At 41.0% G+C, this 124,863-nt stretch overlaps 5 protein-coding genes and 2 pseudogenes across 10 annotated transcripts; 1 reads left to right on the top strand and 6 right to left on the bottom strand.

The window, feature by feature from the left end:
• Positions 1-6,657: 6,657 nt before the first annotated feature.
• On the top strand, positions 6,658-12,559 carry LOC116333306 (diencephalon/mesencephalon homeobox protein 1-B-like). 2 transcript variants are annotated; one of them, XM_039606563.1, is made up of 5 exons: positions 6,658-6,792; positions 8,743-8,910; positions 9,081-9,259; positions 10,153-10,588; positions 10,786-11,204. In XM_039606563.1, the coding sequence occupies exons 2-5, from the start codon at positions 8,757-8,759 to the stop codon at positions 11,202-11,204; spliced, it is 1,188 nt and encodes a 395-aa protein (XP_039462497.1). In that variant the 5' UTR covers positions 6,658-6,792; positions 8,743-8,756. The 2 variants fall into 2 exon arrangements, with proteins under 2 accessions (XP_039462497.1, XP_031612371.1); XM_031756511.2 differs by lacking the exon at positions 6,658-6,792 and having other exon boundaries at positions 8,757-8,910; positions 10,786-12,559.
• Positions 12,560-26,474: 13,915 nt separating this feature from the next.
• On the bottom strand, positions 26,475-43,206 carry LOC116333305 (vitamin D3 hydroxylase-associated protein-like). The gene is made up of 15 exons (XM_039606944.1): positions 41,489-43,206; positions 40,956-41,069; positions 40,579-40,719; positions 39,784-39,917; positions 39,362-39,568; positions 39,233-39,273; positions 38,990-39,114; positions 37,398-37,523; positions 36,760-36,857; positions 36,271-36,370; positions 36,065-36,108; positions 35,925-35,964; positions 27,747-27,855; positions 27,177-27,322; positions 26,475-26,829 (listed from the first exon to the last, which is right to left on the bottom strand). Exons 1-15 carry the CDS (start codon positions 41,807-41,809, stop codon positions 26,707-26,709), a joined length of 1,869 nt encoding a protein of 622 aa, XP_039462878.1. The 5' UTR covers positions 41,810-43,206; the 3' UTR covers positions 26,475-26,706.
• Positions 43,207-47,039: 3,833 nt separating this feature from the next.
• LOC116327080 lies at positions 47,040-69,190 on the bottom strand (annotated as a pseudogene).
• Positions 69,191-74,071: 4,881 nt separating this feature from the next.
• Positions 74,072-84,636, bottom strand: LOC120436257 (annotated as a pseudogene).
• Positions 84,637-86,537: 1,901 nt separating this feature from the next.
• Positions 86,538-99,971, bottom strand: LOC116333320 (vitamin D3 hydroxylase-associated protein-like). Of its 4 annotated transcripts, none has more exons than XM_039606947.1 (16): positions 99,878-99,971; positions 93,575-93,812; positions 93,119-93,232; positions 92,628-92,768; positions 92,378-92,511; positions 92,043-92,249; positions 91,815-91,855; positions 91,565-91,689; positions 91,275-91,400; positions 90,320-90,417; positions 89,986-90,085; positions 89,849-89,892; positions 89,704-89,743; positions 89,520-89,628; positions 88,811-88,956; positions 86,538-86,863 (listed from the first exon to the last, which is right to left on the bottom strand). In XM_039606947.1, the coding sequence occupies exons 1-16, from the start codon at positions 99,904-99,906 to the stop codon at positions 86,741-86,743; spliced, it is 1,815 nt and encodes a 604-aa protein (XP_039462881.1). In that variant the 5' UTR covers positions 99,907-99,971; the 3' UTR covers positions 86,538-86,740. The 4 variants fall into 4 exon arrangements, with proteins under 4 accessions (XP_039462881.1, XP_039462883.1, XP_039462882.1 ...); XM_039606949.1 differs by lacking the exon at positions 99,878-99,971 and adding an exon at positions 94,934-95,048; XM_039606948.1 differs by lacking the exon at positions 99,878-99,971 and adding an exon at positions 94,875-95,031.
• Positions 99,972-105,833: 5,862 nt separating this feature from the next.
• Positions 105,834-114,876, bottom strand: LOC116327077 (vitamin D3 hydroxylase-associated protein-like). 2 transcript variants are annotated; one of them, XM_039606945.1, is made up of 16 exons: positions 114,477-114,876; positions 114,103-114,347; positions 111,451-111,564; positions 111,021-111,161; positions 110,733-110,866; positions 110,379-110,585; positions 110,249-110,289; positions 109,999-110,123; positions 109,646-109,771; positions 109,428-109,525; positions 109,096-109,195; positions 108,961-109,004; positions 108,816-108,855; positions 108,632-108,740; positions 107,503-107,648; positions 105,834-106,139 (listed from the first exon to the last, which is right to left on the bottom strand). In XM_039606945.1, the coding sequence occupies exons 1-16, from the start codon at positions 114,532-114,534 to the stop codon at positions 106,017-106,019; spliced, it is 1,851 nt and encodes a 616-aa protein (XP_039462879.1). In that variant the 5' UTR covers positions 114,535-114,876; the 3' UTR covers positions 105,834-106,016. The 2 variants fall into 2 exon arrangements, with proteins under 2 accessions (XP_039462879.1, XP_039462880.1); XM_039606946.1 differs by having other exon boundaries at positions 114,103-114,876.
• LOC116327078 (vitamin D3 hydroxylase-associated protein-like) lies at positions 105,834-122,713 on the bottom strand. Its single transcript, XM_039606952.1, has 16 exons — positions 122,470-122,713; positions 121,543-121,656; positions 120,815-120,955; positions 120,351-120,484; positions 120,064-120,270; positions 119,939-119,979; positions 119,696-119,820; positions 119,172-119,297; positions 118,994-119,091; positions 118,660-118,759; positions 118,518-118,561; positions 118,377-118,416; positions 118,193-118,301; positions 117,162-117,295; positions 115,922-116,075; positions 105,834-105,985 (listed from the first exon to the last, which is right to left on the bottom strand). Exons 1-15 carry the CDS (start codon positions 122,692-122,694, stop codon positions 115,953-115,955), a joined length of 1,761 nt encoding a protein of 586 aa, XP_039462886.1. The 5' UTR covers positions 122,695-122,713; the 3' UTR covers positions 105,834-105,985; positions 115,922-115,952.
• Positions 122,714-124,863: the final 2,150 nt, after the last annotated feature.

Raw genomic sequence — 124,863 nt, 5'->3', positions numbered from 1 at the left:
ATATTTGGGGAAATAATAAGTCTTGCAGCAAGTTAAAGGAAATGAGTACAATTCTGTGAATCACTAAAAAAGTAGTGAGACACTGTATTAATATGTGAGCTGTGGAGGTGCTGGCAGGTGAGTTTTCCCCTCCGTTTGATGGCTCCATGTAAGTTACTGATATCCCAAGTCCCAGCCCTTTCCCTCGGTGATAGTTAATTACACTGGGTAAATCCATCGGCAATTTGTCAGGCTGTTTCAGTATTCCCACCCAACTCACCCACCCAAGACCAGCCACTTCCCTCCTCTCTTATTCCTCATTCTAAGCTCATGTAATGAATCACTAATCACTCAGTCCCTGATGAACATCCCCAGCCTATTATCTCTTAATTACCCCATTCGAGAGGCAACAACACAGGCCAGCAGGGGGCAGGCAGTCAAATAAAAATAAGGAATATAATGCGCGTAAAATAGTTTGTGCTCAAAAGCCTGAACATCGTTGTGTGTGTGGATGAGGGCAGTGTATTTACTGTCAGGTGGTGAATTATGTATGTCACCGTGTTTCTGTTCATGTACCTGAGAGAGCGAGCGGGACATTGAAAGCCCCCCGGCTGTCGTGGTTTATGTACATAGAGCCAGAACTGGCTTGCTCTCAATCTTTGCTCGGCTCTGTGACCGCCGGGCTCCAAATGGTCCTCTTGTGGAGCATCTTGGCTGTGGCAGAAAATGGAGCCTCTAACTCACAGAGTCATTTGCAGATGCGACACTTGGGATTCGAAGCGAGTTGCCACAGAGCAAAGATAGAAATTGGAACTGGCAGCAGACATGAAATGGGGTCAGGGGATTTGCCCCCGACACTCTCTCTCTCTCACACACATACACACACACACACATATGTATGTATTGATATATATATATATATGTATATAGATGTAAGTTTCAGGAATTCATGAGTAGCCAGTTCAATGATGTTGCTAAAAAACAGGCTTTGAATAAAAATATTAATTTGTTGCTGTATTTTAGTTTCTGCTAAAAAAAACCAAACACATCAAATGAAATACATTCTCTCTGACTTCGGTTCTTAAAAGTAAATACTTCACGGTTTGAAACACCCAGTCGGTGTGATGGAGCTGGGGGTGTTTTAAGCAGTGTGTGAGGCGGGAATGAGAAATTCCCAAACTCCCTTTTCGCAGTCTGAGAAAAGCGCAAAAGAATAGGTTCAAGATCACACAGTTGTCGCTTGTTTACATCAACCGAGCAAACCAAGAACAAATTTTTATAGCGTCCCGAACTGACAGGTGTCCCCTGCCAAGTATTCTTAATAGTTAAGGTTTTTGCATTTAATCTCGCTAATTTCAACATATCCCTCTAAGGATCTTAAAGCTTAACTTTGGAAAAGAAAAAAGACCCTGTACAGCCCTTTTTGGAATCCTGGTGTCTGTTTTTTGTCAGTCTTTTAGTGAAAGCCTGTCAAAAATGGTTAGCTTCTCCAGTGAAACTACTTCTTTGCATCTTAGCTCCCGGTCTTGCCCTGTGTCTGCACAATTTCTTTCTATCCTCTTGTTTCTCTCCTTTTGTTTAGATAAAGCGAGGGATTAGGAAAGATTTGCCCCCATAAAGCAGTGGTTTGATGGGCTTTTATCCCACCATGTTGCTAAAGCTGTGTAGCCCCTGGATTAGGTCTTGACAATAGGAACCCTTGTGCTGGGCCGCAGCCTGAGGGGCACAACCAAAGACCAGTTCTGAGAAAGAGGGAGGAAACAAACCTGCCAACCTCGATATGTCAAGTCTGAAACAGAAACCGTTCAGAGGAGCGGCCCTGGCTGCTGCATGGTGCGCCGAATCTACAGGATCATACAAGGATACACAATAGAGTGAACAACTTGTGGTCAGCCTCACATGTGGAGAATAACTGTGTCTCTATCTCAGTGCTCTCTGTTCACCTCACTTTGGTTTCTACCAAAGTGCTTAATGTAGAAAGTTTCAGATGCATGCTCCACTCTGGGAAGATTTTTATAGATATTGTGGAGTATTTTAAAAATAGCTCTTAAGTGATGGCACTTAAGTCAGCATCAGGTGGGCCTGAAGGCTATTTTTAAAGTGAAATCTGAAGGTTGTGGAGTTAGAAGAAGTGAGGTTAACACAAACACATCGCTAACTGCTCGAATCTGCAGGCTCGAGGCTACATCATGAGCTACTGGGGTAACACACCCGAGTCCCTGACTGAGCTTTTGGTGTCTGAGTTGCATTAAATAACATAGACAAACGACAGTTGCACTGAATGTATGTCTATTTTTGTCTTTCTTTTACTATCTCATATTAATATTGTGTCAGTGTATACAGAGTGCAGAGTATTCTATAAAATATTTTTACATAAACAGGTGATTGGACAACTGTGTATATTATGAAAAGAGTTGGCGATAAAAAGGGCGAGTATGTCACCAGTGTTTACAGTAGATCTACTAAACTCACATTATGTAGGCTATGTGGTAAGCAACGGGCAGCTGTCAGACAAATTAGTGATGAGCACTGACAATTTAGCATTTGTAACGTTACAAGTTAATAAATGCAAAAAGGTGTAAGTTATGTGTTGACATGAAGAAATAAAAGGCAGTTGGTGCAGTTTTCAGATTTAGATTTAAAATTTTGTGATGCTTTGCTTTCCCTCTAAATGTTATCTGTTTTAGAGTCGACTGTTTCACTACAGTAAGCGGTCTGTTCTTTTTGTCACACAGAATGCTGTTTACTTTTAAAATAAGTGTTGTAATACATGAAGTCTGAAAACAAACTCTGTGGAGCTGGAGATTTGTCCATTTAAATCAGGTATTCAACACATATGAGGACGGTCTTAAAGGTGAACGCCCTGCTAATACACAGCTGGAGAATTGCTAATGGCAAGTTGCTTTGTTACTCCAGTCACACAAGTCCCATGGAAGCAGTCAATTCTAAACGATACATCAAAATGATTAATTTTACCCAAATGAGCACAAGCTAACCTTGACTAAGAGCATGTGCCGGCCAGAGCAGCTGGTTTGAAACCTAATATATTCATGAAGTTAAAGAAAACCTAATGACAAAAGTTAATGGGCTCTGAAGGCTGAAGGCATCAACTTTCTCCTGGAGTTGATGTAAAATGCCACTTGGAAATATAGGGAGCCATGTGAGGAGAAAAAATTACAAACGCTCATGCGTTATAAACCTGATTAAAAACTGAAGATGATTTATAAATCGCTGCTGCTTCCTCGGCTGAGCGTTGATTCGGGCTGCCAAAGTCCTGATGCAGGGATAAAGTTTTGAGGCATGAGGATGATTGAGAGCAAAGGCGATAACTCAGATCTGAGGAGAGGCTTTAACATGATAAAGCCTGAATGCAGCCAGAGTGCGGAGAACAATGAGTGTGCCGATAAAATCCACAGAAATCTGAGATGAATTTGGGGTTTAGAAAGTTAGCCTGGGGTGAACAGTGCTCAGATCCTGAAGGTGAGCAGGATGAGAAGTGTGCTTTGAAAATGGTAAATGACGAGGGGTGAACTACGGGTTTTATTCAGAATAATCTTTATGATTAGGCCTCAAAAACAGCAGTTAGGTTTGCAAGGGATTACAAATTTGGAACTGCTGATTTTTTCTCTAAACGTCAATGATTCGCAAATCGATTGACTGATAAATTGTAATATTTTGATAGTTTTTATATCTCACAGTTTTAGATTGTTGAGAACTGAATAAACTTGAGTGAACATTTAAACAAGCAATGGTGACACCGCTGGAACTGGTGATGTTTTGGTCAGAAAAGCAGACACTTCATTCACTAAAGGTAAATCAATATACATAATAATGATAATAATGCATTATCAATAATCCCATTAGTCATGTGTTTTATCCACATCCAAAATTTAGATTAGATGTTGGCTTTTTCATTAAACCGTTTGAATGAAACAAAAATTTTCTCATTATAAATGTAAAACATTCTATCCCCTTATCACAAGCTCTTAATGATAAACCAGTAAGAAAGGTAAACAAATTCATATACATTTAATTTCTTCTTAAATTGCTCTATTACACCACATACAATAGACACACTGTTAGGATTTAATCCAGACATGCCTGTGCAACTCGTCTTTTAGGCACCAGAAGTCGAATACTTTTAAAAACTGAGATTATGCCTATTATTTTGACTTAAATTTTTTTTTAAAAAACATCACCTGAAAATGTGACTTCCCAGAGTCCAGAGTCATGAAGAGCCTAAGCGAGTGTGAGCCCTGAGATCAATATCATGATTCTGTCTAACATTAAAGAAATAAACAGAAGACAGAGGAGTTCTGCAACATGCTAATAAGAACCCAGACTTACCTCTTCTAAGGGAAAGCGCTGATCTCACAGAATACTACTTTGAAACAGTTTTTTACTCCTTTTTGTTAACTGATAAATAAGCTTATCATTTATAATAGCTACATAACGACTATTAATAACAATATTTTGAAAGCATCTTCACTTTTAGGACCTGCATTTTAAAAGATTACATCTATAATTTGTCTACATGTTATTTTACAAGTTAAAAACAATTCTGTAGTTTATTGTCCATTCAATCCCAGTGTGGGAGGGGCTGCTGCTCCACTGGCCTAATATCACTCTAATAGCAGGCCCTCTTGACACTTGCATTAAAACCCTCAGCCATGCTGGACATTAGGCCGCATTATACGTTCCGTAAAAAAGCTGATTTGAGGAAGAGCAGCTGAGAGGAATTCCTTCTCGCTTTAATTGCTTTAGAAACGGTTCCCACAAAGAGACACTGGACAGATTTACCTCCAGTTTAAGTTCTTATTTTCATCGGTTCACAAGTTAATCCGATTTTTCTTCTCCTCTCTGCCCAAATGCTCTCCAGCAAAAAAAGGCACAGGACAAAACATAGGTTCGGAATACATATATATATATATATATATATATATATATATATATATAGATATATAGATATAGATAGATAGATAGATAGATAGATAGATAGATAGATAGATAGATAGATAGATAGATAGATAGATAGATAGATAGATAGATCTAAAATCGGAACAGTTTTAAAAATATACTTTTTAAGACCCATGTGCGCAGCGAAACCCACTTGTTGCTATAAATCGTTGATTTTTATTGTTGCTTTTTCATATTCTGCATTTTCTCGATTAAGCTCTATAAGACACCGACCTTAACTCAGCAACATGAAAAATCTAAAGAGGGAACACTTGAACTTTGCTCAAACGCGCTGAGGTGAGCTATAAGGCGCACACAGCCTGTTTTCAGACGTCTAAAGTTCTATGAGTGAATGTGAGCAAAGATCAAATTTAGGATTTTAACCCCCTCCCACCCCACCTTCGTCTTTCTCCCTCACTCTCGGAGAAAATTCAAAAAAATATGCAAGCTTTACATTAAAAGGCTACTTTCGCTGCCCTTAATTCCAGCCTAAACGGTTTTTCCTCGGAAGAAGAAATCTTTTCTAAAAACCTTGAAGAAGAAGAGAGGGGCATTATTGTTTTAATCCTCTTACCAGCAGTCATTTTAAGACATTTTTTGGAGGGTGAAATGGCGTCTTGTCTACCCAATCCTAACCTAAATCCCTCGGGGCCGGGGAGCTGCTGGAGGCAGTGCAGCCCAGCCCGCATCTCTCCATCTCAGCTGCATTCCCACCAAAAAATGCAGTCATTGCCAGGCAGCAGGAAAATAAAATTAATGCACGGAATTAACCTGAAAGTCGCTGTAGTCACTGCAAGAGGGTAGCAAAGGCCAGTAGCTTCTCCTCATTTGCATATCATTTAATTAAGACCCGTGTGATTAACTTTCCCCCTGCCTTTTAGCTGATTTTCACGAGTTTCATCTAAATCAGCTCATATTTCTTACAAACACTAAAGATCATCTGTAGCAAATGTTTACTTTCTAGATTATCTCGGATTTGTTTTCATTATTTTGTTTTTTAAAAGGTTGTTTGGGGCTAAAAATCAATCCAGAAAGCATCACTGACAGACAAACAAACGGAAGCTTTAATGGACTTTTTTCTTTTTGTAATTTCTCTGTAGTGGATTTAGTAATTTTCTAAAAATTAATAAAGCAGTATGAAAAATACTAAAATTAAAGGTAGTGAAAGGTAACTGGGAATTAGAAATTAAAACAAGTACAGGTTTCCCTTTGAAGTGGGTTTAAGCGCTTACTCAGCAACAAATTCTCAGAATAACTCTGTGATGTTGAAAATATGAAATCAAACTCAGACTGTCGCGTAATTTTTTATATTTGTGCAAAACAACTTTAAGTTATCAAGGTGAAACTTCGTCAGCCTGCAATCGCCCACAAACAGCAGCATGCATTTAATCATCACGGTCACCTGCGAGCGATGTGCTTAAAACAAGGAGAGCCTATAATAATAATGATAATAATAATAGTAATAACAATAATAATAATTGTCTAATGTGACAGAACGTGTTAAAACAAGCACAGCGGCACCTCGGTGCAGCACTCACCCGCAAAGTGAGGCGTATAGAAGCGAGGGGGGGCGGGTGGATGAGGAAAGCGACGTGATTGGCACAGAGAGGAAAGCGTCGGGGCGTCCCGGTGACCCCACCCGGAGCGCTTTAAAGGCCGATAGATGGCAGCTCGGCATCCTCCCTCAAGCAGAGAAGCGAGCCGGTGCACGGAGCGGACAGACCGGAATATTCTCAGGATATCTGGCTGAATGAAAAACTGTAATGAACTGAATAAGATGATCAACCACCTGGGGATTTTAGAGGAGAAGATCTGAAAGGCGAATATTCGGCTGAGAAATTTCTATAAGGCAGAGAGGTAAGAAGTTTGCTGAACGCAAGTTGGGCATTACAGCTCATTTCCCTACAGGATTTAGATTTTAAACTAAACAAACATTTAATTAAAACTGTTTTTAGCCTTGTCTCTTTTGTTTTTGTCTTCGCTTACATCGGGTTCCGAACTTCCTGATAGAAGTGATTCCCATAGTGCAGCGATCTCGAGGTGTCCAAAATAAACAGTGGCAGCGGTTAATAACAGCACGTGCTTGCTCGGTTTCCCTTTATTTCTGACTGTAAAATAACATGCAGTGTTATAGGATTTGTCAGGAGATCCCTTGGTTCCTCTCGGTGTGTTACTCCGTGTTGTTCATTTGCCGTAGGTTAATTATTCCCGTTCGCTCTCTCTGTCTTTTCAGTTTGTAAATGGTGATGGATTGACGCCACGCATAGAGAACCACGGCCCCAAGGCACTCTTTAGTAAATGCGGTATAACTCATAAATCCACGGCAATTAGCATAATTAGACTTAAATCAGAGCCCGAGGCATCGTGACATTGTCCTGAAAGAAGAGCATTATGTTGAATTTTTAAGCTGTAGATGTGGGGGAAACTAGCAGATTACATGCTTCCAGCCAGAGGCTCATTTAGCAAAATAGTGCAATGAAACAGCCAAAAAAGAAGAAGAAAAAGAAAATTAAAATCGAAAGAAAATATTGTATTAGTTACACGGTTTCCTCTCAAACAGTCATTTATACACGCACACACGCCCACCGGGGCCCACCTTTCACGTGTCAGGCCTGATGATAAATTAATAGTCCTGTATAGTTGAAACCTATTTGCACCCACATTAAACAGGAGTCCAACCGGGGATCCTGTGCATATTTCACCGCAGACCTGTCACACGTCGCCGTCAGCCTCTAGGCGCTTGGAACCGACCTGGGACCCGCCACAGATTGAAACAAACGGCTCCCACTCGAGGCGAACTCACAGGGAGCAAAGTAAATATTTTCCCGCAATTCTGCCGGTGCAGACTGCAGAGGTTTGGCAGCGATTACCGTGAACTGCGAGCGCGCAAAAATAAACCTTTAAAATATTAATAACAATAATAATGATGATTAAAATATAGTCAGTGTAAAAGCTCATTTTAAACCCAGGCCGTGAATAAAAAATACTGAAGATAATTTTTTTTACTGGAATATTTTTGGATATAAATAAAAACACTTTAATTTATTATTATTATTATTATCATTATTATACAGACTTGTAAAATAATAATAATAATGATACATGTCTGTATTATAATTCAGTAATAATTATTTTACAGAAATGTATTACAATAATAATAATAATAATGATAATAATAATAATAAGGTAAAATAACAACAAAAAGCCACAGAATAATGCAACAATCCAAAAAAGCCGATATCGAAAATTCTACTTTATGCACTACTTTAAAAAAAATACATTTGATCTGAAATAACAACACTTTGTATTAGCAAAAAAAAGGGAAATTATTAGCAATGACATCAACGGAGAATCTATTTTACGACTTCTTGTACTTCTCAACACTAAACTAAACAAAAAGTGATCTTAATCAAATGTAATATAAAAGTTACCAATTTGCTACTTTCCATGTTTTTGACGATATTTTTGACTAAATTTAGTTTCCTTCAGTTTTTCGTTTTACTTTGCTACATTTGTGCGGATCTAACGACACACATGAAGGTTCTTTGAAAATTCCAACTGTATATTAACTCATAAATCATTACCAGTTATTCGCTTTGTTATCCGTTTATAAAATGAACCATCCCCTCTTTGCCGGGAAGGAGTCTAAAGCTTGTCTTTCACCTGTTGCCATTTAATTTTCTCCCCTCGGAACAAACACGCACACAAAAATAAAAAATAAGAAATGGCCTCCTGGAGTTTAAACTTTTATTTAGAACTTTCTTTGTTCCGAGGCCTGAAACTCACAGCAGCTTGTTCTCTCTTCAGTCAGCTCGCCGGTCATGCAGCACTACGGAGTGAACGGCTACTCTCTGCACGCCATGAATTCTCTGAGCGCCATGTACAACCTTCACCAGCAGGCGGCGCAGCAAGCACAGCACGCGCCTGACTACAGGCCCTCGGTGCACGCGCTCACTCTCGCGGAGAGACTGGCTGGTAAGACTCAGTTGCTCATTTTCTATCCCAAATCGTCACTTCCTCCCATTCTCAGTTAAGTTATTATATTTATGTGATCCTGGCACGTGAAGGTGCTCGCGTGAACGTTTAGCTTGTCCCTAAATTAAACTGGTCATGTTTCTTGTTTCTCAACGGCTGTACATTTCAAGACATTATCCTTGAGGCCCGCTATGGCTCCCAGCACCGAAAGCAGCGGCGCAGTCGAACAGCGTTCACCGCCCAGCAGCTGGAAGCTCTGGAGAAAACCTTCCAGAAGACGCACTACCCTGACGTGGTGATGCGTGAACGCCTGGCCATGTGCACCAACCTGCCCGAGGCACGTGTGCAGGTAAAAAAAAAAAAAAACCCCAAATGCATTTGTCTAGCAGTCTCGTTTCGCTATTAAAAATGTGAAATAAATAAAAGTAATGGATATACAGTATACAGGTGTTGAGGCAGTCACGTGATATGAATTGTCGTTTTTCGCTGTTTAAGAGCCGATACTGTGCTCTTTCAGACTCACTATCCTATAAGGATAGTCTTACGTTTGTTTTCTTACACAGTGCACTGCTTTTCACCTCTGTTTGAAACTCTGGCATACTCAGATTTAGCCTTTTGTATATTTTAAAGCCCACCTGCCAAGAGGCCCCCTGATTAGTCATGTGGACGAGCAAAAAGGTGTTCCTCTCGTAGTTTTTTCTCTTGGTAAAAAAGCCCTGTTTTAACCATAATTAGACCTAGACCAGAAGCTTCCGCAGAAGTATATGATTTAAGAAATGCACAGCGTTCAGTCAGTAGGACTCACTTTTAAGGCAAAACTATCACAGATCAAGACAAAAGCAGTTAATTAAATATCAGAACAAATATCAAGGTATTCTAATAAGATTCTTGTAAGACTATAGTTTTTTGTTGGCGTGACGTTCTAGACCCTGAAAAATCTAAAAATAAAAATGAAACTGGTTAAATGGCCTGCTGTTTTCATTATTTACACGACTGTTTGAAAGACTGACTGGATCCTTTTCATTAAAACTGTAGAACAGGACATTTGCCTTGGTAGACGATGAATTCTCTGAGGCCCACTTTAGTTTTTCACATGTGCACCACATCAGGGATTTTTGTCCAAAGAGCCAGAGTAGCCATAGTAAATTTTTACAACACACAAGAAGAAGAATATTAGAATATTAACTTTTAATGTATTTTTAGTCCTTTACTCAGGCACTTATCTATTTTTCTACCTGCCAGGTCTGGTTCAAGAACCGTCGGGCCAAGTTTCGTAAGAAGCAGCGCAGCTTGCAAAAGGAGCAGCTCCAGAAACAGAAAGAAACTCAAGGAGCTGCCGAAGGTGCTACAGAAGACTCCAAGAATGACCTCACTACTGCCACTACCCTGGCTCCTGAGACTCGCACTCCTCCTCCTCCCTCCTCCTCTTCATCCTGTCACTCAGAGACCGAGAGGCAGGCAGCAGCACGGCCCCAGCCTGGTGAGATGAGCGTGGAAGTAAACGTCACCTCCCCAGAACCATCAGACAGCGAGTCAGCAGCAGAAGATAATGCTGACAGGGAGGAGGACGAAATAAGAGGAGAGACGAGGGTGAAACTCAGGGAGGAGATTCAGGGGGAGGGGGGACTGCCGACAGGGAGCAGCTCCCCATCCTGTAAACGGCTGAGCCCAACCTCAGGTAAAAAAAAAATACCACATTCAGTTTGTCTTCCTTTTGTAGTCTCTAATCAATTACTTTATTTTAGAAATTAAATCTGTCCATGTGCGAGATAGTTTGAGAGAATTCATATAAATGGAGGGTATATACAGAAGTTATCCACTTAAAAGGTGCGTCACAACATACTGAAGTCCTCCTTCTCGCTTTCTGTCTTCCAGATTCTCCTTTGAGCTCCCCCGCCTTGCCCTCCTCCAGCAGTGTAACCAGTGGTCTAGTGCAGAGCAACTCCTACGCTTCGTCTCCTCTCAGTCTCTTCCGCCTACAGGAGCAGTTTCGCCAACACATGGCGGCCACCAACAACCTGGTGCACTACCCATCGTTTGACATGAGCACGCCGTCCAGCCTGCCCTACCTGGGCATGAACGTTAACATGCCTTCCCCATTGGGGTCGCTGCCCTGCCAGTCCTACTACCAGACCCTATCGCAGGCTCAGCAGGTATGGAACAACCCACTGTTGCAGGCAGCACCGGGCAACCTCCCAGGAAGCCTCAACAGCAAGACCACCAGCATCGAAAACCTCCGTCTGAGGGCCAAGCAGCATGCGGCCTCGCTGGGATTGGATACACTCCCCAACTGAAGCTTGGCTGCTAGTTGTACGTGCTTGGCCTGTAGGTCAGGGACTACGCTACAAAATGGAGGCCTGCCAACAGGAGGTGACCTAACAACACCTCCTGACCTCTCATGAACCAGCAAAAGAACTTTGTGTATCCACCCAGAATTCAGAATTACCTCCAAAACAGCAGTAGAACCATCTCCAGTTTAATGTCAAGATTATTTGCTATTCAGATGTTGTGACGATAATCACAGAAGCGCTTCGTTCAAAGTCTGCCCACATTTCAAATTTGTGCTCATATAAATTAATTCCACAGCTTTTTTTGTTTGCTCTTTTGTCGATTTTAAATAAACCCAGTTTCAAAATATTTGCAAGTACACACCAAAAGAGCATAAAGCATGTTTTCTCCTTTAACTGAGTGCCAGGGTTGTCAATTCATGTATTGGCCTTATCCTCAACAGCATCATTTGAGCATGCAGCTCACTGCTGGGAGCACACGGAAACACAAAGAACGTCTCTGCTGGATAGACCTAAGAGAAAATAAGATTATGACAAGAACTCAATGGACTTAATGAAAATCCCACCTGGACTGAAGCTGTGACTGAACAGCACTGCTTAGCACTTGCTTGCATTTGACACCACCTGGTCAATAGAATCAGGAAGCTCTAATGCCAGCTGTTCACTATGATTTAAGCTTCTTCTATAGAGTCACTGCAGGAAGGCTTGAACTCCAGAGCTGTCAGTCTCATTCCAGGACAGATATGAAAGATATATATATAAAATCTTATAATCCTACAAGAACTCGAACTATGCATGCTTGTACCCCACTGAAGCATGGCTTATAGCCACATGACATAGTTGACATGGCATTGGCAGCAGGGTAAAGTTCTGATATCAGAAGTAAAATTGGTTAATATAATTTCACAACCAAATTCATTTTTCTTGATAGATGATTTTGGAGTCAGAGCTTTCAGGTCAGCTTGCAAGAATCCATTGAGCATTGTAAATATCCTTCAGTATTTGTCCACCTGCCTGGGTAAGGAATACCTCCATGTCTCTTCTTTTTAAAGGATTTAAGAGGAAATGTATTTTCCAGTTTTGGCTATAAGCAAAGGACCTAACAGAGAAAATGAAGTAAAGAGGAGAATCTGCAGATGAGGCACAGTTAAAAATAATTTCGCACCGCCAACATTTATTTTTGTCAGATTGAACTCACCACTTTTCCTGAGCCGGTGGCTTCAGCAGAAACATGCACAGGCCAGTTCTCTATGTATTATATGACTGTACATTGAAAACATGTATTTCTCATTTGTTTTAAATGTGAGTAATTTATCTGTTCAATGCAAGGGAATAAATCAAAACATAAGAATGACTTATGTTCACAGCATGAAAATGTCTGTCTGCATTTTTTCATTAACACTTTCAAACCAGAGTATAGCAGTTATTTATTAGGTAATTAAGTATTTATTAAGAAAATGTGAGATTGAGAAAAAAATAACAATTTCTTCATAAAATTCATGACAAAACAAACATTATTGCAGGAAATTTCATTATGTTGCTCTTGTGGGATGAGTTGACAGAAGTTAGCCAAAAGGTGAGTCTGAAGAAGACCAGAAAAACCATTTACTTTCTAACCGGGATATCGAACCAGTTGCCATGCTCTCTCACAGACCTTACTCTCCAATGAGAGTAAGTTGGCAACAAAACAAGGGCAGGCTTGGCTTAGATTGTGCAGACCAGAGAAAGTCACAAAACTAGCTCATAATAAATTGTTTGAAATTTAAAAAAAATACCTTCACTGCTTTATAGTAAAAATTTAATTTTGGTTCCTATGTTTTATTGAGGACACCTTGATGATCCATAAATAATTTATACACAGGGGGTCCGCCAGCCTCAATGCTGAGGTTTACACACCAGATAGGGGAGAACCTGCCACTTGTTCACTCACTGCAGAAGATTTAATCCCAAATGAAATGACTGAAGCACAGTGTCAGGCTCTAAAGAGTCTCCCAATCCACCCACCCACCCACCCACTCTTCATACGCTCTCTTTCGCCGCTTCCCCTCTTCCCCCACCCTGTCAGCAGAGGTTTGGCTGCACCGAAACAGAATGCTTCGCCATAAGAAGATTACCTTTGGTTGGAATATCGATGGATTAAGTAAGAATAGAATGAGATAAAATAGGGCTAAAAGGGTTTCTAGAGTCAGCAAAGTTCAGACACCTGTTTTCCCCCTGCTCTGTCCTGCCCCGTAAATCCATGGCCATAAAGATTATATCACTTTCTGACTAGCAAAAGGTAGGCGGCTGTTTTAAAATAGGGCATGGTTACAGCATGTAAAAATAATTTTGGGGGCGCAAAGATCACTCATTCCAATATCCTTGGTTTATTACTTTAAATATGTGGTCAATTTGCCACGGACATCTGGGTTTTGTGTGTTCCTAAAGATCATGTGGATGTAAGTTATTGGGAATGGTGTGTTTGTGTGTGCTAGTGTGTCTATGGCAGCTAAGCCGCTGAAGGTTTCCAGGAGCTCTTTGATGTGTATCTGGGCAATGCGCTATTAGAGGGATTTTCCTAGTTGACAGCTCAGAGAATGTGTGGAGGAATTGCGATGCCAGCAGGCTAAAAGAATGCTGGAAACAGGATTAGGATCATATTCTGGCAGCTCCTGTCACTTCATCAATGGGCTAAGGTTTCCTCAGTGACAGCCCTCCTTCTCTGCCCAGTTAAAACCTTTAGTGGGACCATAAAAGGGGTGAGAGAGGGGAAAAAACAATGATTGAATGGTGTGCTATGATTTCTGTGCTGGGTTTGCTCTAAGGGCTTTGTGTTGGGAGGTCTGGGAGGACTGCATTGATTTGGAGGGAGGGGTAGGTCAGGGGGATGAGAAAAAGGTTTTTTGGGGGGAGAGGCTGGATAAGGGGGGGCTGCTTTTGGTCTTTCTTGGGAGTTTTACATCCAAATCCAAACAGAAGAGCATGTGGAGGGTTTTTACACTGATGCTAGCAGACAGGGACAGCAGTTTCGTGTCCCCCAGGGGACGACAGCAGCAGCAGGTGGGAAGGAAGAAAGCTGTCTCTTCACTTTGTATAAGCCCTGCCTGCCTTTGCAACGTGAAGGCTCTTTCACCTTGTGATGGCACAGCTTCTTAGAATCATGTCTCTTTTACACTTGTAGGCTTTCTGAGGTTAAGATAATGCCTCTGTGTAGATAAGCTTATTTTTGTTTTACAGTGTATAGCCTGTAATGGGCTCTGTAAGTTACACTGAAAACTTTAAAAAATGTTATCAAAACATGCAATTGCATTTAAAGTAAACTTTGCAGTACATAATACAATGGGAAACCATATGTTAAGCCCAAACCATTACAGTTTTGCACTCTTCATATGTGAGTCTGAATATTGTCATTGGAACTGGCTTCACTTCAGTTTTTGCATCTTTTCCCTGTGCATCAAATCTTTTATTTGTCATTTCTGAACAAGTAAGTGCCAGAAATGAAACAATAGCAAACTCAGAAGATGCTTTAACATTACCTCCAAAAGTTGAATCTGTTCATCTGGACGTAGCGTTTTGTGGGAGAAACGTTTCGTCACTCATCCAAGTGACTTCTTCAGTCTCAGCTGACTGCAGGTTTCCCCAATCTTATAAACAGTACATTTGCATAATGACTGAAACCAGCCCACTGAAGGAACAATGGGCTGGGAGGTCAGTTCCTTATTCATAATTATGCAAATTCTCATGACCATTGAGCAACAATCACTGACCAAAACCCACTGATCAATGGCCATGAGTCCCATTCACAGAGAGCTGGGGAATGGCTGCAATCACAGCATTGTAAGATGGCGAAAGATGTACCCTTAGGCCCCCTCCTCGATTCAGAGATGGTCTTTCCCTTTTCACGTGTTCCTTCAGTGGGCTGGTTTCAGTCATTATGCAAATATACTGTTTATAAGGTTTGGGGAAACCTGCAGTCAGCTGAGACTGAAGAAGTCACCTGGATGAGTGATGAAACGTTTCTCCCACAAAACGCTACGTCCAGATGAACAGATTCAACTTTTGGAGATTTACTTTCCTGGATGATTGAGAATGCATCAAGCCGCTTTAACATTACCTTAGACTATAATGCTTCTTTGTTAGCAGTAAAAATGCTGTAAACATGGAAATGATGATGTCAGTCCTATAGACTGTACATAAAAGGTGGACACAGAAATTAAAAACAGGATTTTGTGTGTCATATAATACAAACAGCCTTGGTCAGGTTACTTGAAAAAAGTAAATAGTAACTAATTACTTTTCCAAAAAAGTAATCCATTACTTTACTTATTACATATTTTCAAAAGTAATTAGTTACTTAGTTACTTTTTAAAAACATGAATACAGCGGTCATGTCAGTGGGGGGATTCGGGGGTTTGTCTGTGAATGTCACATTCCCGTGGCAGCGTGCTAAGTGTTTGCTCAGATTTGAAGTTTAATTTTTCGCTGTAGAAAGAAGCTTTCTTCCCACGCAGAGTGCACAGCAGACGCTAATGGTTTTGTCACTTTTTACGGACTAAAACTTACAGTAATGTAAGTACGTGCACACTTTAAACGCTGCATGGTCGTACTCTCTCCTGCACTCCATATTATCCATTGTTGATCTACACACGTCTGTTGCTGCCACGGGTGTTGCACGCGCTTACGTTATTGTCATGAGACACTCTCACAAACAAAATCACGACAGTTTAGTAACGCAGTAACGCAGCGCGCTTATGGGAAAGTAACAGTAATCTAATTACTTTTTTGCAATAGTAATCCCTTACATTACCTGTTACTTGAACAAAGTAATCGGATTACAGTAACACGTTACTGCCCATCTCTGAATATAAATACTGAATAAGCTTAGCAAAGTGTTAAAGACATTTAACCATGTGAAGGGTTCATTTTCATAGTGTTTCACCATCCCAATAAATATAAACTGTGTAAGTTCAAAGAAAGAACGCACACCGAGCGTCACGTTTTCTTTGTCAGTAGCCTATAAAGCCAACTTTTATTGTTACAGCACCCACAGCACAGTCTGAGAGCAACAAGAACTCATGCAATGTGATTTATTTACACATGTGGACATGGCACACTCACACAGGGGGAACAGCATCCCTGATCAGGCACGTGCAGAGGGGGGGGCGGAAGGGGCTTGAGCACCCGCCCCTATAAACGTCTCTGCACGGCCCTGTCCCTGATCTCTGGTGAAAAATCTTTAAATTGCCCTTTGAACATATCACACGTTCAAGTAAGTCATTTATGCACTAAGCTGTATATTTTGAGGATTTTTAAGTGCATGTTCTCTAGTTGGGCCTCAGGCTGTGTTGAAGAATAGCTACTCCAACTGGGATTACAGGGTGGTCTCCGGGATGCATCTTGGACCAACTGCCACTGTACAGCACCACGAAAAAACACCTTCCCCCAAAGTGTAACTCCACACTTTGCTCACCCATGTGAAACAATACTTTCACAATACCACAGGAGTTTGATTGTTGGCGACAAGTTATATAATGCTAGGAATTACAGACTAGCATGCAAATGCTAAATCCTCCTCTCTTTCTCCTGAGAAGTGGATGAGACGGACTGTATCTGCAGGCTTCACTCTGGCTCCCAAGCTTTGTGCTACAGAGACGCTCTCCTTTCTCCCCCTGACTTGGGTGATAATCCTGACACGCACTGTCTGCATTTTTTACTGTACGCATTTAAGCGCATTTGCAGAGCATTTATCTCTCCAATGTAAACCAATTTGGCTATAAGGGCCTTGGGCCAAGCAAGGCACTGGAGGGAAGAAAGGAAAACCCAAACCTAGCAGATGTGCAGAGAAAGGAGGATGGGAGAGTTGGCAAAGATGCGGGGGTTGATGAACACGTGAATGCAGCAAAAAAGGAAAAGCGGAACCATGGGAGAAAAAGAGCGTTCGTTGTCCGAAGGGTAAGCTTTTGAAACTTGGGATAGGGGCCTTTAAAGCCGATAGAACGTGGATCACTGAATTGTTGAGTCACAGAATCTGAGAAAATCATATGAAGCTCCCAGTTAATCCTGTCATAGTGAAATCGGTGGGCATACTTTAGGGATCCCAGCCCCATCTGAAGAATTTTGGAGCCTGCAGTATTGACAGAGCTGCTGTTTGATACCGCCTATACACCTGTATCAGCTGTCTGTTAATCTGCCTTCCCCTCCTCCCACTAGTCCTCCACAGCATGCCGCCACTGCTGGTAGTAATGGCTGATGAAATGGACCAAGGACCTAAAAGCTGCCAATCTTGCTGCTTCTTGATGTCGCCTGTAAGTGGCTCTGGTTGCAGGATGAACTTGTCACTTTGATCATCTGAAAGGCAGGACTCCTGCTGTGTCAAACATTACTTCCTGCAATTCTGTGGAGCCATAAAGACTATGGGCTCCTTGGTCCCTGAAATGGGACATTAAGACAGAATCATCCTAGTTTAGTTGTGGTGATATCAAGGTGTTTTATTTGCTGGCACACAGGCAGGGTCTGAATGTGTTTAGATGGCTTTTAAAGTACCTGATCTTATAGCCTAAGGTTCCTGTAAATGAGGTGTTTGCTGCTCTTATCAATGAGACGTTACATGAGAATAACACCTGGCACTGTCTTGACTGTGAAGACTGCTGGATGCTTTCACTAGGTGATTACAACAGGTTCCTTCTCTTTCACTTATTTTCTTTTTCAAGTTTTGGTGCTATATTCAGTAGCTTTTATGAAAACATTATGGTATTAATTCTTAGCAAATGCACAGGGTTTTGTTAATTACTTTAAAAAGTGTAAAAAACTAGTTGCTGTGTTGGCGATGCCGATGTATATACGTTCTTTGGACAGCTGCAATCAAACACCTGTTCAGATTTAGAAAGGAGCTGTGCACAATTCATACAGATTATAGAACAGTAAGAACTAAATTACAGTAAATGACAAAATTTACCAGGATTAAAATGTAATTTTACGGCATATGTGTATTACAAGCCTATGTATGCTACAACAAGATGCAACAAGATATGAGCTTTATTGGAGTTTCCCCATCTGTGCACTATCTGGTACCAAAAACACTGATGTGATAGCTACACCTGCAGCCACAAACATGTGAAGTCAAACACCATGCTCCATCACTTTGCACAACACATTTAATCTTATTTGCTATTAATTTCTTTCTCCTGTTTTATCAGTGCTGGGGGCTGGGGAAGGGGTTCTTGCTAAAACCTGGCCTGGTTGTCAGCACAGTGAACACTTCAAACCACATTACACATCCAAAATAATAAAAGCATTGTATTGTATTGTATAATAAGCAGTTATTATACAATAACTGAAAAAGACTGAAAGTCATAAGTCTTTGCATTCTCCAAAGAAAATAAATGATTTTTATTTTCCCCAAAGGCATTGATATTCAACATTTATCCAGGAGAGCATATATTAATTGGGACAAATTAAAATATTAATTTCTGCTATGATTTCCAGAAAGCTGCCAATAAGAGCAAAATTTAAGTTACTGCTAATGACTCCATACATAACACATTACTGTTTACAAAAGAAAATTTTTATCGATTTTGCAAAATATTAGTGCTAAAATAAAAAAAATCAAAGGGAAAGATTTTGATAGTATTTGTAAAAAATAAAACAAAGAAGATATGGCATAACGACTACACATTTTTGGCAGACTAACAAATATTATTTTGAACTCTTCAATTGTATGGGTTTTTTCTTTTTTTCAAAATGCTGGACAAAAATAATATTTAAATATATTGTAATGTCTGCAAAATTGTATTTAATAGACCAATTTCAAATCAGGCACTTGTGTGTGTGTGTGTGTGTGTGTGTGTGTGTGTGTGTGTGTGTGTGTGTGTGTGTGTGTGTGTGTGTGTGTGTGTGTGTGTGTGTACCATTACTTCTGTCTCAGATCCTGAGGGATTTATGAACAATGTCAAGTTCCCTCAGAAGACCTGAGACTCTTCACTGCCTCTTAAAGCTTAATGCTCCCTGACTGAGTAGCACAGCAAGAGCCACACACTCTCTCTCTATGTGCCTCAGATAATGCTAAGAACAACCTCTCAATTCCAGCTCTCCTTCTCGCCTAATGTGCCTTCCTTCCTCTATTGCATGCGCATGGCCATTTCCATTCTGTGAAACAGCACTGAAAACGTGGGTGCCTGTAATGGAAAACGCTAACATTGTCCCTAATGGTTTCCCATCCCAGGAGAGTTTTAAAACATATGTAAATTTATGTAAGCCTAACAGAAACACATATTTACAATAGCACAGGGTAATCACAATATGACGACATGGTGCGCTGGCCTTGGAGATGGAGGCGCCATGTGTCATTAGTCTCCTTTATCTCTTTTCTTTTTCCTGTTATCATCAGTGTAACAATCACTCACAATATGAATGAAAATGATCTGCGCTCATCTGTGGGACAGTGATGGAAAGGCAGAGGTGGAGGGGGGAGAAGGTAAAGGAAGATGTTTTGTGCCTCCACGGCAGCCGGGTGTCTCGAGGATGCGTGTTTGTGTATGTGAAGGTAGTTTATTAAATAATGGCACAGTTCAACAGAACAGTTTACTGAACAGGGGTAATTCAAAGGACACATAAATCTACCACAAGCTAAACATAATATATGTTAACAGCTGATGTTAGATGTACAGGAAAGAGAGAGAAAGAAGAGCCGTAGTTTAACAGTTTTTTACTGTGGTAAATAATAACATTTTTTCCCATGCAAATCAGTTGAAAGAAAAGCTGTTGTTTTTTGTACCCTGATGTCAGAAGAACAAGGCATTACTTTCGCTACAGTGTTTAACGTTTTTGTCCCTCATGATTGCATGATCTAATTTTTCTCTGAAGCATCTGTAGCACCTTTTCATGCTATCATTCATAAAATATGAAGGGCAACTAGAATCTCACAGGATTGACTCAACTGAACATGTCGTCTTTATAAAACCGAGAATGCTCCACTATTTATGACACATTGAGCTCTTATTTACAGGATATACTCAAGTTAACATGTTGCCTCTGCAGCCACTCCTGCGAGACTGAGGAAGAAAACAGGCTTTACTTCTTGCTTTGTTTGACCAGCTGTTCCACTTTCTTGAGTTCATCCTGCCATAGCAGCGCAACACACTGAACCACCACAGACAGACTCACCTCCAGTCACTGCCTGAACAAAATAACACAGCATCTGGACTCACTACAGTCTTCTGCCTCCATCTACTGACAAACTGTGGAACTACTGTATCTATCTGTATGACCTCAAGGAGACTAACAAGTGACAAAAACTGTAACAGAATCAGCAGGAAAAAAAAGATATAAAACTTCTAAAATTATTGGAGTCACCATAGCCTCCTCTGGTTCAGTTCTTAGTTCTGTGCACGATGGACGGGCCTTTTACGTGCCTGTGTTCGAGGGCCTGTTATTTCATTATCATACCCACGCTGGAAATCTGCCTGTGCATGAGTGCATTCATTCTGATGTGAAGTCATGTTAAAAAAAGGCAGTTGATATGATTGTTGAAGAGTTATACATCATTTTTACTTATTTATTTATCAGAAAAACTGTTCATTCAAACTTCAAGAGCCAAGACTCTTTATTGTCATTACATAAGCAATACTGCCACATGTGGTCCAGCAAACGAGATTTAGATAGCATAGATATACTGACATATTATAAATACAAGTAGAATGCTTATACACAATTTACTGACATGTTTTAAAAAGTAAAAAGTCTGAGTATACACACACACACTGACATTAAGTCAAAGTGTGTGTGTGCGATTTATTTCTATAGCACATCTAAAATAACAGCTGTTGACCAAAGTCCTGTATATTGTATATCCTGTATATTATTAAAATAATCATAGTACAAGATGACAGAATTTAAGAAAGGAAACATAATATGAGAAAAACTAGGTAAGAAATAAGACAAGTAAATGTCACTGTGTGGCAGGCAGGATGTGGACCCAAATGCAGGACTCAAACTCAAAAAGTTTACTCAAAGAGGCAGCTTCATTGCTGTAGCAATAAAGAGCGCGAACTAAAACTCTGGAAACTAGAGACATGACACTAAACTGGGGAAAACTAGAACCAGGACTAGGACTCTTCAAGGAACACAGAGGAAACACACAGTATAATGAGGGTGATCGCGAACACAGCTGGGGCAAATTACACAGAACGAGACAGAAGACGCAAGGCTGAACATAACACATGAGACGAGGTACCTTCAAAGTAAGAGAAGAAAAAAAAACATGGTGCACACAGACAGGAGACTGCCAAAGTAAAACAGGAAGCAACGGGAACACGCGTACAGAGACGCAGACAGACACACAGAGACATGACTGGGGAAACATGGATAAACATGACAGTCAGCGAGGAAAAGAATGAAAGACAAAGAGGGAAGCAAGACACAAGAACTCACAAATATAAACACAGACACACAGAAAGAGACACAGAGGGCAAACACAAGAGGGAATCGAATAATCAAAAGCTAAACAGAACAACCTTGGCACTACAGAGTAAACTCAAGACTAACAAAGTGGACTTAAACATAAATCATAAAACAAAATGCAAAAACACAAGAAAACAGGAGATGGCAGAGCCTTCTCGTGAGGCTGGTCTCCAGTAATTCACTCCAAGGAAGATTTTCCACGAGAGCAGTCTTGTGCTGACACCCCAGGCTCAGCCTGTTCAGCCTTTGGCTCATCGGGTGGTTGCAGTCTAGGTAGATCATCTCATCTACTAATTGGAAGGTTGGTGGTTTGATCCTGGATGCTCCAGTCTCCAGTCTGCATGCCTAAGTATCCTTGGGCAAGAGACTGAATCCCAAGTTGCTGTCCAATGCATTCATCAGAGTATGAATATGTGTAAATGTCAGCTAGAATGCTTAGCCTTTGACCAAATGGTCACTTGGTACGCCCTGACGCAGCACTGACCTACATGCATTTTGTAGTTGCTGCTTGTTGGGGTCTAAAAGCCACCTGAAATTATTTCCAGGCGGCTCATTACAGCCATATTGTGGGTCATATGGGTTGTGTTAAAACTGTGAAGCGAATAGTTTTAGCCCAGTTTTATTGGTGGGATGTGCACCAATGGGCCACGTCCTAACAGGAAATCCTACCTACCTATCCCTCAGTCTGATGGGCTGGTGGAAGGGCTGAATAAAACTTTAAAGTATATGATCATTAACACATCTGGAGAAGCAAGGAAACTATGTGCGTATGCTCTTTGTGGATTATAGCTCTGCATTTAACACCATTCTCCCATACAAACTGGATGCTAAGCTAAAAGACTTGGGGCTGCCCCACAGCACCTGTAGGTGGATTAATAGCTTCCTCACCGACCGCAGACAGAGAGTGAGAGTGGGATGTCACACATCTCCAGCCCTAAATTTGAGCATTGGGTCGCCACAGGGCTGCGTGCTTAGTCCACTGCTCTACTCGCTTTACACACATGACTGCATCCCCGCCCACCAGAACAATACCATCGTAAAGTTCGCAGACGACACTACTGTGGTGGGGCTTATATCGGGGGAGACGAGTCTGCCTATAGAGATGAGGTGGAGCGGCTGTCTTCATGGTGTAAGGATAACAACCTTCTTTTAAACACGAAAAGACTAAAGAACTCATAATCGACTACAGAAGACATAAGACAGAAATTCAACCATTAATCATCAACGACGACTGTGTGGAGAGGGTGACAGACTTCCGCTTCTTGGGAGTCAGCATAGAGGGAAACTTATCCTGGAGTGTGAACACCTCTGAGCTACTGAAAAGACACAACAGAGACTGTACTTTTTGAGAGTACTCAGAAAGAACAACATCACACAGAGACTGCTGGTGTCCTTTTATAGAGCCTCCATCGAAAGCATACTAACGTACTGTATAGGCATCTGGTACGCTAGCTGCACAGTGGCTCAGAAGAAAGCACTACAGGGAGTAATCAACGCTGCCCAAAGGACAATCGGCTGCCCTCTCCTCAAACTGGAAGACCTACACAGTTCTCGCTGCCTCAAAAGAGCCCATAACATTATAAAAGATATTTCACATCCTGGACATTCCATGTTTGAACTGTTGCCTTCAGGTAAACGGTACAGAACCATATACATAAGGACTAACAGACTCAAACACAGTTTCTACCCAATTGCAATATCCTGTCTCAATGCTACTAAAAGTAGATAACGTTCACTGCCCCTGCTGTCAGTTGAAGACATGTTTTGTTGGATACACTAACATAATTGACTGAGTGTTTGATTGTTATATCACCTAAGGACGTATGTCAAGTGACTGTATGTGGCATTAGGCCTGGATCGCTTTGGGTGCATTTATTGTATGAGTAGGTTGTATTTTATTTATTTTTCTACAGTATTTATAACATAGTTTTTTATAACATAGTTTTTTAAGTATTTATTTCTGTGAATGTGCATCGATCAGAGACATCTCTCAATTTCATTGTACTTGTAACAATGACAATAAAGAATATTCTATCCGTAAATTAATTCATGAAGATGAATGCAATTGGGATTGCTGGTTCGACCCTCTGTTGTTTGCAGTGCGGGATCTGCCCCAGGCCTCAATGGGCTTTTCTCCCTTTGAATAACTGTTCATCAGGAAGCCATGGGGGTTGTTGGACCTAATTAAAGAAAACTGGGAGGAAGGTAAAGATACAGTGCTTGTATTACTCCTTTATTCCAGGTCAAACTTACTCGCCAAGTGGCAAGGACCCTTCGTGGTCACATGGTGAGGGGGTGACGTAGACCATGAAATGGTATGGTCACACAGGTATAACACCTCAGCCTCCTTAAAGCATGGAGAGAGGCTGAAACCACTTCTCTGGTGACAACAATTTGTCACACTTCCATTCGGTTTGTTCGGAGCCCCGGCCACTTTCCAGCGCTCATGGACCAGGACATGTCCTTCAACGCACATATTAAACAAATATGTAAGACTGCTTTCTTCCATTTGCGCAACATCTCTAAAATTAGAAATATCCTGTCTCAGAGTGACGCTGAAAAACTAGTTCATGCATTTATTACTTCCAGGCTGGACTACTGTAATTCATTATTATCATGATGTCCTAAAACTCCCTGAAAAGCCTTCAGTTAATCCAAAATGCTGCAGCAAGAGTCCTGACAGGGACTAGAAAGAGAGAGCATAAAAAAGAGTTGAGGCGGTTCTTTGAAAAACCTGATCAGCCCCTTGACTGATCTCACCTGGAAGGGTGCCCCAGGTCTGGACTGGTCGAGGTAGCAGTGCCAGGCGGCATTCATGCAGGTGAAGAAGGCTCTCTGTGGGGAACACCTGCTTCACACTCCTAATTTCTCCCTCCCTTTTATTCTGCCTACTGACGCCTTGAACAGAGGGCTGGAGGCCATTTTGTCCCAGCAGGTAAAGCGAGTCACTGCCCTGTGGTCTACATCAGCAGGAAACTGTCGGAGCGCGAATCTTGGTATAGCATTGTTGAGTGCCTGGCCATTCGGTGGGCGGTTGTCTTTCTTTGGTATTACCTCCCGAGCTCCCGTTTCACCCTCTGGAACATTTTTTTTTTAGATTATTTGACTTTAAAATGGTTCAGTCTGATCTGCAATATAACAGGGGGGTTAAACTGCTGAAGATTGACAGGTTGTTCTTGTCTGAGTAAACAAGTTGAACAATTTCTTTTAGATTATTAACTTAAATATGGGTCAGTTTGTCCTGCAATATAACAGGAGGGTTGTACAGGTTGTTCTTGTGTGAATAAACAAGCGTGTGAAGTTGAAGTGTCAATCCTGACAATGGCTCATCGGGTGGTTATAGTGTAGGAGGTAGAGCAGCTCATCTACTAATTGGAAGGTTGGTGGTTTGATCCCTGGATGCTCCAGTCTCCAGTCTGCCTAAGTATCCTTGGGCAAAAGACTGAATCCCAAGTTGCTGTCCAATACATTCATCAGAGTATGAATATGTATAAATGTCAGCTAGAATGCCCTTAGGTGTAGAAAAAAAGTGCTTGTGTGACTGGGTTTGAATGGATGAATGAAGCATGTTATATAAAGCACTTTGGGCGCTTACAGTAGAAGAGTGCTATATAAGAACCAGTCCATTTACCATTTACCAGATGGCTCCATGTGCTAATTACACATCTATTTACAAAATGTTAATTTTAAAGCTTTAACCAAGCATGTTGGTCTATGTAAAAAGATTTTTATTAAATGCATTGCTGTTTGTGATTCATATTGCTTGCCAGAAGCTCATCCTTGGACGGCCTGCTGGACGGGAGAGCACGCCTGTGTAACATGTCTTGATAAAAAGAGGAACGGAATGTTCCAGTAAGATAGCCACATACTGTTGTATAGTCATTTTTCTGAGAAGAGCGAAAATACGCCGCCCTGTTGTGTGGGCACCAGTGACTATAAATGCACGAATAAAGAAGTACACTGTGTGACTCTCACTTGAGACGTTCACCCATGTACATGTGATTCATTACGCTGTCTCATTGTGTTTCTGTTTATATTTGCAGTTTGCCATTTGGGATTTTCCCTTAACAGTCTACTACTTCCATTCATGAAATTTGCAAGGAAAATTGAACTAGTCATGACTCAACTTAAAGATTTTACCACTCATTTGTTATGATTAAAAGAAAAACTCCAAAATAGAAATCATCTGGTGAATGGCATGTTAAACAAAATGTATGTCTATTGTAAATCACTGAGCATTAACTGCACACAGTAACTTTTCATAGGGAAGGAGTTGATAATCAGTAGAGCTCACCTAAGAATAGTAGTTTTTAGTTTCAAAGTAATTCAATGAGAGCTGCCAGGAAACGGTTACATGTCAGAAGGGAGCTGTCAGCAGACAATTAGTGGACTTAAACATCTAAAGAAAACAAAAGAGCATTATTTAGCGTGGCACCTTACTGTGCTGAAGCATATATTATAGGGTAAATATCAAATCGGGCAGCAGAATCTACTTTGACCTCTCGAGTATGGCGAGGACGAATGGTCACCTTAAGTTTTCTCATAAAAATAGTATCAATATGTTTATCCTGACTGACAGCAGATGCTGATTTTTAACTTACTTCATTGCATCCTCCAGCTTTCTGTGACCCAGATATTGTATCATGAATATCTCCATCATTGTCACTGAATAATAAGACGCACACACACACACACACACACACACACACACACACACACACACTCCTATACATATAAATTATGTCTGTTTTAATATCTTAGTGATTTAAATTTTTTAAAATGTACTTTTCCATTTATTAATGTGTGTATGTATTTATTTGTTCATTCCCTGTGAAGAACATTTACATGGGATTTTGGCATGAAGAAATAAAACTGCCTTGACTTTAACCTGAATTTTAACTGTTAAAATTTATTTAAACTTTACCAAATAGTCAAGTCACAAAAATTTGTAAAAAAGAGAATGCTCTGATACTTATGAAACATTTAGCTCTCATTTATAGGATCTACTCAAGTTAACACATTGCCTCTGAAGTCTGCAGCCTCTCCTGTGAGACTGAGAAAGAAAGCAGCTTTACTTCTTGCTTTCTTTGACCAGTTGTTCCACTTCCTTCATGAAGCGCAGACAGAGCTCATCCTGCCACGGCAGAGCAACACACTGCACCGCCACAGGTAGACCCTCACCACCGGACACTGCCTGAACACACAAACACACTGCTGTCACTTAATGCTCAGCAGCTGGACCGCAGTCTTCTGCCTCAAGCTGACTAACAAATTGTGGAACATTTAATAAAGTTCATGTATAACTGAGAGTCAATAAATTACAGAACCACAAGAAAAAAATGTCACAACCATCTGATCTGGTTTAGCTCTTGGTTCCATGTAGGATAGATGGGCCTACCCACCACCACACCTGAAATCTTCCTGTGTGTAGTCAGTGTAGTCGAAAGTGGCATTCATTTGTTTAGAAATTTTGAAACTGCATGAAAAACTGGTCTCATAGTAAATGTGTTCAATCTGTCTCTCCTCACTGGTATGTGTTACCTCTTTGAGGAACTTGTCAAGACTGTCCTGATAACAGCCCTTATAGTGCTTTAGTTCCTCCTCATCCTCTGCAGTCACTGTGGAAACAGTGACTACACCCGCAGGAAATTTTAAGAGATTGTAGAGCATCGTGCAACTGACAGCAGCTGAAATAACAGGAAATACAAGTAGATTAGTGATGATGAAAGATTTTAAGACCGATTCACTTTTCTTTAGCCCTTCAAAATTCTGTTGCTCTTTAATTAACATGTGATTCATTTAGTGTAACAGTGCCTTTATATTACTATTTGTCCAAATGTTCTAATCTACAGGTGACTTTCCTAATTGACTAATGTCTGAAGATAGTTGTTTTTCTTCGATCTCTGCCTTTTTTAATCATGTGTGTTAGCACTAGAGAAAGGCAGCAATCCTAATTTTTAATGAGATAATTTTTATGTGATCCAAAAACCCAGGAACTATGGTGCTACCTAGGAGCATTTCATACATCCACAAATTTATCCTGAGATTACAATAATGAAAAAAAAGAGATAGATGGACAATAATACTTTTTTAATACTCAGTATACCGTACTTGCAAGTTTGTCAGCGTGCAATAACCTGCTGGCTGGCCCTATCATGGGGGACAACAGCACATCAATATTGCAGCTCCTCCAATGTGCTATTGTCTCTTGAATGTAGTCCTAAAGAAAACACAGCAAATTTTACTTTATACAACTGCAATTCCAAAACATTTGGGAGACTGTGTAAAATGTAAACAAAAACAAAATGCAGTGATTTACAAATTTTAAAATATTTAAACTGAGAAATTTTAATATCTATCCATCCATTTTCTTCCACTTATTCAGGGCCGGGTCACAGGGGTAGCAGCCTAAGAAGCAAAGCCCAGACCTCTCTCTCCCCAGCTACCTCCTCCAGTTTATCCGAGGGAACAACGAGGCCTTTCAAGGCTAGCCAAGAGAAACAGCCTCTCCTGCATGTCCCAGTTCTACTCTGAGGTCTCCTCCTATGTTGATCTGTGGAACCAGCACTCCAAAACAGGAGCTCTAGATAAATAGTCTAGTCTCTGATCCTATGAGTATTACACAGGAGGCAGTGCAGAGCTTGGATGGAACCGATGGCTGAGGGGAACTACCCTGTTCTAACTGCCTCTCTCCTCTGGATGTCTACCCTGCTTGATGAAACCTGGTGGCCCTGAGTAGCTTTGCGGTATTTTACCAGCCACACCCATTGTGGAAGTTCCCCAGTACATCCGTGCTCTTGGAATATGACTGGGTTTGGTTTAGTGATCTATGAACTTTTAAAGGCTGAGGTAACCTGTAAGAGCTATTTAAACAGATATGAAAAAGGAAATGTTCACAATTTAGACTTTTTGAATGCAGGATATTTTATTAAAGCAATTTAGCAGCAAAAGCAAAAGTCACATCAAATAATATTAATAATAATGATCAAATATTAATTAAGTCCTTTTTGAGGACAGAGGTTGGAGGCAATGGGATTGGGATAATGAGATAACCTTTTATAATTCAGACATACAAAACAAACAAACAAATATATACGCATACACATATACATAGATAGCTGAATACATATATATGCACACACACACACACACACACACACACGACATGAAATCACTTGATCATCATGTCCGGAATGGAGTAGGAAGAAGTATGTACATACTTATTAATCCCTACCTCGTGCTCAGCAAGCTATTGATTTACCATAATCATCATTTCTTCCCCCCAGCACTTGTATACACTTGCTCTGTTGAAATTTAGTAATAGCTAGCTTTTTATCAAACCATGTTTTTAACTGAATCATTTCTTCTGCGACAATTTCCAAGATCTGCTCTGAATGCTCCCTAATGCAGTAAGTAGTTGTATCACCTACAAATAAAATAAACTGCAATATATCAGATGCTTTACATGTATCTTTGATGTACAGGATAAACAATTTTGATCCCAATACAGACCTCTGTGGGACTCCACAAACAATGTCTACACACTCTAAATGAAAATTCACCAATTTTTCCAAATAACTCTCAACCCACTCGAGCACAACTCCTTTAACGTCATAGTGCTCCATTTTATCAAATAATATTTCATGATGAATTTTATCAAAAGCTTTTTTAGGTCAATGAAAACTCTGAAGTGTGCATTGTCTAGTTATATTGTGTTCTGTATCTATGTTATTAGTGATATTTTCAATTAATTCCAGTAATGCCATAGTTGATTTGTTTGATCTGAAACCATACTGAGTCCGTTAATATTTTATGTTTATCAACGAATTGCCCATGGCCTCACAAAACCCTGCTTGTTAATGAAAACCTTTTCCAGTATTTTGGAGAATTGTGAAAGTAGAGACACAGGCCTGTACATGTAATTTGTGATTTGGTATCTATCTCCATTTTTTTTTACAATTGCATCACTTTTGTGATGGTAATGTACCAGTTTGTAGAGAGAATTCGAACATGTATGCTTAAAGCTTTAGAGATACCATCAATAGTTTATTTAACAATTTTTGTATCACAGCCATTAAAGTCTGTAGAAGTTTGATTTTGTGCTTCTATACTTTTTAATTTCTCTACATATGGTATTTTTCTTTTTACATGCATTTTGTAATCCTTCTGTGATCCATGGGCAAACTGCATATTTTTCTTTGTTGCTGTATTGCTTTATTAGTCAATGCCTGTCATATAATAATTTAAATTTTCCTAAGAATGTCTCATAAGCTTTATCAATATCCCTTTCCTTGTACACTACCTCCAAATGTACCCTTAAGTAGGTCACTTTTAAATGCATTCCTCTGTTCTCACCTGTTGTATTTGAATTTATTTTCCTGTTTGTCGTTACTATGATTTTTGTCATATACTGGAAAAAATGGATACCGATATGAATCCGATATAGTGTGTTTTTTAATCAATAAAACTGTTTTTTTAATATCTTGCTGCATTTTGTATAAGTTCATACTCAAGTTTAAATAAACAACAACACTAAAGCTATTCTGTTATACCTGTATGCAAAAAATACACTGCGCCCAAAATATTTCATAGTTCAGCAACACTGATCAATCTAATAAACTTAAACCTGCTCCATCCTCCCTATTCTGGTATTTTAAAGAGTACTTAGCAGAAATATTAAGCAACCTAACTAATAGGGTCTCCCAGCAAAAAAAAAAAAAAAAAAAAAAAAAAAAAGGGAACCCCCCCCCTCCTCCACCACCCTCCACCTCATGATGCTTAATCAATGTAATCAACTTTAATTTGATGCAGGGTGAAAAGAAATGCACAGAAATAAATTATTTTTCAAGAATAATTAAATAGATTCAACATCTTTCTTCAGCAGAATTGCAGAATTCACAGATGGTACCTTCCCAAAGGATAAAGTACTATAGCTTACTAGGGTATATTAGACTTAATAGTTACTATATACAGTAATGGACTTCTATACATTTTACATCAGATTAAAACTTTGTAAGATTCAGATAATTATTTATTAAAAGCGAGACATTTTAAATGAGAATAAGAAAGAAAAGTATGTCTTTGTGCCCCCTTTTCCCTGTTCATGCCCCATCGGCCCCCTGGCTAAACTTTTTGCTAGATCCGCCCCTGCACAGTTACCAGCCGTCAGCTACGTAGAAAAGGATCCTGGTGTAGAAAGTAATATTAAATACATTCTAACAACAGCTTATCAAGCTTAAACATGCTGCTGTTGTTCAGCCACTGGTTTCCTCTTTCTGGTGCAAAGTGGGCCAAAAACAAAGGAGAGACGTACTGGCGACAGAAAAGCCGATCAGCTGATCATTGATCAGTTTCATGATTGAAGTAGCAAGAGGGAGAGAGAGAGGCAGTCGCTCCATATATCGGTTGTTAAGCTTAACATGGGAATGCTTTACAAACATTCAGAGATGAACTTACACACTTGCTTTACTTCTCTCTGGGATCACTTCCTCAGAGATGAAATGCCGGATTGCAAATACACACAGCCACCCTATCTGCTCCGACGTGCTACGGTTATGAGCCGAGTTACGCGGTGTCGCAAGTTTTTTGAGGTGCTTTTTGATATTTAATGGATCGATTACATTTTTTATTTCTCTCCGATATCCGATCCAGTAATTTACGACAGTATCAGACCGATACGATACTAATATCGGATCGTCCATCTCTACTTTTAACTAGAGCAGAGGTTACTTCATTAACATCACTTCATTGCATTCTCTACTTTTCTATGTTGCACTTTAACATAATTTATCAAAAATTCCATCACATATGAATATTAAATCACAATATGAATATACTTCCGTACACGTTTATTCAGTTTATGCCATTTTTCTTCACTAGGATTTATTAATAGCTCAGTGACATATGAATATTAATTTCAACACGATTTTCATCAACTTAGTCACCAGTGATGGGAATAACGGTGTTACAAGTAACGGCGTTACTAACGGGTTACTTTTTTCAGTAACGAGTAATCTAACTAATTACTATTCCTATCGTTACAACGCTGTTACAGTTACTAACAAGGAAACGCGGTCCGTTACTATTTTTCAACAAACAGACGGTTGAAGCTGTGTTCAGCTTACCGCATCTTATATCAGCTGCACAGAAGTAGCTGTAAGTAATCTGGACGCTACAGCTTTAAGCAGCTGCGCGCTCCCGCGGACGGTAATCACGATCGCTGTCTAGCACAACACCTGGAGCTCAGGGGGCAAAACAATCGAGTGCTGCTGTTTGACTGAGGAAGAATAAAGTAGTCGTGGTAAGTCAATCACGTGACCACTTAAAGACAAAGCAACAAGGTGATAGGCCACGTAAAACCAGAGTCATGATAAACAAGATATACGCGGCGTTTTTTCCTCAATAGTTTCGTCACGTTAGCGCTAGCAAGCACTCTCTGCTTATGAGCAAAAAACAAAACAAAACAGGGGAAGTTTTAGGAGTGACGTCGAGAGAGAGAGAGAGAGCAGAAAAAGAGAGAGAGCGAGTTTTGAGATGTGAGAGATTTGTGACGTTTAGCGTGTTTGGAGTGTGTAGTTAATGTGTTGTCTTGTGTAGTTAGTGTGTAGTGTTGTGGATGGTTTTGTGTTGTGTGTCAGAACAATGAGGCGACTGCTGTCTCCAGGTAGAAACAGCAGTGATACACCTGCTGCTGTCAGACCTGCAGGTATCAGGCTGTGATGTTCTCCTTTGTAGTGGACACAAAATATTTTTTTGGAGTGGCACAAATAATTTGTGTGACATCTTATTGAAGAACAGCTGATTGTTCTGTAAATAGTTTGAAATGGTTATTTAAAAAAAATCAAGGTAAATGGATGCAAATTAATTTGTTGTTTGCAAGACTTGTGCATAGGATTTTAAAATTGACAATTTATATTTGCATTTAAAGTTATGAAATATGATTCATTAAACATGTTTGTGGTTGTTACAGTAAAAATATAACTTTTTCTACTCTGATTTTAGATCAATTGTGTTAATACAGTATGACAAAATGAGAACATAACTGTAAATTCAGGCACGTGAGGTTGCGCTAAAAAGAATGATACCAAACAAGGCAAAGTAAATAGTTTTTAAAGGTAAAATGTGGAGGGAAAATCAAGAGTAGTAAAAAAATGGCCAATTATACCCTGGACGCCAGAGGGTTAAACGTTCTTTGTTTTGTTTTTTAAGTAACACAATAGTTACTTTTCCAAGTAATTAATTACTTTTAGAATATTGTAACTCAGTTACTTTTTTGAAGAAGTAACTAGTAACTATAATTGAATTACTTTTTCAAAGTAACTTGCCAACACTGTTAGTCACACATGAATGCTTTTCTTTCACAATATACACAATATAAGTGTTTTTTTTTTTAAATCACACATGTTAAAATCTGACATTCTCTTATTTACTTAGTCAATTTGACCAAGACAAGCTGTGGGCTGTGTGCCATGTTTGCATACCCCCTCGGTACAAATAATACCAGCAAAGACACACACACACACACACACACACACACACACACACACACGTTCCCAAATATTTACTTTTCTGTGATCCTCAGGCTGCAGAATAATCACTCTTACCTCTGGGTGGTGGGTCTGGTATTCTTGGCCATTGGCTCCTGCTTTTCTCCCAGCTTGGATTAGTTTTTGTCTTTTTATTTTTATTGATCTCATCATTTTCACTGGGCTCCATAAACTACAGAGTTTGTGACCTTCCGGTCTTGCCTAATTTGGCATGTAGGAATGCAGACCTGCTGCTGTCTGCCAACGGCTCTCTGTCTCGACTTACTGGCTACATGGCCCAGTGTGTCATAGACCTGCCCCAATTTCCACATGAACTCTTCTGCTCTTCTGCTTTTTTGTCCATCAAATGAGGGATTTTTCTCCACTGATGTGCAGATATCTTCTCCCACCTGCAGACATTACCCAGGGTGACCCATGCCTCCGGAGTCACTATCTCTTGGGCCCTCAGATGGAGGCAACATGCGGGCCACTGTGATGACGTTATTCTGCTCCAGCACCAGTTTCTGTTGGTCTATACACCAATTTCCTGGCTGGAGCCTCCCTTGATTTGGCTTCTGTGGACTGCTTCAGCCACCTTCTCCTTCAAAAAATGCCATTCTCGCCCTGGATTGGTTCCCTGAAGGCCCTCTTCTATGCTAATTTTCCCATTTGCATCCCCCACTCTCTTGTCCTCTCTTCCTCTGCGGACATTCACTCAGTGCTGTTGACCTTAAACCTTTCTCTCTCTGACTTTTCACCCACTTTTATCTCTGAGGTATCTATGAGGTAGAGGTTACTTCATTAAAATCACTTTATTACATTTTCTTCTTTTCTATGTTGTACTTGAAAATGTTTTATCATTAATTCCATCACATATGGATATTAAATCATATATGAAAATACTTCCCTTCATGTTTAACTCTGTTTATGCTATTTTACTTGACCAGGATTTAACATTAGCTCCGTCACATATGAATATTAATTTCAACATAACTTTTGTCAACTTCATCAAACAGGGATACTTTTCTCACTGTATCTTCCACATGTTACAATTTGACATTATCTGAATGTTTGCTTCGTCATTCTGACCAAACCAAGATCTGTGCTGTGTGCCATGTTTGCATTCCCCAAACAATCTCAGCACAGAAGCACATACACACACGCCAAACGGTCGGGAGGTGGGGTATTAGAACCACTTCATTACTCAACTACATTTCTCATTCAGTATATTAATTTCCACTCGCACCTGACTGCTACAATGCCTCCTGCACTTTTTTAAAAACATTTTTCATGAAAAACATTACCTTATTTGGTTTTTGATGACAGCATCAGACATAAAAAAGGTGTAAGGGGGTCTACAAAAGGCCAAAAAAGTAAGTGAAAAAACAAAAATAAAGAGCTGGATGAAACTGATGCAGCTAATTAGGTCAGTATCATGACTCTGGATGGAAAAATAAAGTATTTCAAAGAGGCACACTTTCTCAGAAGTAAAGAAAACTGCATCTACATATTACAGAACAATTGTATGTAACAAATGTAAAACTGAGAAACAAAAAGACCTTTAACTATCTCATTATCTACGGTACATTATCATCAAATGATTCAATCTGGTGACATCTCTGTGTGCAAGGGACAAGGCCAAAAATTTGTGTTTGATGTTTGTGGACTTTGGGCCCTCAGGCAGCAGTGCATTCAAAACAGGGATGATTTTGTCATGGAAATCATTGCTTTGGCTCAGCAACATTTCCAGATATCACTGTCTGTGAACACAGTTCGCCATGCTATCCACAAATGAAGCTTATGTGTTGTCTCAATAAGATCACTCATCTGCCTGCTGTCCTGGATGTTTGGCTGCTAATCTTTGTTATATCACTTTTTCTTTCCACACTGCCAAACTCAGTGTTGACATCGTTGTTCTAGTTCACTCATCTTCTAGCCTGTCCACTCAGAGCTCCATGCAAGCCTCCAGCTTCATCTTCACCACTACTATACTCCTACTTCTAATTCCTATCACCTCTGAGATTCCGCTACGATTAGTCAATCGCCAAACCAGTAGCTGAACTCTGTATCTCAGTAAATCATGTTCAATTCTTCCAAATGAGCTGTCGTTATTGAAATACAGCTTAAAGCTCTATCATGCAAACGGGAATTCATATATGAACATAATCCATAAACACCACCACCACCTTCTTTGGGCCAAACCTCTTTAGAATGGACTGACACAAAGTAAAAGACTATTTTGTGGCCAGACAAATCAAAATTTGAAATTAGTTTTGGAAAACATGGATGCGGCATCCTTTGGACTAAAGAGAAAAGGAACCATCTGGCTTGTTATAAGTGCTCAGTTCAAAAGCCTGCATGTTTCAGCGCCATGGCATTGGCAGCTTGCATATCTGGAAAGAAACTTTTTAATGCTGAAAGTTGTGTACAGGTTGAGTTTTAGAGGAACATAAAACTTCCATTAGAATGATATTTTCTTGCTGAAGATATTTGAGCAAGACAATGCTAAACTGTATATTGCAGCCATTACAACAGCATGGCCTTGTAGTAGAAGAATCTTTTTTTTTCTGAACATGGTATACATTATTTTTTTCAGTTTGAATATTAGATTTGTTTTCTATGTACTATTGTGAATAAATATAAGTCAGTAAGATTTGCCAATCATTGCATTCTGTTTTAATTTACATTACACACAGCGTCCCAGCTCGTTTGAAATTGTACTTTGATACTCAACCATGCATCATTAGTTGAAAGTTAAAGTTACCTCAACAGCAGCATGTTGCTTCCACAGATCGGAAACAGAACTAAAAAATAAAGCAGTATGTTGTGACTTTGCCCATCACATGTATTATATATGAAAAAAGAATCAAGTACAGATGATGAATTTCAACAATATTTTCTCACCGAACTCCACAAATAGCACTCACGATGGAAGAAAGACGAGGTGACTGCAAAAAAACAATAAAAATAAGCATTATTCTGGCACATCACAACATAGGCTTTATCAGATAAAAGTTCCAAGATTATGTTCAGTCCTATGCTTGAATTTACGGGTGTTTTTTTCAGTGCTAAGTTACAGGTGCTAGCTGTCACCAAATGAGAAAACTCACCACAGGTTTTAGTAGGAAGGAAAGGATTTTCTTAAACCACTTAGGGAGCGAGTGCGTAAAAACCTGCTGCTTCAGAGAAGGGTCCAGAAGTCCCCCTTTCCTAAAATGAAATGAATTATTTACACACACAAAATTTATTTATTTATTTATTTAACCTTTATTTAACCAGGAATGTCCCATTGAGATTAAAAACCTCTTTTTCAAGGGAGTCCTGGCCAAGAGGCAGCACATTTCCAAACAAATACATACAAACAAACAAAGTTAAAAATTACACAAAACACTTACACATTATTGAGGCAGTCTGTAGGCCTTTGAGTTTAGTTTTAAAAATAACTGTGTTGACACTTAATGACATTTAATGATTTTAGTATTCTATTTTAGTTTATCATGCTAGCACCTGTAACTTAGCAGTGAAAAAAATCATCCATTTATTAGACGTTTTAAATTAATGAGAAGTGATTAGATGAATTATTAAAAGGTACAACTCACAGTTTTTGCAGAAGGGTGGCAGTGCCGTCTGCATATACACCCTTTATTAATAGCTCAGGAACAATTTGGCTGATTTTCAGTGGAGAGTAAGGAACCAACTAAAGGCATAAAAGAGAACATTAAAGATGTATGGTTCATATCAAATACTGGGCAGTGATTATTAGTATGTGTGTGTACATGTTTAGACATCTTTGTGAGGACAGAAAATTGGCATGCGACTATACTTGTGGGGACCAACAGTCACTTATGGGGACAAAATCCCCGTCCCGATGAGTTTGTGGGTGTTTTTGAGGCTCAAAATGCGTTTTTTATGTCAATTAGATGTCCTTGCTAAGATATGAAAACGAGTGTGTGTGTGTGTGTGTGTGTGGAGTTACTGACAGGTCAAACTGACCCCAACAGTATCTATGTAACATAAACATGCAGAGAGATTGCAAATATGTTACATGAACCATTTTCATTTTATGTGTTCATTACACCCTTTAAGCCAAGCAGAAGAAGCTTTATATAAAAAAGTACTTTTAACATTTTTTTAGATGGCTTAACTTTTACAAGGGTCAGTTTGTCCTGTAACATAACAGGGGGTTAATAACAAATCAGGACAATAACGATTACATGTGTGTGTGTGTGTCTCTTACTGTGTGCCCTGCTTGCTCTAACAGAGCTTTGACCTCTCTGACGCCTCGGGCCATGCTTGGAGACGGTTGCAAGTAGCCATCATTTTCCAAATAACCAATCCTTAGAGGTCTGGAGCTTCTGTATATCTGTAGATGAGGACCGAATTATTAGCCCACCAAAGAAAATTTCAGCTTTTTAAAAGTATTTCCCAAGTGCTGTTAAATAGAGCAAGGGATTTTTAACACGTTTTTTTTCCAAGCATCTTAATTTTATTTTTGATGATTACATTATTTTACTTTGGTCTTTGTTTAAACTCACAGATTTTCAATGGGATTAAAGCCATGGCTTTGTGCAGGCCAGTCAATAACGTTCGCTTTGGTCTTCTGGAGGTAGGTCTTCACCAGGAGCATTGAATGTTTTGGGTCATTGTAGTGTTGGAAGACAAAGTGAAGACCCAGACCCAGTTTTGCTGGATGACTGTTCGAGGTTTTCTTTCAAAATCTTCACACATCCTTCTTTCTTCATAATTCCTTCCACTTTGAGGAGATTTCCAGTTCCAGGCACACTGAAGCATCCCGAAAGCATGATACTCCCACCCTGGTGTTCTTTGAGTTGTTCTCTTCTTTCTCCAAACATAGATAGCCTCACTGTGTCCAAAAAGCTCTAGTCTGATCTTATCTGACCAAAGGACATGCGTCCAGTGAGCATAATCTTTTTCCCAGTTGTCTTTAGTATACTTCAGTCTGGCTTGAAGGTGTCTCTCTGCAGAAGTGGAGTTTTTTGTTGGTCTGTAACCGTGCAGTCCATGCACCAATGCAGGGTTATAGTGAATGTTTTCTTTGAGATTACAATTCCAGGCTTGGTTGAGACATTCACTAGTGTCTTGACTAAGGTCGTTAGACACATCTCTCGCTAGTTTTCTTCCCAGAGTCAATGAAATCTTTCAGTTCTCACCTCTGCCAGACTTGTTCTGTGGCTCTCTTTTAATTTCTTGATACTTCTGACTCCACATTGTGACACTTGGAAATGCTGTGATAACTTTGTATAACCATCTCATCCTTTGCAAGGATTAACAATTCTTTGTTTTTTCTCAAGTCTAAAACTTTATTTTATTTTTTTTTGCTTTTTGACATGATGCTTTCTCAACAGCTCAAACCTTTCCTGGGGTTTTTGTACTGTGTGTAAATTGGAAAATAGCCCTCAGTTTTACCTTGACTTTAAGAGCTTTGAACATTACAAATTCAATGACTTTTTAAAAGTTCAGCTTTTCAGGGGGATATTATAATATTGGCCCTGGTTAATTTTGTTGTAATTCTGCTACAGTTCAAAGATTGTGTGTAAACGGAAATGGTGTATGTGTTCAAAAGAAAACCGGTATATTTAGAAATGGTGAAAATGTTGAAAATCCTTTGCTCTCATAAAAAAAGCACTTGGAAATTTTATAGGAAGACTATTAACTTTGTCCTTAAGAACTTCGTCTGTTAGCATAGAGAGATGTGTTAAGAAAATTAAATTGATTCATTTCTAGTTTCTAACATCTATGAATGATCAGAAAATATATAGAAAAGATGATCATCAACAGAGGACATGAATCCCACAGTACAGGACACACCTCCATGTTAAAAGGTAATGGTGGAACAGTGGGGTCCAAAGAAAACATGTGGTCACAAAGAAGTGCCTGCATGCACAGAGCCAGGCTGTCCACATCTCTTGCCATGGGTCCAGCAGATGATGCCACTAGTTTAGTAACAAGCATAAGGCAAATGTTTTGAACGAAATGTTCCAGAAAATTTGTGTAATATTGTTAGACACTGGTTATGTAACTCTGCATGTACTTTATGTGCTAGTTCCTTACCTGACTTTTGTCCTCGATAAATTGAACGAAAACCCTGTAAACTGTTCATTATCCAAAGGTGTTAACAAATAAAGAATAAACCTTAACTCATCAATTTACAATAATTTTCCATAACTAAAAAGGATCTACCTCAGTCGCTGAGCAGTTGGCTTGAAACCACAGATTCCACAGAATGAAGACGGAAGACGGATACTGCCACCGAGATCAGTGCCTATACCGAGGAGGGAGCCCCCTCCCCCAACGAGAGCCGCCTCCCCACCAGATGAACCTCCAGAGGTCTTCTGGGGGTTATGAGGGTTCACAGTCTGCCCGTAGATAGGATTACTGCAGTCATAGCTAAAGGTGGACACAGACAAACACAGACAGTTTATGAGTCTTTACATAAAATATACACATGGAAGATGCAAATGGTACATGTATTGGTTCTTATATAGTGTGTTTCTACTATATCAGAGGACTTAAAGCACTCTCCTCATTCACCCATGAGGACACAGAGTTTTTAACTGTGTTATAATTTGTTTTAAAATTGAATTACTGATTAAAAAATGTACCTTATAAGGGCTTGGGCCAAGTTGGTTTTCACAAAGGGAATAGCTCCTTGTTTCTTCAGGACTTCAACAAGCACACTGTCCTTTTCAGCAGGCTGGTCCAGGTTAATGACCACACCACAAGAACAGTCATGATCCTTGTGGTGTAAATTAAAGAACATAAGAGTGCATCAAAGACTACACAAATGCCATACCTTAACATTTTGAAAACCTGTAAGTGAAATTCAGAGACCATAAATAACATTATTATTAAGACGTTAATTTACGTAGTATTCTCACTGAGATTGAGATCTCTTTCTGAAGAGAGACCTGCTTACAAAAACGCCAAGAAATTGAGAAAGATAAAACAACACAGTGTACGTGATCACAAATTAAGAAAGACATGTACCTAAAACCTTTTAAAATTATCAAATGAAATCAAAGATATAACATCATAGTTTTTGTGTAGTTCATTTAATTCATAGGCAGCAAACCATTTAAAACCAGATTTTCCGAGTTCAGTGGAAATAAGAAGTAGAGTCAGTGTTTATGTGTTGCTCATCATTTATAAAATTAACAGTTTTACTTCTAATACTTAGCCAGTGAGCAAGCAGTTTCACATTTAGACCCACTCCTCCATGTCAGATTTAGCTTTTTGCAACTAACTTGACATTGGTGGAAATGTTCATCTTGAGGTTGGATTTTCAGAAACCAATGGTTGGTGTCCTAGCTGCATTCATCCATTATTATACTGCCTATAGTGTAACTGCCATTTGTTTGCACTACAAATACATTAATTTATTACATTATTCTTAATACCTTAAATGCAATATTTTCTTTGATGCTAACTGGAACTCCGTACAAGAGACCATCCTTGTTGGAGCCAACAGTTTTCAGCTGGTCCAAACTCTCCAGCAAAATTTCAGTGCAGCAGTTCAGCTTTTTGTTTACAGCCAGAGTCTGTTGGAAAGGAAACAAGCACAGAGAGATTCAGATGAACTTATTCACTTTAAAGGGATATTGATTTTTGTAAGTGCTCTGTAAAATATTAAACACTCACTGGAAAATGAAATAGATTACTTAGTGTTTATGCTAGCTAAAATAACCTGGTGTATACTTGGCTTTCGGTCAACCTTATTTTGAAAGATCTGTGTTATGTTAGGCAGTGAACTCTTTATTCATGCTGGATATTGAACCTTTTCCATGTAAGAGTAAAGCACATCCTCTGGGCTCAGTGAGCCTTCCTTCAGCTGCTGTGTCAGCTCAGACAGGGAGAGCGTCAGGATGAAAGCAGAGTCAGTTGTCGGATGCTAGAAGACACAGACCCACAGAATCATTATGTTGTAAAAAATATATAAAGCTGTAAGAAAGAAAGAAAACCATATCAGTGTATAGATTCAGGACTCTTGCTTCCTGTACTTCTGCACAATCACTAGATTTCAATCCAACAGAGCAACTTTAGGGTGAGGTGGAACCGGAGATGTGCAGCTGACAAACCGCGTGTGTGAAGTTATGTGTCAACTTGGGCCAACAAAACAAATCTAGAAGAGCAGCATAATCTTAATGTGTTTTTAAGTTTTTGTAAGCATGTTGACAACAAAAAGTGTCAGTAATTTGGAAATTAATAACTAAACCTCCGCTAGGCTTAAACTAAAAGCACATAATTAGTTTTGATTTCTCTCTAAAGAAAAAGTTAAACCTTTCAGAGTTTAAAGCTCTGAACTCTCACCGACTCTTTGTACCGGAGCACCGCCTGCTCTGCCCGCTGCAAGCTCTCATCTCTCCTGTTTCTGGCTCTCTTGATTTTTTCCTCCGCCTGTCGGAGGCTGCTGATCTTTTTCACCCGCACTACCAGGTATCCCACAATGCAGGCAACACCAGTGAGCAGAGCCGCTGTCCAGTTGTCCATCTTCACTCTCTTAGTAAACAGTTCGTGTTCCGCGTGGTTTTCGTCTTTGTCCTGTGGCTGCAAAATGCAAAAATCCAAGTGGACAGTTGTTTTAACACGGCGACAGGCTTGTCTTGTTTGAGCTGTGGGCGTGTTGTGCATGTACCGTAGCTTCCCTTAATTTAGGGGTGGACAGGTAATTAACCAGCTGGCCCGACGCACTTCGTGGCCAATTGAAGCACCGCTGCGCACTGTACCATACACGCACCGGCAGCCCATTCTAGCCCATTCGTTCATTTTCATTGCCGACACTGTAATACCCAATCAAATCTCTTAATGACACCGGGGCCTCTCCTACCTTCGCTGTGACTTGTAGAACAGAGTATAGTGTTGAAGAAGTGTTGAAAACTTTCAGCTGAATGGCTAAGACAGAAAAAGAAAATGAAAGTAAAAATGAATTCAGCACAATGTGTGACATTAAAAGACATATTAGCTGTAGCACCAGCTAATGCCTCACAGGCATATATATACGTGTGTGTTTGTTTACATGTGTACATAACATGATACCTATCAATAGAGAACTGCCACAGGCAAATAGTACACTTTAAAGGTAAAAAAAGGGTAATTTATTGCTTTTATAACATATTTTTATTCATAATACTTTGTTAAAACATATGCTGTGGGGTAAATATCATAGTATGTTAATTTTTTTTTTTTAAAATTGATCGATTGATTGATTGATTGATCATACTTATCATACTACTGACATCTGTGATAAATTTCAATCTGGTTTTAAACCACGCCACAGCACTGATACAGCTTTGCTGAGAGTCCTTAATGATCTTCTCTTAATTACTGATTCAGGGCATTCTGCTATATTGGTCTTATTGGATTTGTCCTCGGCCTTTAACATGGTTGACCATAATATTTTATTAACGAGGTTAGAATGCACTGTGGGCATTCGGGGTTAAGCCCTTAACTGGTTCAAATCATACCTTTTGAACAGGTCCTTCTCCGTTACCTTGGGTACTTATTCTTCCTCAACTGCATCTTTATGCTGTGGTGTGCCCCAAGGCTCTGTGCTTGGCCCAATGTTATTCTCATTATATATGCTCCCCCTAGGCTTAATCTTTGAAAAATATAACATTTCTTATCACCTCTATGCCAATGATATACAAATATATTTTCAATTAGATGATGACGACATTGCTCCTTCGTTGCACTGTTTCCTCGAGTGCATGAGAGAAGTCAGAGAATGACATTCAGGCAATTCCCTTATCCTGAATGAAAAGAAAATGGAGATTGTGGTGTTTGGCAACCATATCCCCAGGGGCCTATTAGCTGATACCTTTGGTTCCTTTGCCACTTCTTTCTCTGACTCAGTTAGTGACCTAGGTGTCCTGCTGGATAGATCTTTCAAATTTAACAAACAAGTGTCTTCAGTAATCAAATCTAATTCAAACCAACTGTGCCTTATTGCTAAGGCTAAGCACTATGGTAAATGGTAAATGGCCTGTATTTATATAGCGCTTTAATAGTCCCTAAGGACCCCAAAGCGCTTTACATATCCAGTCATCCACCCATCCACACACTCACTGGTGATGGCAAGCTACATTGTAGCCACAGCTGCCCTGGGGCGCACTGACAGAGGCGAGGCTGCCGGACACTGGCGCCACCGGGCCCTCTGACCACCACCAGTAGGCAACGGGTGAAGTGTCTTGCCCAAGGACACAACGACCGAGACTGTCCAAGCCGGGGCTCGAACCGGCAACCTTCCGATTACAAGGCGAACTCCCAACTCTTGAGCTACGATTGCCACTATGTCCCTCATAAAGATCTTGTAAAGCTCATTCATGCTTTTGTGACTTCTAGATTGGATTACTGTAATTCTCTCTACTTTGGTCTTCACTCCGCTCTCCTTCACAGACTTCAGCTTGTCCAGAATGCTGCGGCTCGCTTCCTGACTGGCACTAGAAAGCATGCCTCTATCACCCCCGTTCTTATTGATTTGCATTGGTTACCCATAAAATATCGCATTGAATTTAAAATATTGTTGCTCACCTTTAAAACTATAAATAATTTAGCCCCTCGTTATCTTGTCGATCTTCTTAGTCTATATGTCCCTGGGCGAGCCCTCAGGTCTTCAGCCCAATTACTCCTGGCTCAGCCTAGATCTAGACTTAAATCTAGGGGTGACCGTGCTTTTGCCCTGGTTGCACCGAATCTGTGGAACAACCTTCCTATCGCTATCCGTGCGTCAGACTCCGTTTTATCTTTTAAATCCCGTTTAAAAACTCATTTATTCAACATAGCTTTTCCATCTAGTTAGTGTCCCTATTTTATATTTGGTTCAATTTCTTATTTATGTACTTTATCTTTTAGCAATATCTGTTCTCAGTAACTTTGTTCTTATATTCCCTTCTATTGCTGTATAATTAGTGCCCTTAACCTGATGACATATGTGGTACTTTGTTAATAGTCTTTTATTTAATGTCTTAATTTTCCTGTTTTTATTGTAAAGCACTTTGGTGTACCGCTGGTCTTTTAAACGTGCTATACAAATAAAGTTGTATTGTATTGTATTGTATTGTACTTTATTCATCCCGAGGGAAATTGGGTTAAGACTGCCAGCCGTGCCAGCGCCGTCTTACCCTTCCGACCATACATACATTACACAAACATCACATGGGGAAGACAGGTCAGAGGGGTACAACATGGAAAAAGCACCACATGAGGAAAGATAAGGAGAAAAAAATAACTCCCCCCAGACTGAGCTCCAACAGGGAGATCAGTTTGAGAACAGAAAAAAACACCTCTGCACATAGCACATGAAAAAACTCTTAATACACCAAAGAAACACATGACAAGCAACAGGGATGGTGTTAAGGTTCAGATATTGAGGAGGAATCCAAAAATAATAACCACAGATCCGGCCTGGTGCAATTAGACAAAGATTTTAATGCACACATGTGGAGTCCAACACTGTGCAGTGTTGAACTATCTTACAATAGTCAGAACAAAGACTTTATAGGGTTGGAGTGAAAATAGTACAGCCCCCTCTTCTGTTGCCAGGCAGATCCAGTACAGCATACGTCAATCCAAAACCACAAACGTTCAGTTAACTTTGAACACAGTTTAAAAAAGAACATTGTCTTCGGCTCGAACCCAGGTGCTTCCTGTCACCATCCTGCCCAGGCTTATCTTCTGGAACATCAGGCCCACGTTCTGCACAAACTGTCACTCATGCACGCACAACTTTGCAGTTGCAAGCAAAACATAATTAAACTCTTACCTATATAAATGAGTCTATCTAATATGTGTGTGTATGTGGGTGTCTGTACATGTGTGATCCTCACGCTGCACCTTAATTGACCTCAACTTAGGCACCCAGGCTAAGGCTATCCTGTGTGTACTGATCTTGACTTATATGTAAAATGTATAAAACAAATGTTTCAATCTAATACAACTACTTAAAGCTTAATCAAAAATATAAATGCATAATAAAATGACAAACCAACTCAGACTGCTTTCAGTTTCACTTCAGCAAGCCTTGCAGGAGTGTTTCCTGTCTCATTTTGGCACAGAGTATATTTCCTGTCCCTGCAGTCTGCACAGAAACATTTAAGATTATAGGAGCATTGAAAAGCATTTGGAATTATAGATTCAACTCAACAGTTTAAAGTGGTTCTTCTTGGACCTGTAATAAAAGCTTAATTGGGTGCCAATATGTTTAAACATTTAAATGCACTATCCCTACTTGAAGATTATGTGATTAATGCCATGGTAATATGAACCATAGCAGGGAAATAATTTCTCTAATCCCCACAATGGGTAAAGGGTGAGAGACAGCCAATGTAGACAGTACATCCGGGCCTGCAGCCTATGCGCTGGTCTCCTTGATCCACCATCAGCATCGGAGGGGAATAAGCGTCGAAGGCTTTTGGAGGGGGAGGGGGGATGAGTGTATGTCTGCATGTGTATATATGTCTGTGTGCATGTGTGTGTGTGTGTGTGTGTGTGTGTGTCTCCAGAGTTCAGCTGAGACAGTGTCCTTCGCCCTGCCAGGCTAAGTAAACAGTCTTCCAGCCAACCCAGCTGGCCTTGCATAGAAAGGGAAGAACAGTCTCAACACAGTCGTTATCAGGGTGTTGTTGTTCAGCTCCAGCCTTGAGACTGCAGCTGGCGCCGAAGGGGTATCCGCATGAGTGATGGTGGTTTTTACTTTAATGCGAACAACTCATATGAATTTCAAAGCTGTTCTAACAGTCCAACACTGGTCTCTCAATCTCCCGTTGGAGAGCCGTGAGCTTCTCCATGATGTTATCAAACTTACGTTCCGTGATGTTGTCATTCTTGTGCTCAAAGAGCCGATTCTGAGAACTCACGACCGCAGTGAGCTTCTCCAAGATGTGATCCAGTTTGCACTCAGAGGTCTTGTTCTGAGTATTCACGGCAGCCGTGCGGTTCTCCAAGATCTTATCCGTGCTGCACTCAATGAGCCCATTTTGAGAAACTCACGCCTCGTCCCATCGTTTCAATCCCAGCGGGCAGCCTTGTGGGGGTTTGAACAGCCGGTTCCGCTTTCTTAATTCTTTGATAAGCCAGGGCCAAGCCAGCTCCGATCAGCAAGAACCCTGTTATCATGGTTCCAAATAGGTAGATATCTTTAGCACTCAGGCTCACCCGAGCCCAGACTTCTCGTTGAGAAAAGGGTGTCAGTTGCATTCAGAGACCAGTTGATCAAATCCATAATTCCTCTTTTAGGTTTTAGAGAACAGACTGTGAGAGAGTGTTCCAGGGAAAAGTAATACAAAAAACACGAGACTAGACAAGGACACAAGAGGCTAAGCAGGAAAGCTAAGGGAGAGGAGGAGGAGGAGAAAAGTGCGACCACCTTCGGTGGCTTCCTTGTGTTCTGCTTTTCCTGTTTTATTGTGAAGGTCTGTGCCACTGTGTTCAGTTTGCATTTCCTGTCTTGTCTCGTCAATCAGCTGTGCCTCCCTCCTGTGTGTAGTTTCCTCGTTCCCATCTGTGTATTTGTAGTGTGTGTTTTCTCGTGTTCGTCGCTTGTCCGTCTGTGTTTCTTCCCTCTGTTTTCTCCCAGAGTCGCCAGTTTAGGTTGGTTTTGTTAGTCATTCCCAGTTTAGGTTATCTTTAGGTTCTGTTTTTGCTCGCCGTGTGTCTATTTGTGCCACCAACGTTTAAATAAAGCTCGCTCACGTCCAAGCCAGTGCCAGCGTTGGGGTCCTCTCTCACACACACCACACGTCTGCCACCGCAGCCATGACAGATTCCAGTTCTTGTTCAACCTTTAAGTGCCTTTTCATGTTTTATTACAGACAATACAAAAGACCTGCCTTCATAAAAATAAGAACAAAACAAAACATAAATGTATAATTTTACCAACATTTATTTAACCTTTAGCAAACAGCCAAAATACAAAAAGTGCCTAGATTACGCTTGTAGTGCAGAGAATATTTCACCATTTATGACTTGATTGATCTCATTATTACAGGATATATTCAAATTAACTTGTTTCCACTGAAGTCTGCAGCCTCTCCTGTGAGAAAGAAAGCAGCTTTACTTCTTGCTTTCTTTGACCAGTTGTTCCACTTCCTTCATGAAGCCCAGGCAGAGCTCATCCTGCCACGGCAGAGCAACACACTGGACCGCCACAGGTAGACCCTCGCCACCGGCCACTGCCTGAACACAAAAATAATACAACTGCAGTGAAGGTTCAGAGTAATGATCATATTTTAATAACATTCCAGAGAAAAAGAAAATGGCATTTTATTTAAAAAATTTTTTTTAATAATAATATCCATCCATCCATCTTCATCCGCTTTATCCGAGGCCGGGTCGCGGGGGCAGCAGCCTAAGCAGAGAAGCCCAGACCTCCCTCTCCCCAGCCACCTCCTCCAGCTTATCCGGGGAACACCAAAGGCGTTCCCAGGCCAGCCGAGAGATATAATCTCTCCAGCGTGTCCTGGGTCTGCCCTGGGCCTCCTCCCGGTGGGACATTCCCGAACACCTCACCCAGGAGGCGCCCAGGAGGCATCCTTGTCAGATGCCCGAACCACCTCAACTGGCTCCTTTCGATGTGGAGGAGCAGCGGCTCTACTCTGAGCCCCTCCCGGATGGCCGAACTTCTCACCCTATCTCTAAGGGAGAGGCCAGCCACCCTTCGGAGGAAGCTCATTTCTGCTGCTTGTATCCGCGATCTCGTTCTTTCGGTCACTACCCACAGCTCGTGGCCATAGGTGAGGTAGGGACGTGATCGACTCGGTAAATTGAGAGCTTCGCTTTTACACTCAGCTCCCTCTTCACCACGACGGACCGGTGCAGCGTCCGCATCACTGCAGCCGCAGCACCAATCCGTCTGTCGATCTCCGGCTCCCTTCTCCCATCACTCGCGAACAAGACCCCGAGATACTTGAACTCCTCCATAAGGTGAAATTGTTTTTGATATGTCCTTATGGTTCCTTAATGCAGCTACACCAATATATATCTGATACTAAGGGAAAATTAGAAACAAGCAGTTGAAAGACACAGGGAATGTGGGGAATGACATGAAGTAAACATTCCGCTGGCTGAAGGACAAACTGGGCACGTCAGAGAAGTTGCAGCCTTTATTGGACATTCTTTATATTTTTGAAAATTATTGCAGATGAAGAGCTATACTGTATGTCTGTGAAGGTTCTCAGTCATCCAGGTCATCGTAGTCAAAGGAATTTGCAAAGAAAAGCGTCTGGACTTCTTTAAGTTGCTTGGAGACGTTTCACCTCTCATCCGAGAAGCTTCTTCAGTTCTAAGGTCAAATGGCCGAGAGTCCCAGATTTAAACCCAGTGGGAGTATCCCCCCAAAGAGGGACAAAGGACCCCCTGGTGATCCTCTAATCACATGAGCCTAGGTGTGAAAGCGGGTGTGGGACCTAATCAGCCAGGGTTTCGGGTGAGCTCATTGTGAAACCTGGCCCCACCTTGTCATGTGAATTCCTGAGGTCAGATGGCCCAGGATGTGAGTGGGCTATACTGTAGGTACAGCTATACTGTAGGTTCCCTGGTATCACATGACTATCATGGTCATCACAAATTTCTTGAGAAAATCCAGAAATGACTCTACTTTTTAAGGAAACATAAGAAGGCTAACGTCCAACAATATGCACAGAGGAGTAATAGGAAACATCCAATGATGAGCTCTACATAGCCCGGGACAGATGTGCTACCAGTGGCGGTCCTAGCCTGTTTGGCGCCCTGGGCGAACACTCCCTCTGGTGACCCTGATGCACCTGATGGCTTTGAACTTTTCTTGTCCATCTTCCATTGGTTTTAATTTTGCACTCCAGTATGAACACCCATCCCTCAACCCGAGGATCACCACAACATAACCTAACAGACCTACACCTTAGTTCACAGATTCACTTTGTCTAGGGTTTATTTCTGGGATTTCGCACAACCCAGGTATTCAAATCATGAATACATAATGGGCTTGGATTTACAACATTATGAATGAAATGTGCTCTATTTGGAAGCAGCAGGTCTCCCTCCCCTTTCGACAGATTGTGTGTGAGACTTTAAATCATCAAAGTGTAAATTATAAATTTTAAATTGTTATTGATCCCTTTACCCCGAGTCCTAACGTGTATATTTATTTTCTTACTCTTCTTATATTTATTGTTTACTTGCACTGCTGTAACTGGAGCCTCGTCGTCTCGTCTCTCTATATACTGGACTGTATGTAGCGGAGATGACAATAAAGTTTACTTTGACTTCAGCAGCGAGCAGGCGCACCGAGGGCTCTCGTGCTCACTTTTCGCAAACAGAATTTCGAAAAAACATCGGTGCAAATTATAAGTCTGTATCATAATGTCTGGTGTTTTCGTGTTTGTTGGTTTGTTTTTGTTTTGTTTTATTTTGCGAGTTGGTTATTAGATGCTGCTCCAGCCAGCCAGAGAATCCCCCGCCGCCCCGCCCTCTCCTCCCTGTGCCGCTAGCAGAAGGCGCACCTCGCAAACGGAGGGCGCCCTTACTCCCAGCAAATGGGCGATAGAAAACCGATCGGTGCCTATGCCATTCCCAATATGCGCTGGCATGACATCAGGGCAGCATGAGTATGAGCATTTTTTTTTTTTGCCGATGCCCGTGATGCCGCCCCGGGCAACCGCCCGTGTCGCCCGTATCAAAAACCGCTACTGTGTGCTACTGCAGCTGATTGAACCACATTAAAGTACACTGACGCACATTTACAAGTAAATCAAAAAATAAATGTATCTATACTTTAGACTTTACATCGGGGTCTCCTGAAATGCTGTGGCTGCATGAAAAGCTAGCCTGACAGTGAGTCCAAAATACCAGGATTACTAAACAGGGCAAAAAGGCGCAGTCCCCAAATAGTGCAGATAGGTGTTTCATGGGGAAGTCATGTATGTTTGTGCATGTGTATATCTGCGATCTCACGCATTGTTTGAGTGCATGCAAAGTGCAAAGTTTATCGGCGTAAATACATTTTTTAGACCAATGTCTGATTCTTTTGAGGATAGGGTCCAAAGTCAGTGTTTCTCTGCCTGTCTCTCAATTTTTTGGCCATTTCTCTTTGAACCCCATTGCACAGGCTGCAAAATTGAAGAGTTGGAAAAGGTTTTGTTGCTGCTGGCATTGTGTGACTCCTTTAAATCAGAGGCTGCAGGTCATCTCTGAGTTCATTGAGCAAGTTCAGCATTAAGTGTCTTTGTAATTCAGTTCCTTGGAAATGTTAAAGCTGAGTAAATGCTGACCTCAGCCCAGCTGCCAGGCTCTTAACATCAGCAGGTATCAAACTGATGAGCAGTGAGACTTCAGCCTCTGTTTCTACTGGTTCATGTTTCTAAAGTAGAATCACAGTGGCGATCAGTTAGAAGTCTATTTCTGCAGGTTTTGAACCTTTGCTATGCGCTGTCAGCTTTGTGTGTTCATAACAAAATTTACCTAAGTAGAATTTTCAGGTATTTGTACTCTACTTGAGTACCTACTTTTTTTTTCTGACAACTTTTTACTTTTACTGACTACATCTTAACACAAATATCTGTACTTTCTACTTCTTACTTTTGCACTGTCCACTTCCTGCTGTGACAAAACAAATTTCCCACATGTGGGACTAATAAAGGTTATCTTATCTTATCTTATCTTACAGTTTCAGAGCGGACTGGTCACTCTTGATTCAGCGGTATCATCCTGGCGTTTATGCTCGGGAGTTAAAGTTGGCCGGAAGGAGGTGTCCGTATGCTGTGTTTAAGATACTTTGGAAATCTTGAGAGCTACAGAAGAGGAGGAATCATGAGGGTAGTGCCGGGATAAACAGGTTAGCAAGAACTAATGTGGTAAATTCACAGTAAATAAGCAACGATAGCTGGTGAAACTGCTGAAGTCTTATTGAATTCAGCTGTGTAAATCCGCAAAGAGGAGCAGACCCACTGATCACAGCATGTACACTAAGAAAAACTTATTGGAGCTCACATTAGAAATGATTATAAGATTATTTTCTCTATGCTGAGCCACTACACAGATCTTATTGTTCCTCAAGCTGCTGAAGCTCACGTTAACCCTTGACTGTACTCTTTTTACTGTTTAGGTGTGGAGGCAAAGTCACCGTCTACAATGTAGGCACCAGAAAATAGTTATCTGTCATGGTCCTGGGTCGCTGACCCAGCGCTTTGTGTTTCTATTATTAGTTTCTAGTTTATTCTGTTTTGTATTTGTTCTTTGTGTTTCCATCATCCCTACCTGTGTCTTCCCTCTGTGCTCTGTTTGGGTCCCCGAGTTTTGTGTTGTAAAACAGTCTGTGTGTTTCCTGTTTTACTTTGTAGATTTGTGTCTCGTTATGTTCATTAGTTCCAGCTGTGTCCCCTCCTGTTTACCATTTCCTAATTACCTGGTGTGTGTATTTATACTGTGTGTCTGCCTGTGCTCCTCGTCGCATCGTCTGTGTTTCTCTGTGAACCTTCCGTGTATTCAACATCATTCCGTGTTTCTCTGTGTCTCTCTGCTCCTCGCTCCATGTCCTCCTTTTGGAATTAGTTTTCCCAGTTTAGGTTTTTGTTCGGTCCTGCCCACACCTTGGGTTTTGTGCACTGTAAATAAACCCACTTGCATCTCCGCCACTGTCTGCTTTTGGATCCTCCTTTCTCACCTCCACACGACTACAGCCGAGTCGTGACAGTACGACGCGACCACAAAATGGATCCAGCGGACTCCCCTTCTACCTCAGAGGGAAAGTACCTCGCACAGCTGTGGGATTATTGCCGGCGCATAATTCACGCCGTGGATAACTACAAGAGGCTTCCAGAGGTAGTGTTTTTTGACAACTTCTTGTCATCCCCTACCTTCACCATAACCTTTCTGGACATTAAAGGATTAAAACAAGTAGTAACAGCTCTGAGAACCAGTTTGTGTTTTGAACTGTTTGGCATGGGCGGCCCAGGGCAGGAAGATTCAGCTGCCCTTCTGGAGGCACTCGCCGCTTGGTGTTCTCGGCGTCAGCAGCATTTTTCACCGAGGTTTGTGTCTAAATCACTCGAGCCACCTTTAAAGAAGAAAAGCTACCCTCACCGTCATCACCCAGCCACACCACCTCTCACTCCTGTGGTATTGACGGGAGCGGTTGACGTTCCCACCCCGCAGCAGGAGCAGCCACAACGGAGTTCTACCTCCTTCCCTTCAGGCAACCCCGCTTCCTCTTCCACAAGGAAGCAACAATCGCGCCGTTGGCGCATCATCCCACCACCAGAGTTTGGGACTACAGTGTGTCCGGCTGTGGTGTGTGTGCAGGACACTGATTGAGTTGCTTCTGACTTTGGGACTTTGTACTCAGGGGCTGAGTGTTTTGTGATGGGGGACAGTTCTCCTAGTGATTTCCCTACTTCACCTGCTCCACTTCTGTCAGTGCAACCTGTTCAGCCACACATTCAGTCAGCTACTCAGCTATCCTCACCACTAGAGTCACTACAACCCATATTTCAGTCCATGGCTCAGTCAGTAGCTCAGTTAATGGCTCAGTCACAGTCTTCACTCGCCCCTCTTCAAGAGGCTGTGCCTACACCGCCCATTTTGGACTGTTTTCCGAGCGCTCACTCTAAGCAGAGAGACAAACTTGTTCCTCAAAAGCTGGCAGCATTAGAGACTATTGCTCACTCCAGGGCTTCCCCAGAGGCTGAGTCGCAACCCTCGGCGAACTCTGGACCCCTGGAGGCCAAGACGCCAGCTACGGACTGCATGCGGCTGTCACTGCCTGAGCGGGGTCAGTGCTCTGTGCAGCTGCAGTGCTCATCATGTGTGCCAGAGGCACCCGTGCCTACTGGTTTTGAACCTGCTTTCGCTGGGGGAACCGTGGACCCCATCCAGCCTTCATCATCATCAGCAGCTTCCGCTGAGGGGGCTCAGGAACCGCTTCAGCCTGCTGCTTTCGCTGGGGGGACCGAGGAGCCCGTCCAGTCTTCACCGTCATCAGCAGCTCCCGCTGAAGGGTCTCAGGAACTGCTTCAGCCTGCTGCTTTCGCTGGGGGGACTGAGGAGCCCATCCAGCTATCACCATCGCCTGCAGCGCCACCACCTGCGGCTCCCACGCCGCCGCCTGCAGCGCCGCCGCCTGCAGCGCCACCACCTGCGGCGCCACCACCTGCGGCTTCCATGCCGCCGCCTGCAGCATCTTCGTCTCCGGCTTCCACGCCACCGCCTGCAGCGACATTCTCATCTGGTCCAGCTTCAGAGCCTTCAGCCTCGCCTGGTCCAGCTTCAGCCGCGTCTTCGCCCTCGCCGGCAGCATCAGCTTCATCATCCTCATCCTCGCCTGCCACAGCAGCTTCATCATCCTCATTGTCGCCTGCTGCATCAGCTTCAGCTTCGCCTGGCCCGGCCTCTGCTTCAGCTTCATCATCCTTATCGTCGCCTGCTGCATCAGATTCAGATTCAGCTTCGCCTGGCCCGGCCTCTGCATCAGCTTCAGCTTCGCCTTTGCCTGGTCCAGCCTCCGTGTCTTCTTCCTCGCCTGGTCCAGCCTCATCATCATTAGCCTCATCCACGCCTGCAGCGTCAGCATCAGCTTCACTGGCTTCCGCAGCTGCCACGCTGCCGCCTGGTCCTGCCTCGCCTGGTCTGGCCTCAGCTACGCCTGGTCCAGCCTCAGCTTCAGCGTCGCCTGGTCCGGCCTCATCATCCGCTTCGGCTCCGTCTGGTCCGGCCTCTGCTTCAGCTTCGTCAGGTCCAGCCTCTGTTTCAGCTTCGTCTGGTCCAGCCTCCGCCTTGCCTGGTGCTGCGGGGGCCACGCAGCCTTCAGGTCCCCAACTTCCGCCTCAGCATCGTCGGTCATTGGCCAGGCCGCTTGTTGGGGATCGTCGCCACTGTGGACAACCTCCTGAACGTCGCCACTGCCTTCCGCGTGGCCGGCCTCCGGACTTGCTTGGCCGCCGCCGCTGCCGTGCACACGGTTGGCCCCCAGAACTGTTTCTATGCTGTTGCCATCCACACGGTCGGCCCCCAGAACTGTTTCCATGCCACCGCCTTCCGCGTGGCCGGCCTCCAGACTTCTATCACCGCCACTGCCTTCTTCACGGCCGTCCACCTGAACTTTGTTTTGGACTCTGCTCCCCTATGTTTGTTAGGGACATTTTTGCTTGGGACTCTGAGGCCTCTGTTTTGGTCCTGGTCCGGACCCTCCATCCTGGGCCTCCCACCACCCGTCCGGGCTTGGTGGTTCATTTGTGTTCTGGGGTTGTCGGGGGCCAGCCCTTGGGGGAGGGGTACTGTCATGGTCCTGGGTCGCTGACCCAGCGCTTTGTGTTTCTATTATTAGTTTCTAGTTTATTCTGTTTTGTATTTGTTCTTTGTGTTTCCATCATCCCTACCTGTGTCTTCCCTCTGTGCTCTGTTCGGGTCCCCGAGTTTTGTGTTGTAAAACAGTCTGTGTGTTTCCTGTTTTACTTTGTAGATTTGTGTCTCGTTATGTTCATTAGTTCCAGCTGTGTCCCCTCCTGTTTACCATTTCCTAATTACCTGGTGTGTGTATTTATACTGTGTGTCTGCCTGTGCTCCTCGTCGCGTCGTCTGTGTTTCTCTGTGAACCTTCCGTGTATTCAACATCATTCCGTGTTTCTCTGTGTCTCTCTGCTCCTCGCTCCATGTCCTCCTTTTTGTATTAGTTTTCCCAGTTTAGGTTTTTGTTCGGTCCTGCCCACACCTTGGGTTTTGTGCACTGTAAATAAACCCACTTGCATCTCCGCCACTGTCTGCTTTTGGATCCTCCTTTCTCACCTCCACACGACTACAGCCGAGTCGTGACATTATTTTTATTTTATTTATTTACTTTTTAAAATTGTGTTTCACTGCATGTGTCCTTGGTAGGATGGTCCGTAGCAGCTGGGTTCAAATAGGAGGCTTGAGGCAGGGATGAGGTGCAGACCAACCGCGTGTTTATCCACCAACGGTAAAATACCAAATCATAACACAAAATAAAACAATGTAGCCCAGTGGTGGGACATGGTTGCAGCAACAGCCTCTGATGTTAACTGGCAGCCCTTTATAAACTGCTGCCAACTGGCCCTGAAGCCATGCCATTATCTGGGGTTACATAATAAACGAAACTACACACACATCTTATCTAATAACCTTTATGAACATTAAATGAATACAGTAGACATAATTACCATAATTACAATTATTACATAAAATATTTCCTGCTTGGCCTATCGACTACAATCTATAATAAACTAATTTATTAATAATTTATTAACTCATTTATTAAGGCCACTCCAGATGCCTGTGGGCTCCTTTGGCTGGCACACCATCAAGAGAAAACACAGGTGAGACAATCTTGTCATCACGATATTAACTTAGCCTCTCCTACCCATTAGGTTAGACGTCAGGTAAGTGTTAAAGTGATGTTTTCCACCAGCTTAACCAAACTTTTCATACTAATCAGTGCCAGAGAAAAGGACACTAAAGAAACTGCTGGACATTATGGACAATGCTGGGCATCCTCTGCAGACGGCCATAAAAAACCAGAGGAGTCTGTTCAGTGACAGGTTGCTTCTCCCAAAGTGAAGAACCAACAGACTTAAAAACTCCTTTGTCCCACACGCCATCAAACTGTTTAACTCCTCTCTGGAGGGGAGAGGGAGGGGAAACAGGAGGACAAAGGAGGGGGAAACAACTAAGCTGTAGTGCCTTTTCACTGTGTGATACTTTTTGTTAATATCCAACGGTGCAATAGACTCACACTACTTGAAATGTGCAATTCACTTGTATTCTTATTCCTATTTATTCTATTTGTCCCTTTTGTATACTCTGTATTTATATATGTCTCTGTATTTATATATGTGTATATATGCAGGGGCGGATCTAGAAGCGTGGCATGGGGTGGCAAGTGCCACCCTAAAATGATCCCTTGCCACCCCAAGTGCCACCCCAGTTTTGCATATGACAGTGTTGTTTATTAAAATAGGATAGCATTAACACTTTGAGCGTAGTTACAGTCAACAGTGGATATAAATGCTAAAACTGAATATATTGCAGAGTGTTCCCCCCCTCCACCTTTAACAAATGATTCAGCCCATAGCAGGACCGTAGGACCGGCTTTTTTCTTGTTTTCAGTAGCAAGCGATGCTTATGATTGTGCCAGAGCACATTTTGAACAACACCATGGGAATTTCAGATTTTACACAGGTGGTTGGATGTTACACTCTGGAAATGGAAGGAAGGTGAGTGTATTAGTGAGTGTTACTCTGTGGTCCACTAACACGCTGCATCTCCAAATCACATGACTGATTTAAGCTGACACAGCAACAAGCTGCAGCCGCGCTGAGTCTCTATTTCAGCCCATATTGAAAGTTTGGACTTCAAAGTTTTTAAATTTTAATTACAGCCCAGTAAATCCAGAGTTATGATAATATAGATAAGCCACGCTTTTTTCTAAATACTGTCGTCATGTTTTTTTCTGTGTATGTTTTTTTTTTAAAGCTTTTTCTAAAGACACCGCGAAAACAGTAAAGAAAGGAAAGAAGCCACCTCTTTCCTATCGGTGGAAAAATGTACCATGTCGACCAATTAAAAAACAACAGTCAACACGTGGGATTTGGTTGTTTAGGAAGAGGGGAGAGTTTTGGGAGTGACGGTAACGGCAGCGAGACAGAGCGAGCGAGTGAGAGAGAGAGAGAGTTTTTAGATGTGGGAGATTTGTGACATTTAATGTGGAGTGTATAGTGTGTTGTGTTGTCTTGTGTAGTTGTTCTGTTGTGTAGTTGTTGTTTTGTTTTGTGTGTCAGTGAGGGCACTAATGAATGTCACAAAGGCACATTTGCAGTGTAAACACTGTCACCAAGTAGAGAACCAGCGGAGTGATACACCTGCTGTTGTCAGGCCTGCAGGTTTATCCCTGTGCTGTTCTCCTGTCTTTTGGTGGAAAAACATTTTTTACTGGCACACATCATTTGTGACACCTGATTGTTCTCTCATTTTAGTTTTATTAATATTTTTAAATGGTTGTACAAAATGAAAAAAAAAAACGGCAGGTGTATTGGCTGCATTTTTAGATAAATAGTTGTATATGTTTATAAAAGTTACAATTTATATTTGCATTTCAAGTTATAAAAATTTACTCAACATGTCTTTGGTTTTTTTTACAGTAAAAAAATACTACCAGGATTTTAAGTTCTTTGTGTGATTTCAGATCAGTAATACTAATGCAGTATGTCAGTGAAAAAACAACTAAATTCAGACAAGTGAGGTTGAGCTGAAAAGAATGATACCAAACAAGGCAAAGGGAAAAAATAAAATGAAACAATTTGAGGATGATATACAAACGTAAACTCAAAAGGAGTCAAAAATGGCCGGTTGTATTTCAGACCTCAGTGGGTTAATCCAACAAATCAAGAAAAATTAGGTTTAAATTTTTGTTAATGACAGTGCAGATTTCTGACATTTTGTGTAATTTAAGCATCTAACAACGTGATTGTTTTCTAACAAAAAAACAGTGTGAAACTTAAGTTAGACTTGTGTTTGCAAATGAACCGCCTCATGTTGGGTAGCTTTCTGGATTTTATACTTATTGGGCTACATATTTATTTATTATACAGGCTATACAGTACATAACATCAAAACTCACATTTTAATTATGTGTGTGGAAAAAAAGGCTTTGATTTTGCCACCCTATTTGATTGCTTTGCCACCCTCATGCCACCCTAAGAAAATTTCTCTAGATCCGCCCCTGTATATATTGTGGCGAGCTCAGTCACGGAGGAGACAAAGGTTTCTTTGGGAGCACCCGTTTATTTTATAACCGGCCCCGAACACTGCCGCTACCTCCCTCCTCAGCGCGGCAACCACATAAAAAAAACACAAAATGGCGCTCTCTCACCCGGAAACACACAGTCGCAGAGGGAGCATCACCCGTAACCATGGCAACATAAACAAACATAACTGTAAGACAGAACATAAATGTCAACAACAAATCCCTGAACAGCCCTGGCCCGCTACATAGCCCCCACCTAAGGGGTCAGTCGTCCCCGACAACCCCATTACCCAACACAAAGTCCTGCAAATGTCCATGTGTCTTCCTTCGGCGCGCAGGCAGATCTGGACCAGCAGGGGAAGAGTCACTTGGATGAGAACCTGGGGTGCCACCAGCATCCCCTGCCCTGGCGGCTGCAGGAGCGGGCGGGCAGTACGGTGAGAGCCTGTCCTGGTGCAACACCGCCACGCGTCCTGGACCCGGCATGCGGATCCGGTACACCACTTCTGTTAGCCGCCCCACGACCTCCGCCAGCCCTTGCCAGTGACCGCACAGCCTGGGGGACACCCCTCTCTTGCGAACCGGGCAGTACACCCAAACCTTGTCGCCAGGCACGAAAGCTCCCCCTCGGCATTTGGTGTTCCAGGCTCTTTTCTGTCGTACTCCGGCACTGACCTGGGCCTGGCGCCGCTCCCTCAGCCTCCTGTAGCAGTCCCTGGCCACCAACACGCGCCGGTTCTCTGCCTCAGGGACGGGGAAAGGCCCTAGGACGTCTCCTCCCACTCTCTCCATCGGGGCCCCCACCCGATGCTGCTGTAGGGGGGCAGTGAAGCGTTGAGTGGGGCCCTTCCGTGCTGTACAGGTGTCACAGCAGTGCACACGAAGTTCCACTTCCCGTCGACAACCAGGCCAGTAGAACTGTCCCCTGAGATGGCGGAGAGTTTTGGCATTCCCATAGTGGCCGGCCCCCACCGAGCCGTGGACGAGCTCGAGCACCTGCGACCGCAGCGTCCGAGGCACCAACAGCTGCAGGAGATCTCTGCCCTGCCCGGGGGCCCGCCGTCTCCGGTACAGGTGGCCGTCGTGGGTCTCCAGGTTGTTGTACTGGGAGTAATAGGCCTTCACTTCGGGCCCCTGTCCTGACACCCCTGTCCAGCCTGGGCGTCGTGCTGCCTCCAGCCAGACCCCCACCTGAACCAACGTCGCATCAGCCTCCTGCTCCTGCTTCAGCTGCTGCATGGTCAACGAGAGCCATCCCCCTCCGCCGGCTGTGGCCCGAGCAGTACCCACGCCCCGTGCCTCCTGGGCCCGCTCTCCCTGCCGTTTCGCGAGGGGCAGCTGGCGTGGGCGCAGACAGATGGGTTGAGCAGAGCCGGTGTTGATGGTGTGCTGAACCAGCCGCGTCTGCCTGCAGTCTCTGGCCCTCCAGTGCGGTCAAAAGCAGCGAACCGGAGTCTCTGTACCAAGAGTGATAGCCAGCTTCGCAGTGTCAACGCAGGCCCCCCAGCGGGTCAGCAGATCAAGGCCAATGATGCACTGTTCTTGGATGTCAGCAAGCCAGAAGTCGTGCACCAGCTCCAGATCCTTCACTCGGATCCGCAACGGTTTCTTCCCCCGCATGTCAGTTCTCTCCCCCGTCACTGTCATCAGCTGGGTGTCGGTGGGTGACCAACCCATCACAAGCGGCCCGGATGTTCCAGGAAACACACCAGGTCGTATTAGGGAAATGGTGGACCCGGTGTCCACCAGGGCCTGGCAGGGCTGGTCCTCAACACAGCAGCTCAGGTAGAGTCCCTTGAGATGCCCGACTAGGCCCGCCACCGTGCATCGTTCTTGGAGGGGGGCAGGAAGCTGGAGCGGTGGTCCCCTCGCTGTACCGCTCCCCCTCTCATCCCCCTGAGGCCACATAGTTCTGGCCTTTGGGGCGGGCGCCAGGCAGTCGCGCGCCACATGGCCAGGCTCATCGCACCGGTAGCAGCGGTCGGTCGGTCGACGGGGACGCCTCCAGGGCACCGAGGGCTGCAGCTGGCATACCTCCGGGACCTCTCCCTCCCTGTCGTAGTCTGCGGCTCTGATTTGAGGGTAGTTTGGGGGGGGGCACCTGCTGGTTAGGTGGTGAGGTGAGCACCAGCTCGGCCCTTTCAGCCTCAAGGAGCGCCTCACGGAGAATTTGAGGCATGGCCAGGCGGACGTGTTGGCGTAGTCGCTCTGGAAAAAGTCCTCGCAGGAAAGCATGCAGGCTAAGCTCCTCACGGGCTGCTGCTGGGAACTCTGGGTAGCCACGACGAGCATACAGCAACACATCCGCTGCAAAGGTGCCCAGGCTCTCCCCCGGCCTACGGCTCCGGTTGGTCAGCTGCTCCCTGCTCTGATCAGTGGAGTGCCGCTGCCCAAATCGCCTCTCGAGTGCTATGGTGAGGGCCTGGAGCTCATGCTGCTCTGACGGGGCTAGGTCATGGAGTACCTGCAGTGCATCTCCTTCCAATGCTAGCGCTAGGTGTGTAGCAGCCTCTTCATCGCTCCAGCCATTATGCCTCGCAGCTAGCCGTACTTGTGAGAGGTAGGGCTCTAGCGGGGTTAGCCCGTTGTATTTCGGTACCTTAGCTGGCGTTGCAGGCATCACTGCTCGCTGTCGGGGGCCCGGCGTGTCGGTCGACAAAAGCAGCCCATGAAGCATTGTCCTAGCGTCGGTCGCCACGGACCGCTGCCGCGGTGCGCTCGCGCCGTCGGGACCCGTCGGGGGACTTACATGGCCGCTCGCTTGCTCCAGCCTCTGAGTGTCTCTCTCCATTCCGGCGAGGGTGAGCTATCCCACTTCTGACACCAATGTGGCGAGCTCAGTCACGGAGGAGACAAAGGTTTCTTTGGGAGCACCCGTTTATTTTATAACCGGCCCCGAACACTGCCGCTACCTCCCTCCTCAGCGCGGCAACCACATAAAAAAAAAAAACACAAAATGGCGCTCTCTCACCCGGAAACACACAGTCGCAGAGGGAGCGTCACCCATAACCATGGTAACATAAACAAACATAACTGTAAGACAGAACATAAATGTCAACAACAAATCCCCGAACAGCCGTGGCCCGCTACAATATGGTATATTTCTGCTCACATTCTGTAACTTCTGTCGGTGCTGTGCTATTGGAAACCGAATTTACCGGAGGAACCCGCCCGAGGGATTAAAGTTAAAGTTTCATCTAATTGAAATTTCTTTTCCTAGGCAAACATTAAACTGTATCAGCAAAACCCTTCTTTGTGCCTTTCTTTTAAATAAAAGTACAGTGGAACCCCGACTTACGAAATTAATTCGTTCCCGAGGGTCTTTCCTAAGTCGAAAATTTTCGTAAGTCGAAGCACCCATCGCGCCTTTTGGGTGAACGATGGGCTTTAGGCTAATTGCTAACTGCAACAACAATACACCGTTCAAGTGGAACAGTGAAGCGCAAGTACGAACGCCAAGGGGGTTGTCACATAATTCGGAAGGCATTATGGGCATTGTAGGCATTCTGGGCTCAGCCAATCAGAGCCAGCAGATTTCGTTACGCGGGCATTTTGCGGTAACATGGGCAGAAATATTGCCGTTAAGTGCCTTTGTAACTTGAATTTTTCGTTAAATGGGGTATTCGTACGTCGGGGTTCCACTGTATTAAAATCACTTGTCTATGTTTACATGGTTAAGGAATGAAGAAGACCTTCATCACAGTCCTACATAACAGATTCAAGCTAAGTACATTCATTGGAATTAGAATTTAAATTTGAATGATTTTTGTATTATGTGCTAATATTTTATTATTATATTAATATGGCACAAGGTTCAGTTAACTTAGTACAAAAATTGTTAGTAGAATTGTCTTTAAGGAGCTACTTCTTACATTCTTTGAGAAAATTTCAGAGACTGTACTTTTTCACTTTTACTTGAGTAATTAATTGCTTCAGTACTTCAACTTTACTCTAGTATTTTTGTTTCTAACCCAGGTGTCTGTACTTCTAGTTAAGCCAGTAAAGTCTGTACTGCTCATAACTAAATACAAAGACAAAGATTTCATGTGTCCTCATTAGTGTTGGTGTGTGGGACTGTAGCACCAGGTTCATATTGTTAAATGGTGCTCGTGAGACAATGTGTTTCAGGTCATTTCACGGAAAAATGCAAAAGTAATGTAACGAATTGTGTAATGAATTGGTTTCACCTGGGAGTAATTAAGTAATTTACTGCATTACATTTAAGAAGTGTTCTGTGTAATATGTTTAATTAATACTTTTTTTGAGTAATGACCCCAAAATGTACAAACATTTGACCAAACAGTACACAATTAATTTGCATAACTGTAATATCTTTCGTATGCTATTCCCATCCCTTCTTGGTAATATGTATGTTTTTAATCACATCTTCGTTTGGTATTACAAATAAACTGACCAGTGGACAAAAGTTTCACTTCCAGACATGCACAGTTGCAAAAGGCTCGGAGTTTCTACCTCTTAACCACAGTCTTCTTACTGCACTCTCTTTACAAAAATCTATTTTATTCTTTTTTCATGCTAAAAACCCAGTTTTGGCCTGACACAGCGTGTTACTAAATCTGCCCCTATGTATTCAATCACTCTTGCCTCACTGGTACATGTTGCCTACCTCTTTGAAGAGTTTGTCCCACATGTCCTGATAACAGCCCTTATAGTGCTTGAGTTCCTCCTCATCCTTTGCGGTCACTGTGGAAACAGTGACTACACCCGCAGGAAAGGTCAGGAGATTGTAGAGCATCGTGTAACTGCCAGCAGCTGAAAGTGTAGAAAAGAAAAATAGATTATAGATAAAGAAAAATATAAACACTGTTTTTAACCTTTAAAAATGCAGTTGATGTTTAATTTAAATATAATTTAGTTAATGCAATAATGCCTTTGCATTGCTCGTTGTCCAGATGTTCTAATCCAGGTTATGTCTTTTGCTTTTTATATTTTACAGCTCTCTATAAGAAACTATTAAAGTAAAAATATCTGTGATTTAATTTGTGACTGATGTTTCCCACTTTAAACATCTTTAAAGTCCTGAGATTACAGTGTTTTAAAAACAAAGTGATTTATACAGAAACTAAGTTGTCTGTCATACACAGTTTGCCATACTTGCAATTTTGCCACAGTATAAGAAGTTGTAGGCTGGTCCAATCACAGGGCACAGCAGCACATCAATTTTGCAGCTCCTCCAATGTGCTATTGTCTCATGAATGTAGTCCTAAAGAAAACACAGGAAATCTCAATTTCATCTTCAGACTTTCATACATGACCATGCATCATCAGCTGGCAGTACCTCAACAGCAGCATGTTGCTTCCACAGCTCTGGAACAGATCTAAAAATGAAGCAGAATGTTAGGATATAATTCCTAGCACATGGAAATGTAACAAAGAAACTGAGATTCAAGCACAAATGAACAATTGTAAGAATATCTTGTATGTTCAATCATCCAGGTAAGTAAATCTCCAAAAGTTGAATCTGTTCATCTGGACGTGGCGTTTTCAGTAGGAGAAACGTTTCGTCACTCATCCAGGTGACTTCTTCAGTCTCAGCTGACTGCAGGTTTCCCCAATCTTATAAACAGTACATTTGCATAATGACTGAAACCAGCCCACTGAAGGAACAATGGGCTGGGAGGTCAGTTCCTTAATCTTAATTATGGAAATTCTCATGACCATTGATCAACAACCATTGATCAATGTCCATGAGTCCCATTCACAGAGAGTTGGGGAATGGCTGCAATCACAGCATTGTAAGATGGTGACAGATGTACCCTTAGGCCCCCTCCTCGATTCAGAGATGGTCTTTCCCTTTTCACGTAAATGGCCTCCTTGACTCCGCCCTCAAACCAGCGTTCTTCCCTGTCCAGGATGTGTACATCCTCATCATTGAAAGAGTGTCCACTGGCCTGTAGGTGTAAATAAACTGCAGAGTCCTGGCCTGATGAGGTTGCTCTTCTGTGTTGTGCCATCCGCTTCGCCACAGGTTGTGTGGTTTCCCCGATGTATAAATCCTGGCAATCCTCCTGGCACTTAACAGCGTACACTATGTTACTCTGTTTGTGTCGGGGGACCCGATCCTTGGGGTGGACCAATTATTGGCGCAGCGTGTTTTGGGGTTTAAAAGTCACAGAGACCCAGTGTTTAGAAAAAATGCATCTCAACTGCTCCGATACTCCTGACACATATGGGATCACTACAGGTTTTCACTTGGACAGCGGTTGTCCTTCTCTCCTGGATCGACTGGAGCTTTCTTTTGGCGCCCTCCCAGCTTTGACAAATGTCCAGCTGGGATAACCACATTTACTCAGGGCCTTCTTAATGTGCTGTTCTTCTGCCTCCCTGTGTCAGTGAGGATGGTGTTCACTCTGTGTTGTAGCGTCCTGATGACACCCAGTTTATGCTCCAGTGGATGATGAGAGTCAAACCTTAAATACTGATCCGTATGCGTAGGTTTACGGTACACGTCAGTTTTTAGATGTCCCCCATTACTGATGGAAATCTCACAGTCTGAGAAGGCTAACCTGCCACTTTTCCTATCCTCCCTGGTGAATTTGATGTGTTGGTCCACCGAGTTAATGTGATCCATGAAATGTAGTACGTCCTGAGATTTGATTTTCACCCAGGTGTCATCCACATATCTGAACCAATGGCTTGGTGGTGTTCCAGGGTAGGATAGCAACGCCCTCTTTTCCACTTTTTCCTCCCAGCCCATTGTTCCTTCAGTGGGCTGGTTTCAGTCATTATGCAAATGTACTGTTTATAAGATTGGGGAAACCTGCAGTCAGCTGAGACTGAAGAAGTCACTTGGATGAGTGACAAAATGTTTCTCCCAGAAAATGTCATGTCCACATGAACAGAATCAACTTTTGGAGAATTGCAAGAATACTTTCTCACCCAACTCCACAAAGAGCACCAAAGTTGGCAGAAACACGAGGAAACTGCAAAAAAAAAAAAAAAAATCAGCATCATCATAAATGTTTTATCAGACTAAACTGTCAAGTTAACTGTTAAACCAAGGACTCACCACAGGTTTGAGCAAGAATGAAATGGTTTTCTTCAACCACTTGGGAAAGCCGTAAGGAAAAACCTGAGGCTCCAGACAAGGGTCCACAGGTCCCCCTTTCCTAAAATGAAAGAGATCATTGGCACACAAGAAAACAGTCTGTTCAGAGACACTGAACTGAAAATTACTGTAATGCTTTCAAAAGGAACCACAACCCCATGTTTGTCATGAAGACAATGGCAACATGGTGATGTTTAGTGGTTAGCACTAAAAAGGAACAAAATCTCTAAATGTTAGATGATTTAAGTTTAGAAGACAAATGGTACTAACTGACTTATTTAATGGAACAACTCACAGTTTCTGTAGCAGGGTGGTAGCTCCATCTGCTAATACACCCTTTATCAATAGTTCAGGGAAAACTTGATCCATCTTCAGTGGACAGTAAGGGACGAGCTAAAGGCACAAATGACAGGATTAATGACCTATGACTCATATCACATACTTGGCTTGACAGTGATCATAGTGTGTGTGTGTGTGTGTGTGTGTGTGTGTGTGTGTGTCTCTTACTGTGTGTCCTGCTTGCTCTAACAGAGCTTTGACCTCTCTGACGCCTCGGGCCATGCTTGGAGATGGTTGCGTGTAGCCATCGTTTTCCAAATAACCAATCCTTAGAGGTCTGGAGCTTCTGTATATCTAAGGGTCAATCATTTTTATTTCCTGAGTCAATTAAATACAATCAGTTTGCAAAGGTTAAGATTACAGCCTGTAAAGTTAATTCTGTATCTCAGGACATTAATACAGGTGAGGTAAGAGTAATATAAAGTGAAGCATTAGGACAACTATGTACTGGCTTAATTTGTAGTTTTTAACCAAAAAATAATCATTAGCAGATTTCATGAATCCCACAGTACAGGACACACCTCCATGTTAAAAGGTAATGGTGGAACAGTGGGGTCCAAAGAAAACATGTGGTCACAAAGAAGTGCCTGCATGCACAGAGCCAGGCTGTCCACATCTCTTGCCATGGGTCCAGCAGATGACGACACTAGTTTCATACAAAATATAAAGCAGTGACTCAAATATTTGAGACAGTTTGTGTTGGTGAAATATTGCTACACAGTGGTTATGTAACTACATTTACTTTATATGTAAAGTAGGTATGTTTCTTACCTGACTTTTGCCCTCGATAAACTGGACGAAGCCCCTGTAAACTAATCATTTCCCAAAGGTGTTAACAGAGATAAAAGTTTTACTCAGTAATGTGTAAAAACTTTCTAGGAAACTGACTGAATGAGACCCACCTGAGTCGACCTGCAGTTGGTTTGAAACCACAGATTCCACAGAAGGACGCAGGAATACGGATACTGCCACCTATATCAGTGCCTATACCAAGCAGGGAGCCCCTCCCGATGAGAGCCCCTCCCACCAGATGAACCTCCAGAGGTCTTCTGGGGTTATGAGGGTTCACAGTCTGCCCGTAGATAGGATTACTGCAGTCATAGCTGTGAACAGACAGTTAATGAGTCTTTTCATATTATGCACACTTGGAATGGACAAAGGCAACTTAATACATGAACACAGTTTTAAATGTGCTGTAGATTTTTATGTGATTAACTGGTAAAAGATGTACTTTAAAAGGGCTTGAGGCAAGTTGGTTCTCACAAAGGGAATAGCTCCTTGTTTCTTTAGGACTTGAACAAGCACACTGTCCTTCTCAGCAGGCTGGTCCAGGTTTATGATCACACCACAAGAACAGTCATGATTCTTGTGTTGGAAAAAGCAGAAGATGATAATGTTACATCAAATACCTGAGCTATAATGCTCAAGAATACCATACTTATACATAACATACTTACTAATACTGATGGGAAATCCTTTAACTGTAACTAAAATTTGCATTGCATAACCTTTGTAATACCTTAAATGCAAGATTTTCCTTGATGCTAACTGGAACTCCGTACAAGAGACCATCCTTGTTGGAGCCAACAGTTTTCAGCTGGTCCAAACTCTCCAGCAAAACTTCAGTGCAGCAGTTCAGCTTTTTGTTTACAGCCAGAGTCTGTTGGAAAGGAAACATCATCATCATCATTACATCATCTTTGTAAAATATTAAACTCTTGTTGGAAACACAAGTATTGTGTGACACATGAGTCTGTGTTGCTTATATGAATATTATGACCCAGTGTGTCTAAACTTTAACTGTAATAAGACACAATTCTGTGTAATAAGAACTAAAAGCAGTGATTTATAAGTAGGACTAATGTCAAAAATAAATAACACTGAAATAAGGCTGAGTAATTTTAATCATTACTTGTAAAAATTAGCTTTTGGTGTATTTCATCTATTATGAACAATTTGTTTTATTATGTTACATTAGGTGAACCTTTGTGTCATGCTGGATATTGAACCTTTTCCATGTAAGAGTAAAGCACATCCTCGGGGCTCAGTAAACCTTTGTTCAGCTGCTGTGTCAGCTCAGACAGGGAGAGCGTCAGGATCAGAGCAGAGTCAGTTGTCGGATGCTAGAAGACACAGACCCACAGAATCATTATGTTATTATTATTTCTTTTAAAGGCTGCAACAAAGAGACGGAAACACATCCATGTACAGATTCAGGATTCTTTCTTTGCCCAATTTTCCACATCTTCACACACTTTCTCAAACACAACAGTGAGTTCACTGCACTTAAACGGTCTGCACACTCATACCTTTAATTTTCATGCTAAGCATGGAGACCTCAAAAAGTGCCAGTAAATTGATATATTAATGAACTAAAAGCACATAATTAGTTACGATTTCTTTCTAAAGAGAAAGTTAACCAGCTCAAAGCTCTGAACTCTCACCGACTCTTTGTACCAGAGCACCGCCTGCTCGGCCCGCTGCAAGCTCTCATCTCTCCTGTTTCTGGCTCTCTTGATCTTTTCTTCTGCCTTTCGGTGGCTGTTGATCTTTTTCACCAGCACAATCAGGTATCCCCCAAAACAGGCAACACCAGTGAGCAGAGCCGCTGTCCAGTTGATCATTTTCACTCTATTAATAAACGGTTCAGTGTTTTGTGTGGTTTTCGTCTTTGTCCTGGGGCTGCTAATTGGTTTAAATGCCACGTGGACCAAACACACAGCTGTTTAAAAGTGACAAACTTGCCTTGTTTTAGCTGTGAACTAAACAAGCGGGCGTGCCAAGCATGTAGGTTACGTTATCTTCAGGGCTGGACTGGTAAAAAGTTAACTCATGTTAACGTCTATGTTCACAGTTTGAGCTGCTCTAGCATGCCTTTGTTATTTACTTATCAACCAGCAGCCAACAGCAACTAAAATGAGCATAAAAAGGAGTGATTAACCCATTATCAAAAATCAATATGCTATGTGATGAATAGATTAACACAGGACTAACTTAGCCTATATGAACAACAACATGGTTATTCATTTCAATAATAAACCTATGTAGCTGTTGCTGTTCTGTGAGTCTATCGTGCAAGTGGTGTGATATGCCCAGGTAGGAAGGACGGCACTGCAACACTGGACTTGCCCTTACTCTGGGCTCCCTCTTTATTCTGGCAACTGGTACAGAGAAAACAGCACACAGTCGTCATTAACAGTGTGCAAAGCAACTGCAACATTCAGTTCACCAGCTTGGGAGTATTTTCCTTTTCAAACATAACACTTAACAAATGACTAAGATATATTTATACAACACAACATCAACAAAGTCTTTCTTTTAAAAGTTCTAGCTGAAACCAAACCTGTGATCGTATAGTAGCAGTATTATTTATTTATTTTTCTCCTTTTTCCTAACCAACAACAACAATAACATATAAAACAGCTTTTCTATTATAAAACAATCATCATTGTTCATCATTTTTTTCCTTATACAACAGCATCGATTAAAACTTATACTTAACAGCGCCTACCTGGTACAGAGAAAACAGCACACAGTCGTCATTAACAGTGTGCAAAGCAACTGCAACATTCAGTTCTGTTAAAAAGAATTAGAACAATTACAATCACACAGAGAAATATTAGAGCTGAGTGCAAGTCAAAAAGCACCCGACTAGCTAACGACTATTAGCTTAGCTTAGCATGCTAACTAAAAATGCTCCTCGTGAATAAAGTTACTACCCATGCATCAAAATGCCTGTAACTTTCAGGATACATGCTAGTACTACTTACAATCAAAATACACGTTGACAATTACCACTATAAGAATGTTTTCATTAATACATATACACAATTGACAACAGTGTCGCTCACAAGCACCTACCACCAGCTTGGGAGTATTTTCCTTTGCTGAGGCATGCGCTGTGCAGCAATTTGGAACCTTAACAGTTGCAGTTGCGGTATTTGTCCACCAGGTGGCTCCAACTATTCACAAAGCACATCAATTTTGAGGAAATTCATTAAGCTATTTTCTAACTCTGTTACACCTACACTGTAAATTTAATTCGTTCTCATTCGTTCCCAAATTAAAGAAATTATGCAAACTCGTTGCCTTCAAAAAAGTACAGCTCAGGATTGCTGAGTTAGAGCAACTTCATTGTGAGTACACAGAACTAAAAGTAAGTTGATTTTTCTGAGCGAGCAATAGTAAATGATTATCCACTGACATAAACGCTTCAAGTTTAGCTAAATTAAAAAAAACAGTTTGTGGTAACTTAACATTTTTAATTTTGTTACATACAAATTAAATGCCGCTAAATCCCATTTAATTGTTATAATTGTTGGACTTTAGAGATTTCTAGTACAACAAAACTTAATCAATAAACAAAATAATAATTAAAAACTTGTTGTAATGCAGTTAAATCAGTCCAAAGTTTGCTTGTTTTTCAAATGCAACAAATTGTATCAGCAAACACACTGGACATTGTTCTGCTAAACAATATAGAAATATATTGCCACTACCGTAGCTGCTGTAATTTAATAATGTGTTAAATGTTATCAAATTAAAATTAGATATTCATTTGCTACACAATTTAAAATATTAATAACTTTAAAATAAAACAAAGCCTCAGATTAAGTTTAAGCGTCACATAACTTTGTATTGTAAATTACATTACTGAGAAGATCAATATAAAATGTATTTATTTATTTGCATTACTGTGTTTGGTTATTGTTTCTATCATGGACCGACCTCTGAGTAGAAACGCAACCAAATCCAACAGTGGCATTAACATGCTCTCTGATCATGGGAAATTTGAAGTAGGACAGCATCCAAAGATATTGGCAAAGCTGATTTTTCAAAGGTAAAATTTTCACTTCACCATACCCATTGCACATTGAATAGCTCCTTGTGTCTGAACTTATCGATGTAATCTTCATTCTGTGCTGTTAAGACTGACATATGTCGTCAAATATTGTCTTTCAAGGTTATTAGACAATCAAGAGAAATGTGCAGGGTGGACAGTGGGTCCAGTTGAGAGCAATTATCGAAATATATTTTTGTGATTTTTGAATTTAAACCAGATTAGCTGATTGTGAACTGACACATCCGAGTATGTTACTATTTTACTTGGTAGGGAAAAAGAAGTGATGGAGCAGAGGAAGCAGAGGTCCATTGCTCTCACAGATGACACCTTCGCTCCTAATTTTTTAAAATAATGAGATTTGCAAGGTATATATAATAGAATGCCTTTATTGTCACTATACAGTTGTACAATGAGATACAGAGCATCACCTACTCAGTGCAACATGCTGGGGGGTACAGTTTTGCAGCACTATAGACATATGGACAGTATTAACAGAGGAAAAAGATACATATATATATATATATATATATATATATATATATATATATATATATATATATATATATATATATATATATATATATATAAAATGTACAAATATACAAATATACCGGTTTTTTAAAAAAGTAATATGTAATAAATAGTGTTGTGTATATACAGTTGGGTTATTACACATAGGATTGTTATTGCACAGTGGTGGTCCATAGAGGAAATTATAGAAAAAATTGGGGGGGGGGGGGCTGTGTTATCGGTGCATGTGTGAGTTCAGGGTGGTTATGGCTTTGGGGAAGAAACTGTGTTTGAGTCTGTGGGTCTTTGTGCTGATGCACCTGTAGCGCTTCCCTGAGGGAAGCAGGCTGAACATTGTGGAATTAAAGAAATTGTTTTACTGCTACAATATATCTCATAGCATTAGCATCGCATTAATAATATCACATATAGCTTTAAGACGGCAGGGAGACATTTAACACACTGACACCATATTAACCTTTATTACAGGTGCAGTTATAACCATTTTTATATTGTCATATCTCTATACACACATTGCAGTTCTGTGCTCATAAAAGAGTTGAAGCTCCCCCAGGTAATTAAAGGTCAAAAGCTTCGTTCGGCGTTAGGTCCGGACGATCCATTGGATAAGAGGCTGGGAGCTGAAGAAAGATCGCACACATGCTTACAAAACACATATATACCACATATAACCTAGAAACAGATCTGAGTAGAGGCCTGAATGCATTCAGCAAACATGTTGCACTAGAGTCTACTTGACAACAGGTGACAAGAAGGAGAGGACCAGCCCATGGGGACCCAGAGGCCTGAGACCATCGCCTTATTTGGAAGAAGATGCCAGAAAGAGGAACTCTTGTGTCTGCATTTATCTCTTAAAATTGATCATTGTCTGTAAAAGAGGCAAATAATGTTCTTAAGATGCAAATTATGTGCTTGTAAACGCATGAGGGGGCGTCATAATACCCTGATATTATAAAAGCAATCTGAAGTGTATTTTGGGTGGAGATCCATGCTGATGATATCCAGTAATTATCTCCCCGCGCGTGTGTTCCAATAAAATCATTGTTTTGACCCAACCCTTCTGGACTATTCTGGTTTTGTACTCTCCCTCAATATTTGATACCCGTAACAACATGTTGAAACCAGGGTGGGAGCTGTCCTTGATGATGTTTGCTGCTCTGCTGAGGCAGCGGGAGGAATAAATCTTCTATCGCTGCACCATCGAGAACATCCTGACCAACTGTATAACAGTCTGGTACGGGAACTGCTCTGCCTCGGACCGGAAGGCGTTGCAGAGGGTCGTGACAACTGCATAGCGCATCGCCGGAGCACCACTTCCTGCCATAAAGGACATCTACAGGAAGCGGTGTCTGAAAAGGGCTGGGAAAATCATCAAAGACCCCAGTCACCCATCACATGGACTCTTCACCCTCCTGCCCTCTGGGAGGCGCTACAGGAGCCTCCGGACTAAGACCACCAGGTACCGGAACAGCTTCTTCCCCACAGCTGTCAGACTCCTGAACTCTGCCTCCTGACATCTGACCCACATTAAACTCATGGACTGAACATACACACACCCACAACCACCTACACACACACACACACACACACAATGGACAACTGTACCCTCATACACACAATAATAACATGGACTGAACCACCACTCACAACCACCAGCACTTTATATAGCCTCTGTAGAAATGATCCACATATCTCACTTATCTTAACTGCACTACTGTATAGTTCTGTGTAAATAATCATTCTGTACATACAATCATTTTTAATCCTACAACTGTTTATAACTTGCATAGTTCACATTTCTGTATAACTGTAAATCTCATATTTCTGTATAGTTTTTTCATATTTATATCCTGCTCATAGCCTGTACATACTTATAGTTATAGCATATTCATAACATACTTCATACCGTGTACATTATAACATACCATAATAGACCCATTTCTGTAATATACTTACATATCTATATTATTGCTAATATATATTGTAATATATCTATATCACGGCTAAAGCACTTCTGGATGGATGCAAACTGCATTTCGTTGCCCTGTACCTGTGCATGTGCAATGACAATAAAGTTGAATTCTATTCTAAATGTCCATCAGGGAGGGGAGAGGGCAGCCGATGATCTTTTGTGCTGTCTTGACCACACTCTGAAGCCTCACTCTATCCGCCTTGGTGCAGCTGCTGTACCATACCGTGATGCAGTAGGTTAGCAGGCTCTCAATGGACGAGCGGTAGAAGGTCAGCAGCAGGTTGGAGTTCAGCTTGTACTTCCTGAGGACTCTCAGGAAGTGCAGCCGCTGTTGGGCCTTCTTGATGACCGCTGAGATGTTGTCTGGTGCCGGTCCTGAACCAACTCAATAACTTGATCACTTCTGATAACAAAAGTGGTACAAACAAAAGCAAATGTACGATGTACTAACTTCTGACTTATGTGACACCTACAAGCATATGGTCACTGTGGTATTGCACTTTTCAGTTAGTTATGAAGGTGTAATTGCGTGGCATCACCACAAGGAGGAAATAGCTGTGAGTACGATAGGCAACGCTCCCATACCTCAGACAAGGAAGAGCCTGCAGCCCGAACGCAACTCATGTCTCCTGTCTCTGTCTCTTCTGTATAAAACAGAACCCAAAGAGTAACTGCTCATGAGGAAGAAATTGAACATCATCATCTGTTAAAATAAGTTGTTGGTTTTTCTCTATGATTATTAAAACATTTTTAGTTTCAAAGTAATTCAGTGAGTGCTGTTAGGGAACGTTACCTCTCAGAAGGGAGCTGCCAACAGGCAATCAGTGCACTTTAAAGTCCAGAAAGAGTCATTTGTTTTTCTTTAACGTAATTTCATATAAAATACTTTGTTGAAACATATACTGTGGGGTAAATATCATAGTGTGTTAATTATATTAAAACAAAAAAACCCCCCCCAAAAAAAAACTGGGTAGCACCAGCTATCTTGACCTCAAAACCTATTTTCAGAAGAATAATATCAGTATCTTGCTGCTCATTCAGGACACAGAAATTGCAACACAGACAGCTCATTGCCACTGATTAACTAAAATACACACACACATACAAACACACATAGAGTTTATCTCTGTTTTGATATGCTGGTGACCTTATTCTTTTAAAAAATTGCCCGTGAAGCCTTTTAAATGTTTATATGTGACTTTTGCTTGTAACAATAAAACTGACTTGACTTTAGAAAAATACATAAAGTTAATTTTATGTAGACAGCTTAGAGCAAAGAAATATGGGTGTATTGTGTGCAGATTACTTTTCAGACCTATCATTTAAAGATAATTTTCAACATGTTTACACATGTGCTAGCACTGTCTCTTTGCCTAATGTTGACATGATTCCAGTTCTCGTTCAAGCTTTTATTGCCTTTTTATGCTTTATTGCATGAAATGGAAGCTGATAGCAAGACAACAGAAAAGACAATAAGAACAACACACAAGTTGGTACAATGTATAATTGTACCAACTTTCAATTAACCTTTAGCAAACAGCCAAAAAAAGTGTCTAGATTAAGAATTCTCCACCATTTATGACTTGATTAGCTCATTATTACAGAATGTGCTCAAGTTAACATGTCTCCTCTGAAGTCTGCAGCCTCTCCTGTGAGACTGAGAAAGAAAGCAGCTTTACTTCTTGCTTTCTTTGACCAGTTGTTCCACTTCCTTCATGAAGCGCAGGCAGAGCTCATCCTGCCACGGCAGAGCAACACACTGGACCGCAACAGGTAGACCCTCGCCACCGGCCACTGCCTGAACACAAAAATAATACAGCTGAAGAGAAGGTTCGGCGTAATGATCATATTTGTAATAACATTCAAAATGACAAAACAAAATGGCATTTTATTTTTAAAAAAAATGCAATAATAATATCTATGAGCTGAGATTCTTTTTGATATCACATTATGGTTTCTTAGTGCAACTAAAGAAACCACAATATATATCTGATACTAAAGAAATTTGGATACAAGCAGTTGAAAGACACAGGGAATGTGGGGAATGACATGAAGTAAACATTCAGCTGGCTGAAGAACAAACTGAGCACATCAGAGAAGTTGCAGCCATTATTGGACATTCTTCATATTTTGGAAAATTATTGAAACTGCAGTGCAGCAGACAGACGAACAGCTATACTGTAGGTGCTAGTAATTAGCCACTAGTTAACTGAGTAAGGCTGTCATGGGTCTGTAGGTCCGTCTACTGTTTTAGGGAACATATTTCGTTTTAAAGTAAGTAACATGGTTTTTCCCTTCCTTTCTGGAGGGCTTATATTTCACTGAAAACTATCTAATATGCATATCCACATAATTATGGATTAAGATATGTAAAAGAAACACACTGTGTTTTAGAGAAAATACATTAAGAAACAGATTATATTAGATTTATAGTTCAAATATGACAAAAATGCTGATTTTACAGCAGTAAAATGATTGTATCTCTACAGTTTAAACATTTAATAAGCTTTCTGCCTGCACAGAGTGGATAGTCAAACCATTTGAATCATCATAAATACATTATTTCACATTTATTACTTTATTTTTTAATTCTCATTACTTTATTATTATAGCACAAGGAATTAATAATAATGGAAGGATTCTGGATCAACACCATGATGCAAACTTGTGGCCATAGTATATACAGTATTCTGGAAAGGGTATAAAATGCCACTGTATGTGTGTGTGCATGTTTTATGTGTATAGATTTTTTTTTTTTAGATCATTACTCATAATTATAACATTGTCCAGACATGCCTTGTAAGGAGAGAAGGACGAAACAGTGACAAGATGAGCTGTGTGAGGCTGCTAAAGGCAGTGGATCCCTCACCAGCTGGATTAAAAGGAGCACAGGTAACATGAACACATGTACCAGTTGTTGCATTGCAGAGGTATTCCAGTATAAAGACAATAATAAACACACCTGCAATGTTTTAGTTCTATAACATTTTCTGCCATTACTTTATTATGGATTAGGTGCAAGAGCTGTTGAGTGTGGATATTTACATAATGGATTAATGCAATAGTAAATTGTGCCTTGTTCTCAGGTGGACAGCAAGTGGAGAGTGATAGATGAGATGAGGAGATGGAAGGAGGAAGAGAGGCAAAGAGTGAGCCACAGGCAGAGCCTAGTTTATTTCCCTCAGTTTTTTTAATGTGTTGCCTTATGGTTACAAGCACTGTCACAAATCTTTGCATTTGATTATTATCTCATAACACTTGTTTAATCTCTCCTATGGACATTTTAATGTCTACAGTCTCAGATCAACACGGCCCTGCCCTCCAGCACTATCAGCAAGAGGAGCAGCAGCAACCCCTCAACAGCAACACTGTACCCCATCGGGTCAAACATAGGCTACGTTTGCTTTGCATTGTTTTATTTTGCATAACACAAAATAAAACAATGTAGCCCAGTGGTGGGACATGGTTGCAGCAACAGCCTCTGATGTTAACTGGCAGCCCTTTATAAACTGCTGCCAACTGGCCCTGAAGCCATGCCATTATCTGGGGTTACATAATAAACGAAACTACACACACATCTTATCTAATAACCTTTATGAACATTAAATGAATACAGTAGACATAATTACCATAATTACAATTATTACATAAAATATTTCCTGCTTGGCCTATTGACTACAATCTATAATAAACTAATTTATTAATAATTTATTAACTCATTTATTGAGGCCACTCCAGATGCCTGTGGGCTCCTTTGGCTGGCACACCATCAAGAGAAAACACAGGTGGGACAATCTTTTCATCACGATATTAACTTAGCCTCTCCTACCCATTAGGTTAGACGTCAGGTAAGTGTTAAAGTGATGTTTTCCACCAGCTTAACCAAACTTTTCATACTAATTGAAATTTCTTTTACTAGGCAGACATTAAACTGTATCAGCAAAACCCTTCTTTGTGCCCTTCTTTTAATATAAGTATTAAAATCACTTGTCTATGTTTACATGGTTAAGGAATGAAGAAGACCTTCATCACAGTCCTACATAACAGATTGAAGCTAAGTACATTCATTGGAATTACAATTTAAATTTGAATGATTTTTGTATTATGTGCTAATATTTTATTATTATATTAATATGGCACAAGGTTCAGTTAACTTAGTACAAAAATTGTTAGTAGAATTGTCTTTAAGGAGCTACTTACATTCTTTGAGAAAATTTCAGAGACTGTACTTTTTCACTTTTACTTGAGTAATTAATTGCTTCAGTACTTCAACTTTACTCTAGTATTTTTGTTTCTAACCCAGGTGTCTGTACTTCTAGTTAAGCCAGTAAAGTCTGTACTGCTCATAACTAAATACAAAGACAAAGATTTCATGTGTCCTCATTAGTGTTGGTGTGTGGGACTGTAGCACCAGGTTCATATTGTTAAATGGTGCTCGTGAGACAATGTGTTTCAGGTCATTTCACGGAAAAATGCAAAAGTAATGTAACGAATTGTGTAATGAATTGGTTTCACCTGGGAGTAATTAAGTAATTTACTGCATTACATTTAAGAAGTGTTCTGTGTAATATGTTTAATTAATACTTTTTTTGAGTAATGACCCCAAAATGTACAAACATTTGACCAAACAGTACACAATTAATTTGCATAACTGTAATATCTTTCGTATGCTATTCCCATCCCTTCTTGGTAATATGTATGTTTTTAATCACATCTTGGTTTGGTATTACAAATAAACTGACCAGTGGACAAAAGTTTCACTTCCAGACATGCACAGTTGCAAAAGGCTCGGCGTTTCTACCTCTTAACCACAGTCTTCTTACTGCACTCTCTTTACAAAAATCTATTTTATTCTTTTTTCATGCTAAAAACCCAGTTTGGCCTGACACAGCGTGTTACTAAATCTGCCCCTATGTATTCAATCACTCTTGCCTCACTGGTCTCCATTGAGACTGTGTCAGCTCCCAAACAGACAAAAAACAAACTAAACACCAGCAATAAACAACTTAAACATAAAAAATCACAAAGAAAGAACAATACAGTATCCACATCTGAACCAAAGAGTAAAACAGTGAAATGTGGATTATTAAATATTAGGTCTCTCTCCTCCAAGTCTCTGTTAGTACATGACTTAATAATTGATCAACAAATCGATTTACTCTGCCTTACAGAAACCTGGTTGCAGCAGGATGATTATGTTAGTCTAAATGAATCAACACCCCGAGTCATTCTAACTACCAGAAACCTCGAAGCACAGGCCGAGGGGCGGTGTGGCAGCAATTTTCACACCAGCCTATTAATTAACGAAAGACCAAGACAGACTTTTAATTCATTTGAAAGCCTGATGCTTAGACTTGTCCACCCCAGCTGTAAAACTCAGAAACCAGTCTTACTTGTTATCATCTATCGTCCACCTGGGCCTTACACAGAGTTTCTCTCTGATTTCTCAGACTTTTTATCTGATTTAGTGCTCAGCTCAGATAAAATAATTATTGTGGGTGATTTTAACATTCATGTAGATGCTAAAAATGACAGCCTCAACATGGCATTTAATCTGTTATTAGACTCAATTGGCTTCTCTCAAAGTGTAAAAGAACCCACCCACCACTTTAATCACACTCTAGATCTTGTTTTAACATATGGCATAGAAACTGAACATTTCACAGTGTTTCCTGAAAACCCTCTGCTGTCTGATCATTTCCTGATAACATTTACATTTACAATAATTGATTACACAGCAGTGGAGAGTAGACTTCATCACAGTAGATGTCTTTCTGAAAGTGCTGTAACTAAGTTTAAGAATATAATCCACCCACTGTTATCATCTTCAATGCCCTGTACCAACATAGAGCAGAGCAGCTATCTGAACGCTACTCCAACAGAGGTCGATTATCTTGTTAATAATTTTACCTCCTCACTACGTGCGACTCTGGATACTGTAGCTCCTGTGAAAACTAAGGCCTCAAATCCAAGTACCTGACTCCGTGGTATAATTCTCAAACACGTAGCCTAAAGCAGATAACTCGTAAGCTGGAGAGGAAATGGCGTGTCACAAATTTAGAGGATCATCATTTAGCCTGGAGAAATAGTTTGCTGCTTTATAAGAAAGCCCTCCATAAAGCCAGAACATCTTACTATTAGTCACTGATTGAAGAAAATAAGAACAACCCCAGGTTTCTCTTCAGCACTGTAGCCAGGCTGACAAACAGTCAGAGCTCTACTGAGCCAACAATCCCTTTAACATTAACTAGTAATGACTTCATGAACTTCTTCACAAATAAAATTTTTATCATTAGAGAAAAAATTACCAATAATCATCCCACAGATGTAATATTATCTACAGCTACTTTTAGTACCATCAATGTTAAGTTAGACTCTTTTCTCCAATTGATCTTTCTGAGTTAACTTCAATAATTAATTCCTCCAAACCATCAACGTGTCTTTTAGACCCCATTCCTACAAAACTGCTCAAAGAAGTCCTGCCATTAATTAATTCTTCGATCTTAAATATGATCAACCTATCTCTAATAATCGGCTATGTACCACAGGCCTTCAAGGTGGCTGTAGTTAAACCTTTACTTAAAAAGCATCTCTAGACCCAGCAGTCTTAGCTAATTATAGGCCAATCTCCAACCTTCCTTTCATATCAAACATCCTTGAAAGAGTAGTTGTCAAACAGCTAACAGATCATCTGCAGAGGAATGGCTTATTTGAAGAGTTTCAGTCAGGTTTCAGAGCTCATCACAGCACAGAAACAGCTTTAGTGAAGGTTACAAATGATCTTCTTATGGCCTCTGACAGTGGACTCATCTCTGTGCTTGTCCTGCTAGACCTCAGTGCTGCATTCGATACTGTTGATCATAATATCCTATTAGAGCGATTAGAACATGCTGTAGGTATTACAGGTACTGCACTGCAGTGGTTTGTATCATATCTATCTAATAGACTCCAATTTGTTCAAGTAAATGGAGAGTCCTCTTCACACACTAAGGTCAATTATGGTGTTCCACAGGGTTCAGTGCTAGGACCAATTCTGTTTACATTATACATGCTTCCCATAGGCAGCATCATTAGAAGACATAGAAGACAACTTTCTGCTTCTTAATTCAGATCAAACTGAGGTTATTGTACTCGGCCCTGAAAATCTTAGAAATATGGTATCTAACCAGATTCTTACTCTGGATGGCATTACCTTGGCCTCCAGTAATGCTGTGAGGAACCTTGAGTCATTTTGACCAGGACATGTCCTTCAATGCACATATTAAACAAATATGTAAGACTGCTTTCTTCCATTTGCGCAACATCTCTAAAATTAGAAATATCCTGTCTCAGAGTGACGCTGAAAAACTAGTTCATGCATTTATTACTTCCAGGCTGGACTACTGTAATTCACTATTATCAGGAAGTCCTAAAAACTCGCTGAAAAGCCTTCAGCTAATCCAAAATGCTGCAGCAAGAGTCCTGACAGGGACTAGAAAGAGAGAGCATATTTCTCCTGTTTTGGCTTCCCTTCATTGGCTTCCTGTTAAATCCAGAATTGAATTCAAAATCCTGCTCCTCACATACAAAGTCTTAAATAATCAGGCCCCATCATATCTTAATGACCTTGTAGTACCATATCACCCTATTAGAGCACTTCGCTCTCACCCTGCAGGCCTACTTGTTGTTCCTAAAGTATTTAAAAGTAGAATGGGAGGCAGAGCCTTCAGTTTTCAGGCCCCTCTTCTGTAGAATCAGCTTCCAGTTTGGATTCAGGAGACAGACACTATCTCTACTTTCAAGATTAGGCTTAAAACTTTCCTTTTTGCTAAAGCATATAGTTAGGGCTGGACCAGGTGACCCTGAATCCTCCCTTAGTTATGCTGCAATAGACGTAGGCTGCCGGGGATTCCCATGATGCATTGAGTTTTTCCTTTCCAGTCACCTTTCTCACTCACTATGTGTTAACAGACCTCTCTGCATCGAATCATTTTTCTCTGTATTTATTATTGTGCGATCTACTGTACAATATAAAGCGCCTTGAGGCGAGTTTTGTTGTGATTTGGCGCTATATAAATAAAATTGAATTGAATTGAATTGAATTGAATTGAATTGAATTGAACTGGTACATGTTGCCTACCTCTTTGAAGAGTTTGTCCCACATGTCCTGATAACAGCCCTTATAGTGCTTGAGTTCCTCCTCATCCTTTGCGGTCACTGTGGAAACAGTGACTACACCCGCAGGAAAGGTAAGGAGATTGTAGAGTATCGTGTAACTGACAGCAGCTGAAAGTGTAGAAAACAAAAATGAATTATAGATAAAGAAACATAAACACCATTCTTAGCCTTTAAAAATGTGTTCACACTTTAAACATATTTAAAGTTCTGAGATTAAATATTTAGAAAAAAAATGATAAATACAGAAACTAAGTTGTCTGTCATACACAGTTTGCCATACTTGTAGTTTTGCCACAGTATAAGAAGTTGTAGGCTGGTCCAATCACAGGGCACAGCAGCACATCAATTTTGCAGCTCCTCCAATGTGCTATTGTCTCATGAATGTAGTCCTAAAGAAAACACAGCAAATCTCAATTTCATCTTCAGGCTTTCATACGTGACCATGCATCATCAGCTGGCAGTACCTCAACAGCAGCATGTTGCTTCCACAGCTCTGGAACAGATCTAAAAATGAAGCAGAATGTTTGGATATAATTCCTAGCACATGGAAATGTAACAAAGAAACTGAGATTCAAGCACAAATGAACAATTGCAAGAATACTTTCTCACCCAACTCCACAAAGAGCACCAAAGTTAGCAGAAACACGAGGAAACTGCCAAAAGAATAAGACAAACTAAGGTGTAAAATTAATTTTCAAACCAATGTCTAAATTTATATGTTTCTGTCACAGAATTAGAGGACTCACCACGGGTTTGAGCAAGAATGAAATGGTTTTCTTCAACCACTTGGGAAAGCCGTAAGGAAAAACCTGAGGCTCCAGACAAGGGTCCACAGGTCCCCCTTTCCTAAAATGAAAGAGATCATTGGCACACAAGAAAACAGTCTGTTCAGAGACACTGAACTGAAAATTACTGTAATGGTTTCAAAAGGAACCACAACCCCATGTTTGTCATGAAGACAATGGCAGCATGGTGATGTTTAGTGGTTAGCACTAAAAAGGAACAAAATCTCTAAATGTTAGATGATTTAAGTTTAGAAGACAAATGGTACTAACTGAGTTATTTAATGGAACAACTCACAGTTTTTGTAGCAGGGTGGTAGCTCCATCTGCAAATAAACCCTTTATCAATAGTTCAGGGATAATTTGATCCATCTTCAGTGGACAGTAAGGGACGAGCTAAAGGCACAAATGACAGGATTAATGACCTATGACTCATATCACATACTTGGCTTGACAGTGATCATAGTGTGTGTATGTGTGTGTGTGTGTGTGTGTGTGTGTGTGTCTTACTGTGTGTCCTGCTTGCTCTAACAGAGCTTTGACCTCTCTGACGCCTCGGGCCATGCTTGGAGATGGTTGCGTGTAGCCATCGTTTTCCAAATAACCAATCCTTAGAGGTCTGGAGCTTCTGTATATCTAAGGGTCAATCATTTTTATTTCCTGAGTCAATTAAATACAATCAGTTTGCAAAGGTTAAGATTACAGCCTGTAAAGTTAATTCTGTATCTCAGGACATTAATACAGGTGAGGTAAGAGTAATATAAAGTGAAGCATTAGGACAACTATGTACTGGCTTAATTTGTAGTTTTTAACCAAAAAATAATCATTAGCAGATTTCATGAATCCCACAGTACAGGACACACCTCCATGTTAAAAGGTAATGGTGGAACAGTGGGGTCCAAAGAAAACATGTGGTCACAAAGAAGTGCCTGCATGCACAGAGCCAGGCTGTCCACATCTCTTGCCATGGGTCCAGGAGATGACGGCACTAGTTTCATACAAAATATAAAGCAGTGACTCAAATATTTGAGACAGTTTGTGTTGGTGAAATATTGCTACACAGTGGTTATGTAACTGCATTTACTTTATATGTAAAGTAGGTATGTTTCTTACCTGACTTTTGCCCTCGATAAACTGGACGAAGCCCCTGTAAACTAATCATTTCCCAAAGGTGTTAACAGAGATAACAGTTTAAATCAGATAAAAGTTTTACTCAATGTGCAATAATTTTCCAGGAAACTGACTCTAAACTAACATAAAACCCACCTGAGTCGACCTGCAGTTGGTTTGAAACCACAGATTCCACAGAAGGATGCAGGAATACGGATACTGCCACCTATATCAGTGCCTATACCAAGCAGGGAGCCCCTCCCCGATGAGAGCCCCTCCCACCAGATGAACCTCCAGAGGTCTTCTGGGGTTATGAGGGTTCACAGTCTGCCCGTAGATAGGATTACTGCAGTCATAGCTGTGAACAGACAGTTAATGAGTCTTTTCATATTATTCACACTTGGAATGGACAAAGGCAACTTAATACATGAACACAGTTTTAAATGTGCTGTAGATTTTTATGTGATTAACTGGTAAAAGATGTACTTTAAAAGGGCTTGAGGCAAGTTGGTTCTCACAAAGGGAATAGCTCCTTGTTTCTTCAGGACTTGAACAAGCACACTGTCCTTCTCAGCAGGCTGGTCCAGGTTTATGATCACACCACAAGAACAGTCATGATTCTTGTGTTGGAAAAAGCAGAAGATGATAATGTTACATCAAATACCTGAGCTATAATGCTCTGATGGGAAATCCTTTAACTGTAACTAAAATTTGCATTGCATAACCTTTGTAATACCTTAAATGCAAGATTTTCCTTGATGCTAACTGGAACTCCGTACAAGAGACCATCCTTGTTGGAGCCAACAGTTTTCAGCTGGTCCAAACTCTCCAGCAAAACTTCAGTGCAGCAGTTCAGCTTTTTGTTTACAGCCAGAGTCTGTTGGAAAGGAAACATCATCATCATCATTACATCATCTTTGTAAAATATTAAACTCTTGTTGGAAACACAAGTATTGTGTGACACATGAGTCTGTGTTGCTTATATGAATATTATGACCCAGTGTGTCTAAACTTTAACTGTAATAAGACACAATTCTGTGTAATAAGAACTAAAAAGCAGTGATTTATAAGTAGGACTAATGTCAAAAATAAATAACATTGAAATAAGGCTGAGTAATTTTAATCATTACTTGTAAAAATTAGCTTTTGGTGTATTTCATCTATTATGAACAATTTGGTGAACCTTTGTGTCATGCTGGATATTGAACCTTTTCCATGTAAGAGTAAAGCACATCCTCGGGGCTCAGTAAACCTTTGTTCAGCTGCTGTGTCAGCTCAGACAGGGAGAGCGTCAGGATCAGAGCAGAGTCAGTTGTCGGATGCTAGAAGACACAGACCCACAGAATCATTATGTTATTATTATTTCTTTTAAAGGCTGCAACAAAGAGACGGAAACACATCCATGTACAGATTCAGGATTCTTTCTTTGCCCAATTTTCCACATTTTCACACACTTTCTCAAACACAACAGTGAGTTCACTGCACTTAAACGGTCTGCACACTCATACCTTTAATTTTCATGCTAAGCATGGAGACCTCAAAAAGTGCCAGTATGTTAGTATTTAGTGACTAATCCTCTGCCAGGTTAAACTAAAAGCACATCATTAGCTGAGATTTCTTTCTAAATAGAAAGTAGAAAAAAACCTAAAGCTCTGAACTCTCACCGACTCTTTGTACCGGAGCACCGCCTGCTCTGCCCGCTGCAGGCTCTCATCTCTCCTGTTTCTGGCTCTCTTGATCTTTTCTTCTGCCTTTCGGTGGCTGTTGATCTTTTTCACCAGCACAATCAGGTATCCCCCAAAACAGGCAACACCAGTGAGCAGAGCCGCTGTCCAGTTGATCATTTTCACTCTATTAATAAACGGTTCAGTGTTCTGTGTGGTTTTCGTCTTTGTCCTGGGGCTGCAAATTGGTTTAAATGCCACGTGGACAAAACACACAGCTGTTTAAAAGTGACAAACTTGCCTTGTTTTAGCTGTGAACTAAACAAGTGGGCGTGCCAAGCTTGTAGGTTACGTTATCTTCAGGGCTGGACTGGTAAAAAGTTAACTTAAGTATTGTACGTGAACAAGGGCATGTGATTCTGGTAACCATGTTGTTCTGGCCTTGCTTGACCTAACTGCTGCCTTTGACACAGTAGACCACAATATTCTAATATCTCGATTAAATGAAATAGTGGGTATTGGTGGCACTGCACTTAATTGGTTTAGGTCTTATTTGGCAAATAGAACTTTTTCTGTCAGCCTTCTCAGTTCTGAATCATTTTCTGCTCTGAATGCAATATTTTGATCATTTATTTATGATAAAATTAAAAAATATTTTTGCAAAAATTTACATAATGAATGACATACTAAACAAAAGCAAATGTACTATGTACTAATTCATATTATCATCAATGAAAATAAGTTGGGGGGTTTCTTATTATTATTTTAAAATAATTTTAGTTCAAAGTAATTCAATGAGTGCTGTTAGGGAACATGTTAACTATCAGAAGGGAGCTGTCAACAGGCAATTAGCCCACTTTAAAGTCCAGAAAGAGTAATTTATCATTTTTATAATATAATTCCATCCAAAATACTTTGAAACATATGCTGTTGGGTAAATATTATAGTATGCTAATTATATATTTTTTTTAAATAAATTGGGTTGCACCAGCTACCTTGACCTCAAAACCTTTTTTTAAACACAAATTGCTGCACATTCAGACGCAGATATTGCAACACAGATTGCTCATTGCCATTGATTAACTAAAATACACACACACACGTACAAACACAGACATATAGTTTCTGTTTTATATGTTAGTGACCTTATTTTTTAAACATTACCTGTGAAGCCATTTAAACACTTACACATGGCTTTAGCCTGTACAAATACAACTGACTTGACTTTAGCAAAATACATAAAATTAATGTTACAGACAGCTTAGAGCAAAGAAATATAGGTGTGTTCTGTGCAGATTATTTTCTATACCTATTGTTTAATGTTAATTTTCAACAGTTTTAAACATGTTCTAGCACTGTCTCTTTGCCTTTTATTGACATGATTCCAGTTTTCAAGCTTTTAGTGGCTTTTCATGCTTTATTACATGAAATGGATGGTGTTAGGGAAAATTTTTCATGTATGGTTAAGATGTCCTTTTATACCTCTATATTTTTGTATTGCAGGGATAAAGGAAAGTGGAATCAGCCACTGACACATTAGACTTTTTGCATTCCACAACTTGTTGCTGCCAAAAGATATATAAAGTTCAGGGCCTGATATGTATGTGTATATGAACAACACAGTTTAATACAGGAGAAACCTTCTTGGCTCTGGGTGTGATAAGATAGTGTTCTCTGCAATAAGAAAGAGACTTTATTGTGTCGGTTAAAGCTGATATCAGCATGACAATAAAACATCCTGGTAACAACTGAGGTAAGGTGTTTTCTCACACAGGGCACTCTGTCAAGTGAGATCTCTCACTGTAAGCCAATGACTGTTGCCACGTGGAAAAACTATCACGAGAACAAATCAGGGAGTGTCAAGTCTAAACCACGGCTCTTCCACTGTGTCATTTTTTCAACCAATCAGACAGCTGCACATTCTCATGTAAATCTTTCTGTAACTGCTAAGATAGGTTACTATCTTTTGGGAAGTTGGCTGCAGCTGACTGCTTGCAGACTGCTGATTTTTGATCATCCAATGTTTTAATAAATACACCAAAAGATGAAACGTTTTGACTGGTGGTTCCTAAAAGTGGATAAATGATCATGCTAACAATGGTGATAGAAAGACAATATAAAAGACCTGCCTTCAAAATATAAGAACAAAGAACAAAAAAAACAAAACATAAATGCATAATTTTGCCAGTTAACTTTTATTTAACCTTTAGCAAACAGCCAAAAAACAAAAAGTGTCTAGATTAAGCCTGTAGTGCAGAGAATATTCCACCATTTATGACACAATGAGCTCATTATTACAGGATATCCTCAAGTTAACATGTCTCCTCTGAAGTCTGCAGCCTCTCCTGTGAGACTGAGAAAGAAAGCAGCTTTACTTCTTGCTTTCTTTGACCAGTTGTTCCACTTCCTTCATGAAGCGCAGGCAGAGCTCATCCTGCCACAGCAGAGCAACACACTGCACCGCCACAGGTAGACCCTCGCCACCGGCCACTGCCTGAACACACAAACACACTCCTGTCACTTAATGCTCAGCAGCTGAACGCACCGCAGTCTCCTTCATCCATCTACTGTAACAAAAAAAACCTCTACAAATATTGGAGCAGCAATAGACTGATCTGGTTCAGTTCTTGTTTCTGTGTAAAGTCATGTTAAGTAAATAAAATTGAAGTGAATGTTCAGAGTAATACATCACAATTTTAAATAACATTCCAGAGAAAAACAAAATGGCATTAATTTAAAAAAAAGTTAAAAGTAATATCCATGAGCTGAGATTCTTTTTGATTTGCCCTAGTGGTTTCTTAATTTAGCTATTACAAGATATAACTGATACTAGGGAAAAATTAGATTCAAGCAAGTAATGTTTATTATTACTTCAATATGCACAGAGGAGTAATAGGACACATCCAACAATGAGCTCTACATAGCCTGGGACAGATGTGCTACAGCAGCTGATTGAAACCACGTTAAAGTACACTGACGCACATTTACAAGTATTCAAAAAAAGAAATGTATCTATACTTTAGACTTTACATCGGGGTCTCCTGACTTGTTGTGGCTGCATGAAAAGCTGGTCTGACAGTGAGTCTGAAACACCAGATTTGAAAGTTATGCATGTGTATACATCTGTGATCTCAGGTATTGTCAAAGTCTATGCAGCTGAATTTGTGTAAATCCATCAATAATAAGTAATGGTGTTGGAGCACAGCTGATGTGCTGAAAACCTTGTGTGCTGTTTATGATCCTGGAATTATAACTGTTTAAGTGGAGTGTAATAAAACTTTATTAAGGAAAAGTGTATTTTTAAAGTTTATCAACATAAATACATTGTTTTGATGTCCATCAAAGGTCTGATTCTTTTGAGGATAGGGCCTAAAATCAGTGTTGTCCTCCTGCCTGTCTCTCCATTTTTGGGGCGTTTCTCTTTGAACCCCATCGCACAGGCTGTGAAACTGAAGAACTGGAAGCAGTTCTGTTGCTGCTGGCGCTGTGTGACTCCTTTAGTTTGGAGGTTACAAGTCACCTCTGACTTCACTGAGTAAATTTAGCATTAAGTGGTTTGGTAGTCAGTTCCTTGGAATGGTTAGTCTGATTGCCTATTGATCTTGCTTATCGGTTGCACTTGCACATGAGATACAATCAGCTGATTTCAATTCATTTCTGCCGTAGGGTGAAAATAGTGACACAGTCTACAATGTGTATATAAACATTACTTTTATTTTAATTTGCAGAAAAGAACGAGTGTGAAGGTACAGTGGAAAACATCCAGAACAGAAACAGCTGCAACAGTTTTTAATCTACTGCACAATATTTTTAAGGCTAATTCACATTTTTCTGTATTTTATCCTCAGTTACTTTGACACAAAGGCATCTGCTGTGATGCTTACACCTCTAATAAAGTCTCACAAGTGTCAGCTTTGTTTTTATACATATGGCCTGTATTTGTATAGCGCTTTCCCAGTCCCAAAGGACCCCAAAGCGCTTTACACCTCCAGTCATCCACCCATTCACACACACATTCACACACTGGTGACACATAGATATCAAAATAGGGATATGTACTGATAAATGATTAGAATTATAATATTTCTGGATGTCTGCGTTAAAACTGAATCGACTCGAGTCAAAATCGATACCCAGCACTAATTTTATGGAGAAATACGAATGTAATGTAATGAGTTGTGTAATGAATTGGCTTTGGGAATAATTAAGTATCGTACTGGATTACTTTTAAGAAAAGTGTTCTGTATAATATGTTTAATTATTACTTGTTGGAATAATGATGCCAACACTGTTTTTCCACCTTTTAACCGAAGTCTTCTTACTCACTCTCTTTGTAAAGAAATTTTTTAACGCCAACACCCAGTTTGACCTGACACAATGTGTTAGTAAATCGGGCTCTATGTTTTCAATCACTCTTGCCTCACTGGTACATGTTGCCTACCTCTTTGAAGAGTTTGTCCCACATGTCCTGATAACAGCCCTTATAGTGCTTGAGTTCCTCCTCATCCTTTGCGGTCACTGTGGAAACAGTGACTACACCCGCAGGAAAGTTTAGGAGATTGTAGAGCATCGTGTAACTGACAGCATCTTAAAGCACAGAAAAGAAAAATAGATTATTGATAAAGAAACATAAACAATATTCTTAACCTTTACAAATGCAGTTGATGTTTAATTTAAATATAAGTTAGTTAATGCAATAATGCCTTTGCATGACTCCTTATCCAGATGTTGTAATCCAGGTTCCCTTTTAATGAAGTAATGTCTGGAGACAGTTTCATAACTCGTACTGTGCTGCACTGTCCTGTAATGCCCAGTTTTCTCAGCAGTAGACAAAAGCAGTCATCCTCATCTTTGATGAAATGTCTCTTTTTCTTCACTTTTTTTAAGTCCTGTGACTCTCTTGTATTGTAACATGTAACAGTTTTGTACACTGCCATTCTGTTTTGTTTCTCATGTGTATCCAGTTCCCCAGTGAGGAATCTCTCTGAATCCACTACAACATGAATTACACGTTTAGCTAAACTTCATTTACAAATAGAAGCACTAAACACAATTACAAATTAAACTGGAAAAATAAAGCGGTTATTTTCTTAGTCCCTGCAATCTTTTGCCTTTTATAATTTACAGCTATCATAATCAGTTTGCCATACTTAAAATTTTGCCACAGTATAAGAAGTTGTAGGCTGGTCCAGTCACAGGGCACAGCAGCACATCAATTTTGCAGCTCCTCCAATGTGCTATTGTCTCATGGATGTAGTCCTAAAGAAAACACAGGAAATCTAAATTTCATCTTCAGGCTTTCATACGTGACCATGCATCATCAGCTGGCAGTACCTCAACAGCAGCATGTTGCTTCCACAGCTCTGGAACAGATCTAAAAATGAAGTAGAATGTTTGGATATAATTCCTAGCACATGGAAATGTAACAAAGAAACTGAGATTCAAGCACAAATGAACAATTGCAAGAATACTTTCTCACCCAACTCCACAAAGAGCACCAAAGTTAGCAGAAACACGAGGAAACTGCCAAAAGAATAAGACAAACTAAGGTGTAAAATTAATTTTCAAACCAATGTCTAAATTTATATGTTTCTGTCACAGAATTAGAGGACTCACCACGGGTTTGAGCAAGAATGAAATGGTTTTCTTCAACCACTTGGGAAAGCCGTAAGGAAAAACCTGAGGCTCCAGACAAGGGTCCACAGGTCCCCCTTTCCTAAAATGAAAGAGATCATTGGCACACAAGAAAACAGTCTGTTCAGAGACACTGAACTGAAAATTACTGTAATAGTTTCAAAAGGAACCACAACCCCATGTTTGTCATGAAGACAATGGCAGCATGGTGATGTTTAGTGGTTAGCACTAAAAAGGAACAAAATCTCTAAATGTTAGATGATTTAAGTTTAGAAGACAAATGGTACTAACTGACTTATTTAATGGAACAACTCACAGTTTTTGTAGCAGGGTGGTAGCTCCATCTGCAAATAAACCCTTTAAAAATAGTTCAGGGATAATTTGATCCATCTTCAGTGGACAGTAAGGGACGAGCTAAAGGCACAAATGACAGGATTAATGACCTATGACTCATAGGGCTGTGCGATATGTCGAAATATATCAGATGACGATATGAAAACATCTATTGTTTCAAATTATATGCTATTGTTTGTTTCATGGTGTCGCAAGATAAACTGTTTACAGCAATATTTTTTCATCGGGGCACAGAGAATACCAGCTTAGCCAGTGAAAATGAGGCAGCACCAGGTAGCTCCAAATAGAAGGACCAGTCAAAACAAGTCAAGGACCTTATTCCTAAACGAGGGGCTACCTTTGTAGCATGGACATGGTTTGGTTATGAAAAGTCTGACATGGACCAGAAAACTGTGCTATGCAAATTACGCTGCAAACCGGTCCCCACCACAGACTCAAACAGGAAAAACCTCCTCTACCACCTACACAAGAATCACGTGAAAGAGTATGGAGCAAGTTTATGGATGAGAAGCAAAAAAGAGCCGTCAGGTGCTCAAAATAAGCTTTAGACTTAACCATTAGAACAGGCTTTTCACCACAACACGCCATGTAATAAATACTAAAAGAAATTGGACGCCCCGTTACAACTTATGTCTAAAAATATATAACTTAATGCATCGGTCAAAGTACTCGACTCCAGGTACACGACGCCCAGCTGAAAACACTTGACGCAAGTCGAGTTGCCCGAGATTCACAGAATTTACTGAAAATGAATTTTTTTTAAAATTTATATCGTTATTGGGATGAAAAACGTCTTATATTGGGATATGAGATTTTGGTCATATCGCACAGCCCTAAATCACATACTTGGCTTGACAGTGATCGTAGTGTGTGTGTGTGTGTGTGTGTGTGTGTGTGTGTGTGTGTGTGTCTCTTACTGTGTGTCCTGCTTGCTCTAACAGAGCTTTGACCTCTCTGACGCCTCGGGCCATGCTTGGAGATGGTTGCGTGTAGCCATCGTTTTCCAAATAACCAATCCTTAGAGGTCTGGAGCTTCTGTATATCTAAGGGTCAATCATTTTTATTTCCTGAGTAAATTAAATATAATCAGTTTACAAAGGTTAAGATTACAGCCTGTAAAGAGTAATATAAGAGTAATATAAAGTGCAGCGTTAGGAAAAAAAATAATCATTAACAGATTTCATGAATCCCACAGTACAGGACACACCTCCATGTTAAAAGGTAATGGTGGAACAGTGGGGTCCAAAGAAAACATGTGGTCACAAAGAAGTGCCTGCATGCACAGAGCCAGGCTGTCCACATCTCTTGCCATGGGTCCAGCAGATGACGGCACTGGTTTCATACAAAATATAAAGCAGTGACTCAAATATTTGAGACAGTTTGTGTTGGTGAAATATTGCTACACAGTGGTTATGTAACTACATTTACTTTATATGTAAAGTAGGTATGTTTCTTACCTGACTTTTGCCCTCGATAAACTGGACGAAGCCCCTGTAAACTAATCATTTCCCAAAGGTGTTAACAGAGATAAAAGTTTTACTCAGTAATGTGTAAAAACTTTCTAGGAAACTGACTGAATGAGACCCAAAGGTGTTAACAGAGATAACAGTTTAAATCAGATAAAAGTTTTACTCAATGTGCAATAATTTTCCAGGAAACTGACTCTAAACTAACATAAAACCCACCTGAGCCGACCTGCAGTTGGTTTGAAACCACAGATTCCACAGAAGGACGCAGGAATACGGATACTGCCACCTATATCAGTGCCTATACCAAGCAGGGAGCCCCCTCCCCCGATGAGAGCCCCCTCCCCACCAGATGAACCTCCAGAGGTCTTCTGGGGGTTATGAGGGTTCACAGTCTGCCCGTAGATAGGATTACTGCAGTCATAGCTGTGAACAGACAGTTAATGAGTCTTTTCATATTATTCACACTTGGAATGGACAAAGGCAACTTAATACATGAACACAGTTTTAAATGTGCTGTAGATTTTTATGTGATTAACTGGTAAAAGATGTACTTTAAAAGGGCTTGAGGCAAGTTGGTTCTCACAAAGGGAATAGCTCCTTGTTTCTTTAGGACTTGAACAAGCACACTGTCCTTCTCAGCAGGCTGGTCCAGGTTTATGATCACACCACAAGAACAGTCATGATTCTTGTGTTGGAAAAAGCAGAAGATGATAATGTTACATCAAATACCTGAGCTATAATGCTCTGATGGGAAATCCTTTAACTGTAACTAAAATTTGCATTGCATAACCTTTGTAATACCTTAAATGCAAGATTTTCCTTGATGCTAACTGGAACTCCGTACAAGAGACCATCCTTGTTGGAGCCAACAGTTTTCAGCTGGTCCAAACTCTCCAGCAAAACTTCAGTGCAGCAGTTCAGCTTTTTGTTTACAGCCAGAGTCTGTTGGAAAGGAAACATCATCATCATCATTACATCATCTTTGTAAAATATTAAACTCTTGTTGGAAACACAAGTATTGTGTGACACATGAGTCTGTGTTGCTTATATGAATATTATGACCCAGTGTGTCTAAACTTTAACTGTAATAAGACACAATTCTGTGTAATAAGAACTAAAAAGCAGTGATTTATAAGTAGGACTAATGTCAAAAATAAATAACACTGAAATAAGGCTGAGTAATTTTAATCATTACTTGTAAAAATTAGCTTTTGGTGTATTTCATCTATTATGAACAATTTGTTTTATTATGTTACATTAGGTGAACCTTTGTGTCATGCTGGATATTGAACCTTTTCCATGTAAGAGTAAAGCACATCCTCGGGGCTCAGTAAACCTTTGTTCAGCTGCTGCGTCAGCTCAGACAGGGAGAGCGTCAGGATCAGAGCAGAGTCAGTTGTCGGATGCTAGAAGACACAGACCCACAGAATCATTATGTTATTATTATTTCTTTTAAAGGCTGCAACAAAGAGACGGAAACACATCCATGTACAGATTCAGGATTCTTTCTTTGCCCAATTTTCCACATCTTCACACACTTTCTCAAACACAACAGTGAGTTCACTGCACTTAAACGGTCTGCACACTCATACCTTTAATTTTCATGCTAAGCATGGAGACCTCAAAAAGTGCCAGTATGTTAGTATTTAGTGACTAATCCTCTGCCAGGTTAAACTAAAAGTACATCATTAGCTGAGATTTCTTTCTAAATAGAAAGTAGAAAAAAACCCAAAGCTCTGAACTCTCACCGACTCTTTGTACCGGAGCACCGCCTGCTCGGCCCGCTGCAAGCTCTCATCTCTCCTGTTTCTGGCTCTCTTGATCTTTTCTTCTGCCTTTCGGTGGCTGTTGATCTTTTTCACCAGCACAATCAGGTATCCCCCAAAACAGGCAACACCAGTGAGCAGAGCCGCTGTCCAGTTGATCATTTTCACTCTATTAATAAACGTTTCAGTGTTCTGTGTGGTTTTCGTCTTTGTCCTGGGGCTGCAAATTGGTTTAAATGCCACGTGGACAAAACACACAGCTGTTTAAAAGTGACAAACTTGCCTTGTTTTAGCTGTGAACTAAACAAGTGGGCGTGCCAAGCATGTAGGTTGCATTATCTTCAGGAGTGGACTGGTAAAAAGTTAACTTAAGTTTTCTGTGTTCAAATGGTCACAGTTTGAGCTGCTCTAAAATGCCTTTTTTATTTACTCATTAACCAGCAGCCACCAACAACTAATATGAGCGCAAGAAAGAGTGATTAACCCACTAACAAAAATCAATATGCTATGTAATTAATAGCATAACACAGTACTAATTTAGCCTATATGCACAAGAACATAAAATTAATTAGCTCCAAGAACGTAAAGAAATTATGGAAACTTGTTGCTGAGTTAGAGCAGCTTCATTGTGAGTACACAGTACTAAAAATAATTCAAATTTTCTGAGTGAGCAATACTAAATGATTATCCACTGACATAAACATTTCCAGCGTAACTAAATTAAAAAACAGGTTGTGGTAACTTCATAATTTTCATTTTGTTAAGTTAGACCTGTGTTTGTAAATGAACCGCCCCATGTTGTGTAGCTTTCTGGATTTTATACTTATTGGGCTATATATTTATTTATTATACAGGCTATACAGTACATAACATCAAAACTTACATGTTTTATGTAACTAAAGTATGTAATTATGTGGGCTACAAACAATAATTAAGTTATAGACTATATTTATATGAAAAACGTGTATACTTACTGCATTTGAATCATTTTAACCATATGTAACCACCTGCATATGTGTTTGGAAAAAAAAAAGGCTTTGATTTTGCCACCCCATTTGGTTTCTTTGCCACCCTCATGCCGCCACCCTAAGAAAATTCCTCTAGATCCGCCCCTGCAGTAGCTGTCAAGACCAGGTGGCCTGTGCGTGGTATGGACCCAAATGCACACTAACGAAGGCAAGAAACTGGGTCTTAACAAAAAGCGAGCTGATTTATTGGCTGACAAAAGGTAACAAAACAAAAAGTAGAAGGACTCTTAAGCCCCTTTTCCATTAGTACCTACTCAGATCGACTCGGCACGTTTCACCACGGTTTTCAGGGCTTTCTATTAGGTCATAGTACCTGGTACCAGGTAGTCACACTGCATGCCACCAATTGGCTGGTTAGTAGCATCGCTCGATGAGCCACGAGAGCCTCTCGTTCACAAAGATCAAAACCGCCATTTTTGAAACCCGGCAACGAGGGAAATGTACGGTGGCCCTGAGAGGCCAAACGGACTGCAACTTAAGAAAACACCAGCAATAAGAAAAACGCTGCAAAAGCACACAAAACACAACGGAAATAGGAAAAAACAGATTTCCAAAAGCACAAGGGAAGTGTTTCAGGGGAGTCAATAACCTTTGCAGGAACCAAAATATGCTAAGAATTGCGCTGGGAGACACTTAAAAGAAGTGGAGGATCTATCAGTTTCGTGAGGAAAGAAAAGATGAGAGGTAAGTCTGTTAGCCTAAGTATTAGCCTAAAACTCCGTCATCAGTATTATTTAAATCATGAAAAAACACACCTACCATGTTTTGGGTTCCTGCAACTGGTCCGTCGGGTTATTGTCTCCCCAGAAACACTTCCCTTGTGCTTTTGGAAAAATGTTTTTTCCTATTTCTGTTTTCTTTTTTCCTATTTCCATTGTGTTTTAATCCATCCACCTCAGATGGATTAGTTTCGTATTTGGATTCTGCTTGTAAATCTGTCCTTGACGTTGTCGCTCCTTTTATATTCAGACAATGCAAGCCTAAGGCTAGTCCTTGGCTAACTGATTTTACCAGAGCCACTAGAAAAGAATGTAGAAGATGTGAAAGACGGTGGAAAAAAGATAGGCTGTGTGTCTCTATGGAAGCTCTTAAGACTAGCTGGAAAGTCTATCAGAGAGCAGTAAAGGCTGCCAAGCACTCCTATTTTTCTCAACTTATTGCTGCCAGCTCGCATAACCCTCGTGTTCTATATAACACTATAAATTCTGTAATTAATCCGAAAGGCAATATTCTTTTGCACTCTTCTGCGGTTATGTGCAATAAGTTTCTTAATTATTTTGTGGACAAGGTTGCTAGTTTGAGACCCCCGACTCAACCTACTGCTGACCCAGCCATGCATGGTTCTTGCTCAAGTCTGTTCTCTGCTTTTCTACCAATTGTTTTATCTGACATAGATAAACTTGTGTTGAAAGCTAAACCGTGTGGCTCTCCTAATGACGTTGTTCCTCCCCGTTTTCTTAAAAAGGTATTTCCTATCATTGGACCACACATTCTGAACATTATTAATACTAGTCTTTTGTCTGGTCAAGTACCTAGGGAATTTAAGCATGCAGTCATACATCCTTTACTTAAGAAACCGGGCTTAGACAGTTCAGTCATATCCAATTTTAGACCCATCTCTAAGCTTCCCTTTCTTAGTAAGATTCTGGAAAGGATTGTTTATACTCAGTTGATGGACTACTTGAATGACTCTAATTTGTCAGAAATCTTTCAGTCCGGCTTTAAGCCATTCCACAGTACGGAGACAGCCCTCGTAAAAGTTATGAATGACATCCTGATAGCCACAGACCATGGTAAATATGCAGTGCTGGTCTTGTTGGCCGCTGCATTTGACACAGTGGATCATGATTTGTTGATCTCCCGCTTACAGCACTGTGTGGGAATTTCTGGTTTGGCACTTTTGTGGTTAAAGTCCTATCTCTTAAATAGGACCTTTTTGTGTTAAGTTGGGGTCGGCTTCATCCTCTGTGGCCCCTCTGCTTTGGGGTGTGCCACATGGATCTATTCTTGGGCCGTTATTGTTTTCATTGTACCTTTTGCCTCTTGGCGTGATTTTCCGGAAACATGGAGTGCCATTCCATCTATACGCAGATGACTGCCAGCTCTACTTACCCTTTAGTCTTTCTGATAGTCTCCCAACTCGACCTCTGCTTGACTGCCTTACTGATGTCAAAGCATGGATGGCAAAAAACTTTAAATTTTAATGATCGGAAGACAGAAGCAATTTTATTTGGCCCAAATCGTTCTTCTCATACTCCGGATGTTGATCTTGCAGCTTTAACTTCCCAACTAAAGAGTTCGATCACAAATCTCGGAGTTAAAATTGATTCTGCACTTACCTTTAATGACCATGTAAACGGGGTGGTAAAATCAGCATTCTATCACCTCAGACGTTTATCAAAGGTTAAGCCCTTTCTTTCCAAGCGTGACTTGGAAAGTGTTATTCATGCCTTTATTACCTCACGTTTAGATTATTGTAATTCTCTTTTAATAGGGGTTGGGCAGGGCACTTTGTCACGCTTGCAATTAGTGCAAAATGCTGCGGCACGATTTTTAACTGGCAGAAGAAAATTTGATCACATCACTCCGATATTGGCCTCTCTACACTGGCTTCCAATTGAATTTAGGATCCGTTTTAAAGTCCTTTTATTGGTTTTTAAATCTCTAAATGGTCTGGCACCTGTTTATTTGGCTGACTTGTTGAAGCCCCACGTCCCCACTCGTTCCCTTTGGTCAGCTGAGCAGTTGCTGCTTTCTGTCCCAAAGTCACGGCGGAAACTTAGAGGAGACAGAGCGTTCTCTGTTGCAGCGCCGATGCTTTGGAATAACCTTCCTCTCCATATTAGACAGGCTACATCAGTGCCAGTTTTTAAGTCTTTATTAAAAACCTATTTTTATTCCTTGGCTTTTAACTCTGTGGGTAACTGATTTTTTATTTTTTATTCTTTTATTTTTTATTTTTTTTATTACAATGTGCATATTAGTATTGTACAGCACTTTGGTCTACCAGGTGTGTTTTTAAAGTGCTATATAAATAAATGATGATGATGATGATGATGATGATGCTGCTGCTCTTGCAGCGTTTTTCTTATTGCTGGCATTTTCTTAAGTTGCAGTCCGTTTGGCCTCTCAGGGCCACCGTAGAGAAATGCCTACAAAAAAACACTGTGGTCTGATGAAAATCCACAGACGGAGCAGCAGGTATATTCTTGCTTCGATACCTTTGTTGTAGCATTTGTGTCGCATATTAATTACATTGCAGGACATGCAGAATGGAAAAAGGGCTTAAGGCAACACTAACCTGAACTGAACCGGTAGAACTATAAAGACTAAACACACTAAACACTAGAGACGAAGACCATAAACCTGAAACATGGGAACAACACAGACTAGGGAGACAAAAGGAGGAGATACAAAGGAAAACACGGAAGCAGTTAAGGGAGACAGGACACGGAGAGAGAAAGAGACATAACGGGCTGGGGAGCACATACATCAGAGATGGCCAACTCCAAGCCTCGAGGGCCGGTGTCCTGCAGGTTTTAGATGTGTCCTTGATCCAACACAGCTAAATTACATGGCTAAATTACCTCTTCAACATGTCTTGAAGTTCTCCAGAAGCCTGGTAATGAACTAATTATTTTATTCAGGTGTGTTGACCCAGGGTGATAACCTGCAGGACACCAGCCCTTGAGGCCTGGAGTTCCCCACCCCTAACATACAGTCCCGATCAAAATATTAACACCACTTTAAACCGCTTTTATTTTGCACAGTTGGATCTTAACAAGGTTTGAAGTAGAGCTTCAACATGCAACAAGAACAAATGGTAGTGAGACAAAACCTTTTTTTGAACATGCAATTTATTGAAAACAATGCTTAAACTGAAAGGGGGTGTTTTACAGCTGATCAAAAGTTTAGGACCACACCTCCAAAAAAAAAAAAAAAAAAAACCCCATAAACTCCCCAAAACAGAAATCAAAGTTCCAAACATGAAAGTAATGAGCAGCTCCACCGTTATTGTTGGCCATTTCAAAAATTTGTTGCAGCATGCTTGATGCAAGCGTTTCCATGAGGTGAGTGGGAACATTTCTCCAAGTGGTGAAGACAGTCGCATGAAGGGCATCTACTGTCTGGAACTGTTTGTCCATTTTTGTTAACTTCCCTCGCCAACTATCCCCAAAGGTTCTCAACTGGATTTAGATCAGGAGAACATACAGGATGGTCCAACAGAGTGGTGTTATTCTCCTTGAAGAAGTCCTTTCTCCTGCGGGCATTGTGTGCTGTAGCGTTGTCCTGTTGAAAAACCCAGTCGTTACCCCATAGACGAGGGCCCTCTATCATGAGGGATGCTCTCTGCAACATCTGGACTTAGCCAGCGGGCATTTGATGCCCTTGCACCTCCTGAAGCTCCGTTGTACCACTGAAGGAAAAAGCACCCCAGACCATTATAGCGCCCCCTCCACTGTGGCGTGTAGAAAACCTCTGAGGTGGGATCTACTCGTCATGCCAGTAACATTGGAAACCATCAGGACCATCAAGGTAAAAAAATTTTCTCATCAGAGAATAAAACTTTCTTCCACCTTCCAGTGTCCCATGTTTGGTGCTCTCTTGCAAAGTCCAAACGGTCAGTTCTGTGGCGTTCAAGGAGACGAGGCCTTTAAAGACGTGTTTTGTTTTTTAAGCCCTTCGGCCTCAGATGCCGTCTGATGGTTATGGGGCTGCAGTCTGCACCAGTAACGGCGTTAATTTGGGTCGAGGATCATCCAGTGTCTTGACGGACAGCCAATTGTATTGTCTGCTCAGTGCTGGTGAAATCTTTTTGGGTCTTCCACTTCACTTTTTTGTTCCATAACCCTCAGGATCATTTAAGAAATTCCAAATGGCTGTCTTACTGCGCCCACCTCAGCAGCAATGGTGCGCTGCGAGAGACCCTGATTATGCAGTTCAACAACCCAACCACATTCAAAAAGGGAAAGTTTTTTTTGCCTTTGCCATTAGCATATCATGACAGTGTGACTATTGACAGAAAATGACAATGAATCCACATTTTTCCACAGATTTGGGCTTTTAAAGGCATGTGGTCTTAAACTTTTGATCAGCTGTAAAACTGTTAGGTTAAGGCTGTGTGCAGGCAGGAGTGGTGGTAAGGAGGACCCAAAGTGCAGACGCTCGGAGGCAAAAGTGTATTTAAAAAAAAATTCAGCTTTAATGCTGGATGGCAAAAAGTAACAAAAACCCCGAAAATACAAAATAAACTTACATGAAACAGGCAGACGGAACACACAGCATAATGAACGGTAGATCGCGACAATGACAAACTGAAACACAGGGCTTAAATACATAGAGGGAGCAATCAGGGAATGGGCAACAGGAGGGAAACACAGCTGGGGCAAATCAGGACTAACGAGACAAGGAAAGCAAAACCAGATACACTAACATGAAACATGGACTTTCAAAGTAAAACAGGAAACATAACAGAGACGCGAACTTAACAAGGGGCTACAGCCGACAGGGGAGACAACAACTATAGAACACAGACATAAACCATAAGACGGAACTCTAAGAAAGAAACCAAAGACTAGAAATGATAAATAATATAATAAACTCAAAAGCCCTGGGTCAACGACCCAGGCATCCTAACAGTACCCCCCCCTAAAGGGCTGGCTCCCAGACAGCCCAAACCAAAACAAAAAACAACCCAACCAGGGCGGGCGGCGGGGGAACCGGACGGAAACACAAGGAGCCAGAAACCAAAACCCAGGGAACAAAGTCCAAAACAGAACAAAACAACAGCACTGAGGCCCAGGAAACGTCCAAAAGAAAACAAACAAGAGGGCCCACGAAAGGCGCAGAGGCCCAGGCAACAGCCTCGAAAAGGTTCAGGGGGCCAGCCCGGAGGTCGACGGCCCAAGAGTCCAGAAAAAAGGTCAGGAGGCCGGCCGGGCGGGAGGCACCGGCGGCGACGGAGCAGGTCAGGAGGCCGGCCACGACGGCGAGGACGTCCAGTCATCGGCCCGGAAAGCGGCCGGACAGGACGAGCAGGCCGGACAGGACGAGCAGGACGAGCAGGCCGGACAGGGCGAGCAGGCCGGACAGGGCGAGCAGGACGTGCAGGCCGGACAGGGCGAGCAGGACGTGCAGGCCGGACAGGGCGAGCAGGACGTGCAGGCCGGACAGGGCGAGCAGGACGTGCAATCAGAGGCCTGGAAGGAGGCCGGCGCTGTAGAGGCGCAGGATGTGGTCCGGACGTCGGCGTGGCCGAGGCAGGACCAAGCGAAGCTGTAGCCGAAGCCAGACCGGGCGAAGGCGAAGACTCAGAGGCCGGACCGGGTGAAGGCGAAGACTCGGAGGCCGGACCGGGCGAAAGTGGCGCCGCAGGCGACGGCGTGGGAGCCGGAGATGGTGGCGCTGCAGGCGACGCCGAAGCTGACGAGGAGGCTGCTGCAGGTGGCGCTGAAGCCGGAACAGGCGACGGCGCAGCTGAAGCTGGACCAGGCGACGGCGCAGCCGAAGCTGCCGCTGCCACAAGTGGCGGGGATGAAGCTGCCGCAGGCGGGGATGCTGCAAGCGACGATGTGGGCGCTGCAGGCGGCGATGTAGGTGGTGGCTGAACGGTCTCCCCGGAACCGTCAGTAGAGATGAGGATGCATTGGCTGGGTCCTCCAAGACCCCCAGCTGACGAGGCAGGAGGCTGGACGGGCTCCTCGGGCCCTCCAGCTGACGAGGCAGGAGGCTGGACGGGCTCCTCGGACCCTCCAGCGGGAACAGACGGCTGGAACGGTTCCTCGGACCCTCCAGCGGGAACAAAAGGCCGGACGGGCCCCTCGGACCCTCCAGCGGAGACAGAAGGCCGGACAGGCCCCTCGGACCCTCCAGCGGAGGCAGGTTGCTGTGGCTGGACGGGCCCCTCGGACCCTCCAGCGGAGGCAGGTGGTAACTGAGCAGGCGACTGAGCTGAGAGGTGAGCTAATGTTTGAGCTATGGATAGAAGTTTAAGTTCTATTGACTGTTGTAACGATGGTAGTAATGGTGGGTGAGGTGGTGGAGGAGCAGATGGCCGAGCTAGGTTTTCTGAGCCTACGGAGCCCGAAGAAAACTGCCGGATGGACTCACCAGAGCCTCCCGCGAGGACAGAAACAGGTGCGGGGGCCTGCTGAGCAGTAGCCGCTCCCACCCGCGGAGTAGGTACGGGCGCAGAGACTAGCGGAGCCTCAGCAGGCCTGGAAACTGGAGCAGGGACAAACTGGGCCCTAGCCCCCCTCACCCGCGGAATTGATACAGGTGCAGGAGATGGCTGGACTACAGCCGCCCTGGGCGGAGGAGAACAGGAAGGCAAAGGAGCAGGCTCCATGAAAATCGGCTCATCAAAAACAGGTGACGACCCTTTCCCACCACGTTTACCAGTCTGTACAGTCTTCGGTTTAACAGTTTTCACAGTCTCAGACTTTACGTGGCCAGGTTTAGAAAAAACAGACTTGGCAAAAGTGGGTTTTAGCTTATTTCCACCACGATCAACCATCTTAGGACTAAAAATCTCAGAGGAATGTATATTGTCATTAATTAACTCGTGAGGAGCTAAACCAAAACTGGCCTCCCAATCCAAATCATCATCGAGAAAAGAGATCCCGAAGGTGTCTGAGGTGAGATTATAGTCCTTTCTGTTTATTGGCTCAGTGTGGGAAATGTAGTTATTTCGACTCGCCGCAAATTGCTCAGAAGTGTCCTTATGACGGCGGCGTGGGCGCCGCTTACCTCGGGAGGAGTAATGCTGAGTCTCCAGCACGGAATGCGTGTCCGAAGTTAAACGCAGACCTCCCACTTGTAGTGTAGGTAGCACAAGTGCAGGCGCCCATAGTCGGGGGTGAGCCATGGCCTCCACTGGAGCTCCTCCTCTAGCTGGCAGAGTGCTACCTGCTGGCGCTCGTGCAGTTCAACGTCTGCTGGGTCCATGTTCTGGTCGCGATCTTCTGTTAGGTTAAGGCTGTGTGCAGGCAGGAGTGGTGGTAAGGAGGACCCAAAGTGTAGACGCTCGGAGGCAAAAGTGTATTTAAAAAAAAACTCAGCTTTAATGCTGGATGGCAAAAAGTAGTGATGGGTCCAGCAACACTGACGCACCGGCGCATGTATCAAGCTCACCTAGCGATGCCTGTATCGGTGCGTGCGTCGCTTTAAGAAAAAGTCACGTGATCGATACAGCTGCTGTATCGCTCATTACCAACGCGCCAAGCTGTTTTTAAAAGTTACCGCATCCACATCTGTCAACAGAACGAGTCGCCACCAAAAACCCCCCCACAAATTGACTTTCGCAAAGATAAATAAAAATACACATCTTTCCATAACAAAATGGAAATGTTTCTGCTGTGTGGGATCATTTTGATCTTTTAACTGCAAATAGTTTGTCTGTCTTTGCTTCAGTGTAATCTATCAGAATAGGAAAAACAGCAATGTGACTTGCAGTGTAAATTATTTATTTCATTTTATGCAGGATAAATGTCGCATCTGTTCTGCGGAGCTTTCTTACAAACAAAAGCACCTCCTCAGTGTTACAGAGGCATTACAGAGCCAAATATGAAAATGAGGAGACACATTGAGAATGAACACAGGTCGGCCTATATTGACACTGAACAGCTTTATCAACACTTTTTTTTTTTTATTAATATGTGTTTTATTATTTTGAAATCAAGCATCTAGGAAGACTGTTCTGGACCAGGCAGTCCTGAAGTTTATTATAAAGGACTGCCAACCCCTTAGTACTGTGGAGAGTGTCGGAGAGAAACATTCCAAGATCAGAGGATCCTTTAACGTACTGGGGGAATAGGAAGACATCTTATCAGAACCTTTTCCACCTGACTTTACAGTTTTTGTGTACCCCAGCTTCATCTGTGCCTGTGAGTTTTCCAAAGCTGGGGAAATGGTGTGAAAACCCCCGCAATAGACTGAATGCAAAAACATTGGATAAACTTATTTTTCTGAATAGAAATTTATAATAAACTCTGAATCAATTACATTTAAATGGGTAATATTATATTCACAATACTTTCATTTTAATTTTTACTTTATGTCATTCACAATATATTTTAAAGATGTCTACAATATTTGCAATGTAAAACATATAAAATGATTCCATGGAAAGTACAATACCTTACAGTGTATACACGTATGACTATGTCATTGAATCAGTGTCTGTTGTGAGTCTCAAGTAAGTTCCCTGCAATGATATTTAAGGTCCAGCAGGTGTCAGTATGGAGCCAAACAGCAACACTGTGTCAACACAGTATTGATACAGTTTGGGGAATGTGCTGAAACGCTTCACGAGGCCTCATCTACCCATCACTAGCAAAAAGTAACAAAAACCCCGAAAATACAAAATAAACTTACATGAAACAGGCAGACGGAACACACAGCATAATGAACGGTAGATCGCGACAATGACAAACTGAAACACAGGGCTTAAATACATAGAGGGAGCAATCAGGGAATGGGCAACAGGAGGGAAACACAGCTGGGGCAAATCAGGACTAACGAGACAAGGAAAGCAAAACCAGATACACTAACATGAAACATGGACTTTCAAAGTAAAACAGGAAACATAACACAGAGACGCGAACTTAACAAGGGGCTACAGCCGACAGGGGAGACAGCAACTATAGAACACAGACATAAACCATAAGACGGAACTCTAAGAAAGAAACCAAAGACTAGAAATGATAAATAATATAAACTCAAAAGCCCTGGGTCAACGACCCAGGCATCCTAACATAAAACAGCCTGTTTCAGTTTAAGCGTTGTTTTCAATAAATTACATGCTCAAAAAATGTTTTGTCTCACTCCCATTTATTCTTGTTGCATGTTGAAGCTCTACTTGGAACTTTGTAAAGATCCAACCATGCAAAATATGATTGTTTTGTCATTTCCCAAGGGATTTTACTCTTTTGATTGGGACTGTATATGAATGCACATGACAGATGGGGGAGACATGGAATGAAACACGAGAAGGGATACATTTAAAGACGAAACAGAACAACCCGACTAAGACACGCAGAGGGTGAGGGAGTGATATGCTCAGAAACGTTAACACAGACGGCAAAACAGGCTCTCAAAGGAGACATGAAGAAAAGGGCACAAAAGGGACGTAACGAACAACAGAACATAGACCAGAAATTTCCAATAAACTCAGTGTAGGACTAAGCTCAATGCTAAATTATAGAAAACTCAATCATAACTACTAAGGAATCACAAAAGCACAATAAACTCAAAGAGTTGGGTCAAATGACCCAGAACCATCACAGTAATACTTAAGACTAGTTTTGGGTATCGTCTAAATATTTACTGTAACATGAGAACTCAGGCGTTTGTGTGTGTGGAGTATAGTTGGAACAGAGGGACAGTCAAAACACCTAAAATAACTTGTGTACAACAAGTCGGAGTTCTTGTTTCTCTTCTGAACATTGGTATTAACATGCTCTCTGAACATGGGAAATCTGAAGCAGGACAGCAGCTCCGACTGGAAGATATTAGAATGTTGATTTTTTCAAAAGGGTAAAATTTTCACTTCACTATACCAAATGCACATTGAATAATTCCGTGTGCCTGAACTTAAATCATTTTAATCTTCATTCTGTGCTGTTAAGACTGACATAAAATATTGTCTTTCAAGGTCATCAGATAATCCACAGAAATGTGCGGGCTTTCTCAGTAGGATCCAGTTGAGAGTAATTATTGAAATATACTTTTGAGATGATTGAATTTTAACCAGATTAGCTGATTGTGAATTCACATATCTATATCAGTCAGCTTTGCACTTGGTAGGAAAAAAAATGGTGATGGAGCAGAGGGAGCAGAAGTCCATTGCTCTGGCAGATTACATCTTTGCTCCTAATTTTGTAAAACAATGAGATTTCCAAGGATGATAGTAACTCAATAATGTGATAATGTCATACTAAACAAAAGCAAATGTACTATGTACTAATTTGTATATGTATAGAATGTAAATCATAGAGTTATGTGCACAAACAGTAATATTACTTTACATACTTATTATTTAATGCTAATTTTCAACATTTTTACACATGTACTAGAACTGTCTCTTTTCCTACTGTTGACATGATTCCAGTTTTTGTTCTTTTAGTGCCTTTTCATGCTTTACTACATGAAATGGATGGTGATAGCAAGACAAAAGTCGTAAAACAATAAGAACAAAAAACAAAACAAATGTGTAATTTTACTAATTATCTTTTATTTAACCTTCAACAAACAGCCAAAAAACAAAAAGTGCCTAGATTAAGCTTGTAGTGTAGAGAACACTCCACCATTTATGACACAATGAGCTCATTATTACAGTGAACATGTCTCCTCTGAAGTCTGCAGCCTCTCCTGTGAGACTGAGAAAGAAAGCAGCTTTACTTCTTGCTCTGTTTGACCAGTTGTTCCACTTCCTTCATGAAGTGCAGGCAGAGCTCATCCTGCCACGGCAGAGCAACACACTGCACTGCCACAGGTAGACCCTCGCCACCGGCCACTGCCTGAACACACAAACACACTCTTGTCACTGAACCCTCAGCAGCTGAACGCACCACCTAAATGTGGGAATGTGTAATTTACTAAACAGGGCAAAAGAGCACAATCCCCAAATAGTGCTGAAAGGTGTTTACCTAGAAAAGAAATGGATTTGCTGATTTCATGGGGAAGTCATGTATGTGTGTACATGTGTTTGTGATCTTGCGTATTGTCAAAATCTATGCAACTGAATTTGTGTAGATCCACCAATAATAAGTAATGGTGTTGGAGATGTGCTGAAAACAGTGTGCTGTTTATGATCCTGGAATTATAACTGTTTAAGTGGAGTGTAATAAAACTTTATTAAGGAAACCTCCAAAAGTTGAATCGGTTCATCTGGACGTAGCGTTTTGTGGGAGAAACGTTTCGTCACTCATCCAAGTGACTTCTTCAGTCTCAGCTGACTGCAGGTTTCCCCAAACCTTATAAACAGTACATTTGTTCTTTGATCAGTGGGTTTTGGTCAGTGATTGTTGATCAATGGTCATGGGAATTTGCATAATTATGATTAAGGAACTGACCTCACAGCCCATTGTTCCTTCAGTGGGCTGGTTTCAGTCATTATGCAAGTGTACTGTTTATAAGGTTTGGGGAAACCTGCAGTCAGCTGAGACTGAAGAAGTCACTTGGATGAGTGACGAAACGTTTCTCCCACAAAACGCTACGTCCAGATGAACAGATTCAACTTTTGGAGATTTACTTTCCTGGATGATTGAGAATGCATCAAGACGTTTATTAAGGAAAAGTGTGTTTTTAAAGTTTATCAACATAAATACATTGTTTTGATGTCCATCAAAGGTCTGATTCTTTTGAGGATAGGGCCTAAAATCAGTGTTGTCCTCCTGCCTGTCTCTCCATTTTTTGGCCATTTCTCTTTGAACCCCATCGCACAGGCTGTGAAACTGAAGAACTGGCAACAGAACCTTTAGTTTGGAGGCTCCAGGTCATCTCTGAAGCTATTGAGCAAATTTGGCATTAAGTGGCTTGGTAGCTCTGTGCCTTGGAATTGTTAGTGTGCTTGCCTATCGATCCCGCTCAACGGTTCCACTTGCACATGTGCTGCAATCAGCTGATTTCAGTTCATATGCCAGAAGAGGAAAATAGTGACACAGTCTACAGTGTGGATATAAACATTAAACACATGCAAATGGATCATTTACAAAAGTCTCTGAGCTCCCACTTCTTAACCGAAGTCTTCTTACTGCACTCGCTTTGTAAAAATCTATTTATTTTTTTTATGCCAACACCCAGTTTGACCTGACACAATGTGTTAGTAAATCGGGCTCTATGTTTTCAATCACTCTTGCCTCACTGGTACATGTTGCCTACCTCTTTGAAGAGTTTGTCCCACATGTCCTGATAACAGCCCTTATAGTGCTTGAGTTCCTCCTCATCCTTTGCAGTCACTGTGGAAACAGTGACTACACCCGCAGGAAAGTTTAGGAGATTGTAGAGGATCGTGTAGCTGACAGCAGCTTAAAATGCAGAAAAGAAAAATCGATTACTTATAAAGAAACAAACACTATTCTTAACCTTTACAAATGCAATTATTGTTTAATTTAAATATAATTTAGTTAATGCAATAATGCCTTTGCATTGCTCTTTATCCAGATCCAGGTTACTTTTTAAATCAAGTAATGTCTGGAGACAGTTTCATAACTCTTACTGTGCTGCACTGTCCTGTAATGCCCAGTTTTCTTAGCAGTAGACAAAAGCAGTTGTCCTCATCTTTGATGAAATGTCTCTTTTTTTTTTTTCCACTTTTCAAAGTTCAGTTGTATTATAACGTGTAACTGTTTTGTAAACTAAGGAGCTTGGAAATAAAAGCGTCTGGACTTCCTTAGGTTTCTTGAAGGCGTTTCACCTCTGATCCGAGAAGCATCTTTAGTTCTAAGAGCAACTGGTGGAGAGTCCCAGATTTTAAGCCCCATGGGAGTGTCCCCAAGAGGGTCATGGACCTCCTATTGATCCTATACCTAATCACACCATCCAAGGTGTGAAAACGGGTGTAAGTCACAATCAGCAACGACGTTTTTCTTTCCAAGCTCCTTATACTACAATGACCTGGATGACTGAGAATGTTCACAGACATGTTTTGTACACTGTCATTCGTTTTTTTGTCATGTGTATCCGGTTCCCCAATGATAAAACCCTCTGAATCCACTAGAACATGAATTACACCTTTAGCTAAACTTCATTTACAAATAAAAGTACTAGACACAATTACAAATTAAACTGGAAAAATAAAGTGTTTTTTTATTAGTTACTGTTATCTTTTGCCTTTTATATTTTACAGATCTTTGTAATTTTCAGAAACTATTAAAGTAACAATATCTGGTCTAATTTGTGACTTTTGCTTCACACTTTAAGCATCTTTAAAGTCCTGCAATTACAGTGTTTTAAAAACAAAGTGATAAATACAGAAACTAAGTTGTCTGTCATACACAGTTTGCCATACTTGCAATTTTGCCACAGTATAAGAAGTTGTAGGCTGGTCCAATCACAGGGCACAGCAGCACATCAATTTTGCAGCTCCTCCAATGTGCTATTGTCTCATGAATGTAGTCCTAAAGAAAACACAGGAAATCTCAATTTCATCTTCAGGCTTTCATACGTGACCATGCATCATCAGCTGGCAGTACCTCAACAGCAGCATGTTGCTTCCACAGCTCTGGAACAGATCTAAAAATGAAGTAGAATGTTTGGATATAATTCCTAGCACATGGAAATGTAACAAAGAAACTGAGATTCAAGCACAAATGAACAATTGCAAGAATACTTTCTCACCCAACTCCAGAAAGAGCACCAATGTTGGCAGAAACACGAGGAAACTGCCAAAAAAAAAAAAAAAAAAAAAAAAAATCTTACATGTCAATTTAGATCTAAATGTCTACATCTGTGTCACAGAATTAGAGGACTCACCACAGGTTTGAGCAAGAATGAAATGGTTTTCTTCAACCACTTGGGAAAGCCGTAAGGAAAAACCTGAGGCTCCAGACAAGGGTCCACAGGTCCCCCTTTCCTAAAATGAAAGATCATTGGCACACAAGAAAACAGTCTGTTCAGAGACACTGAACTGAAAATTACTGTAATGCTTTCAAAAGGAACCACAACCCCATGTTTGTCATGAAGACAATGGCAGCATGGTGATGTTTAGTGGTTAGCACTAAAAAGGAACAAAATCTCTAAATGTTAGATGATTTAAGTTTAGAAGACAAATGGTACTAACTGACTTATTTAATGGAACAACTCACAGTTTTTGTAGCAGGGTGGTAGCTCCATCTGCTAATACACCCTTTATCAATAGTTCAGGGATGATTTGATCCATCTTCAGTGGACAGTAAGGGACGAGCTAAAGGCACAAATGACAGGATTAATGACCTATGACTCATATCACATACTTGGCTTGACAGTGATCATAGTGTGTGTGTGTGTGTGTGTGTGTGTGTGTGTGTGTGTGTGTGTCTCTTACTGTGTGTCCTGCTTGCTCTAACAGAGCTTTGACCTCTCTGACGCCTCGGGCCATGCTTGGAGATGGTTGCGTGTAGCCATCGTTTTCCAAATAACCAATCCTTAGAGGTCTGGAGCTTCTGTATATCTAAGGGTCAATCATTTTTATTTCCTGAGTCAATTAAATACAATCAGTTTGCAAAGGTTAAGATTACAGCCTGTAAAGTTAATTCTGTATCTCAGGACATTAATACAGGTGAGGTAAGAGTAATATAAAGTGAAGCATTAGGACAACTATGTACTGGCTTAATTTGTAGTTTTTAACCAAAAAATAATCATTAGCAGATTTCATGAATCCCACAGTACAGGACACACCTCCATGTTAAAAGGTAATGGTGGAACAGTGGGGTCCAAAGAAAACATGTGGTCACAAAGAAGTGCCTGCATGCACAGAGCCAGGCTGTCCACATCTCTTGCCATGGGTCCAGCAGATGACGACACTAGTTTCATACAAAATGTAAAGCAGTGACTCAAATATTTGAGACAGTTTGTGTTGGTGAAATATTGCTACACAGTGGTTATGTAACTACATTTACTTTATATGTAAAGTAGGTATGTCACTTACCTGACTTTTGCCCCCGACAGACTGAATGAAGCCCCTGTAAACTAATCATTTCCCAAAGGTGTTAACAGAGATAACAGCTTAAATCAGAATGTGTAATAATTTTATAGGAAACTGATTGAATGAGACTCACCTGAGTCGACCTGCAGTTGGTTTGAAACCACAGATTCCACAGAAGGACGCAGGAATACGGATACTGCCACCTATATCAGTGCCTATACCAAGCAGGGAGCCCCCTCCCCCGATGAGAGCCCCCTCCCCACCAGATGAACCTCCAGAGGTCTTCTGGGGGTTATGAGGGTTCACAGTCTGCCCGTAGATAGGATTACTGCAGTCATAGCTGTGAACAGACAGTTAATGAGTCTTTGCATATTATGCACATAATAAAAATTATTTGCACGTTGGAATGGACAAAGGCAACTTAATACATGAACACAGTTTTAAATGTGCTAAAAATGTTTCTGTGATTAACTGATAAAAGATGTACTTTAAAAGGGCTTGAGGCAAGTTGGTTCTCACAAAGGGAATAGCTCCTTGTTTCTTTAGGACTTGAACAAGCACACTGTCCTTCTCAGCAGGCTGGTCCAGGTTTATGATCACACCACAAGAACAGTCATGATTCTTGTGTTGGAAAAAGCAGAAGATGATAATGTTACATCAAATACCTGAGCTATAATGCTCAAGAATACCATACTTATACATAACATACTTACTAATACTGATGGGAAATCCTTTAACTGTAACTAAAATTTGCATTGCATAACCTTTGTAATACCTTAAATGCAATATTATCTTTGATGCTAACTGGAACTCCGTACAAGAGACCATCCTTGTTGGAGCCAACAGTTTTCAGCTGGTCCAAACTCTCCAGCAAAACTTCAGTGCAGCAGTTCAGCTTTTTGTTTACAGCCAGAGTCTGTTGGAAAGGAAACAAGCACAGACAGAGTTAGAGAAACGTATTCCCCTGAAAGGAATTTTTATGCTTCAAGGGGATGAACATTCCTGTCTCAAAAAAAAAACAAACAAAAAAAAAAAAACAAAAAAAAAAAACCACACAACACTGAGACAAGTCCGGAAAATTAAAATGATTGCTTGATTACTAATGATTACTTACTTGTAAAAATTAGCTTTTGGTGTATTTGAGCTATTATGAAAGATTTGTTTTGTTATATTAGTGAACCTTTGTGTCATGCTGGATACTGAACCTTTTCCATGTAAGAGTAAAGCACATCCTCTGGGCTCAGTGAGCCTTCCTTCAGCTGCTGTGTCAGCTCAGACAGGGAGAGCGTCAGGATGAAAGCAGAGTCAGTTGTCGGATGCTAGAAGACACAGACCCACAGAATCATTATGTCATAACACCATTTAAAGCAAGAATTTAAGACTTGGTAACACCTCCAATTTTGCATCCTGGAATAACCTTCAGAACACATTAAAGCTCTCCCTGACAGAGTTCAGAACTCTCATAAAGACTTATGTAACCGAAAACTGTAATTGCCATCTATAAGCTGGATCATGTATTTTTGTATTATTTTGTCTCTAACTACTAATTAAGTGTTTTGATGTTAGAATAGAATAGAATAATCCTTTAATTGTCCCACAAGGGGAAATTTGGTTGTGTTGTTGTGAATGTTGTGGTTGTGGTTGTGAATGTTATATTTGAATTGTAACTTGTAACAATGTAAGGGTTTGCCTTCTTGACCAATTTATCCTTGAAAAACTGATGTTAATCTCAAGGATTTTTTCTGGTTCAAGAATAAATAAAATTAAACAAAAAAAAAAAAAAGCATTGATCCAGGATTTTTCCTTTGTCTGTGTTCCACCTCTGTATTAATCCATTACAATCAGATTGGAAAAACTGATCAAAAAAAAAAAAATTGTAGACAACCATGTGTCAGCAGAAAAGCCCCAACAGACCTCAGCACTGATTCTCTCAATCTGTGTCAACTATTAAAAGGAGGAATCATGTTTTTACCCAAATATAGTCACTCATTTGGTACTTCTATGACTATGATTCAGACAGCTTCCTGACATGTTGGCCTATGTCTCCACGTCTTTGAACAACTAAAGGATTAATTTTCAAAAAATATATTTCCTTACAGTTGCTTAGGCTGTATGTCGATTGGTTTCACAAGTTTCACGTGCTTCAAAGTAGATATGGTATTGGCCAGGTGATGCCTGATTTCCACGAGGCACTTGGTATTCAGGTCAAACACTTTTATTTTTGTTTCTTTAGACCAGAAAATCTCATGTCTCATGGTCTCAGAGTCGTTCGGGTGCCTTTTTGGCAAACCTCAGCCGGGCTGTCATCTGGCGAGTGGTTTCCATCTGGCCATTCTATCTTACATTGGTTGAGTACTGCAGAAATGGTTGTTCTTCTAGAACAGGGGTGGGCGACTCCAGGCCTTGAGGGCCGGTGTCCTGCAGGTTTTAGATGTATCCTTGATCCAACACAGCTGATTCAAATGGCTAAATGACCTATTCAACATGTCCTGAAGTTCTCCAGAGGCCTGGGAATGAACTGTGAACATGTGATTCAGGTGTGTTGACCCAGCGTGATATCTAAAACCTGCAGGACACTGGCCCTCAAGGCCTGGAGTTGCCTACCCCTGGTCTAAGTGGTTCCAGACTTCTTCTAGTTATGGATGATGGAGGCTACTGTGCTCACTGAGACCTTCAGTTCTTCAAAAATGTTTCTGTATCACAATACAATCATATCTCAGAGGTCTACAGACAATTCCTTGGATTTCATCAGTTGGTTTGTGCTCTGACATGCAATGTCAACTACTGCACTTGATATAGACTAGTATGTGGTTTTCCAAATCATGCCCAATCAACTCAGTTTACCACAGGTATACTGCAATCAAGTGGTAAAAATATGTGACATTGAATCAGTGGAAACAGAAAGCACCTGAGCTCAATTTTGAGAGCCATGGCAAAGGCTGTGAATACTTATGTACATGTAATATTTTTTTTATTTGTAATAAATTTGCAAATAATACCAAATGTTTTTCACTTTGTGATTATGGGGTGTTGTGTGTAGGAACAAGCAAAGTGCTGTGGCATCGTTAATTTAATGCTCAGCTCTTTTCACCACAATGGAACAGTAACTGCCGTATGTCACTCTCCTGCTCTACTCTGCTCTCACTTGTAAGGAAGAATGAGGTTTATTTAAATATTGTGCCCAGTGCTGGTACCTCAGGCATTCCATCATTTTCCAAATGGCATCAGTTGCCTCAGAACTGAAGATGCCATTTGTCATCCTAGGGGCTTTACACTTGGCTGCAAACCACCCCAGTGCAAGGTTGAGGTCATGGCTTGATGAAGCTAACGGAAATACATCATAATGGATTGCATTTATATAGCGCTTTTCTAGGCACCCAAAGCGCTTTACAATTCCTCATCATCTGCATAAAGCAGAGATGAGATTCTGAGACCATCAAACCCACCACCTACAAATTCCAGATTTCTATTCTAAAAAAATATATCATCTTCTTAAATGGTGCCTTTAACAAATACCCCTATTGCAATAATAAAAATAAAGCAATTCACATCATGATTTTTATGTCAATATGGAGCAAAGTCTCTGAGGAATGTTTCCAGCACCTTATTGATATAATATCTGAAAATTAAGGCACTTTGGAAGGCAAAAGGCAGTGTTTCTAATAAAGTGTCCACTGACTCTAGAAGAGCACCATGTCTAACTTTTATTTTTAATGCACAAGTAAGCATGTTTCCAAAATGAAGTGTCAGCAATTTGGTAAGTAATACATAAAACTCCACCAGGTTTGAACTACGGACAAACCTTCTCTTCAAAGATTAACTTAAACAATTCAAAGTCCAAGGCTCTGAACTCTCACCGACTCTTTGTACCGGAGCACCGCCTGCTCTGCCCGCTGCAAGCTCTCCTCTCTCCTGTTTCTGGCTCTCTTGATCTTGTCCTCCGTCTCTCGGTGGCTGTTGATCTTTTTCACCAGCACAACCACGGATCCGACAACGCAGGTAGCACCAGTGAGCAGAGCCGCTGTCCAGTTGTCCATTTTCACTCCCTTAATAAACTGTTCAATATTCTGCAAGGCTTGCATGTTTGTCCTGTTGCTGCAAACTCGAGTAAATGACAAGTGCGCCTTACACACGGTTGTTTAAATGGGATAGGCTGACCTTTGAGCAAAATAAATTGGCGCGTTAAGCAATTAGTAGCTCCTACTTTAATTAAACAATGACGCTCACTCACTGCGCGTGCGTACTTCCGAATAACAGGACAACAAATATGTGTTGAAGTGCGTGTGCATCCAAATAAATTACAGAAAGTCCATTTAAGACTTCTCTTTAGTTTCAAAATATTTCAGTGAGAGTCATATCAGAGAGCAGCTGTTAGTGGATGATAACAGCAGGTGTGTTTCAAGGGTCCAAACAAACAATCCCAGGCTGCAGTTCATGAGATGGATGGACTAATCACATCACACAGCGATGACGAACAATCACCTAAACCTATTCTCGTAAGTTTTGGATCTTTATAGTGATTTTTGCAATTTTTATGTCAGGATAAAGGGGAGCCGACCGCTTACTCGCTAACTTGCAAAAGCCTCTTTTTCCCCTTTCTGCACCGTATCAGCTGTTAGCTTTCCGTGACCCGGAAATTGTTCTTCCTCCGGAACAACGGATATTAATGTTTCGAGTTTAGTTACTTTTGATATTATTAAATATATAACTATATTAACAAGAGTTTCAACTTGTATTATTGTTACGATTATCATGTCATAATTCCGTTTAATATGTGAAACATTTTACAAAAAGAAAAAAACGACAACACCCCCCCCACACACACACACACACACACAAAAACCCCATTCCATCACAGATCTTCGGGACAGGTTTGACAGATCAAACCAAATGTAATTCGGCTTCTAAAACTGGAACTATTGATTTTTTTCGTTTATAAATGTCAATGTCAAACCACTACATTAGAAAAATATATGGTTTGTTTTCATGTCATTGTCACAAAATTAGCACATGAACAATACACATATAGTGAATGTTATGGTCATTTGGGGCTTTTAATAATTTCTTTGAAATGTTCTTTTTTTCTATGGTGCGACTATTGCAAGTTGTACCTCAGAAAGTTTTGGTAGCCCTCAACAAGCTTCTGGCATATTTGACCACTTTTCTTGTCTCATTCTTCTCCTGTCTGCATATATTGTATGTGTACATATTTAAGTATTTCACACGGTTTGCTTGTTTGTTTATTTACTTGTACCTGTTTGAATAAAACTGTTACTTTTTTTTCTAATATTGTTTAGTACGCTTTTTGGTCTTTTTATTGTCTGTGAAGTTGTTTTGGTCTATAAAAATAAAGCAGACTTGCCTAATGATTTCACATGATTTTTATTTTCTCTACAAGATCTAGCATGTTTGCTGTTATGGATATAAAGAAATATAAAGCATAGATGGTGATAGCAAGACAAAAAAAACCCCACATAGTTTATAAAATGAATGAAAGAAAGAAAGATGAAAAAACGAATGACTCAGAGTTTCTAAAGCCTTTAGGAAACAACCAAAGACCAAAATAAACACAAAATGAATAGACTGTACTTTAACTACAGAGATTCATCCACCATTTATGACTCGATTAGCTCATTATTACAGGAAATACTCAAGTTAACATGTCTCCTCTGCAGCCTCTCCTGTGAGACTGAGAAAGAAAGCAGCTTTACTTCTTGCTCTGTTTGACCAGTTGTTCCACTTCCTTCATGAAGTGCAGGCAGAGCTCATCCTGCCACGGCAGAGCAACACACTGCACCGCCACAGGTAGACCCTCGCCACCGGCCACTGCCTGAACACACAAACACATTCCTGTCACTTAATGCTCGGCAGTTGGACACACCACGGTCTCCTTCATCCATCTACTGACAAACTCTGAAACTACTAATACATCGTCTGTATATATGCATGGCAACAAGGACTGTGACAATATTTCTAGTTACAATAGTCTGATATGTTTCATTTCTTGGTTTTGTGTATGGATGGGCCTTTTACATGTTGGTCTTAAAGAGTCTGTTTTATCATTATACCCACAACTACACTGGACATCTCTAAGTACATAAATGCTTCCAGGACCATGATGTCAAGTCATGTAAAGGCAGTTGATTTGCCTCTCTCTTATACAGCATTTCTTTTATAAAATGCCAGAAAAAAATGCTGGTTTCAATGTTCCCAGTCTAAGGGTTTTTTAACTTTAAACATATTGTCAAAGTTTTGGTCATCTGTTTGTCAGTTTGATGGTTATTTAGTGGAGATGCTTTTGGGTGCCCATTATGGTTTCTCAATGCAACTATTGGCATAAACAACCGACACTGTGAAAACACTTTAAAAAAAATTCTCTTACCCAATCGGTAACATTCAGAATAAAATTACGTGCCTCACAAATGTTTCACATGATGTTACTTATCAGGGCTGTAATATAGAGCTGTTGCATTAATTTAATTGCCATTTTGAAATACACAGAGGATTTAGGGAATGACATTAAGTAAAGGTCCAGTGATCTCTTACTGACACTAGTGACTGGTCACCCATATTGGACATTTAACATTAGTGAAACAGGTTAACAGCTGTAAGTTCTATGGCATCATAACATTATCGTGATCATCACAGTTTTATCCTGTTAAACAAGCTCAGAAATGACCTCACTTTTAGAAAACCTAAGAGCGCTAACTTCCACTAACAAGCCAGGCTGGTCCAGGACGGAAAGATGCAGGTGACTGAAACCCCCCCAGAAATTTATTCTATAATAAATTCATCTATAGTTTAGGCTTCACATCCGTGTCGCCTGAGAGATTATGCCTCCATGAAGAACTAGTCTTACAGCAGATCCGACTCCATATATTTCGTCAGTCTTCCCTCACTGGTATGTTTCACTTACCTCTTTAAACACCTTGTTAAATTTGTTGGGATAGTGCTCGAATTCCTCCTCATCCTCTGCAGTCACTGTAGAAACAGTGACTACACCGGCGGGAAAGTTTAGGAGATTGTAGAGAAATGTGTAATTGGTATTGACTGAAAAAAAAGAAAAATTAAATGATGAAGAATATTGAAAGAGACTTCTTTCTTTAACCCTTACAAATTTTATTGCCATTTCATCAACTTATGATTTAGAAATTTTAATAAAAATGCATTCACATTGCCATTTGTCTTAATGTTCTAATCTACATGTAACTCTCTTAACTGAGTAATCTCTATAGCAATGGTGGGCAATTAATTTTCCCAAGGGGCCACATGAGAAACTACGACTGCCTTGGAGGGCCACACTAATAAGCGGAACTCTCTGAATCTTTAAATAAAGCAGTTCTGGATGAATGCCGCTTTCCATCTGGCTTGAAAGAAATTGCATCTTTCCCACAAAAGCCTTCATCATGCTGTACATATGCCTTATATTCAGCATTGCAGGGCTTTGGAATGTCTTTGCCTTTCTCGTCACAACACCTCTCAGTGTATATTTCAATGCCAATGTAACAAAGTCAGCTCTGGTTCAAAATTCCAAAAATTTGTCCCTGTCAGGTTTGAACCACAGCAGTTTGCTCTCCACAAACTTAGTATACGGCTTTCCTCGGGACTTCACTGAATACTAAGAGGCAATGTCTTGTAAAAACAAAAAGATCCAAAAATCAACACTACTTTCTGCATCATTTGTTTTTTTGTATGTCAGGTGACATCCTTCAGGGGTAACAGACTCACATCTCTCAGAAATGGCTCTTCCAAAATAAATGATAGGAAAGCTGTAATCTCTGGAACATGTACATTTTAGAAAATTAGCAGTCACCTAAAAATATTTCTGATCTTATTTGTGACTTATGTTTAAAACTAAACATCTTACAGTTTACCCTGAGATTACAATTTGTTGAAAACAAAGTGACGCACAGACTATGTAGTTTTATTGTACTCAGTGTACCATACCTGAGGTTTTGCCACAGTATAAGAAGTTGAAGGCTGGTCCAATCACAGGACACAGCAGCACATCAATTTTGCAGCTCCTCCAATGTGCTATTGTCTCATGGATGTAGTCCTAAAGAAAACACAGGAAATCTAAATTTCATCTTCAGGCTTTCATACGTGACCATGCATCATCAGCTGGCAGTACCTCAACAGCAGCATGTTGCTTCCACAGCTCTGGAACAGATCTAAAAATGAAGCGGTATGTTCGGTATGGATAGAATTCCAGCACATGGAAATGTAATAGAGAATTGAGCAAAAATAAACAGTTTCAAGAATACTTTCTCACCCAACTCCACAAAGAGCACTGATTCTGGCAGAAGTGCGAGGAGACTGGGGGAAAAAAAACAAAACGTTTCATCAGATTAAACTGTCAAGATCAAACTGATGTATGAATTCATGTACATCTGTCAGAAAATGAAACAACGCACCACAGGTTTGAGGAGGAATGAAATTATTTTCTTCAACCACTTAGGAAGCCTGTATTCAAAAACTTGAGGCTTCAGACAAGGGTCCACAGGTCCCCCCTTCCTAAAATTAAAAAAGGAATCCTTGGCACATGGGAAAGTATTCTGTTCAGAGACACTGAAGTAAAAATTACTGTAATGGTTCCAAAAAGAAGCACAAGCCCATGTGCCCTACAGACAATGGCAGCATGGCGACGTTCAGTGGTTAGCACTGAAACAAAAATTACATTTCTAGCTATTAGATGATGTAAGTTAACAAGAACATATTACGTAATTATAAAAAAAAGGTCCAACTCACAGTTTTTGTAGCAGGCTGGTAGTTCCATCTGCCAATAAACCCCTCAACCACAGTTCAGGGACAATTTCATTCATCTTCAGTGGACAGTAAGGGACAAACTAAAGACATAAATAATATTAAAGACATATGGCTCACATAACACACTTGACCGCAATCAGTGTGTGTGGTGACATCTTACTGTGTGTCCTGCTTGCTCTAACAGAGCTTTGACCTCTCTGACGCCTCGGGCCATGCTTGGAGATGGTTGCGTGTAGCCATCGTTTTCCAAATAACCAATCCTTAGAGGTCTGGAGCTTCTGTATATCTAAAGGTCAATCATTTTTATTTTTTGAGTCAATTAAACATAATTAGATGGCCTTCAGTTAACTTTTTTTAAAATATAAATGCTAATGCATTGTTTGTTCTAAGACATTAATACATTTAATAAGTGTGTTAGGACAATAAGCCATTTCATTAATTTACATTTAAGTTTGAACATTTAGTGGCTATCTGGTCAAAGTCCAGTACAATAATCCTGAACAGTCTTCATTTCACCTTCACCTTAAATAAGAAAATCCAACAAACAACCTACAAAAATATCCAAAGCAAACAAAAGCATGTTTATTTATGTAAACATTAAACAATATCTTGTTGTTTAAGAAGAAAAAAAGATCATACGCTAGCTCATCAGGCAATTACAAAAATTGTCATCAACAGACACACCTCCATGTTAAAAGGTAATGGTGGAACAGTGGGGTCCAAAGAAAACATGTGGTCACAAAGAAGTGCCTGCATGCACAGAGCCAGGCTGTCCACATCTCTTGCCATGGGTCCAGCAGATGACGACACTAGTTTAACATACAACAAGAAGCAGTAAACCATATTTGCAGACTGTGCAATATTGCAAGACAGTGGTTATGTAATGTCACATTGTTACTTTGTTTAGTAAGTACATATGTCACTTACCTGTCTTTTGCCCTCTATAAATTGGACGAACTCCCTGTAAACTAATCATTACACAAAAGGTGAGATAAAAGTTTTCCTCAGCAATGTGCAATAATTTTCCAGGAAACTGACTGAATGAGACCCACCTGAGCCGACCTGCTGTTGGTTTGAAACCACAGATTCCACAGAAGGACGCAGGAATACGGATACTGCCACCTATATCAGTGCCTATACCAAGCAGGGAGCCCCCTCCCCCGATGAGAGCCCCCTCCCCACCAGATGAACCTCCAGAGGTCTTCTGGGGGTTATGAGGGTTCACAGTCTGCCCGTAGATAGGATTACTGCAGTCATAGCTGAATGTGGCCAAAGACAGATGGGTAATGAGTCCTTGCATATTATACACACTTGGTACACTCACTGATAAAAGATTTACCTCAAAAGGGCTTGAGGCAAGTTGGTTTTCACAAAGGGAATAGCTCCTTGTTTCTTCAGGACTTGAACAAGCACACTGTCCTTTTCAACGGGCTGGTCCAGGTTAATGATCACACCACAAGAACAGTCATGATCCTTGTGTTGGAATAAAACAAAGATAATAATTGTACATCAAATACCTGAGCTATAATGCTCAAGAATACTATACTCAGCACTGTTTGCACTGAGTAGGAGATGCTCTGTATCTCATTGTACATCTGAATAGTGACAATAAAAGCAGTCTGTTCTATTCTATAACATACTTACTAACACTGATGGGTACGTCTTTTTTTTTTTTCTTCTTCTTCTTTTCCAGAATTCTGTGAAAAAAGTCAGAATTCTGACTTTTGTCACAGAATTCTGGAAAAGCCCACTTTTTTTTTTTTTTCCCAGTGGCCCTAATCCTCTTCCGTAGATGGGAAATACCTTAAATGCAACATTTTCTTTGATGCTAACTGGAACTCCGTACAAGAGACCATCCTTGTTGGAGCCAACAGTTTTCAGCTGGTCCAAACTCTCCAGCAAAACTTCAGTGCAGCAGTTCAGCTTTTTGTTTAAAGCCAGAGTCTGTTGGAAAGGAAACAAGCACAGACAGATTCAGGCAAAATATTTCCCTTAAAGGGATATCAAACTTTGTAAGCACTCTGTAAAATATTAAACTCTTTTTGGAAACTCAAATATTTCTTTGGCACATTAATCTGCTTTGCTTTCATAAATATGACCAAATGTCTGTAGACTTTAACCGTAGCAAAGACACAAGTGTAAGTAATAAGAAATAGCTAGTTAGTTGAGAGTATACCAAAAGTAGACCACTGACACAAGACTGGAAAATGAAATTGATTATTTAGTGTAGACATTGGCTTTTGCTCTATTTTATCCATTATGCAAGCTCTGTGTTATGTTTGGTCAGGGGTGGGCAACTCCAGGCCTCGAGGGCTGGTGTCCAGCAGGTTTTAGATCTCACCCTGGGTCAACACACATGATTAGTTCAATACCAGGCCTCTGGAGAATGTTGAGGAAGTCATTTAGCCATTTGAATCAGCTGTGTTGGATCAAGCACACATCTAAAACCTGCAGGACACCAGCCCTCAAGCCCTGGAGTCGCCCACCCCTGTGTTAGGCAGTGAACCTTTGCATCATGCTGGACACTGAACCTTTTCCATGTAAGAGTAAAACACATCCTCAGGGGTAAGTGAGCCTTCCTTCAGTTGCTTTGTCAGCTCAGATAACGACAGGGCCAGGATGAAAAAAGAGTCAGTGGTTGGATGCTAGAAGACACACAAAGAACCATGTCAGAAAAAAGCTGCAAGAAAGAACTAAAACTGTATGGATCCACAGAATCAAGATTCTTTGACTGTGTTGCATCTCCCTACCTAATTTAATAAAATACAGCTTGCTAATAATGAAATAAACAGCAATGAAGATATATAGAAGGAAAAACCCATCATAAAGTGTGTAGACAACAATGTGAATAGAACCAGAACAGGCTCCATAAAACTCAGCACTGACTTTTGTGTGGACCTATCAGAGGGTTGAATTGCTCAAAAATATTTACTCATTTGAAAAAATAATGATTGAGATGATGGAGAAAACTGACATGTCTCCAGGTCTGTGGAAATCTGAAGGATTAAACACCATTCCTTCACCAGGTCCTTCATCACTTATTATGTATGTCAGCCGGCTTCACAAATTTAAGGTCCATTTGTTTATGAAGCCTGCATACACTGTATGAACACCGAGCCGCTGGCCATAGTGTATCCAATCAGCCAGTCACATGGCAGTAACTCAGTGCATTTAGGCATTGAAACATGTTCAAGATGACTTGCTCAGATTCAAAGTGGTCATCAAAATGGTGAAGAAAGGTGATGTAGGTGACTAAACGTGGCATAACTGTCAGTGCCAGATGTTCCGATTTCAGTATGCAAGTTTATTTTTTAATGCTCAAGGTAAGCCTGCTGCCAACAAAAGCTGTCAGTGATATGATAAATAAGGTCGAAAACGCCATCAGGTTCGAACTAAAAGCAGAAAATTCAATGTTTAAGTTTCTCCCAAAACGCCCCAAATTAAGGCTGAACTCTCACCGACTCTTTGTACCGGAGCACCGCCTGCTCTGCCCGCTGCAAGCTCTCCTCTCTCCTGCTTTTGGCTCTCATGATCTTTTCCTCTGCCTTTCGGTGGCTGCTGATCTTTTTCACCAACACAACCACGGATCCCACTGCACAGGCAACACCAGTGAGCAGAGCCGCCGTCTGATTGTCCATCTTCACTCCCTTAAGAAAATGCTGAATGTTCTGCAAGGCTTGCATCTTCGTCCTGTCACCCCAACTCCAGTTATACACGCAACAAGCCTTATTCAAGCTTAAGTATGCTAAGAGGGCGCTGTTGGCACGATGGTAAATTACACTGTGGCGACGATGATATGGAGGGCCTCAAATGCCAAAATGAATTAATTACATACATTATTAAATGATTAATTAAATGGTTCATCAGTTAATTCAAATAGGAAAGAATTAATTAAATGTGTCAGTAATTAATTGGATTTCACTTCTTTTTATTTAAAACATATGTTGTTGCGGCTCCTCCAATCAACGGCCGCGGCAGGCTAAACATGAGGACACAGATGACGCGCAACAATAAATGCATAAAATACACTTCCATACCATTTGCTCCTTTTATTCCGCATGCAGCTGTTCAACATACAAATCAGCACATGGGATTAACAATTACACAAATGCACAGACCACACAAACAAATAACTGCAACTCACCACCAATTGGTAGTGATGGCCCGCTTGAAGCTGACGCTCCGGAGCATGTGTCGAAAAAAAACAACACACTGGTTCAGAAGCACTGCGTCGAGGTTTGCTTCGTTTGGCAAAAGTCACGTGACCAGTGACGTCCGAAGCTTCATTACGCACGTAACTGCTTCGGTACCTGTTTCAAATGGAACGAAGTGAAGTTTGTGCGTCTTTATTTTATCTGAAAACGGGAAAAACTTGAAATGTCAAAAATCTGCTTTTCATTATATAAATATCATTAAATAACTTCCATTTGACTCATAACATTTAATGTTATAAAAAGATATATTTTCTTTAAAAAAAATAATCTTAAAATGTTAGTCTACAAAATGTGCCGCAATTTAATTTATTTATTCTCTTTAGCTGATAGTTTGTGGAGCCATAACTGCATCTCTACCAGTTTCTCTGCACTCCAGCCTCTTCTGTGCCATGTGAAGAGATTTTCCTTAAGGCAGGAGAAATTATCTCCACGAAAAGGAACAGATTTGGCCATCGCACAGTGGAACAAATTCTCTTCTTAAATAAAAATGAAAAAGGGTTACCTTAAATGCATCATGTTATTAATTTGCAAGTTCATAAGCATTTTCCCTTTCCATTTCACAATCAATTCTACCCCCAGGTCAAAAATATGTACAGGAAAATTTCCCTAATATAATATTATTTATAAATATACCCATCTAGCGATTAACTGCACAAGTACATGGAGGCAGGACCTCACAGCAGATGCATACTCCATAATGTGTTGTACATTATTATATGTATATTATATGTAACGTGGTATTTTTCAATTATTGTATTTACCAACATCAAGAAGTCACAAGCAAAGAAAGACCAAACCATGGTGCATGTTTAAACAAGGAAGGTTTACTGGTCAAAATTATTTATTAAAGAAATAAACAACATTTTTGTCACCCCAAAAAATACACGTTTAAAGCAACACAACGGCGACCCAATATCAGACAGAACTCCACTCTCTAGAGTGAGCAATCATTATGAAGCAGTCGGTTTTATTTTGTGGCCACTAGATGTCACCAGAGAGGACTGTGTTGAAAAGCTTCAAGTAATGAACCGTTTTTCAATACAAGCTTCAGTGCTTCAGAAAGCTTCATTTGGCCATCACTACCAATTGGCACCAATTAGTATGCCAAATAATAACTTGGCCTATGGCATCAAATTAGTGGATACATATACAAAACCATCAAGTTACAGTCAAACTCTATCAAATCATTCAAGCTGCGTTCAAGCTGCGGTCAACAGAAAGTTTTGCCTCATGCTCACCCCACCTTTCTGCTCATCAACATCAGGTGCTGTGAACAGGTGAGTGCAACCACATTTATCCTCTACCACACCCGTGCACCAATACAGTGAGTCCATTTAAACCAACCCACTTAGACAGAAAAAGAGCAACTCATATGGCTCCTACATATGTATTTCATCAATTCATATTGGTACTCAGGCACGTGTGGGGTGGGGGGGCTTGAGCACCTGCCCCTTTCCTGCTGGGTGCCCAAAGTGCCCTTTTGTTAAGGCAATTTTTTTTTTTTTTTAAATTTAATAATTTTTTTTTTTTAAATGTGTGTGTGCGTGTGGAGTTTTGTGCCCTTCAACAATAATATTTAACTATTCTACGTTCTACGTCCCTACCCTCACCTATGGCCACGAGCTGTGGGTAGTGACC

Source organism: Oreochromis aureus, linkage group 23 (assembly GCF_013358895.1).
Source record: "Oreochromis aureus strain Israel breed Guangdong linkage group 23, ZZ_aureus, whole genome shotgun sequence".
In the NCBI taxonomy this organism is placed as follows: Eukaryota; Metazoa; Chordata; class Actinopteri; order Cichliformes; family Cichlidae; genus Oreochromis; species Oreochromis aureus.
Note: the sequence above shows the minus strand (reverse complement) of the source record. Positions and strands in the feature narration are given on the sequence as shown.

Excerpts from the sequence above, each read along its gene's own strand:
- LOC116333305 (XM_039606944.1), bottom strand. The coding sequence starts at position 41,809 with ATGCACAACACGCCCACAGCTCAAACAAGACAAGCCTGTCGCCGTGTT. Across the intron at positions 36,371-36,759 it reads GCCACCCTTCTGCAAAAACT|GAAAGGGGGACTTCTGGACC; the intron begins GTGAGTTGTACC and ends ATTTCATTTTAG. Across the intron at positions 36,109-36,270 it reads CCTTCCTACTAAAACCTGTG|TCACCTCGTCTTTCTTCCAT; the intron begins GTGAGTTTTCTC and ends GTTTTTTTGCAG.
- LOC116327077 (XM_039606945.1), bottom strand. The coding sequence starts at position 114,534 with ATGCACACGCACTTCAACACATATTTGTTGTCCTGTTATTCGGAAGTA. Across the intron at positions 110,124-110,248 it reads CTGTCGGGGGCAAAAGTCAG|TGTCGTCATCTGCTGGACCC; the intron begins GTAAGTGACATA and ends GTATGAAACTAG. Across the intron at positions 109,772-109,998 it reads CATTACCTTTTAACATGGAG|ATATACAGAAGCTCCAGACC; the intron begins GTGTGTCCTGTA and ends ATTGACCCTTAG.
- LOC116327078 (XM_039606952.1), bottom strand. The coding sequence starts at position 122,694 with ATGCAAGCCTTGCAGAACATTCAGCATTTTCTTAAGGGAGTGAAGATG. Across the intron at positions 120,956-121,542 it reads TTTACTCTTACATGGAAAAG|ACTCTGGCTTTAAACAAAAA; the intron begins GTTCAGTGTCCA and ends CCTTTCCAACAG. Across the intron at positions 116,076-117,161 it reads TTAACAAGGTGTTTAAAGAG|GCAGTGGCCGGTGGCGAGGG; the intron begins GTAAGTGAAACA and ends TTGTGTGTTCAG.
- LOC116333306 (XM_031756511.2), top strand. The coding sequence starts at position 8,757 with ATGCAGCACTACGGAGTGAACGGCTACTCTCTGCACGCCATGAATTCT. Across the intron at positions 9,260-10,152 it reads TGCCCGAGGCACGTGTGCAG|GTCTGGTTCAAGAACCGTCG; the intron begins GTAAAAAAAAAA and ends TCTACCTGCCAG. Across the intron at positions 10,589-10,785 it reads ACGGCTGAGCCCAACCTCAG|ATTCTCCTTTGAGCTCCCCC; the intron begins GTAAAAAAAAAA and ends TCTGTCTTCCAG.
- LOC116333320 (XM_039606947.1), bottom strand. The coding sequence starts at position 99,906 with ATGCTGTGTGTTCCGTCTGCCTGTTTCAT. Across the intron at positions 92,250-92,377 it reads TTGCCTCAAGCCCTTTTAAA|CTATGACTGCAGTAATCCTA; the intron begins GTACATCTTTTA and ends GTCTGTTCACAG. Across the intron at positions 86,864-88,810 it reads GGGACAAACTCTTCAAAGAG|GCAGTGGCCGGTGGCGAGGG; the intron begins GTAGGCAACATG and ends TTGTGTGTTCAG.